A 133,762-nucleotide genomic window follows, 5' to 3' on the forward strand; every position below is an offset into this window, starting at 1 on the left:
GCCTCCCCCCCTTTTTTTTATAAATGGTATATCTGATGGGAAAAAATGATAACAGTCCTATGTATGCAGTGTTGGTTTGTTTTTTTGGTTTTCAGGATTTATTTTCTGTTTGTTTTGTTAAATTCACATTTATTTATTTATTTATTTATTTAAAAAAGTTGTGACTGCCATTTACACATCTGCAGCAATACAAAAGTAAAAGGGCAGCCGGGGGCGTGGGATGCAATAGGGGTGTTTTTAGAAGCATCTGAAGCAGAAAGACGGCTAGGTAATTTGGATTGCCATGATCCAGTGAGAAGTTCAGACAGAAAGAATGTCAGATTCATTCCTAAAGTCAAGGCTGTCTCTGGTTAAACACCAAGCAGGATAATGGCAGTTTGAAAATGGTTTGAAAACTGTATCTGGAGTGTGTCATGGACCCTAACTGTTGCCTAGGGTGACCCTATGGAAAGGAGGACAGGGCTCCTGTATCTTTAACAGTTGTATAGAAAAGGGAATTTCTGCAGGTGTCACTTGTACATATATGGAGAACCTGGTAAAATTCCCTCTTCATCACAACAGTTAAAGCTGCTCTAGTATAGCTCCTGCAGCTTTAACTGTTGTGATGAAGAGGGAATTTCACCAGGTTCTCCATATATGTACAAGTGACACCTGCTGAACTTCCCTTTTCTTTGCAACTGTTAAAGATACAGGAGCCCTGTCCTCCTTTTAACTTTTCATATGGTCACCCTACTGTTGCCACTACTGTTATAAACTGTTTTAAAGCAGTAGTGTAGATCCTGCCAGGAACAGTGGAATAATAATAATAATAATAATAATAATAATAATAATAATAATAATAATAATAATAATAATAATCCGCCTCTCCCCCTGGATTGAGGTGGGGAACACCACCAATTAAAATGTAATACATAAAATTCTTAGGTTTAAAATTCATCTGGGTAGGCCTGCTGGAAGAGACTGGTCTTTACAGCTGTCTTAAACTCAGAGAGAACATTAAGCTGACAAATGAATTTAAGGCCAGATTAAAAACAAAACTCTCTTCCATGAACCGTGGTGGCAGCACACAAGAGCAATGCTACCCAAAGGCTCTAGATGGCGCCATTGGGCAAAAGCACTGCCTTCTCCTTTTCTGTTTGGAATGCAGTTCAGGGCTTGTTTTGTGGTTTTAGAAGTGACGGCAGTGGAATTGGGAATTGTGCAGACTGGGTAGGGCTGTGAAGTGCTCCTGTCTTGCACTCCTGAGGTCTACATTCTACTGCACTCTCTCTCTCTCTCTCTCTCTCTCTCTCACTCACTCTCACTCTCACTCTCACTCTCACTCTCACTCTCACTCTCACTCTCACTCTCCCCCACCCACCTACCCACCTTTCTCCAGCGATAACTAACTGCAGCCCTGAATTTCCAGGAAAAAAGACATGGCAAAACAAGTTTCTCTGGAACCACCCTCTGTTCTGGAAGCCCTTCTGTGTGGACACACTGTAGTGAAAGCAATACACTCTGTCCATGCTCAGGGGCAATCTTATCATAGAATCATAGAATAGTAGAGTTGGAAGGGGCCTACAAGGCCATCGAGTCCAACCCCCTGATCAATGCAGGAATCCACCCTAAAGCATCCCTGACAGGTGGTTGTCCAGCTGCCTCTTGAAGGCCTCTAGTGTGGGATAGAGCCCACAACCTCCCTAGGTAACTGGTTCTGTTGTCGTACTGCTCTAACAGTTAGGACGTTTTTCCTGATGTCCAGCCGGAATCTGGCTTCCTTTAACTTCAGCCCATGATTTCGTGTCCTGCACTCTGGGAGGATCGAGAAGAGATCCTGGCCCTCCTCTGCGTGACAACCTTTTAAGTATTTGAAGAGTGCTCTCATGTCTCCCCTCAATCTTCTCTTCTCCAGGCTAAACATGCCCAGTTCTTTCAGTCTCTCCTCTTAGGGCTTTGTTTCCAGACCCCTGATCATCCTGGTTGCCCTCCTCTGAACACGCTCCAGCTTGTCTGCGTCCTTCTTGAATTGTGGAGCCCAGAACTGGACACAATACTCTAGATGAGGCCTAACCAGGGCCAAAAAGAGAGGAACCAGTACCTCACGTGATTTGGAAGCGATACTTCTATTAATGCAGCCCAAAATAGCATTTGCCTTTCTTGCAGCCATATCGCACTGTTGGCTCATATTCAGCTTGTGATCTACAACAATTCCAAGATTCTTCTCATTTGTAGTATTGCTGAGCCAAGTTTCCCCCATCTTGTAACTGTGCATGTGGTTTCTTTTTCCTAGATGTAGAACTTGGCATTTATCCCTATTACATTTCATTCTGATTTATTTATTTATTTATTTATTGCACCTCTATACCGCCCAATAGCTGGAGCTCTCTGGGCGGTTCACAAAAATTAAAACCATTCAAAGTATAAAACAGCAGTATAAAAACATGATATAAAATAGTGTTCCCGTTCAGACCACACGCTAAACCCTGCTGCTTAACCACAAAATGCATTCCATTAACCATTTTGTGGTTAAGCAGCAGGGTTTAGTGTGTGGTCTGAACAGGGCCAATATAAAAGCACAACCAGGATAAAATCAGCAGCAGAGCAGAAATACAAATTTAAAATACACATTTAAAACAGCAAAGTTAAAATTAATTTGTCGACTGTTAAAATACTGAAGGGAATAAAAATTTAGTCCCCAATGGTTGGACATTCAGGACAGACCAAAGGAATTCCTTTCTTTACACAGCACACTGTTGACATAGGGTCTTGGTATTTACATAGGGTCTTGTACTGTTTTACTCTGTACAGCACCATGTACATTGATGGTGCTATATAAATAAATAATAATAATAATAATATGGAACTCTCTGCCACAAGACGTACTGAGGGCTGCCAACTTGAGCAGTTTGAAAAGGGGATGAGACAAATTCATGGAGGATCAAGCCATCAAAGATTCCTAGTCATGATAGCTATTCATTACCTCCAGTATCAGAAGCAGCATACTGGGGAATTTGAGTGGGAGGGTGCTGTTGCGCTCAGATCCTGCTTGTAGACCTCCCATTGTGGGAAGAAAGATGGGCATGGGTGGGGGGGCGTTTATTTATTTAAAAGAAGTTTAAACCAGCTTTCAAGGCAGAGTAACCCTCACAAGGCAGTGTATGGTTCTAGGATAAAACATAGTAATGCAAAATCATCAAAAATTATGTGTCCCTTCAAAGGAACAGTATAAATTAATCCAAAGGATAGCAATTAATCAAACAGAGATTGAAATAAAACAAATATCTTAAGAGGCTTTAAAAAACACCACCTAATGCTGATGGATGGCCACCATTTGCTAACAGAAGTTCTGATTTAAGGCTGGCAGCCTCTGAGCATGTACAAAGTTCTCGGGGGGGAAGAAAAATTTATTTATTTATTTATTATATTTCTATACCGCCCAATAACCGGAGCAGTGTGGCCATCCTTTGTTTGCGTATGGTGACCATATGGAAAGGAGGACAGGGCTCCTGTATCTTTAACAGTTGTATTCAGCAGGTGTCATTTGTATGCATGAAGCCCCTGGTGACATTCCCTCTTCATCACAACAGTTAAAGCTTCAGGAGTTATACTAGAGTGAAGCTTTACAAAAGATACAAAAGGGCTCCTGCAGCTTAAACCGTTGTGATGAAGTGGGAATTTCACCAGGTTCTCCATATAGACAAATGCCACTTGCTGAAATTCTCTTTTCTATACAACTGTTAAAGATGCAGGAGCCCGGTCCTCCTTTCCATATGGTCACCCTACGAACATACCACGCACTTGTGAAGTCTTCCTCCTGAGGGATGGCAGAAGGGTGCTGAATAGGGGAATGGTGCTTTCCCTTTGCTGACATGCACTTTGGATGTGGGAGAGGCAAGTCAAGAGGCAGCCGGGCAGCCATCTGTCTGGTGTGCTTTAAGGTGGATCCTGCATTGAGCAGGGGGTTGGACTCGATGGCCTTAGAGGCCCCTTCCAACTCTACGATTCTATACTGCACATTTTGTATCCAACTGCACACTAAAAAAAAACCCGATATGGACAAGGCCTCCAGTTCATATTCGTGCTACCCCGAGTTAAAAGGACACGGTAGTGGGTAATGTGAGACCGTCCTGGGGTAGTTGGAGAAATAATTCCACCTGGTACAAGACACTTTTCTCTGTTCCTCGCTCTAACTCCTGGGATTGAAGAGAGTAGGGTGACCATACGAAAAGGAGGACACGGCTCCTGTAACAATTGCAGAGAAAAGGGAATTTCATGCAGCACCTGGTGAAATTCCCTCTTCATCACAACAGTTAAAACTGCAGGAGCCCTGCCTTTTTTTGTACCTGGTCACTCTACTCCTGCAAATTCACCAGGGGCTGAAATTCCCCTTTTAATACAACTGTTAAAGATACAGGAGCTCTCGCCACCTTTTCATATGGTCACCTTATCATTAATAGGACTGACAAGTACATGAGGGCAGCACTTTGGCCCCCTGGAGTGAGAGTTGCTCTGGCATCTGGAAACGCTGGGTTCGAGTCCTGCTTTTGACTTTGCTGTGAGTTCCCCAGCAGAGTAGATCTATGTCTGTTTCAACCCCTGAAACATATTCAGTAGTACTCACTGTTGTTTATTTTAGGCAGTCTTTTAATTTTAAGACGTTGCGATTTGTTATGATTATAGTTTGAGTTTTTGTGTTTTTATCTGCATTTTTATGTAAGCCACACTGGGAGCAGTGCTACTTCAGTCTTTTGAATAAAGCATAAATCAGTGAAAGGTTGGACAAGCAGTCCGCTGGCAAGGAGTTTCCATGACGTGCATGTAACTTGAGATGCACCCCCCCCAAACTTAGGGATTTAACTTCTAGAGCAGCTTTCCCCAACTGGTGCCCACCATGGCTGTGTTTGGGGAAGGCTGCTGGAGAGACATGGAGGACTGGAAGCTGAATCTGGAAACCAGTGTGGCCTAGTGGTTAGAGTGTTGGACTGGGAGTCGGGGGACCCGGGTTCTAGTCCCCACTCCTCCATGGAAACCCACTCTCAGCCCAACCTACCTCACAGGATTGTTGTTGTGAGGATAAAATGGAGAGGAGGAGGGTTATGTACACCGCTATGGGTTCCTTGGAGGAAAAACGGCAGGATATAAATGCAATATAAAAATAAATAAGTCATCAATGCCAGAGACTCATTTTTTTAAAGGCACCTTCCAAAATCTTTCTCCAGAAAACAGAGACTAACCCTGGGAAATAAATGTAGCTGGGGAGCGTATTAGAGATCAAGAAAGAAATATCTCCCATTGTTGGAAAGAAAGACCCCCCCTCTGAGGCCGAGTGCCCCCATAGCCGCTTTCCACGAAGAGGGATTGAATGTTCCAATCACACATGGAGAGGAAACCAGATTATCCCCAGAGGCCTATGGCCAGGCAGAGAAATCCGAGTGGCAAAACATGCAGAGATGCGGCATGCAGACTCCCTCCGGGGGCCACCTGCTATTTCATAAAGGCAATTTCTCATGGCCCAAGTCAGCGGCCTTCCCAGCTACTCTCTGTGTTCTCGAGTGACTCACCTTAGGGTGGGAAGCAGTGGGGATGGGGTTGGGTGTCTCTCAGTCCTTCCTGATGGCGTTTTGTGGGTTCAGTGTTTGGCTGTTTTGGAAGGTCAGCTGGGCCATTCGGGGCTTTTCCAGGATTTGCAAGCAACAAAGACTGAGGCTCAGGCGGCAATGGAGAAGCTGACAGGGGGAAATGCCATCCCAGGCCTCGTGGAGAAGGCCAGACAAAGGGGAGGGGAGGGGGTGTCGCTGACCGGGCAGAATGCAGAGGCTGGAATGTTGCTGACCAGGGGGCTTTGACGCACTGGAGGGGGGGGAAGGTGTGTGTCTGTGTAAAACTCCCCTAACATGTATCCAGTGGAGTTACAGAGGCCCCTCTGACAGAAACAGAAAAGGACCCCCACTCAACTGGACCAAGCCAGCCCAGTCAGCTGCCTCTGGGAAGCTCACGAGCAGGACGCAAAGGCAACAGGCTCTGCTTGTTGCCAGCCAAGGGGCTGAGAGCGATAGGCTGCCTCGGAGCTTGGAGGTTCTATTGTTAGCCATCAGGGCTCACGGCCATTACTAGTCCCTGTCCAACTCACAGTGGTGCAGGGGCGGAGCTCCAAGGAGGTAGCCAAGGTCAGTTTCAAAGGCAAGGTCTGTAGGGAGTCTGAGGTCCAGAGCAGGGCAAAAACAGAGGCAAGCAGGTGCTCTGACACTGCTCCAGCACCCGGTGTATGGAACTGATGGCTTTTAAGCCTGGGCCTTTTGAGCCCCCACCCAGAGCACAGCTGCAGCCCATAATGCCAGGAGAAGTCCTTATTCCTCAGGCAGATCCTTCTGTGCCTGGCAGCTGACTCAGCCGGGTAGCTGTGCTCCCTGGGGCTCGGTGGCCACATGGCACATCTGTCTCTGAGTCGAGAGGCACATCTGTCTCTGAGTCCACTGTTTCCAACGGTGGACACTTGGCTCAGCAATACTACAAACGAGAAAGATCTTGGAATTGTTGTAGATCGCAAGCTGAATATGAGCCAACAGTGTGATATGGCTGTAAGAAAGGCAAATGCTATTTTGGGCTGCATTCATAGAAGTAGAGCTTCCAAATCACGTGAGGTACTGGTTCTTCTCTATTCGGCCCTGGTTAGGCCTCAGCTAGAGTATTGTGTCCAGTTCTGGGCTCCACAATTCAAGAAGGAGGCAGACAAGCTGGAGCGTGTTCAGAGGAGGGCAACCAGGATGATCAGGGGTCTAGAAACAAAGCCCTATGAAGAGAGACTGAAAGAACTGGGCCTGTTTAGCCTGGAGAAGAGAAGATTGAGGGGAGACATGATAGCACTCTTCAAAGACTTAAAAGGTTGTCACACAGAGGAGGGCCAGGATCTCTTCTCGATCCTCCCAGAGTGCAGGACACGGAATAACGGGCTCAAGTTAAAGGAAGCCAGATTCTGGCTGGACATCAGGAAAAACTTCCTGACTGTTAGAGCAGTGCGACGGTGGAATCAGTTACCTAGGGAGGTTGTGGGCTCTCCCACACTAGAGGCCTTCAAGAGGCAGCTGGACAACCATCTGTCAGGGATGCTTTAGGGTGGATTCCTGCATTGAGCAGGGGGTTGGACTAGATGGCCTTGTAGGCCCTTTCCAACTCTGCTATTCTATGATTCTATGAGGGGCGAACTAAGTCATGAGGGGAAGGGCCGGTGGCCATCTCCCACGAGGGCCCAGGATCCCCTGATCTGCCTCAAGGCCCCTCAAAGCAGGCAGCTCCTTTGTGGTGCCAGGCTCTGCCAAAGAGTCCTGTGGAGGGGGGCCATGACAGACCCCCCTCCTCCTCTCCATCATGAATGTCTCCCATGCTTGTTTCGAGGCATCTAAGCCAAGAGTTGTCCCCACAGCTTGTGGAAGTGAAGAAGCTAAGGATCAATTGGGGGGGAGGGGAGGGAGGGGATCCTCAGGGGAGCGTCCTCCCTTTCCACCTCTGCAAAGGATAAGGAGACTGACCTTTGCAGAGTAGCAGCAAAGAGCCCTGGGAGGTTAATGATTCAGATCTCAGCAGTAAGAATATAAGACTTCCCCAGGCTGGATTGGACCAAAATATCCACTGTTTCCAACGGTGGACAGCCTAATGCCTCCGTTGCACCCACAAGAATAGGGTGACCCTATGGAAAGGAGGACCGGGCTCCTGTATCTTTAACAGTTGCATAGAAAAGGGAATTCGTATGCATGAAGCTCCTGGTGAAATTCCCTCTTCATCACAACAGTTCAAGCTGCAGGAGCTGTACTAGAGTGACCAGATACAAAAGAGGGCAGGGCTCCTGCAGCTTGAACTGTTGTGACGAAGAGGGAATTTCATCAGGAGCTTCATGCAATCATGCATACAAATTCCCTTTTCTACGCAACTGTTAAAGTTACAGGAATGCTGTCCTCTTTTCCATATCGTCACCCTACACAAGAAGTGACTGTGGATATCGGGCCTCCCCTATTCTTTGTCCCAACATCTACTACTTCAGAGGTAGATTGCTCTTGTACAAAGAGGCTCCACGAGAGCCACCCTAAGTTACAGCTAACACAAGAACTGCCTCACCAGAGGCAGATGTAGGTTTTATTTAGCAATCATGAAGATCGAAGCAAAGAACCTCCTGGATCAGAACAAAAGGGCCATCTCAGCCAGCATCCTGTTTCCAACAGTGGACAGCCAGATGCCCGTGGAGCCTCACAGAGCCGGGCATGGAGGCAACCCTACCCTGGTGCTGCCTGCCCCCAGTGCCTGTTACTCACAGGTAGAGCGTCCCTACGCTCTACATTTTGCTATCATGGCTACTGGCCAATGGGCTTCAATCCACCTGACTTCCAAGCTCTTTTTTAAAACCCGTAAGCCAGTGGAGGCTGGTGACTCCAGTGTCAGTGGGGCTGTGTATCTGTTTCAGTCAAAACCAGTCAGAACTCTAAAAGGGACTCCAAGGTGCAATCGCTCCTTTAGAGTTCAGATTGAAACCTGGAGCAGTTTCACCGTCCCAGCAGCCTCCACTGGTGGCCGGCATTGTGTCCTGGAGTAGCAAATTCCCTAAGTTAACATGGTAGTTGTGTGAAATGGGGCTTCCTTTCTCCGTTCTGAGTTGGCTGCCAAATCTGCTTTTTTGGCAACAGAGAGAGAGCAGCCCTGTATCTGTTCTCACCTGTGCTGTTCCTAGCTTTATAAATCTCAAAGAGGTCTCTTTTAGGACCAAATCACACATGGTGCAGAGAATCTGGGAACAACTTTCTTCTACTTTTAAACTACTAGGGAATAAGGACCTTAAACAACTTAGCATTAGAATTCCTGAGGAGCGGCTTCTCCCTTATCAACCTTCCCAGTCGTCCAAGGGCTCCTGGTGGTTCCACATGAACCTATGGCCCGATTGGTGCTGTAAATAGGAAGTAGGGTGACCCTATGGAAAGGAGGACAGGGCTCCTGTGTCTTTAACAGTTGCATAGTTGCATAACAGTTGCATCAGCAGGTGTCATTTGTATATACGGAGAAGGAAAGGAAAGGAACCTTTAGTGCAAGCACTTGAGTCATTGCTGACTCCTAGAGGGACGCCTGCTTTCGCTGACGTTTTCTTGGCAGGCCTTATAGCGGGGTGGTTTGCCATTGCCTTCCCCAGTCGCGGTTACCTTTCCCCCAGCTAGCTGGGTACTCATTTTACCGGCCTCGGAAGGCTGGAAACCTGGGTCGACCTGAGCCGGCTGCCTGAGAACCAGCTTCCACTGGGATTGAACTCAGGCCGTGGGGAGAGTTTCGGCTGCAGTAACTGCCGCTTACCACTCTGCGTCACACAAGGCTCATTGTATATGGAGAACCTGGTGAAATTCCCTCTTCATCACAACAGTTAAAGCTGCAGGAGCTATACTAGAGTGACTATATTTAAAAGAGGGCAGCTTTAACGGTTGTGATGAAGAGGGAATTTTACCAGGTTCCCCATATATCCAAATGACACCTGCTGAAATGCCCTTTTCTATGCAACTGTTAAAGATACAGGAGCCCGTTCCTCCTTTTCATAGGGTCACCCTAGGAAGAAGGAAGACGTTGTTGAAGTCGTGTGATGCAATCACCCACATGATGTGTGATTTGGCCTCATGTCGTCATTTTTCTAAAAAAAAATTATAATGCATATTTCTGCTGCTGTTCTAAACTGGTTTTATAAATCGACGACTGCTTTTGTAAGACTAGAACCGTGGACAGGGTTAGGGTTAATGGAGCCAAGACAACTCCTTCATAGTTGTAGGAAAGTTGTCAAGACCCTTCCTTTTGTTTAGGAGACGCTGATTGCTCTCAGGAGCTGGCCTTCTCAATGGCTGGGAAATACCTGAAAGGTGGGGGGTGGATCTCTCCCCGCCCCCCAACTAAGGCTGATGTAATCTAGGTGTCTGTGCATAAAGGACAGACCACAGTTTTTAAAAGTTTTTTTTAATTGCATTTATATCCTGCCTTTTTTCTCCAAGGTACCCAAAGTGGCTTTCATAACCCTCCTCCTCTCCATTTCTATCCTCAGAACAACAACCCTGTGAGGCAGGTTGGGCTGAGAGTCTGTGACTGCCCCAAAGTCACCCAGTGGGTTTCCATGGCAGAGGGGACTAGAACTCCCAACTCCCAGTCCGACACTCTGGCCACAACACCACACTGATTCACCACACTTTTGAGACAGAGACACATCTTTGGGTGCTGCCTGCAGATCTGATGTGGGGGTATTTTGGCTATCTGTTCAGACTGTCTGAAGCAGGCGTGGGGAACTATTGATCCACGGGGTGAAATTGTCCCGAAGAGGTTCCCACCAAGCGTCTTCCAGGCCCCACCCCTTTCCTCTGCCTCAGTGCTGAGAGAGGGGGAAAGGACTTGCGTCCAGCAGGCAGCACTGGGAATCTCCGGGTTAGACTACTGCATTGCATTGTGTGGGGGGCTGCCTTTGAAGAATGTTTGGAAACTTCAGCTAGTACAAAATGCAGCTGCTCGGTTCCGACTGGCTCTACCAGTCCTATCCTGCTGGTTCTTGACAATGCATTTCCAGATGCAATTCAAAATATTGGTGCTTACCTATAAAGCCCTAAAAGGCTGAGGACCGTGTCTGTCCACTACCAAAGAACCCTGCCTGAACACTTTGTATGTCATCCACAGCTCTCCTCTGGGTCCCCCCACCACCACCACCTGAAGGTAGGTCAGTAGTTGACCAGAAAAAGGTCTCTTCCCTCTTGGGGCAGTCCTCAGACCGAATGCCTTCCCAGGGGACGGCCCCAACGTTGACGTTGTTCCAGTGCCAGGTGAAGACGTGTTTATTTGCAGAGGCTCTTGAACAGATAATATTGGTTCACTGCAAATATCTACACTGGCGAACTCTTATGCTTAATTCTCCCCTCCACCCCCGGTTGCTCTGCTCTGTGATTTTAGATTTGAGTCTGCTGTTTTATCACCTAGTTCAGCCTTCACCAGCTGGCTGCTGCCCTCCAGAGGATTGCTTAGGGGATACTGGGAGTTGTAGTAAACGTCTGTAGGGTACCAGGTTGTTCACCACTGTACACCACCCTGACAGGTTTGCTAACGGACGACCTAAAACATTTTTTTAAATCAGTAAAGGAAACCCTACAATAATGGGCTCAAGTGACAGGAAGCCAGATTCCGGCTGGACATCAGGGAAAACTTCCTAACTGTTAGAGCAGTACAAGTGGAATCAGTTACCTTGGGAGGTTGTGGGCTCTCCCACACTAGAGGCCTTCAAGAGGCAGCTGGACAACCCTCTGTCAGGGATGCTTTAGGGTGGATTCCTGCATTGAGCAGGGGGTTGGACTCGATGGCCTTAGAGGCCCCTTCCAACTCTACTATTCTATGATTCTATGATCAGGAAAAACTTCCTGACTGTTAGAGCAGTACAACAATGGAACCAGTTACCTAGGGAGGTTGTGGGCGCTCCCACACTGGAGGCCTTCAAGAGGCAGCTGGACAACCACCTGTCAGGGATGCTTTAGGGTGGATTCCTGCACTGAGCAGGGGGTTGAACTTGATGGCCTTGTAGGCCCCTCCCAACTCTACTATTCTAGGATTCTATGAAAAACAGAAAGGATCACTTGCTTTCTTTTCTTTTTTCTCCAGATGATTCACACCTTTTATTTGCTCTGTTCCAGTATATTACAAACCAACAACAGGGAAAAGGGGGAACTTCAAACAGCTGGTCATGAAGATTGAAAAGCTGGGGAGAAAGAGGGAAGGCCACTTCGGCGAGCCAAGGAGAGCCGAGAGGAGATCTGCCATGGAGGACTGGGCATACAAAGGGGATCACCATGTCTTATACACTAGATGAGACAGAAACCAGAGGCGGTGGTGATGGGCAGGGGAAACGGCCAAAGGGGTTAGCACATCAGCAGTGGAATCTGTGAAGCAAAATGTGATGCTGTCCTCGCTCCTTGGTCCTCACACAACTCCCCCGGTGGGCCCTCTGTGCAAGGCCTGGTGTCAAAGAAATTCAGGTGTGTGTGTGTGTGTGTGTGTGTGTTGGCTGCTGTTTGCCTCTAGGTGACGTTATCACAGCTGGCTCAGGGGAGGTATTGAGAAGGCGAGAACGGACGAGGCTTTGCTGACAGAGGCTGTCTGCTGGTGGTACAGATGTTTGGATGTCAGGGCTTCCCCGAGAAGCTAGGGGTGGATCAGGCCAACACTTGTCCATTGTCAGGGAGGAGGAGGAGGAATACAGGGCGAGTGAGGGTGGGGTGGGCTCGCCTCGCTCCACCGTGAATGGCAAGAGCTCCCACACCGACTGAAGTCCTTGTGCGGGATTTTGGGCTGATGGCGGTGGGCCCCATCCTACGAAGATGACTCCTGCATCGCTGGCAAAATGGCAGGCCCGTTCCTAGGCAGTGTTTTTCAGGACCCCCTTGGGTGGGGGGTTGCAAACTTTGGTGATCTTGGGAAGACAAAAGCATTGCAGCGGGGTGAACTTGTGGACCATGCATGGATCACAACACTAGATTTGGGGTCCCAAGCAAAACAAGCCCATCGATCCAATTGGCTTGGGTAGAAATGTTGGGAACATCTTTTGGTGTGGAGATGCTTGGGGGTCAAATGCTTCCGTCTCCAGCTCCACAGCTCCCCAAAGTAGATGGTGATGTTTTGAAAGGATGCATTGACATAATCCACTCTCTCTGGTGCAAGGCATTCGGATGATGGCAACCCACTCCGCTTCAATTATGTTCCTCTCTGCTTACACTCCGCTGCCCTTTAAACACCCCCTGCAGTCACTTGGATGGTTCCTTTCTTATGCAGTAAATCCAGCTCTTCATGGTCGTTACAGAATTGCTGATGATCTTTTTGAGCACAATCCAGCACCACTGAAACTGATGGAATGGGACGTGAAACTGACGATGGGACATGAAACTGATGGAATGGGACGTGAAACTGACAGAATGGGACGTGAAACTGATGGAATGGGACTTGAAACTGACAGAATGGGACATGAAACTGACGATGGGACATGAAACTGACGGAATGGGACATGAAACTGACAGAATGGGACGTGAAACTGATGGAATGGGACGTGAAACTGACGATGGGACGTGAAACTGATGGAATGGGACTTGAAACTGACGATGGGACATGAAACTGATGGAATGGGACTTGAAACTGACAGAATGGGACGTGGTTGCAACCATCATAAATCCCAAAGGAATTTAGTCACAATTAAGTGAGTTTGAGTCATGGTTGTTGGTTATTTTTTTCTTTGGGTGTTGCTTCTGTTAACCCCTTTGCCATATCCCCCCCACTCTCCTTTTTTGTTTGTTGGAACAGGAAATTGAACGTTAATTTTCAACCATAGAGACGGAAATAAATAAAATGTAAACCCACTTCCTGCTACCATTTGAAAGCCACCGTTTTGGTGGTGGCAACAGGATGCAGACAGGGGGAGTCACTCTAGCCCCCGCATCTCTATGAGCCAACACTCACCATTGGTCGCCACCCAAAATGGACATGTGTCCGTTGGAAGCCAAAAGAGCCAATCACATTGCGCTGGGGCAGTTGAGCCCCTCTGCATTGCCACGTGAGGGCGCCATTTTAAGAGTGAAGAACCACAGACCAAGTCCGGGCAACGGTCACCTATGATGGTGAAGATTCCGCATCAAAACTAACCCTTTGAAGTAGCCTTCCCCGCCATGGCACTCTCCAGGGGTGTTGAACTACAATTCCCATCAATACCCCGACACCAGCATGGCCTATGCGTAGTTCAACACATTTGGAGGGTGTTGGCTTTGAGGCCACCCTGTATTATATTATTCCATCAGCTGACTGCTGCATCTCTTTGCCCAGGGATTAGCTGCAACCAGTCAGGAAAAAGGAAAAGAGCACCCAGCTTTACGGACTTCTTCAAGAAGGTAGAACTGGGGAAGTGGCAGAGAGGGTTTGCTTGGCATGGAAAAGGCCCTGGGTTTGACCCCTGGCATCTCCCGCTAAGAAGCCTTGCGGAAGATCGTTCTCTGAAGAGGCAGCCCTGGACCACATGGGCGAATGGGCTGGCTCTGGGCCAAGCCACTTCCTACGTTCACATGACTGGTGGGGTTTCCAACCCCTGCGGCTTCCAGCAGGACTGAGGAGGGCAAATGGGTGGAGCTCCTGCGCAAAGAAATGATTGTCATACCAAGCAGAAATGTGCAAAAAGAAGCCACCACGAGGCCCGTCGTGTTGCAGGGTGGGTTTTAGAAACGGGGATTTGGGTCCTACCGGGGGTGGGGGAGGAAGTGCTTGCAGGATACTGCAGAGGGAGGGTCTGTCTCTAGTTCCTTTTGGTTGAAGGAAGGGAGGATTTAAAGTGGATTTCCTGCACTGAGCAGGGGATTGGACTTGATGGCCTTATAGGCCCCTTCCAACTCTACTATATGAGTCTAAGACCTCTAGGACAGCTATTCCCAGACTCCATGGTAGGATGGCAACGACCTCAAAAGACCAAGGGCGTCATCCTATGCATGTTTAGACAGGAGAAAAGTCCTACAACTCCCAGCATCCTTATTGATCCCTGACCTCTCTCATGGCTATGGGTGATGATACGGCTGCATCAAGATCTATTGATGCAGCTCTATTGCTGTCACGCCCCACCATTTTTCTACCTGAACTCAGAGAAGGAGGACCCAATCAATGGTCCCAACACTTGTAGGGTTCAAGGGGACACCCCCTCCCCAAAGATGCCCTGCGTGGGGAGGTTGCCAATTCAGGGGATATGACACACCCCGACTGCCCCCTCCAGCTCCAAACCTTCCAAGATCACATTTGGGATACCAAGGACAGAGAGTCCGTGGAAACCTGGCTGGAAAGAGGAGGAAGAGGAGGAGGCCAGGTCCCACACATGCTTTGGATCAGGGCCCTGCTGACACTCCAGGAAAAAGGGGAGAGCTGATAATTTGGAGCCTCCTGGTCCATTCCTCAGCAAGGAACTGGACTGCATAGTAGCGGCGGTGAATACAGGCCTCGAAAGCAAGTCCAAGAGGCCATATTACCAACTGGGCCATCCCATAATTGTCAGGAAGTTCCTGCTCCTGGGGAGCAGATCCAACAATATGTTTCTCTGTGTAAAAGCGCCTTAGGTTTCAAATGTCTGGAGTAATACTATATCAGAACAGCTGGATTCCCAACCGAGCGCCTCCCAGATGTGTTGGCAGTACCAAGATGGCCCGGTCAGCATGGTCCAACACATCTGGAGATGCTGGTGGAGGCATGCTGGCACATGTAGTCCAATGCATCTTCAGGGCATCAGGTTGGGAGAAGGTTCCTCTGGAGGCAGGTGGAATCGGACCTTTTCTGAGGTGGGGCAGTTCACTTTGGCACGTCAGATCGTGGCGTGGGAGTGTGAAAAGAAACCTCTTTAGAGTATACGACCCTCTCCGTGGCTTGGACCTCACAAACCTCTTGTCTAAGAAAAATCCCGGCCATCACAACTAAGGTTGTACTGAAGTAAATGAAATGGGGAAAGGTACAGACTGAGAAGGGGGGTGGGGAAGGAGAGACTTATAGGGAGGTCTCTGCCATAAGGCAGGTGCCTCAGGCAGCTGGCTTTGGGCGCCTTGAAAAAGAAGCAAATCGTTAGTTATTATTATTTTATCTTTACTACTAAGGGGTGTGCTAAAATCACTTGACCAGGCTGGGTTCCTATACACCTTGTGGAGGGGCTGGGGCAAATGTCTTTAATTACAGTTCTACATCTGATATTGTCAGGCCACTTTCTTAAAAAGATGGGAGGGGGGAAGAAAAGAGAAGGGTTTTAAGGCCAGCGGCCACCTAAGCTAATCTTCAGAGAGGTTCCTCCTCAAAGGTAGCTTGGCATCAGGCACCCATGGGTACCAATAAGACAATGGAACCAGTGACCTAGGGAGGTTGTGGGCTCTCCCACATTAGAGGCCTTCAAGAGGCAGCTGTCAGGGATGCTTTAGGGTGGATTTCTGCACTGAGCAGGGGGTTGGACTTGATGGCCTTGTAGGCCCCTTCCAACTCTACGATTCTATGATTCTATGACTTAAGAGGGAATGGCAGGTACTCCTTCTAAGCCAAGAAACTTTCTCCCAGTTTCTCATTTTCCCCCCATCTTAAATTTGGTTCGCCCCAAACTTTTGAGAATTTCCCCAACATTTTTAAAGTTTGCATCAAAGTGAACTTTGGCAGTGGGGGGGGGAATTGCATGGAAATTTGTAGGCATCATTGTGTGCGTTTCTGCTAATACCTGTATTTTTGTATACAGCATTGCCTAATATACCCGGGGGGGGGGGGGAGTGCAAGAAATTTTCCTAATAGAATGCTTTTTGAAATATTCTCCCTAACATACCATTTCTTAGTATCCAGTTTGGATGGGCGAACGCCATTGCAAAATTTTGGAAATGTGTGAATTTTGAAAGAGAACCAAGTTTCAGTTCACGCTTTGGTTCGAATTGTGTTTTCCATTAAAATGCCAACTGAACTAATATCCCCTCCATCTCTATCTGGTGACTGTTTATCTCCAAGTTCTGTTGAACTTGTGACTGAGAATTGCCTCTCTGCTCCTTCACATTATGCTCCGGCATGATTCTCTGATGTACAGTTGTGCTGTTTGCTTTTTGCCTTTTCCCCGTAATGGATTCGCTGGTTGTTTCAACCCTGGTGAATGTGGCTCAGTTCCCCAAGCTAGCTAGTGAGGACCAATTGTTTAGTTTACACCCTCTATTTCCTTGCCCCAGGCCATTTGCAGCCATGCTGGTCACAGACTAGATCCACCTAGCACTGGGTGCCGAGCACCTGACCCTATGGCATGGCTCTCTTTGCTCCATTTTTGGAATCCATCAAGCAGCATAATTTCACATCAACAACTGCTGATTGAATTATAAGCCCAACTTGGGTGTTGACCAAACACCCCCCACCCACCCATTTTATAGTCTGGAGAGGTAACCATCAGGGTGCTTAAAAAATACACAAGGATCAAAAACAACTTCCTTGTAGCTTTCAGGTCCAACCATCGCAACTCCTTCATCCAACACTCCTTCGACAATTGGGACGCTGCTGATGACAAGTGTTCTAGGAGTCCTGGTAGGATTGCCTTGCACATGACGCCTCTATGCTTCGGAGCATGACTGCATTCTGTCGTGCCCAAACAACTGACCGGCATATTTTTAAAGCACGAGTAAGAATAGGATTGTGTGAGGCTAGTTTTCCGATATTAATGCTTCTGTTGTAAAAGGAACTTGTCACCAACGTACTTGAAGATGTTAGGATGTTGTGTCCTGGAAAAACTTCGGGGATCTCAAAGGTCACTTGATTCCAATGGCCCCAGACCCCCTGGAAGAACCCAAGAACTAAGAGTCCTTGCTTGACCAATTACTATTTTTCTTCTCCAAACAGACCATCCATCAAAAAGGCTGTTTCAGATAACAGAAGTTAAGCTGGTCCATTAAGTTGAGAAAATATGGATTCCCCCGTTTTTACGAAGTGGTTCTTTCTCTTTTTAATTAAGTGGAAATCAAAGATCGTTTGACCATGACAGTTTAAGGCAGCCTCCCCAAACCTGGTGTCCTTCAGATGCGTTGGAGTATGGCCTAGCTATGACTACTACATAGTGGCTGGGGGATTATGGGAGTTGTAGTCCAAGACATCTGGAGGACTGCAGGTTGGAGAAGTCTGGTAAGGTTTCCTGATGAGTCGTGCTACAGAGAAGGGATGAGGGGCAAAGGGGCACTTCCTCTAATAAATAAAATATTTTGCATCGGTCCCATTTATGGAAAAGTGAATAAGGATGTTAGTTGGGTGGAGGCAGGAGGGGGGGAAATGAATCTGGCAGCTCTGTGTCGTTGTCGGATATTCTACACCTTTTTCACCCGAGCTGCACTTATATTTCCCCCAGACACTTGGAAATAAGGGGGGGGGGGAATAGAATGTCTGATTATGTCAAAATTAAAACACTTGAAACCCAGGAGACTGTAGAACTTAGAGGGGAACTGAGGAGGCGGGGCCAAGGTGTCCGGGGGGGGGGAGTGATGGGGGAAAGGCAGTCCTGATTGGCTGTGCAGTGGAGGGCGGGACTCCAGGCAGGGCCCTCTTACATGACGGAGCAGCATTTACAACGCTGCTTCTTCACGGCGAGATCCTGGTCTGCCTCTTTGGGGTCGGTGTCGTTGGCGCACGGCTGCTCCCCGGCTTGGTTCTCTTCCTTCGCAGGCAGGGCCGTCACGGGCTCCCTCGCGCTGCCGTTGGGCGGGCCGGGGTCTTTCCCCGTGCAATCCGCCGGCCCCGCCGCCTTGTTCTCGGCGTCTTCGATCATGACCAGCTCCGCCTTGATGGTTCCCTCGAGGCCCAACACTTTCTTCGTCTCATTCTCGTCTTCCACGTTCTGGTAGCCCATGAAGATCATGGTGACCGGTTGCTCCTTGCTGGGTTCCGGGCCGTCGCCTGAGGCCAGGAGCTTTGGGCTCTCCACCGGTTTCGCCTGGACCCCGGTGATCTCCTTCCGGGGCGTGGTCTTCTGACTAGGGGCGCTGCTCTTGGCCTCTTCCCTGGCTTCGCTCAGGGTGACCTCGTCGGCCCTTTGGATCAGCTCATCCACCTCAGAGGAGCTGAGCTGGTGGAGGCCGTTCTCCAGAGCCCCGTCCTCAGCACGGACGGCATGGACCACTGTAAGGGGAGAAAGAGAGAGGGCACACAGTGAGGACTAGGAGACTGACCGTCAAATTTAGACAATGAGCAGATGACCAAAGAACCCCTGAAGTTGGCAACAAGAGAGAGAGCCTTTTCAGTGGTGCCCCCCGCCCCCAATTCTGGAATGATCTCCCCAACGAGGCTCGCCTGGCGCCCACATTGTGATCATTCTCTTCTCCCAGGCATTGAACAACATATGCGGAGTTGTTGTTGTTTTAACGGAGCCCAGAATAGCTGTTTTTATAAGGATATGGTTGTTTTTTATGCTTTTTATGTTTTTAAACTGTATATTTGTTTTTAATGATTGCTGTTTTTAACTTTTGTAAACCGCCCAGAGAGCTTCGGCTATGGGACGGGATATAAATGCAATAAATAAATAAATAAATAAAGTGACTCCAGCGGAACAGCACGTTCTCAGCACCATCTTGACGTTGGCAACTTGTTGCTACAACCCCAATTTCTCACTTTGTGGGGCCTAAGAAATGCACACTGATCTCTCATGCCCCATTTAGCTTGCCAACCGTTGTCTCAATGCATATTATGCTGACTCATTCATGGTTCATTTTTCATTTCATTTATTGCATTTTTATACCGCCCAATAGCCGAAGCTCTCTGGGTGGTTCACAAAAATTAAAACTACAACAATATTTAACAATATAAAACTACAACAACATCACAATAATATTCAAAAATATACGAAATACAAGTGTACAGCAAAACAAACCAGTCTGAATGTCTGTGTGTGTGTGTGTTTTCAGATCAGGGCCAACCTCTCTCACACACAAACACACAAAAGCAGGCTGAATTTGGGCAAGGAACGAGCAGTTCTAAGGTTTGGGAATTGGTGAACCGAAGCCCTTCGACTTCTTGCCCTCCACCAGCAGATGAGTAGTAAATAAATGGGTCCTGCTCTGCCCCCCAACCCCCCGACTGTAGGTAAATAGAGAACTCCACCTTGAGGGCACGGATATGTGCCCTGCAGTGCCAGGCTCCACCCCCTCAGGCTCCGCCCTGTTTCTGGAATGTTCTATTTCAAGAGTTGGCGGGTGTTTTTGGTTTTTTAATTAAAGTACAATTTCTTCTGCTCCCATAAACCACGGCTTATTGCCAGACTCTGCCACTTCAGGGTTGTATATCTTTGCAGGGTTGAGCACCAGTTACCCAAGATTTCTTGGATGTGCCATCTGGCTAGGGTGGATGGCAGGTGTAGTCCAACACATCTGGAGGGCGCCACATGGGACATGTGAGAAGCAACAGAAGCTGCCATCCTGTACTCACTTTCCTTGGAGTAAACCCCACTGAACTCATAGGATTGCATTGTGAGACCTGCTTGACCTGTTCTGTATTTTATCTCGCTCTTTTCCTGGGAAGTTCCCAGTGGTATCCAAGGTACTTATCACAGCCTCACAACATCCCTATGAGGTAGGTTAGGTCTAAGAGAGAGGGATTCCAACCCAACTCTCTCTGGTTGTTATTATTAATTAAACTCCTATTCCACCCTTTTGCCAAGAGAGCATACATACCCCCCCCATCGTATCCTCACAACCACCTGGTGAGGTAGGTTAGACCAAGAGGTAGTGAGTGGCCCCAAGGTCAGCCTGAGAGCTTCATGATGAAATAAGGCATTTGAACCCACCTGTTCAAGGTCATCGTCCGTGACTCTAACTACTAACATAAGAACATCAGAAGTGCCCTGATGCTGGATCAGACCAAGGGTCCATCTAGTCCAGCACTCTGTTCACACAGGGGCCAACCAGCCATCGGCCAGGGATGAACAAGCAGGACATGGTGCAACAGCACCCTCCCGCCCATGTTCCCCAGCAACTGGTGCACACAGGCTTACCGCCTCTGATACTGGAGATAGCACACAACCCTCAGGGCTAGTAGCCATGGATAGCCTTCACTTCCAGGAATGTCTCCAACCCCCTTTTAAAGCCATCCAAACTGGTGGCCATCACTACATCTTGTGGTAGTGAATTCCATAGTTTAACTCTGTGCTGTGTGAAGAAGTCCTTCCTTTTCTTTGTCCTGAATCTCTCACCAATCAGTTTCATGGGATGGCCCCGGATTCTAGTATTTTCAGAGAGGGAGAAAAAGGTCTCCCTATTCGCATTCTCCACCCCAGGCATAATTTTGTACACCTCTATCATGTCTCCCCTCAGCCTCCTTTTCTCCAAGCTAAACTATCGCAGTTGATATAACCTTCCCTCATAGGGGAGATGCTCCAGCCCCTTCATCATTTTAGTTGCCCTCTTCTGCACTACACCACACTGGTTCTAACACAATCTATAGCACCATGGGATAAAATTCTGATCTGTACCACTCCAGACAGCAGGTAGGGGTGTTCCCTCACCCCATTCATATTTTGGAATGCTCCCCCACTGTTAAACAACAACTAACTCCTTGCACATAGACTGAGATGAGCTCTTTGCTACTTGATTGGAGCAGGGCCCAGAGACGATTGAAGTGTGGGATCTCTGCTACAGCCTCCATCGCTCTCCACCAGGGGGAGCCCTTTGCCCCTGGGATAGTGAGCAGAGCCATTGCTTGGCCCCGGTGGAGTTCCAGGGCTAAACCCTAGTTGCTGACCAGAGGTGGAGGGGCGGGCGACGCAGCCGCACCTGTGAGGGCCAAGTCCGCTCCAAGCACGCCTCCGATTTGGGGACCCTTCCCAGGGTGCCTACCTTTCATCTCGTCCTCGTACACTTTGACCCCCTGAACTGAGTGGTCTTTGGGAAGTCTAGTGGTGCTGGATAGGACCTTGGTCTCCCCCGTGAGTTTATCCTTCTCCACAGTGATCTCCACAGAGTACATAGCTGGGACACAAACAGGAGAGTGAGCACCCCAAGCCCTTCGTGCGTCCCTCTCACCCCTCGGAGGCGAAGCGCTCGGTAGGAGCAGGGGAAGGTGCGGGGTGCAAGGCAGCTGCGGGGGAGGGGCGGTGGCAGTGCCCGCAGGCGAGCTCCCAAAGGTTAGAGGTGCAAAGAGGAAGCGGGGGGCAGCAGCAAGGGGGCCCTCCTCTCCAGGGCCAAGCACGTCCTCTCCAAGCACGTCCTCTCCAGGGCCAAGCACGGCCGATCACAGCAGTCCCATCCCAAGTTCTGGTGCCCCCATGTGCAGCTCCTTCGGCTGCCTTCTGCAATCAGTGGGGCGTTGTCCCCAGTCCCAGGCTCTCAGAGAGACGCCACAAAAAAAGACGCCCGGCGGTCGCCTCCAGAACGAGGCCTTGCCTCCTTCAAAGACCCCCAGAAGACGACGCTTTCCACTCATGACCCTCCGGCGTTTCCCCTCCACTTCTTCCATCTTTTTCCTTACAAGCAAGCAAAGGCAGACTAGGGTCACAAGGCTTTGTGATTCTTAGCACAAGGGCCTCCCTGTTTACATGGCTTGGGACCACCATACCTGACGGAACGCCTCTCCCGACATGAACCTCCCATACACTGCACTCAACATCTAAGGTCCTCCTCCGAGTGCCTACCCCGAGGGAAGCTTTAGGGTGGATTCCTGCACTGAGCAGGGGGTTGGACTCGATGGCCTTGTAGGCCCCTCCCAACTCTGCTATTCTATGATTCTAAGCTCAGAGGACGAGAGAGAGGGCCTTTTCAGTGGTGGCCCCCCACTTGTGGAACAATCTCCCTGACGAGGCCCGCCTGGCGCTGACATTGTTATCTTTTCGGCGCCAGGTCAAGACTTTTCTCCCAGGCATTTAGCAACATGTAATTAGCCTGGGTTTGTTTTTGTGGTTTCAAATTGTATGTTTTTCTGATTTTAAATTTTTGTATATTGTTTTTAAGTGTTTTTACCCTATGTAAACTGCCCAGGGGGCCTTGGCTATGGGGGTGGTATAGAAATGTTGTTGTTGTTGTTGTTGTTGTTGTTGTTGTTGTTGTTGTTATTATTATTATTATTATTAATAATAATAATAATAATAATAATAATAATAATAATATCGAAGCACCTGGTTTCTCTGTCCTCAAGGAGCCTACAGTCTTAATCTGGCCACAGGAGAGACGCAGTCTTAGCTTCAGCAGGGAAGAAGGCCTGAGGCAGGGGGAGGCAGTGGCCCCTAATCCCTGACCCCTGGCTATGGTGGCTGGGGCTGATGGGGACGGTTGTCCAAAACATGAGGCTGCCAGGTTGCCTAGCTCTGAGCTGCTAAGGGGTTACAACCGAGGCTTCTTGGAAGAGCTGGGTTTGGAGGAAAGGTCTGCGGAAAGAGCGAGTCGCTGCCTTGGGAGGGGAGTCCATACCTGGCTGGGGGATTCTGGGAGTGTGGCTGACCAACACGCCCCGTGGCCTCCGCAGCGAGAGAAGTACAGGACTTGGGCAGGGGCGTTTGGGGTAAAAGTGAGGGGGCCGTGGTGATGCACAGCAAGACCGGAGAGAGGAAGGCTGGGGCAGCCAAGGCAGGAGACGCCTCCTTGCTCCACCCACAGAGTGGCTGCACACATCCCATAATACCCGTTATTGTTATGATTACAAAGGCAACACAGGCCGCCCCTGTCCACCCCTGCAAAGCGAGCGAAGGGCTGCCTGGAACGTCTGGTTACAAAGAGGATACGGAACGAGAAACAGCAATGGAGCGAATTCTTGGAAGCGGCCTGCGTGTTTTCAGGAAGTGGTCGCAGCAACCAGTAGAGGCAGGACAGTGAGCTGTTAGGCCTGTGAAATGCACGGGCCCGTTGGCTGGCATTTGACCCCCTTTCCTTTCCTTTCCTTTCCTTTTCAGAATCAGCAACAAACCATACCAAACAACAGGCTATATGTAAACCTGAGAGTGTTGAATAGGGTGACCCTATGAAAAGGAGGACAGGACTCCTGTATCTTTAACAGTTGTAGAGAAAAGGGAATTTCATTTGTATGCATGCAGCACCTGGTGAAATTCCCTCTTCATCACAACAGTTAAAGCTGTAGGAGCCCCGCCCTCTTTTGGATCTGGTCACTCTAGTATAGCATCTACAGTTTTAACTGATGTGATGAAGAAGGAATTTCACCAGGTGCTACGTGTACCCCGATGACACCTGCTGAATTTCTCTTTTCTCTACAACTGTTAAAGACACAGGAGCCCTGTCCTCCTTTTCATAGGGTCAACCTAGTGTTGAACCTGTTTCAGCCCAGGAGCTGAAATCCATTTTGGAGAAGTTCTTGTGTGGGGCATATCCCAGTGTTAGGCAGGCCTCAAACTCAAAAATACCAGTATATTGTAGCTTCAAGCTCTTACTTAATTTTTGTGAACTGCCCAGAGAGCTTCGGCTATTGGGAAGTTTAAAAATGTAATAAATACATACTGCCACTAAGATGTATTTCATTTTTTTTTACAATGGCAGGGGGGTGCATACAGCACAAAAGCTGAGAAACCACTGGATAGGAAAGGGGTGTGGCCAGGAAAAAGGGGTGTGGCCATTGGGGGAACACCAAAGGGCCAAACTGGGATGAGAGGAGGGATCGATTTGGCCCCTGGGGCTAAGGTTTCCCACCTCGGACGTAAGGGAAAGCTGGTAAGAGAATGAAAGAAAAAGGTGTTCATAGGAATCTATAGTGCTCCTGAGTATGGATGGTAGCTCTTAAGAAGGGCTTTAGTCATACCAAATTTGAAACTTCTTGAAGTTTGCTGCCCAGAACTGGACGCAACTCTCCTCCACGAAGAGCATCATGGCAAGGGGGCGACCACCCTGGCCCCTTACATCAGCCAGAGAAACAAGAAAGGCAGGGAGCTCGCTTTCAGAAAGAACACCTACAAGAACTTTGAAACTCAGACCTGGTGCCTGGGTTTTTCTTTTTCTTCCTCTTCACTCCTAATTCCTTTTCCTTTTGTGCTGTGTCTTTTAGACTGTGTGAGCTTCTCTACACAAATCCTGCAGCCTTACTAGGGTTTTTGTCCATTGCAGTCTTCGCATTATAACGACACAGTCCTTTACATGCGACGACATGATTTTGAATGGAAAACTTCCCTTCTCGGAAAGGCTCCCTTGTGTATAATGAGACAGTGCCATCTAGTGGTGGAGTTATAGCACAATGCCGATTTTACAAACTGGGAGATCCTGTGACTTCCCAGATAACACCACAGTATCCCTTGACGTTTTTAGATAATGAACATGCAGTTCACGCAGCAGTAGAGTGACCCTATGAAAAGGAGGACAGGGCTCCTGCATCTTGTAACAGTTGCACAGCACGAGTCAATTTCAGCACATGCAAGAGTTAAAGCTGCAGGAGCCCTGCCCTCTTTGTATCTGTTGTGATGGAGAGGGGATTTTCCCAGGTGCTGCGTGCATACCAACGACACCTCCAGTAATTCTCATTCCATATACAATTGTTAAAAATACAGGAGCCCTGTCTTCCTTTCCACAGGGTCATCCTATGCAGCAGGAGTCATCTTAAAAGAGGCACTCTCCTTTGCCATGTGTGGCTTTCACAAGTATTTGTATTCATTTTTAAATCATCCTCTGCTGCCAGGTTTATCCGGTACTCCTTGCGAACAGTTTAATCCGTTTGATTCATCAGCACAACCTTGCAGTGCTAGTTCAAAGCAGCACAGTCCTATGCAGGCTTCCTTGGAAGTACATTCCACTGATTTCAACGGGACGCACTCCCTAGGACATGTGCATGAGATTGCAGCCTTCTGCTTTTTCATTGATTAACAGTCCTGTAATATCTAGATGATTGTGTGTGTGTGTGTGTGTGTGTGTGTGTGTGTGTGTGTGCATGCGCACACAGATATCTGTCAAAGGGAGGCACATTCAGAGTGCAATGATAGAAATAATGTTTGAGCCCGGGGCGTGGAAACGGATCGAGCAATAGCAGCTCATTCGGAGTGCTCGAAGCACATTACAACTCTGGTGTGGTTAATGCGTAACACCGCTTGGTCAAAACAACATGTGGTTTTCCCCCCCAGGGGCAATTGCATTTACGATTCTGGACAGTTCTCTTTCTTTGACCTTGCAGGGACAGTTCTCTTTCTTTGACCCGTCAGTGGGACAGTGAATCCATTCTGAGTTTCAGTCAGAACTCTAAGAGAGCTATCCAAAGGCTTTTAAAATTCTGACAGCTTCTGACTGAAACCTGGAATGGATGCACCGCTCCAGTGACATCGGAGCCACCAGCCTCCACTGCTTCAGTCAGTATCACGGTTTTGAGTTCTTGCCTACATGGGAAAACACCCTGCTTGTAGAAATCTAGCAAAGCTCAAAGTTCTTGCCTACATGGGAAAACACCCTGCTTGTAGAAATCTAGCAAATCTAGCAGGCTCAGTAGGCCATTTCTTTCTGGTGTGTTTATTTACTTGCAGGGACTTTCTGACATGGATTAGCATTCAGAAATGCCATATCTGGTCCTGCAGGCCTGGGCAGAAGAAGAGAGAGCTCCTGTATCTTTAACAGTTGCATAGAATAGGGGATTTCAGCAGGTGTCACTTGCATGCATGCAGCACTTGGTGGAATCCCCTCTTCATCACAACAGTTAAAGCTGCCCTTCTTTGTGGTGTGACCAGTTACAAGAGACAGCAGGGCTCCTGCAGCTTTAACTAGGGTGATCCTATGAAAAGGAGTTTCCTGTATCTCTAACTAGGGTGACCCTATGGAAAGGAGGACCGGGCTCCTGTATCTTTAACAGTTGCATAGAATAGGGGATTTCAGCAGATGTCATTTGCATGCATGCAGCACCTGGTGAAATCCCCTCTTCAGTTAAAGCTGCAGGAGCTATACTAGAGTGACCAGGTACAAAAGAGGGCAGGGCTCCCGCAGCTTTAAGTGTTGTGATGAAGAGGGAGTTTCACCAGGTGCTGCACACATACAAATGACACCTGCTGAAACTCCCTTTTCTATACAACTGTTAAAGATACAGGAGCCCTGTCCTCCTTTCCATAGGGTCACCCTATGCAGGCCAAAGTGGAAGGGTCCAATCCACCACCTCCTTTTTGTTCCACGTCATCCTCCTCTCGTGGATGAGTCTATTCCAGTTAGCATTCATTGTGCAAGGCTATTTGTTTTAAGCATACTTATAATTAAGTTGTGAAATAAGAAAGAAAAATCCCAGTCTACTTATTGAAGGCCTGCCATTTAGATCCTGCAGTTAGAATAACACAATGCAAATGTATTTCATTTCAAACTGCGAATTAGTTTCTGCGATTGTGCAAATCTATTTATCTAAAACTTCCCATTAGATTCTGCAGTTAGACTAAAACAACACAAATTCATTTATTTAAAGTTCCCAATTAGTTTCTGCACTTAGAATATAAAATGAACATCTATTTACTTAAAACTTCCAATTAAATTCTTCAATTAGGAATGGAGAGAGAGAGAGAGATGCTTAAAGAATTGAGATAATCTAGAAACATAATCTTCTGCCCTTCGCCCCACAGAAATCCCTGATGTGCGAATGCATTCTACACTCAGCAATGAAGGAAAAGCACTCTGCACTTTCTCAGAGACACTGCCATCAACGTTTCCTTTTCAAGCCGTGGTATGAAAAACAGATGGCAGAAAACACCCTGGCAACAAATCGTGTTCCGGCAAACGCCAATCAAGTCTGCAAATCTCTTTAAAATGTGCATGACTCTAGAAGCAAGCGGCAGGCAGCTCAGCACAGCGGTGACCGGGGCATTTTCAGAGTGCAAGGCACGGCTTTGGATTTAGCAGGGGGCTCTCCACCCCTCCGATTGGGATTGGTGAAAGATGCTTTGCGGGAGGAGGCCCTCGGGCTGCTGGCCCTTGGCACAAGCAGGGAACGCGGCATGCCGTTAGGGCTGGCACAGGGCGGGTCTGGGGGACAAGGGGGCTTGAAGGAGCCCCAAACGAGGGTGGAGAGCGAGCCCCAACCTACCTGCCTTCATCATGCCGCTTTCCACCACTTTCATGGGACTGTTGGAGACTTTGTTGTCTGCTTCAGGAGAAGAAAAAGAGAAAAAGGAAGTTAATGTTTGGAATGCAAAAATAATGCCCCAGCCTTCAGTCGTCACCGATTGGTTTCACCAATATAGGGTGACCATATGACCGGATTTGCCCGGATTTGTCCGGGTTTTTGATGACAAATCCGGGAGGGGGAGGAGAAATCCGGATTTTCTCCAAAGAGCAGCTCTAATGGGAATTAACAAAAATGCTTATAACTCCGTCATTTTTTAAGATAAAGACATGAAACTTGGCACGATGGTAGCTCTTAAGAAGGGCTTTAGTCATACCAAATTTGAAACAGATCTGTTCATCTGTTGATTTTTAGGGATTTTTTAAAAATTGAGGTTTTAAAATTATTATTTTTCAAATTGTCCTTTTTAAAGATAAAGAGATGAAACTTGGCACCATAATTGCTTTTAGGTAGAGCTTTAGCCATACCAAGTTTGAAACAGATCTGTCCATCCATTGAGTTTTAGGATTTTTAAAAAAAGTTTGAGGTTTTAAAATTAATTTTTAAAAATAATTTTAACATGGCGACCATGTTGTCCTCCTTTTTGGTTTCCAAAATATGGTCACCCTAACCAATATCAATGCCAGCTCCAGGTTTTGGAGGACACTTGACCAAGACCTCCTTATGGGCCCGCTCCCTCACGGAGTCCTCCATCTCCCTGCCCTTGTCCCCAGCTGAGCTTGTTCTCCCCCTCTTCCTCATCATGGCTCCTGCTTGCTTGCTTGGCAGGCAGCGAACCAGGGAGCAAGGAGGCCGCGGCGTCTCCTGCTCCTCCTTCTCACTAGCACCGTTATCTGGGCCAGAGTGAGAGGCAGGTGAACAAGAAGTTTGTAACGGGGAAGAGGAGCAGCCTAGGGTGACCATACGGAAAGGAGGACAGGGCTCCTCTATCTTTAACAGTTGTATCTTTAACAGAAAAGGGAATTTCAGCAGGCAGCACCTGGTGAAATCCCCTCTTCATCGCAACAGTTAAAGCTGCCAGCTTTAACTGTTGCGACGAAGAGGGGATTTCACCAGGTGCTGCCTGCACACAAATGGCACCTGCTGAAATTCCATTTTCTATGCAGCTGTTAAAGTTCTGACTCTGTAGATCCAGGCGTTCTCCTTTCTCTCAAGCAGATCAGTGTCCAGTATTAGTTCAATGGGAAGCCAATGTGCATCTGAGAGAATAGGTGTGTAGATTTGCGGTTGCGCAATCTATTTATTTATTTATTAATTAATTACATTTCTATACCGCCCAATAGCCAGAACAATCTGGGCGGTTCACAAAAATTAAAAACATTCAAAGTATAAAACAACAGTATAAAACCATAATATAAAATACAATATAAAAGCTCAACCAGATAAAAACAGCAGCAATGCAAAATTACAAATTTAAAACACCAAGTTTTGTTAAAATGTTAAAATGCTGGGAGAATAAAAAGGTCTTCACCTGGTGTCTAAAAGCATATAATGTACGTGCCAAGCGAACCGCCTTAGGGAGCTCATTCCACAGCCAGGGTGCCACAGCAGAGAAGGCCCTCCTTCTGGAATCTAGATCTACACCACTGCTAGGTCTACACTACTGTTTTATAGCGGCATTGAACTGCACTGATAACTGTTGGGTCACAATCCACATTCCATATATCGCTTTCATAGAGTGTCATCAGACGAGGGGGAAATCATGGTTCCCTACCATCGCTTTCCCACACCCGCTTCTCCCACAATACTTCTTCTTTCTTCCCAGAGAAGAAAGAGGAAGTAAACAAAGACCACGGGACCCAATCAGGGGCCGTTTTATTGCACCACTTTTCCTGCACACAGCAAGAAATGGCGGCATGTTCTGTTTCCTAAAATAAATTGGATTAAAAGGGGTTGATTTTGTGACGGAGAAAAGGCAAGTAAGAGAGGGAGGCACGGGGGAGGCAGACGGTGTCGTCTAAAGGACGTGTGAAAAATTGTGAGTGGGAAGTAGTGAAAGTGCGATAAATTTTCCACGAATGCATAAAAAAAACCAGTAACACAGAGCAGAAAATGTGCAACCCAGCTGAAAGCTGAGCCAAGCGAGGTCCACTTGCTTCAGTCCTAAGACTGATTCTGGTAAGCCTCCTGGTAAGCCAGGATTTAAAAGGAAACATACTTAGGGACGTCAAACCCACAGCAGAGTTAAGGGACAGAAAGGAAGTCACTGCATCTCTCCGCCCTGCATTTCAGAATGAACATCAGGATCCCTGAAAGGCGACAGTGTTAAAGCAAAAAAACTTCCTTCTGGAAGTTGCCAAAGAAAGATGCTGGGTACCTTAGTTCAGAGTTACAATTAAAAAAAGTGATAGATAAGTGATAATACGTACCTTTGGCTGAGCCGAGAGGTGTCTATGGAAAGACAGAGCAGACATACATTAACAGCATGACACCAGCAGGAATTACTTCATGCAGCTAATAATCTTGGCTGGGACTCAACATGCTGTGCACATGTGTGTGGGACGGGGTGGGGGTGGCGTTGGCGTGGGGCTCTCTGGAGGGTCACTGCATGGTGCACTGGGGCTGTCCTTGGGGAAAAACAGGGGAAACCACATGCACAGAAGCGCTTTGCAAATGTTAGGGGACTTCTCTTGGCCAAGACAGTCCAGGGTTGCAGAACCTCAGGCCTGGGGGGGACGGGACAAATCCTTAATTCAACATGAGCATTATATCAGGGGGCGGCAGAGGGGGGGAAAGGCAGCACAAGGGTCCCCCCCTTCTCCTCACTGCCCCTTGTTATGGAGCAGTTTAATGGGTGAAATGGACAGCCACCTGTCAGGGATGCTTTAAGGTGGATTCCTGCATTGAGCAGAGGGTTGGACTCAATGGCCTTAAGAGGCCCCTTCCAACTCTACTATTCTATGATTCTATGAAAACTGCTGGGGATCAAGCCCCTCTCTCTCCACATCCCACAACCTCAGCTCGCATTGAAGCCCAGACCCTCAGCATGCAAGGGTTGCCGCTTGCTGGGTGCCTGCCCCACATTACTCCGGCAACTCCCCAGCGCCATCCCTAATTTCCGTGCTATACGACCTCCCATCACCCAGCCTGAGCAGGCGCAATGAAGAGTAACCCTCAGCAAAGGAGAAGGCTACGATGGGCGAATGGGACGTGTCGCCGAGGCGATTGGCGTCGGAGCAATTGAAAAAGTCGAGGCGAAACGGTGCTTCGAAAAGTGGCGGGTGCGAGTTGGCGGCTGTGTCATATAAACACTGCAGCGCCACTGCGCAGCCACTGTGGGGTATGGAGGGCATATAGACAAGCCCCCTGTGAGGTAAGCCAGGCTGAGAGAGAGAGAGAGAGAGAGAGAGAGAGAGAGAGAGAGAGAGAGAGAGAAAACGAGAGAACTTCCAACCTTCGGCGTGTGTGGAAGCTTCTCTTCCTTGGTTCCCACCCTGGTCTCATCGGCCATGTTCTCTTTGGTGGAAGATGCCGAGATGCCATTTTCCAGTTGCTCCAGGTCCTTCTCCAACCTGTCAGGCGAATGTTGATTAATCAGCTGGACAGCCATCTGTCAGGGATGCTTTAGGGTGGATTCCTGCATTGAGCAGGGGGTTGGACTCGATGGCCTCGTAGGCCCCTTCCAACTCTGCTATTCCATGATTCTATGATCAGTACAACAATGAGCAGTACAACAATGGAATCAGTGACCCAGGGAGGTGGTGGGCTCTCCCACACTAGAGGCCTTCAAGAGACAGCTGGACAACCATCTGTCAGGGATGCTTTAAGGTGGATTCCTGCATTGAGCAGGGAGTTGGACTGGATGGCCTTGTAGGCCCCTTCCAACTCTGCTATTCTATGATTCTATGATCAGGAAAAACTTCCTGACTGTTAGAGCAGTACAACAATGGAATCAGTGACCCAGGGAGGTGGTGGGCTCTCCCATACTAGAGGCCTTCAAGAGGCAGCTGGACAACCATCTGTCAGGGATGCTTTAAGGTGGATTCCTGCATTGAGCAGGGGGTTGGACTGGATGGCCTTGTAGGCCCCTTCCAACTCTGCTATTCTATGATTCTATGATCAGGAAAAACTTCCTGACTGTTAGAGCAGTACGACAATGGAATCAGTGACCCGGGGAGGTGGTGGGCTCTCCCACACTAGAGGCCTTCAAGAGGCAGCTGGACAACCATCTGTCAGGGATGCTTTAAGGTGGATTCCTGCATGGAGCAGGGGGTTGGACTGGATGGCCTTGTAGGCCCCTTCCAACTCTGCTATTCTATGATTCTATGATTCTAATCGTATCGGAAGGCACATGTATTTTTAAGTGGAACAACCCAGGGGGTAGAACGCTAACACAAGAAGTTAGAGAAGAGCCCAGCTCCCTACCCTATCCCCAGATGGTATAGTACAACCAGTGCTAGCCCCAAGCTTTGGAGGGGCCCCAAGGAAGACCCAACCAGGCCTACCGTTGGTGCCAGCCTTGGATACACTAATGTCATTGCTTCATTATTAAACAACATGCTTGCGAATGTATTCGCCCAGGCCAAGAGGCAAGCAAACAAGGGATTCTGGAATCTGCTGTGGTCTACTTAATGGTGTGTGTGTGTGACCATCTGATTGCTTAAAAACACACACCCTGAAATTTAATTTTCTAAATATTTCTATTGCTTTCTTTTAATCTTACACAAGTAAAAGAATAACGACTGAGACCCCAAGATCATAACAACTAGATAGTATGGACATGCCCTAAATTCCACAATTTGGTGCAATCTCAATTTTTTTTTATTATATTTAAATCCTGCCTTTCCTCCAAGGAGCCCAAGGTGGTGTACATGGTCCTCCTCCTCCCCATTTTATCCTCCTGACAACCCTGTGAGGTAGGTTAGGCAGTGACTGGCCCAAAGTCACCAGTGAACTTCATGGCTGAGTGGGGACTAGAACCTGGATCTCCCAAGTCCCAGTCCAATGCTGTAATCTAGGGTGACCCTGACAAAGGAGGACAGGGCTTCTGTATCATTAACAGTTGTAGAGAAAAGAGAATTTCAGCAAGTGTCATTTTATGCGTGCAGCTCCTGCAGCTTTAACCGTTGAGATGAAGAGGGAATTTCACCTGGTCCTACGTGCATACAAATGACACTTGCTGAAATTCCCTTTTCTCTACAACGGTTAAAGATACAGAAGCCCTGTCCTCCTTTGCATATGGTCCCCACTGCAAACTCTCATGGACACTTCAGAGTGTCCAGCTTCAGCTTTCCCCAGTCTGGTGCCCCTGCCTAAGCTGGCTGGTATGATGGGAGTTGTAGTCCAACATGTCCAACAGAGGAGGGCAGCCAGGATGATCAGGGGTCTGGAAACAAAGCCCTATGAAGAGAGACTGAAAGAACTGGGCAGGTTTAGCCTGGAGAAGAGAAGATGGAGGAGAGACATGAGAGCACTCCTCAAATACTTGAAAGGTTGTCACCCAGGATCTCTTCTCGATCCTCCCAAAGCACAGGACATGGAATCATGGGCTCAAGTTACAGGAAGCCAGATTCCGGCTGGACATCAGGAAAAACTTCCTGACTGTTAGAGCAGTACGACAATGGAACCAACGACCTGGGGAGGTTGTGGGCTCTCCCACACTAGAGGCCTTCAATATGTAGTTGGACAACCATCTGTCAGGGGTGCTTTAGGGTGGATTCCTGCATTGAGCAGAGAGTTGGACTCAATGGTCTTATAGGCCCCTTCCAGCTCTACTATTCCATGATTCAATGTCTCGAGGGCACCAGGTTGGGGAAGGCTGTTCTACAGGACACTTAAAAATCTTACAGCTCAATGCTATGGCAGTCTGTCCAGAATTAAGTCTTATGAGTTCATTGTATGTCTGAGATAAAACCTCTCATTGCATTTTAGTATTTGCAATGAGAGGTTTTATCTAAGACATCTATAAGCTCATTTAAAGAATGGACCCACTTCGTGGCTGCTTTGTCTCTCAGGTGCTACTGTTGATTAGCCCTTAAAAGGTTTTGGTTGTTGCTGCTGTTGTTCAGGAGTGCATTTCTGTTGGTTTTATATCTGACATTGTGATTTGTCCCTTAAAGCTCCAGAGAGCCATGTTGGCAGGATAAAAGAATCAGATTTGAAATGCAACATTTATTTTTCTCACATTTTTTTTAAAAATAAATAAATCCTGGCCTCTTTTCGAAAAGCTGGGAGTGTTGCACCTGATTCACTCTTTGGTCTTTTGCAACAGCCCTGTTGGGGTGGATCAGGGTGGGAGGAAAGAAAGCGACCCACCCAGGTCCCCTCGCCAGCCCCCTGCACACACTGGCTCTTGAAATTTAAACTTTGGGATTCAGAATTCGGAACTTAGAAAGCTGCTTGTACTGACTCAGACCCTTGGTCCATCTAGTCCAGTATTGTCGGTCCACCACTGAACTGCAGCCCCGCCTTTCCAGGCAGGAATGGGGAGGGTCAGACTGAACGATTCGTTTCTGCCGTAATGGCGTCTGCATGTCTTGCTACTGTAGGGTGACCCTATGAAACGGAGGACCGGGCTCCTGTATCTTTAACAGTTGCATTGAAAAGAGAATTTCAGCAGGGGTCATTTGTATGCATGCAGCACCTGGGGAAATTTCCTCTTCATCACAACAGTTAAAGTGCAAGAGCTATACTAGAGTGGCCAGATACAAGAGCGGGCAAGGCTTTTAACTGTTGTGAGGAAGAGGGCGTTTCACCAGGTGCTGCATGCATATAAAGGACAGCTGCTGAAATTCCCTTTTTCAATACAACTGTTAAAGATACAGGAGCCCTGTCCTCCTTTCCGTATGGTCACCCTAGCTACTGGACATGCTTGTGAAAACCTCCGGCAGGCCTGAAACGGAGATTAAAGGGGGAAACGGAGCCTGGCTCCAGCTGTATGAAGGGAGCGTTTGGTCAGGATGTTGTTTCTTGGCAACCCAGGGGCTGCCAGGAACACTCTGTGATGGATCCTAGGGGGAGACCCACGGAGGCGGGTCAGCAGCGCTGTCCTTTCCAGGGAACGCCCAAGCCCAGCAGCTGCGCTCGAGGGAACCGAGACATTTCCGCAGCTTACGTAACCCTTCCGTGTCCCTTCACGCTTAATCTTCGCCTGGCCATCTTCCCCTCTTTGGCCTCCCAAACCGAGTCCGTCGGCTGGGTTACGATGGAGCCAAAAGGAGAGGCACACTGGGAGGAGAGATACAAGGGGGGGGAAGGCGGCTGCCGCCCACCCTCCCTCCGCCCCCCATCCCAATGCTGCTGTGTCCTAGAGAAGAGGACATTTGCCCCAGCTGCACGCGTGCCACGCCGAAGCGATCAATGCTGTGCGTGGGCGGCTGGGTCAGTCCCGGGACTTTCTGTTTTTGTCATCGCAGACACTTCCAGTACAAAATTCAGACACAAAGAATACAATTCAGTATAAGAGTCCAGATTCTGATTGAACAACCCATTCGTTTTCACAACAGGAAACGAACAGAATTAGTTTCTCCTCCGCTTCCTGTCGTGAAAACGAATGTGTTATCCAATAAATAAATGTGCTATTTAATAAAGAAAGATCTAAACTAATTCCCGAAGCTCCTTTTTAAATCGACAATAACGCTATCTGCCTTTGCACATTTTGATGGTTTTGCACGTGTAAAAGTGCATATCCCTCAGAGTTCCTATCCCATGTGTTGCTGTGTATCTGCGCTGGTGCGCATCTCTCGGAAGTAATTCAAAAATAATAATCCGGTGATCTGTACCCATCTGCCTAGCCACGCCCACTTCTATCGATACACACGCGGAACCGCGGTAATGGGGCCCATGTGCTCCCGCAACGGCACTCCTGTCATTGCGGGAAACTTTGCTCGGATGTGCCCTGTGAGTGCCGATTGCAGAAGCAGGAAAACTCGCCTTCACCTTCTTCCGTTGCAAAAGGGCTGTAGGTGTAGATTATACAAAAGCATGCTATATACCCACTTATAGCTGTCACCTTATCCTCTGTGAATTTGCCTAATTCCCTTTTACAATCGTCCTTGTTGGTTTCCATCTTGTGGCAGTGAGTTCCATAGTTTAACTATGTGCTGCTTTCCAGTCAAAATTTCCATCCCTGCCCTACTTAGGTTTTTGGCCAAGTGACTTTTCTTTCAGTTTCACCAATTTGGCTTCTGGGAAAAGGGGGTTCTGTGACCACCCACGCCCACCACGGCTGACTGGGCAAACCCTCTCACATGGCAGCCATTTTGTGAGAGCACCTAAGGCTCTCAAAATCCCAAATGTGCCCTCCCACCGAAAAAAATCTGGGCTCCCAGGCTGCCCATTACCTCTGGATGCTGTCTTCCAGTTCCTTGGCCTTCAAATCGTCCTCCTGCATCTGCTTCTTCATGGCCTCGCCGTCTTCTGCTGTGGACGAAGGAGCGCCTTCCAGCAGCCATCTTTCCCGCAGGGTCTTTGACTTGGAGGCAACGCAGAGAAAAGGAGAGAGACCAGTTACTTCCCCTCATTTCAGTCTGATTCTTATCCCAATCAGTTGTCACTTCTGGGTTTCCTCAGTGAGGATGTTAGCGCTTTACTAAAGCTGCAGTAGCTTTTGTTATTGTTGGGAATATTGCAACATCACCTGGGCAGAGTTGCAGTTAGTTAGTTCATGGGGATTTTCACCACAGTGAGCCTTAGGATCTCTATAGCCTACAGTGTGGTTTCCTGTGATCTCTTCCTTTCCTCCCCTCCCCCCCGCCCGCCTCTCTCTGACCTCCACCATTGCTGGGAGAACTTGTGTTTGCTCGTTTGCTCCTACTTGTGTAAATGGAATGAACAAACTTCTTTTTTGAAACCCTATACTGCGCCTGCATTTTATATGCAAGAACACTTCGTGAGCAAAAACATTTTACCTTCTCTTTAACAAAGAAGGGCGTGGTCTCCTTTATTATTATTATAAGATAGCCTTGTGTGCACGTGGGACTGGCAAAGGTTAATTCTGTTTTGCCGTTTGTTTGTTTTTTTATCTGCTAACTGCATTTCTAACAGGACGCTTCATTACTAGGGTGACCCTATGGAAAGGAGGACAGGGCTCCTGTATCTTTAACAGTTGCATAGAAAAGGGAATTTCAGCAGGTGTCATTTGTATATATGGAGAACCTGGTGGAAATTCCCTCTTCATCACAACAGTTAAAACTGCAGGAGCCCTGCCCTCTTTTAAATCTGGTCACTCTAGTATAGCTCCTGCAGCTTCAACTGCTGTGATGAAGAGGGAATTTCGCCAGGTGCTGCATGCATACAAACGACATCTGCTGAAATTCCCTTTTCTATGCAACTGTTAAAGATACAGGAGCTCTGTCCTCCTTTTCATAGGGTCATCCTACAATTAAAGATACAGGAGCCCTGCCCTCCTTTTCATAGGGTCATCCTACAATTAAAGATACAGGAGCCCTGTCCTCCTTTTCATAGGGTCATCCTACAATTAAAAATACAGGAGCCCTGTCCTCCTTTTCATAGGGTCATCCTACAATTAAAGATACAGGAGCCCTGTCCTCCTTTTCATAGGGTCATCCTACAATTAAAGATACAGGAGCCCTGTCCTCCTTTTCATAGGGTCACCCTACATACAGTCCGATATCTCTTTATACCTTTAAATGCTGTAATTGGCGCCTGTCATCTTCTAGCTGCCGCCGCTTATTTTCAATCTCGGTTTGGCGCTTCCTCTTCTCCTGAAATCACAGAGCCAGAAGGATGGGAGGAAGAGAAGGAAAAGAAAAATCAAATGCCAATCCGCTAATTGAAATTGAGTATCACAAGCAGCAAGGCGCTGTACGCAACATTGACGGCAACATTACAAAGCACTAAGTAAGATGCGGAACTCCAGAAAGGATCTAATTTAGTTATGCGATCCCTTCTCTGAAAGAGAAAGAAAAGTTGCACTCACAAAAAAAGTTTAAAAATGGAAGATTTATCCTTTTTAAAAAAACAAAAAAAAATGTAGTTCTTTTTCAGTTCAACAATCCTGCCTACAAGCTTTCATACAGAAAGAATTCCATTTAATTAGGGATATACAGATTTCATAGAATCATGGAAAAGTAGACTTGGAAGGGGCCTATAAGGCCATCCAGTCCAACCCCCTGCTCAATGCAGGAATCCACCTTAAAGCATACATGACAGGTGGCTGTTCAGCTGCCTCTAGTGTGGGAGAGCGCACAACCTTTCTAGGTAACTACCATATTTCTTCGATTCTAAGATGCCATCGATTGTAAGACGCACACTAATTTCAGTACCATCAACAGAAAAAAAAAGCTTTGATTCTAAGAAATAATAAACACACCTGCGATTCTAAGATGCACCCCGTTTTTAGAGATGTTTATATGGGGAAAAAAGTGTGTCTTAGAATCGAAGGAATATGGTAATTCTATTGTCGTACTGCTCTTACAGTCAGGAAGTTTTTCCTGATGTCCAGCCGGAATCTGGCTTCCTGTAACTTGAGCCCGTTATTCCGTGTCCTGCACTCTGGAAGGATCAAGAAGAGATCCTGGCCCTCCTCTGTGGGACAACCTTTCAAGTATTTGAAGAGCGCTCTAATGTCTCCCCTCCATCTTCTCTTCTCAAGGCTAAACATGCCCAGTTCTTTCAGTCTCTCTTCATAGGGCTTTGTTTCCAGACCCCTGTTCACGCTCCAGCTTGTCTGCGCTCCAGCTTGTCTGCGTCCTTCTTGAATTGTGGAGCCCAGAACTCGACGCAATACTCTAGATGAGGCCTAACCAGGGCTGAACAGAGAGGAACCAGTACTTTGCGCAATTTGGAAGCTCTACTTCTATGAATGCAGCCCAAAATAGCATTTGCTTTTTTTGCAGCCACATCACACAGTTAGCTTGTGATCTACAACAATTCCAAGAACCTTCTCGCTTGTAGTATTGCTGAGCCAAGTGACCCACATCTTATAGCTGTGCATTTGGTTACTTTTTCCTAGGTGTAGAACTTGGCATTTATCCGTTAAATTTCATCCTGTTGTTTTCAGCCCAGCGCTCCAGCCTATCAAGATCACTTTGAAGTTTGCTTCTGTCTTCCAGGGTATTAGCTTTCCCACCCAATTGTGTGTCATCTGCATATTTGATAAGTGTTCCCTGCCCCTCCTTGCCCAAATTATTAATAATTTTTGTGAAGAGCACTGGGCCCAGGACTGAGCCCTGCGATACTCCGCTTGTTACCTCCCCCTAGTTTGAGAAAGTACCATTGATAAGCACTCTTTGAGTCCGATTCTGTAGCCAACTGTGGATCATAGAATCATAGAATAGTAGAGTTGGAAGGGGCCTATAAGGCCATCGAGTCCAACCACCTAATAGTTGTTCCATCTAGCCCACTTTTAACTAGTTTGCTGATCAGAATGTCATGTGGTACTTTGTCAAAAGCCTTGCTAAAGTCAAGATATATTATTTCCACAGCGTTCCCACAGTCCAGAAGTGAGAAATGAGATCAGATTAGTCTGTCAGGATTTGTTCTTGACAAGTCCATGCTGGGGGCGGAGCTGGCCGCCTGAGCAATGGCGGGTTTCTTCTGAGGCTCTAAGCGGCGTTTGCCGGAAAAAGCAATTATCTCTCTTCTAATGGGCATAAATCTTTGAGCAAACGACAGAAAATGATTATAAAAGTCACAGGAGCTGGAAAAGCAGAGAGATTTGAAGAAGGGAGGTGAGATGATTGATATTTAATACAATGTCTGTGTAAACGGCAACACTATCAAAACCGAAAGTAACACTGACGCAGTTTAAAAAGAAGGAATTTATGCTTGCTGGACATTGATTTGTGTTATAACCTTTCATTCTTATCTCACATGGGAAAGATTGAAATGCTGGCTTTGTAAGGTGGAAGTTGTTGATTGGATTTATTGGCGTGGTGAGAAGGGGGGGAGAGAAGGTGGAAGAAGCTGCATTCGGCATTCGGTGAGGGAGATGTGGGAAGCTGAGAGGCTGCGAATGATTAAACTGATCCCCTCTAGTGAATGCTGTTGTGAACTGGATATTCCCCCCCCCTCATGAAGAAGGAAAAAGTGTTTGATATATAACAGAGAAGCCAGCATAAGTTGCTAAGGAAGTGAGTTACACTCTAAGATTTATGCCCTACCCAGAAGAGTCCCATGCCTAACGTTAAAAGAAAGATCAAAAGTTGGGCAAAGCTCAATATACAAAAAAAGAAAAAGAAAAAAAAAAAAGAAAAAAAGAAGAAAAAAAAATAAGAAACCTTCAAATCATAAAAAAAGGAACTTTCAAATCATAATTTGGCATACCTCTCCCTACTGGAAAGGACAGCCCCTGGAGTTGAGCAAGAGGAGGAAGATAAAGACCCAGTCCCTTTGGATACAATACCAAATAAAGAAAAAAATATGATTGAAGGAGGAGAAAGTGGTAGTAACCCTCCCTCGTTGATGGAGATCAGGCCCATTATAGCTGAAAATAACATTGTCATATTTTAAAAAAATGGATCAGCATATGAGTGAATTTAGACATCAATTGTGTATTTAGCGGATAAAAAGGCGGAAAATTCGGATAAGATCAAAAAGATAGAGGCTAAAGCGGATTTGGACCAGAAGAAATAAGAGGCTTTTGAGAAATCAACTAATATACAATTTAAAGAATGAGTACTGTGATCGATTGCCTTGGAAGATTAATCTAGTAGATCTAATTTTTGAAAAGCAGCTAAAGGAGTCGCAGGGAGAAGATCTTAGAGAAATCATCGTGAACTGGTTCAAGGAGCTGATGCCTGATATATCAATAAACGGATTGGATCCGGATCGAGTCCATCGTGTGGGGGGGCAAAACCACAAAGGGGCAAGAGACATTTTGGTGAAATTTGGTAATTATTATAAAAAAGAGCAAATTATGAAAGAATTGAGATTTAAGAATCAGATATAATATAAAGGCAAACCAGTGCAAATTTACAATGATCTTTCTCAACGTACATTAGATTGGAGATGTAGTCTTAAACCAATAACGGAAACATTAATGAAGAATAAAATTCCTTATGCATGGGGTTACCTGGTTTTTTTAAGATTTACATATGGGAGGAGGGAACATAGAGTAACCTCATTGGATCAAGGTAAAGATTTGCTGAAGAGGCTGGGTCTGGATGGGGAAGCAGATGGGGCTGGAGTGGGTGGGGGAGGGAATGAGGCTGGGACATCTGGAGAGTAAGAGAATTGTTAATTATGTTTGGAGATAATTGCAAATAAAAATGCTAATATAGAAACCTGCCGGCCAGGCACAGCACTGCCTCCCCCCTCCCCCTTTAAAGTAGACGGCTGGAGTACTAGACTCACGGGGATATGGGGGGGGATTAGAGTGGGGGGGTGGGGAGGGGGGGAAGGTAGGGGAGGAGGGATTGGGGTAGGAGGGTGGGGGTTTTATGTATGGAGTTTGTGTTTTTATGTAAGCAAGTTTGAACTGCTGAGCACAAGGGATCGGAAGAGATTTCAAAAGGGTGATTATGGATAAAAAGATAAAGGTATCAACACTCAATGTTAAAGGTTTAGGGGCAGTCGTGAAAAGGAAGAGAATAGAACAAATGCTTAATAAAGAGGGATCAGATATTATAATGATCCAAGAGACACACCAAGGCTCCGAGAATTCGAATATGATAAAATTAAAGTGGCTAGCCTATTATGAAAAGTCATTAGGGACATCAAAAAAAAATGGAGTGGCCACTTTGATTTCAAAAAAAAGTGGGTTTACATTAGAAGAGGTAAAAAAGGATGATAAGGGTAGATATCTTATGTTAAAAGGTAAAATTGAGGGAAAGGTCTATACTTTGATTAATGTTTATGCCCCAAATGAGAGGCATAGAGAGTTTTTTATAAAGTTGTTTAAAGAAATAGAAGAATTTAAGGAGGGGTATGTTATATTAGCTGGGGATTTTAATATGGTTATGGATAATAAAAGAGACAGGTCAAATCCCACTAATGCTGAAAAGAGGAACAATATGACTATATTGAATAAATTAGTAAAAGAAAATGATTATTTAGATTCGTGGCGCTTACTTAACGGGAATAGGCCTGGATTCTCATACTTTTCCCCAGTTCATCATACATACTCCAGGATAGATCATATATTTGTTTCAAAAGACTTTGCAACGAGGATTTGTAAAATGGAAATGGGGGTAATAAAAGTAACTGATCATGCCTTGTTAAGTTTAGAATTTACAGTTAAGAAAGATTATAAAGAGGCATATAGATGGAAGTTGAACACAAAGATATTGAAATACAATAAAATAGTAGATAAAATTCGGAAGGAACTGTCGGAGTCATGGGAAATTAATGAAAAAGGAGGAACAGCTGGGTCAGTCATTTGGGACACCATGAAGGCTGTAGCAAGAGGAATCTGTATTAGAGAAACATGTAGTTTAAAAAGACAACAACGTGCAGAACAGGAAAAGTTAGAGATAGAAATTAAAAACTTGGAGGAAAGATATTGGCGAAGTAAAGATAAATATAAATTAGTGGAAATACAAGCTAAGAAGAAACAATTAGAAAATTTAAATATAGAAGAGATTCAAAAGAATTTAATGTATATGAAAAGGGAATATTTTGAAAACAGTGATAAGAACTCGAGGTTGCTTGCCAAGCTCACACAAAAAGAAAAAGGGAGGAATGGGATAGAAACGTTGAAAGATAGCCGAGGGAATTATTGTCATGCAATGAAAGCTAAAATAAAAATTTTTCAGGAATTTTATCAGGAATTGTACAAGGGTAAAGAAATTCAACAAGAAAAGGTGGAGGAGTATATTGGAAGGTTTATAAAGAAGGAAATAAAATCAGAATATAAGGAGTTAATGGAGTCAGTAATAACTCAAAGAGAAGTTGAAGAGGTTATTGATAAGTTAAAAGTGGGTAAATCACCAGGAGCAGATGGTTTGGGTCCAGAATATTATAAGGTCTTCAAAGATTGTTTAGTTCCAAAATTAATGGAACTTTATAATAGGATATTATCAGGAGAGAAGATACCCGAATCATGGGAACATTCAGTGATAATTCTGATCCCAAAACCAGATAAAGATTTGACTAATCCCGATTCTTATAGACCTATTTCTTTAATAAATCAGGATGCTAAAATTTTTACATCTATTATGGCCAAACGACTAAATAAATTTTTGGCAGAATATATAGGAGCGGATCAATGTGGGTTTGTGGTAGGAAGACATATGCATAATTTAGTGGGTAGAGTTTTAAATGTAATAAATGTAATAAAAAAAGCAAATATTAAGGCAGGTATTATGGCATTAGATATTTTTAAAGCTTTTGATTGTGTGAGCTGGCAGGCACTAAAGAGTATTATAGATAAATTGGGATTTGGAAATAAATTTAAAAATGTAATAGAACAGCTATATTCCCAAAATACGGCGGTAGTGGTGGTAAATGACGGACTTACTGAAAAGATACGACTAGCCAGAGGAACAAGACAAGGATGTCCGCTCTCGCCGGTCCTTTTTGTAATGGTTATGGAAGTTTTGGCGAAGGCACTAAGGGAGGATAAAGAATTAGAAGGAATTGGAGAGGTAAGGGAAATAAAGCTAAACATGTTTGCGGATGATACTTTATTGACCATTAAGAATCCATTAAGAAAATTAGAAAGAATTAAATATCAGTTGAGGGAATTTGAGGAAATTACAGGGTTAAAAATAAATTGGTCTAAATCAGAGATGATGTTGTTTAACTATACTAAGAAGGAAGAAAAGGATTGGGAATTTAAGGGAATGGAATTGAAAGTTAAGAACGAGATTAAATATTTGGGAATTAAAATTACAAAAAATCTAGAGAATTTAGAAAGGGAAAATTTAACGAGGTTAAAGAAGGAGGTACTAGAGAAATTGGAAAAATATAAAAGATTAAATTTATCTTGGTTTGGGAGAATAGCTTTGATAAAAATGAAGATATTAGCTAAAATTAATTTTGTATTTAGGATGTTACCTATAAAAATATCAGAAACCGAGATAAAAAGTTGGCAAAATATTATTAATAAATATTGTAATGGAGAAAAGAGAGCAAGAGTGAATAAAAATAATTGGTACCTAAGCCAAAAAAAGGGGGGAATGGGTCTCCCAAACATAAAATTATACTACGTAGCAAATAGATTAAGACATGTTGTAGAAGCAATTATGGGAGTAGGAGATTTATATTGGATGGAAGAAAAAATCATAAGTAAGGTAGAGATGAATCTGGAGAATGTTTTTTTTAAAGATGGAGGAAGAAAGTGGGTTGGAAGTATAGATAATCCACTCCTGAGGACTCAATGGGAAATTTGGAGTAAATTTAAAGGGAAGCTGCTTCCGAGCAACTCTCCCTTAGCACCGATAATAATGTTAAAGAATTTCCCAGAGGATCTAAAGGGTAGATTATGTAAAATATTAAAAGAGAAAAATAAAATAAAATTAAAGGATTGGGTAAGAGCTATTAAAACAAGAGAAGATATGGAAAATTTGTTAAAGGAGAAGAAGCTATCTTGGCTAGAATATGGTCAATTAGAACAATGGAATAAAAAGTGGATTAAAGATAATAGAATGTGCAGAAAGATGACGAGGTTTGAAGAATTAGTAGTAAGTAAGGAGAAAGGAAAAGGAAGTAGTATAGTTTCAAAAGGATTAATGAGTGAAATATATAAAATATTGTTAGAGAAGGAGTTTAGAGAGAATACAGAGAAAATGATTTGGGAATCAGATTTGAAGATACAAATAGGGCGACAGAGCTGGGAGGGACTATGGAAACAAAGAGTGTTGAGAAGTTTATCAGTAAGAATAAAGGAGAATTATTTTAAAATTTTATGGAGGTGGTACCTAACCCCGGTTAGATTGAATAAGATAAGTGATCAACATTCAGCAAATTGTTGGAGAGGATGTGGGGAAAAAGGAACGTATTTACATATGTGGTGGCAATGCAAATATGTACAAAGATTATGGAAGATGGTGTTTTCAGAAATTGAAGAAATAGTGGGAATGAAAATAGAACAAACACCAAAAATAGCATTGCTGTCACTATTTGAAGATATAAAGTGTGGAAAAGGAACTATAGAGCTGATATCGAGTTTGTTGGTTGCAGCACGATTGATGATAGCTAGGAACTGGAAGATCCAAGGGGAATATTCTATTGAAGAATGGTATAAAGAAGTATGGGACATAGCCATTAATGATAAACTGACATGCAATATTAAGTGGAGAAAAGGCGTAACTAAAATAAATGAGTTCGAAGGAATCTGGAAACAGTTCCTAGTGTTCGTGTTTACTAAGGGAAGTGGGAAACCACCAGCAGAAGAAATGATTAGATTTTGGACTCAAGAATGATCCCGAGGTGGGGGGTGCACATTTATGTTAAGAATGAAGATGTTGTAGTGTGATAAGGCATATGTAATAATTTTTGATATTTGTACTCAACAATTATTCAATATGTATGCAGCAGATATTTGATGTATTTTTTTTCTTATTGTGTTAGTTTCAGTTATATTTTGGAAATGTTTATCTATGTTTATATAGTGTTGAAAATGAATAAAAATTATTATAAAAAAAAAAAAAAAAGACAAGTCCATGCTGGCTTCCTGTAATCGCTGCATTGTTTTCAAGGTTCTTACAAACTGACTTCTTTATAATCTACTCAAAAATTCTCCCAGGGATGGATGTCAGATTGACTGGTCTGTAGTTCCCAGGTTCTTCCTTCTTGAAGATACGGACTATGTTAGCCCTCCTCCAGTCGTCCAGCACCTCACCCATCTTCCATGATTTTGCAAAGATAATAGACAGCAGTTCTGAGAGTTCTTCTGCCAGCTCTTTTATTACTCTAGGATGCAGTTTATCAGTTTATCAATCTCAAACTGCAATCCTTGCCCTTCACCTGGTACTTCACTTTTTCCAGGGTGGTCATAGAGCCGCTTTTGAGAGAAGACTGAGCCAAAGTAGGAATTGAGCATTTCGGCTTTTTCTTTGTCATTTGTTATCAGTTTGCCATCCTCGTTAAGCAGTTGAGCCACCATTTCTTTCCTCTGTCTTTTACTACTCACATCTCTGAAGAAGGCCTTTTTATTGCTTTTAGCATCCCTCACTACTCTCAGCTCATTCTCAGCTTTAGCCTTCCTGACGCCATTTCGGCACTTCTGTGTCACCTGTCTGTACTCTTCTTTTGTAGCCTGGTCTTCCTTCCACTTCCTCTTCTCTTCTCTGCTCAGCTAGGAGTCCATCTGTGTTTTGCGGATTATCAGGAGCCTTCTGTTCCATCATCCACTCATTGAGGGAATTCCACCCCCACCCCATTTTCTAGAACTTGCACAAATTCGCACTTGTGAAAATCCACAAATTTTCCCCTATGCACAAATCCCCCACCATGTGTATTTTTATGCTTTATTATTATTATTATTATTATTATTATTATTATTAATTAATTAATTAATTAATTAATTTATATAGCACCATCAGTGTACATGGTGCTGTACAGAGTAAAACAAAAAATAGCAAAACCCTGCCGCATAGGCTTACAATGGGGGAAAGGTGCCCTTGTTAAATCTATTCCGACTATGTTTCATGGATAGACGTTCACTCTCTTATCTACTCATTGACGGAATTGGAATTTTTTAAAGGGATGTACAATCATTTCGTTCCACTTGCGCTAATGCACATTAGCGCGGATTCACACTTGTGCTAATGCACAGTGGTGTTAATGTGTCTTAGCACAAGTGGAAATTTGTGCAAATCCCCCCTGACCCCCCACCCGAAAATAAACAGCCGATCGGCATGTGACTCGGGAAAAGCCGCTCCATTGCGGAACCTGTAGGTTGGATTCACAGAGATCTGAACACATTTCTCAGACACAACTAGGCCAAGCAACAAACAGAGATTCTAGGGATGAGCAATAAGATCTCAGAATCTATGCCACCCTTCCCCAACCTGATGCCCTGCAGATCTGCAGAGCACGAGGTCGAGGAAGGCGGATCTATGGGAACTCATTCTATCTCAAGAATAGGCAAAAGGGAAATCAGGATTGACTGGTCAAGGGTAGGCATGGGCCGTAGCTAGACCTAAGGTTTATCCCAGGATTGTCCTGGGGTCAAACCTGTTCATCTAAGTGCCACACAGGGCATCCAGCGCTCAGGCAGGGACAAACCCGGGATGATCCTGGGATAAACCTTAGGTCTAGCTACAGCCATGGTCAAGTGGCTGTTCACGACCCACACCCCAGCAGGGCCCCACTCCTCTTCTCCGTTGCTACCTGCTTCTTCACCTGCCTCTCGCTCTGGGATGTCTGGAATCTAGCAAAAGCAACACCACCACAGAGTAGACCCCACAAGACTCATGTCTGACCACCCCTGATCTACCCTACAGAGCTGCTGTCATGTGGAGCTGCTAAGGAAGACCCCTTATCTGGCATGTAATGCATAGATATGACCCTAAACTGTCTATATAGGGTGACCAGACGCCTGGATTCCCCAGACAAGTCTGGGAAACAGGGGGAGGGGCAAACCGGGGTCTGGGGGGAATTCTTAATGTGCTATAATTTCCAGTAAAGTTGCCTGTCCAAGCCCCTTCCCTGCGCTGATCCGGGCCTTCTCCTTGGCTGACACCATCGTGCCAGCCAAGGAGAAGGCCTGGATCAGCACTGGGAGAGCCTAGAAGGATGCTTTCCCGGACTTTCCCAGCCCCTCGCAGTGCTGATCTGGCTTTCTCCTTGGTTGCCGCAATCACGCTGGCCAAGGGGAAGGCCCGGATCAGTGCTGGGAGGGCCTAGAAGGACACGTTCCCGGACTTCCAGGAACGCGTCCCCAGTGCCAATCTGGTCTTCTCCTTGGAAGAAGCGGAGAAGAAAGAGGAAAACCAGCGGGGTCAGGGAGGCATGGCAGCAGCAGCAGCAGCAATAGTTTGTGGTAATTAAAAAAATAATGGACGATGTATAGAGGTGTTATGAGCCATATGCTGTTCTGGTTAGCTGCTTGGCCATTAACAGTGGCTTGGATTCATCCAGAGATACCTTGCTGGAGTGCAGAGGCACTTCTGCTTACCAGTGGGGTCATGGAACCAGCCAGGGCTGACAGAGTCAAAGTGCTGGGACTTTTGGATTAGCAGGGATGGTGGTGTCCTCTGCCACCCCGCTCAGACTTCTCTTTTCCCTCTGAGCCTAGCTGCAGTCCTCCCAGTAGCTGAGTTATGACATGTCCCCATATATATAATGCACACACATAACTATGGATCAAGAGAGCTAAGAGACTCAGAGACTTAAGTGTTGCCTAAAAGTATTTTCATGTATATATCAAAACGTATAACATCTTGATGTCTAACATCTACTCCTGCATCTTTACAGCTGCTCACTCTTCCTACATAGCTTCTTAGACAGGGGAATAACTTTGGATCGTTTCACTTGCATGGGATACTTTGGTGTTCAATATAATTGAACTTTAAAATTAAGAATTAGAATAGGTTCATGTTATCTTTGCCTTGGACCAGTAGTTGTATGGTTTTTCATACTTGAAATCTATGTAAAGGGAAGTGTAGAATTAGACATGTGACCAAGGCCACGCTCCTTGGGGGGTGGCCATGTCAAGATGGCACCACCTTAGCGGCTGGGCATGTTGGGGTGGGCACGCCTCCTTGAGGGCGGCCATATGGTCCTCTTTTTTGCCTTCCAAAATATGGTCACCCTCTAAGCAGAGAAAATTTAAGGGAACTGCATGGAATCTTTAACAGTCAATTTGGCCTGCTTAGTGCTCATTTGATAAGGTAAGCCAGAGAGAGCGAGAGCGCGCCAAGTGGATAATTCCAGTGAATTGCTATGGCTTCTCCATGCATTACAAAAAAGAAATGCCTTCATCATCATCATCATCATCATCATCAGTATTCATTATTATTTTTATTATTTATATCCTGCTTATAAAAAGATAAAACTTTTCCGAAGAAGCCAATAAATCAAGGGTAACAATAAATGAAACAGAGCTAAAACCAGCCATTAAATGTCAAAAACTGTTAAAAAGAAGAAAAAAAACCACATAACAATGTAAGGAGTAAGAACCACCATACACACACACACACACATATATACACAAAATCAATTGGAAATGCATCCTGGAATTAAACAAGTTTTTCCCCTCTCCTTCCTGCAGCCCATGAAAGGCAACTTGGTGGATTTCAGCAGGGAGAGAATTCCACGAGTGGAGACCCACCATCGGTACTGACAGGTGGATGTTTGATCACAGTTGCATTGGCCGAGGTAGGTTCACACGAGTGAAGATGGTCTTTAAGCGATGCCCCCACCCTGAATTTCCTTCTGGCCACTGATGGGTAGACATTTACTCTCTCGTGGGATTCGAAAACAGGGCCAAACATAAGGGTCATGTACACCACCCTTGGCTCCTTAGAGGAAAATAAATGTAACAAATAAATAAATACATTAGGAGGCTGACATATAAAGTCTTAGAATCATAGAATAGTAGAGTTGGAAGGGGCCTACAAGGCCATCAAGTCCAACTCCCTGCTCAAGTTGTCCTTGGTCACCCTCGAGAACCAAGCAGTAGCCACACACCTCTTTTTTGTTGTTATTACCCTAAAATCAGTTAGAGAAAGATGATTACAATGCGCTCCAATGCACTTTGGTGCAGTTCAGTCAACTCTAATACCCCTGACATTCACTTCTGAGATCCACTGTGCCATGCTGGCTAGATGGCAAGAGACCTTGTTCTTCAATTCCTGGTTCCACACCCGGGTGGGTTTGCTTCATTGACCAGGTTCCTGCTAAGCTTCATTTACACCCCCTCCTCATGTTTTCCCATTGGAATTTTAATTTAATTAGGGTGGAGGGAAGCGCGGGGCCCCTTTCGCTCCAAGGGAAGACGGACAATGGCATCTCTTGTTTGCAATACATTCTTGCCCTCATTTTGAAAGGGAAATCAAACATGAAGCAACTCAGGAAGCGTGCTTGGCCAGAACAGCAATCACTGTTCTCTCCCCAATGCAAACAAGAATGGATTCTTATTAAGGGTTTGCCTGGCTGAATGACTCCAAAAGTTGTTCACCATTCAAGGGAATCCCTGCCTGCATTTATACGCCTGACCTCCTTTAAGTAGGCTGGCAAGTCTCTGTCTCTCAGCCTAATCTACCTCACAGGGTTGATGTAAGGTTAAAATAGGGGGGGAGAGGAGTCCCTGAGCAACTTGAAATCCTTTGTACCATGCTTATTATTGCTAGAAATATTGTTTACTTCTTCACACTGCGCATAGTTAAACTATGGAACTCACTACCACAAGATGTAGTGATGGCCACCAATTTGGATGGCTTTAAAAGGGGGTTGGAGAAATTACTGGAAGTGAAGGCTATCCATGGCTACTAGCTCTGATGGTTGTGTGCTATCTCCAGTATTCGAGGCAATAAGCTTGTGTGCACCAGTTGCTGGGGAACATGGGCGGGAGGGTGCTGTTGCACCATGTCCTGCTTGTTCATCCCTGGCCGATGGCTGGTTGGCCACTGTGTGAACAGAGTGCTGGACTAGATGGACCCTTGGTCTGATCCAGCGTCAGGGCACTTCTGATGTTCTTATTTTAAAACAACAACAACAACAACAACAAACACAAATACTGGTAATAGCCAGAGTACTTCCCAGTATAGTGAAGTGGAGCAGGGACACCCTCTGTGAACAGATCTCAAGTGAATCCTGTTTCATACACCAAAATGCTCTCGGGTGCTATCCAATTCATTCCAAAGACCACAGAATGAAAGCGCATTGGCCTGGTGCCTGCAGCCTAACACAGTAAAGCCCATTCAGTCATTGGATGCTGCCTGGGCCTCATCTACACCAAGCAGGATATTCCACTATGAAAGCGGTATGAAAGCGGTATATAAAAAGCAGGAGCCACATCAAGCAGGATATAGCAGCATGAAAGTGGTACATAGTATGTGTCAATGGGCTCCCACAGTTGTCAGTGCACTTCGATACCGCTCCTTTTATATACCACTTTCATACCACTTTCATAGTGCAATATTCTGCTTGGTGTAGAACTGGCCCTAGTGGGATAAGAGAAAACCTTCGAGTGCAGGAACTGTGATACAACTTTTTCCCCCCCTTTCAGAATTTATCTGCAGCAGCATTCTCCCACCTGGCACTCTCCAGATGTGTTGGATTGCAACACCCATAATCCCCAGCCCAGGAGTTGTAGTCCAACACTTTTAGAGGGCACCAGGTTGGGGAAAGGGTCTGACCTACTGCATACATTTTAGCTTTCAATTTTACACTTAAAAGGGCCTGTCTTGTTTCAATTATTTTTTAATGGCTGCTACTTGTATCAGGGGAATTTTAATCACGCTTTCATCCCATCTGAAATGGGCCAGATATGATGTCATTTGTTTTCATATAAAGCTGTTCTAATTGCACGTTGCTACAACCCATGGCCCCGTGATAATATTTTTTCTACTACGCTACTGCTATTGTCTACCGTCCACTGGCGTGCAAAATTAAAGCCAAGCCAAGCCTGCACTGCATTCTTTGGGGCAGGGTGGGTGGGCAGATGGGATTAAACCAGAAACATCATTAATTCCCAACCCACTATGGAAACTAGATGAGGTTTCCTTGGAAGTGAAATTTAGGAAGACTGCACTCTTCTTTAAAAGCGTTTGCCTCGCTGACAAGCGATAATCTCTTTTCTCTTCTCTTTTTTTCTTTTTCTTTTTGGAAAGAGCTTATTGTGGGATATAAACATTTTCTACTTTTCTAGCTCCAAAACGTTATCAACTTTACAAATATATATTTGAAACAGGTTTGCTTTCTTAATCATTAAATGATGCTTATATTACAGCCATCCCTAACCTTGCCAAGGACCACCCTAAATGTGCTAATTATCAACCAATTTCACTAATAAATGTTGATATTAAAATATTAACGGCAATTTTAGCTGATAGATTGCAACAAGTCATTACAACATTCTGGGCTCCACAATTCAAGAAGGATGCAGACCAGCTGGAGCGTGTTCAGAAGAGGGCAACCAGGATGATCAGAGGTCTAGAAACAAAGCCCTATGAAGAGAGACTGAAAGAACTGGGCATGTTTAGCCTGGAGAAGAGAAGATTGAGGGGAGACATGAGAGCACTCTTCAGATACTTAAAAGGTTGTCACACAGAGGAGGGCCAGGATCTCTTCTCGATCCTCCCAGAGTGCAGGACACGGAATAACGGGTTCAAGTTAAAGGAAGCCAGATTCCAGCTGGACATCAGGAAAAACTTCCTGACTGTTAGAGCAGTACGACAATGGAACCAATGGCCTAGGGAGGTTGTGGGCTCTCCCACACTAGAGGCCTTCAAGAGGCAGCTGGACAACCATCTGTCAGGGATGCTTTAGGGTGGATTCCTGCACTGAGCAGGGGGTTGGACTCGATGGCCTTGTAGGCCCCTTCCGGCTCTGCTATTCTATGATTCTATGATTGGCTGGTCCATATCAAGTGGGATTTATTAAAAACAGGCAGCGGGCCAATAATTTGAGATTAGTTGTGGATTAGCTTTAAACAGAGAAAGAACGGACCAGGCAGCAATTGTCTCTGGATGCTGAGAAGGCCTTTGACAAAATACATTGGAAGTTTATGCTTGCTACATGGAGTCATTTTGGCTTTCCAGGGGAATTTTTGAATTGGGTTAGAATTTTATATCCGACTCAAAGAGCAAGACGTTGGTTGTTGGCGTTTTTCATGATTGAGCAAGGTACTAGGCAACGATGTCCACTTTCCCCTCTGATATTAGATCTATGTTTGGAAACCCTGGCTTGTGCAATTAGACAGAATAGTAGTATTCACAAGTTTGTACATACTGACCTAGAATTTAAAATTATTATTTACGCAGATGATCTTTTATTGTTTATTTCTGAACTCCAGGCATTGATTCCTGCTTTGATGGAATTGAGTAACACCTTTGGTGATCTTTCCGGTTACTCAATTAATAAAGTCAGAGCTGATGCCAACTGGCGATAGTATATTTCCTAGTGTGTGGGCTAATGGCCAATTTCGGTGGTGCCCTGATTTTATTACCTATCTGGGAATACTCATTGATCAAAATAAATGAATACCAATTGATCAAAATAAACTGAAATAAAGTGATTAGTGAGATTACATGAGATATAGACAGATGGGCACTGTTAAAGTTGAGTTTGTGGGGTAAAGTCAACACACTTAAAATGAACCTTATACCTCGAATTCTTTACGTTATACGTGGGATTTCGTTACTTATACCTGGCAAATATTTTCAACAACTTAATGCTTTGTTTTGTAATTTTTTCTGGGGTTCTTCCCCACCTTGAATATCTTTGAAACGGATGCAGTTCCCAATTAAAGAAGGTGGGTTTGGTTTTCCAGACCTAGCTTTGTACCATCGGGTTTACCTATCGGCTTGTTCTAAGTTTTGGTCTTCTTCTGCTCCCTCAGAACTGCCACCATGGTCAGTTCTGGAAACCTTATAGTTAGAACCTCTTCCCAAATGGACAGCACTTGGTTCTCGTCACATATTTATTTATTTATATTTATTTATTACACTTATATCCCGCCCCCATAGCCAGAGCTCTCTGGGCGGTTTACAGAAATTCTAAAATTGAGATAAAAACAAGTATACAAAATTTAAAATTTTAAAACACAGAACATGCACACATAAAGCATTAAAAGCCGTTAAAAAACCAAAACATATGGGTGATTAAGATGTGCTGCCATATGCCTGGGCAAAGAGGAAAGTCTTAAACTGGCGCTGGAAAGATAGCAGCGTTGGCGCCAGGCGAGCCTCGTCAGGGAAATTGTTCCATAGTCTGGGGGGCACCACTGAAAAGGCCCTGTCCCTCATAGCCATTAATGATAAACTGACATGTAATATTAAGTGGAGAAAAGGCGTAACTAAAATAAATGAGTTCGAAGGAATCTGGAAACAGTTCCTAGTGTTCGTGTTTACTAAGGGAAGTGGGAAACCACCAGCAGAAGAAATGATTAGATTTTGGACTCAAGAATGATCCCGAGGTGGGGGGTGCACATTTATGTTAAGAATGAAGATGTTGTAATGTGATAAGGCATATGTAATAGTTTTTGATATTTGTACTCAACAATTATTCAATATGTATGCAGCAGATATTTGATGTATTTTTTTTCCTTATTGTGTTAGTTTCAGTTATATTTTGGAAATGTTTATCTATGTTTATATAGTGTTGAAAATGAATAAAAAATATTAAAAATTTGAAAAGGCCCTGTCCCTCGTTGCCACACTCCGAGCCTCTCTCTGAGTAGGCACCAGAATAAGTAACCAACATCAGAATAAGTAACCCCCCTCTTACAATTCTGGCTGCTAGAGAGACATGGCGTATAATATCACATCAATTACAGTTTGAGCCATTCTCTCATGCAAAATTGACCCTATGGGGAAACCCAGATTTAAGAATGGGAAGGAAAGCATTTTTGAAGAAGATATGGACAAATAACATGATTATTATTTTTTTACTTTGGATCAATTAATAGGCCCAGACAATGAGTTTTTGCCATTTTCAGACTAGTGTGTTATATATGATCTACTTGCTACAGCTCAATAGCAACACTTGCTGGAATCTGGGTTTGGTCCAGTTGCTTTTACAGCTTCAGAGCCTCCAGCACTGTCAGAAACACTTATAACAGCTGAACTGACACGTCGATCCACGACCCATACTTGTAAGAATTTAGTAGCAGTAAGTAAATATGATACCCACAGTTTAAGACAGGATTGGAATAATGAATTGGAATGTCCTATTTTGCCTAATCAATGAACTGTTGTTCCAGCGTCCGTATCTGAAGCTTCTATCGTCTTATTCAGTAAAAAAAAGTTGTTTTGGGTTTATTGGACTCCACAATGCCTTTTCAATAAGGGTCTGTCTAAACCACACAACTGTTGGAGATGTAATACACCTAATGCTTCCTTAACACATGCTTTGGCATAGCTGCCCTTTTGGGGGAGGAGGTTATACCGTATTTCTTCGATTCTAAGGGCGGATTCGCACGTCGGCCCCAGAGCGCATTTATGCGACCCCAGGGCACCCCGAAAACGATAGTCTGTACTTGCCTGTAAAAAGAAACGAGGAAGAGACGATGACGACGCCGACGTCACCCAGCTTCCTGCTCCCCGGCCGGGACGGAGAGCTGGGTGGAGAGCGGAAGAAGCTCTCTACCCCACCTTCTTCAAAAAGAGCTCTCCGAGCCGGCCGGGGAGCAGGAAGCTGGGCGTCGGCGGCGTCATCGGCGGCGTCTCTTCCTCGTTTCTTTTTACAGGCAAGTACAGACTATCGTTTTCAGGGTGCCCTAGAGTCGCATAAATGCGCTCTGGGGCCGACGTGCGGATCCGCCCTTAGACGCACTTCCCCCGCCCAAAATCTCTAAAAACGGGGTGCGTCTTAGAATCGTGGGTGCGTTTATTATTTCTTAGAATCAAAGCTTTTTTTCTGTTGGTGGTACTGAAATTAGTGTGCATCTTACAATCGATGGCATCTTAGAGTTGAAGAAATACGGTAATAAGGATAAACTTCGTACTGAAACAATCTATAATATGGAACAATGTGTATGTCCTTCTAAATTACTTACTGGCTTCTTGAAAATTAACACATGGTCAGCGCAGATGGAAGCTAGTTTCAGGCAGCTGGCTCGGGTCGACTCAGCCTTCCATCCTCCCGAGGTCGGTAAAATGAGTACCCAATTAGCTGGGGGAAAGGTAATAACGGCCGGGGAAGGCAATGGCAAACCACCCCGCTTTAAGGCCTGCCAAGAAAACGTCAGCGAAAGCTGGCGTCCCTCCAAGAGTCAGTAATGACTCAGTGCTTGCATGAGAGGTTCCTTTCCTTTCCTTCAGTGCAGATGGATCTTTTTTGGCTGTCATGAGGGCCCTCATGACAGCCAAAAAACTTATATTATCACATTGGAAGGACAAATGATCACCTCCCATAATGCAACGGACTGAAGACCTAATAACACTAACAACTTTTGAACAGGTGTTATATAGGTGCAACTGGCGAGTGGATAAATACACGGATATCTGATCTGCTTTTCTTGAAATCTATGTATAACGCTCTCCGTTTTGGGGGAGTGGGAATGCATGGTACACATGATGAAAAATGATGATATTCTTATATATGTATTTTTTTTCCTTTATACGATGTATTTTCTTTTTTGTTTTGTTGATATACACACTAAAGGGGTGGGGGCGAGCTTTCAGCCAGCAAAAACCACCTCCCTCCCCCTGAACTTTTCCAGACCTCAGTGAAGTCTCACATGCCTCCTTTGATTCCTCCTGGGACTGGATGCCAGCCGATGTTGTTTTGTCCAAGTAATTCCACCCTTGTCCTCCTGAGCAGCTTTCTGCTTTGGGTCCTCCCCCCCCCCCCCACTGCCGCCCTTTGCTCCAAACAATCTGCTCCTTTGTCCGGCCCTGAATCAACCGAGCAGCATCACAAACCTGGCAACCAAGAGAGGCTTCAAGGTGCCAGCCTCCAGCCGGGGTGAAGCAGCTCTGGGGCGGGGTGATTAAACCCTCCCCTCCCCCAAGCAGACAAACACACAGTGGTCAGATCAATCCAAGGGGCTGTGGCGAGCAGTGCAGCAAAAGGGCAGGTGGTGGCCCGCAAAAGGTGCGTGCAAAACACAGGTGGGCTCCAGGGAACTCCATCCACCCACCCATCCATCCATCCCAATGGTTCTGATGGACCTCTGGAGAGATCAGGAGCAGGCAGGCAGAGGGGTTGGATCACTATTCCCTGGTGAAGCTTGGTGGCTTAAGTGTCGGAGTCACAAAATCTTCCTATCTCTCCTCTCATCTCACACTATTGCCCCGCTCGTGCTCCTCTGATGCCATGTTTCTCGCCTGCCCAAGGGCCTCTACTTCCCTTGCTCGGCTCCGTCCATTTTCTTCTGCTGCCCCTTACGCCTGGAACGCTCTTCCAGAACATTTGAGAACTACAAGTTCAACCGCAGCTTTTAAAGCTCAACTAAAAACTTTTCTTTTTCCTAAAGCTTTTAAAACTTGATGTTGTGCGGACTTTATACTGTTAGTTTTACCCTACCCTGTGCCTGCTTACCCTACCCTGTGCCTGTTGGCATTCTCTTCCCCTCCTTATTGTTTTACTATGATTTTATTAGATTGTAAGCCTATGCGGCAGGGCCTTGCTATTTACTGTTTTACTCTGTACAGCACCATGTACATTGATGGTGCTATATAAATAAATATTATTATTAATAATAATAATAATAAAATCCTTGGTTCGAATCTCGCCTCTGGTGCCAGCTCCTTGTTTTGGAAGGCCCTTGAACAAGACCCTCTCCATGGGCTTCCTCCCTCAGTGAGTCCACCTTCCCAGTGCCGTGGTCACCAGCTGCTCCTCATCCTTTTTCTCATTGTCTACGCAGGCAGACAGCAAGTGACCAAGAAGACCAATTGGCATCTCCTTCTCCTTCCTTCCTTCCTTCCTTCCTTCCTTCCTTCCTTCCTTCCTTCTATTTATATCTCACCTTTTGTCCCCCAAGTAACCCAAGCCGGCTTACACGATCCTTCTCCCCTCCATTTTATCCTCACAACAACCCTGTGAGGTAGGATAGGCTGAGACTCAGTGATCTCGCCGTCATGGTCGTCTGGGCCAGAGCAAAAGCTGGTTGCAAGGGGGAAGAAGAGGGGGCTCTTGCCGGCACCCCCTGCTGGGGTGGGGGCTCCTGGCAGGTGACCGGCTCTGCTCACTTTGGCCCTGAACTCACTACGTGGCCCACGGCAAGCCTCTCCCCCTCTCCCTGCCTCAGCTCCCAGAGTAACAACTAAATTTATTTATTTATTTATTACATTTATATACCGCCCCAAGCCGAAGCTCTCTGGGTGGTTTACAAAAGTTAAGAACAGTGAATGTTAAAAACAAATATATAGAAATGTAAAACCATCAAAAGCATAAAAACAGCAATATCCATTTAAAACAACTATTCTGGGGTGAGTTTAAAAAAAAACTCAGCCTATGTTGTTAACTGCCTGGGAGAAGAGAAAAGTCTTAACCTGGTGCTGAAATGATAACAATGTTGGCGCCAGGCAGGTCTTGTCAGGGAGATCATTCCAGAATTGGGGGGCCACCACTGAAAAGGCCCTCTCCCTTGTTGCCACCCTCTGAGCTTCCCTCGGAGGAGGCACCCGGAGGAGGACCTTAGATGTTGAGCGCAGTGTACGGGTAGGTTCATGTCAGGAGAGGCGTTCCGTCAGGTGTGGTGGCCCCAAGCTGTGTAAGGCTTTATAGGTTAAAACCAGCACCTTGAAACGGGAGCTGGTTTTAATGCCTGTGAAGCAGGCTGGAGACTTTTAAATGCTCGCCATCGTCTTCATTTATCAGCCTCTATCACGAAGACTCCACATTAACGATGTGGCGTGGCTTTATCCTGACATGGCCACTGGACCATCCTGCCCTGTGCGATCTACCATTGGCAGTAGCACTCCAGCACGGGAAGCCTCTCCCGGCCCAGCGACTAGAGAACGGTTGACCCGGCCATGCTGGGGGTTGAACCCGGAATGTTCCGTGTGCCAAGCGTGCACCCGGCCACTGATCTGTGGAGGCTGCTGCTGAAGGTGGGGAGCTGCCTCCCACAGTGGCCCACCCGGCCCCATATTGCCTGCCCCCTCTGTCTGGCAGAGGATTTTTCAAATGTCTTTCTTAGCTCTGTCACCTGGGATCTGTTTACCTGGGGATGCCAGGACCTGAATCCAGGACGTTTCACATGCAAGTCCAGGGCTCTGCTGCAGAGTCATGGGGAAGGGTGGGGTTGCGGGAGAGGCAGCCCCTCTGGGACACATGCTTCAAATGCACATGGCTGAACATGAAGGCACCATGCTGCACATTGTAGGAGTGCACGGTTCTGTTCTGAACTGTTGATAACACCTCATTATAGGACTATGGCTATTTTTCCATCCCCACCCCCACCGCCCGACCGATCCTTGTAGCCGACATAACACACCCTTTGTTTTGGAAATCTGTGCAGGGCAGGCTTTTTCAGGGGAAAGGAACACAGCGTACTGCAAGCAGAGGGGAAGCGCCTTCAGCTCTGGCAGCACCATGCCAGTAGTGGGTGACATGAAATGCGGGAGGCAATTAATACAAGACACGCAGCACCTGGTGAAATCACAACAGTTAAAGCTGCAGGAGCTATATAGAGTGACGGGATACAAAAGAAGGAATTTCACCAGGTGCTGCATGCATACAAATGACACCTGCTGAAATTCCATTTTCTATGCAACTGGTAATGATACAGGAGCCCTGTCCTCCTTTTCATAGGGTCACCCTAGGTAAAAATATAGGAGTCCGATCCTCCTTTTCATAGGATCACCCTAGTTAAAGCTGCAGGAGCCCTGCTGTCTCTTGTAACTGGTCACACCACAAAGAAGAGCAGCTTTAACTGTTGTGATGAAGAGGGGATTTCACCAGGTGCTACATGCATGCAAATGACACCTGCTGAAATCCCCTATTCTATGCAACTGTTAAAGATACAGGAGCTCTCTCTTCTTCCCTAGAGTCACCCTAGTTAGAGATACAGGAGCCCTGTCCTCCTTTTCATATGGTCACCCTAGTTAAAGATATAGGAGCCCGGTCCTCCTTTCCATAGGGTCACCCTAATTAGAGATACAGGAGCCCTGTCCTCCTTTCCATAGGGTCACCCTAGTTAAAGATACAGGAGCCCGGTCTTCCTTTCCACAAGGTCACCCTAGTTAAAGATACAGGAGCCCGGTCCTTCTTTCCAAAGGGTCACCCTAGTTAGAGATACAGGAGCCCGGTCTTCCTTTCCATAGGGTCACCCTAGTTAAAGATACAGGAGCCCGGTCCTCCTTTCCATAGGATCACCCTAGTTAAAGATACAGGAGCCCGGTCCTCCTTTCCATAGGATCACCCTAGTGAAAGATACAGGAACCCAGTCCTTCTTTCCATAGGGTCACCCTAGTTAGAGATACAGGAGCCCGGTCCTCCTTTCCACAGGGTCACCCTAGTTAAAGATACAGGAGCCCGGTCTTCCTTTCCATAAGGTCACCTTACCCAACCTTTTGCCCTCCAGGTGTGTCGGACTGCCCTTGGCCGTACTGCCTGGGAATTATGAGAGTTGCGGTCCGGCACATCTAGATGGCGACAGGTTGGGGAGGGCTGAATTTCCCCCACCCGACGACCCCCTGTTCCGCCACCTCCCAAGCACTCCAGAGAGGTTTGTAGCCTTGAGAGAGGTACAAATGCTCCACTTTTGCCTGGATGGCGCTGCTGCTGTTGCTCTCCCCCCCGCCCCTTTCCCTGTCCCAGTGAGTCTCCTTTGACAATGACACCCTTTTCTAGCCCCGGACATTGGCCCTTTTCTTCTCCGCCTTTAGAAGTCGGTGAAGCTGCAACATCAGCCGGATGCTGCTGCTCACTTGGGAGGCCCCCCGGTAACCAGCTCCGCTTCCTCCGAAGCTACAGGCGACTAAGAACGGAGTCGGCGGCGGCAGGCGGCGGGGGGGCAGCCAATTTGAAGAAGCCACCCCAGCCAAGGAACAAAATGGTCTTTCCCTCCTTGTCCCGTTGGCATGCATCTTTGGGATTCTACCATTCAGAGAGTTGAATTGAGAGGTCTTTGGGTCAAGACATGCGCATCTGGGACCATTTGGGAAAGCAACATTAACGGCCCCTTCCGCTTGAGTGACTGGAGTGACTCAGCTCCCACATTCTCCTCCTCTGAATTTCTTTCTGGGTTTTGGCTGCCTGAATCCCCTGACCTTCTTTCCGAAGTGGAACTGATGCATTAAGAAACCTCCGTCGTTTTATTTTATTTATAATTTCCAAATTTTGTGCCCATCATGAGCAGAGCAGTTTGCACAGTTCCGTTTCTTTCCCTCGCTTCCCCGTTACAAATATAGACACGCACGATAAAACACTGCAAAGAAAGCAATCTTGATGCAACTGTGGAAGAATACTATCCAGATTCTTTTAGTGTGGTGTTTCACCAATGAGCAGGAGCACATGCACACTCCAGTATAGCGTGGCATGAAAAGAACCTCAATGCAATCAGAGAGACAGTATGGTGCAATGGTTAGTCATAGAATCATAGAATCATAGAATAGCAGAGTTGGAAGGGGCCCATAAGGCCATCGAGTCCAACCCCCTGCTCAATGCAGGAATCCACCCTAAAGCATCCCTGACAGAGGGTTGTCCAGCTGCCTCTTGAACGCCTCTAGTGAGGGAGAGGCCACAACCTCCCTAGGTAACTGGTTCCATTGTCGCAGTGCTCAAACAGTCAGGAAGTTTTTCCTGATGTCCAGCCGGAATCTGGCTTCCTTTAACTAGAGCCCGTTATTCCATGTCCTGCACTCTGGGAGGGTCGAGAAGAGATCCTGGCCCTCCTCTGTGTGACAACCTTTCAAGTATTTGAAGAGTGCTCTCATGTCTCCCCTCCATCTTCTCTTCTCCAGGCTAAACATGCCCAGTTCTTTCAGTCTCTCTTCCTAGGGCTTTGTTTCCAGACCCCTGATCATCCTGGTTGCCCTCCTCTGAACACGCTCCAGCTTGTCTGCGTCCTTCTTGAATTGTGGAGCCCAGAACTGGACGCAAAACCAGCGCAGAGTGTTGGACTGGATTTGAGAGATCTGGGTTCTGGTCCCTTATCTGTCATGACGCTCACTTTGTGCTTGTCCCTGACTCTCAACCTACCCTACCCTACAAGGTTGTTGTGTAGATAACATGGAGAGGAGACGGAGGAGGATCACGTATGCCTTAGAGCAATGGTGGGATATAAACATAACAAATAAAATAAATTATCAATAAAGCATACCCACGATGACTTCTGGGCTTGCTTTTCTGTGGTGTTTTTAAATGCGCACATGAGCATTAGTAGCGCAGCTAGAGGGAGAGACGCAAATGAATTGGTGGACCTCAAAAGCTGCAACACAAATTGTGCACGCTCCAATTCTGGAATTAATTTTAGAAACTCCCCCCATTAAATTGTGAGGAATGGGATGTAGTGCAGAGTGAACGAGGCAGGGAGGGGAGAAGAAACAAACTGGTGGGGGACACACACACACACGCCCCCATCTCCAGGCGGGCAGAAGGGATTCTAACTCTGCTGGTACAAGTGAGATCATTTTCCCACCCAGCAGAAAAAGTTGCCTGCAGCAAGGAAGCCAGAAAATCTGCAGCTTTGGAATTGATAATCATTCCCTTCATTAATTCGTTTTAACGAAGCCGATGTCATGGCACCCCGAGGGCCTCTGAACTGCTTTCCAGTAATAACAGAAGGAGCAGGCGTAGGGTCTAATCTGATCGATAACATTTTGGTAGTGGCCGAGATGCAGGGCCGGGCAAAGCTGGTAATAGGCCTCGGGCCAGATGGGAAATGTAGTCCCCTTTTCCAACTGCTCATTAAGTATTTTTTAATCAGTTCTAAATACATATGAACTAGAACAATTTATAAAAAAGGTAATGGCAAGCACTTTTATTCAAGAGGTATATAAGGCATCACTTCTTCACATTCAGAAATGTGCTTTTCTTTGGGCAAATTCATCATCAACAACAGAAAAATCAAGCAACTTTGCCCAGGGGGACTCGGAGTAGCCCCCCTCAAAATCGTAGGCCCATGCCAACTGCTCCCCCCCTCTGCCCAGCCCTGCCGAGATGATTTGGAGAGGTAGCATTAGGCTGTAATATTGAGTTGGGGGGCAATCTTGCTGGAACCCTGTGGGGTGGATTTAGGGGGCTCGTGACTGCAAACACACTTACTATGGAGTGTGGAGGCTGCTGGCTCCATTGTCAGTGGGGTGGTGAATCCGCTCCGGGTTTTAGTCAGAACCAGTCAGAACTCTAAAGGAGCTCTCCAAGGCACTTCGGGTTTTAAGTTCTGACTTAAAACCCGAAGTGGATTCACTGCTGCACTGACAACTGGTGCTAAGTACAACCAACTCTAAGGCCACAGCTAGACCTAAGGTTTATCCTGGGATCATCCAGGGTTCACCCCTGCCTAAGCACTGGATCCCCTGTGTGTCACCTAGATGAACAGGTTTGACCCCTGGACAATCCATGGAGAAACCTTAGGTCTAGCTATGGCCTAAGTCACAGGAAAGCTAAGATCATAGAATCACAGAATAGCAGAGTTGGAAGGGGCCTACAAGGCCATCGAGTCCAACCCCCTGCTCAATGCAGGAATCCACCCTAAAGCATCCCTGACAGATGGTTGTCCAGCTGCCTCTTGAATGCCTCTAGTGTGGGAGAGCCCACCACCTCCCTAGGTAACTGATTCCACTTGTACTGCTCTAACAGTCAGGAAGTTTTTCCTGATGTCCAGTTGGAATCTGGCTTCCTTTAACTTGAGCCCATTATTCTGTGTCCTGCACTCTAGGAGGATTGAGAAGAGATCCTGGCCCTCCTCTGTGTGACAACCTTTCAAGTATTTGAAGAGTGCTATCATGTCTCTCCTCCATCTTCTCTTCTCCAGGCTAAACATGCCCTAAACATGCTTAAAGATGCTATTATTATTATTATTATTATTATTATTATTATTATTGATGATGGTGATGATTAAATTGATCTCCTTGTAGGGAAGAGTAGTGCAGTGGCTAATTTGTTTATATTTATTTATTTGAATTATATTCTGCCTTTCCACCAAAACAATTATGCTCATTGAGGCAGCTAAGAGGCTGAGCTGCAAATCAGGAAGACCGTGGTTCAAATCTCAATATTATTATTCCATATAGGGGATAATTATACTGGCTGGCCTTACAGGGTTGCTACCAGGATCACAGCTAAATTATGCATGGAAGCACTTTGAACACTTGAAAGCATTCTACAAATGTTAAAAGGAGGAGGAGGAGGAAGATCCAATAGTGAGCCAATTGAAAGAGAACTTACCGCTATAGCCTGGAGTCTCTCCTGCTGAATTGTACTTGTGTCGATGATCCTGAAAGAAAGATGGGAAAAGAATAGAAGGTGCAGAAACACATGAATGCCTCTTCCCACCCCTCCCCACCCCAGTGCATAGAGACTTTCTCAGAAGATCTAGCGCTGTCAGTGCCCAAATCAGAAGACTTCTCCTTCTTGTGACGGACGCTACTGTGTTGAAGGCTAAACGTTCATTTTTGTGAACTGCCCAGAGAGCTTTGCCTATTGGGCAGTATGGAAATGTAATAAATAAACTGAATAATAATGACAATGATGATCATAGAATCATAGACAAGTTGAGTTGGAAGGGGCCTATAAGGCCATCAAGTCAAACCCCCTGCTCAAGAATTATTATTATCGTTGTTGTTGTTGTTAGTGTAGTATTTATATTATTAACAATATTTATACACCGCCCAATTATCTAACACAGATTCCAGAATGGTGAACATAGGTATAAACAGTAAAAGAAAGAAGATTAAAAAAGCAAATTAAAATTGTTCAATTTAAAAACAAAGGAACCAGAAAAGCAGTTAGTCAGTTGGGGAACGCTTCTCGAAACAGAGTTGTTTTCAGGAGGTGCAGGAAGCAGCTATTCGTTGACGCCTGCCTGACCTCCAGGGACAGGGAGTTCCACAGAGAAGGGGACATTATACTAAAGGCTCTTCTCCTGGTGGATTCATAGAATCATAGAATAGCAGAGTTGGAAGGGGCCTATAAGGCCATCGAGTCCAACCCTCTGCTCAATGCAGGAATCCACCCTAAAGCATCCCTGACAGATGCTTGTCCAGCTGCCTCTTGAAGGCCTCCAGTGTGGGAGAGCCCTCAACCACCCTAAGTAACTGGTTCCATTGTCGTACTGCTCTAACAGTCAGGAAGTTTTTCCTGATGTCCAGATCAGTGCCTAAACTCAGTAATGGCTGGATGAGAGCCAATAAACTCAGGCCCCAGGTCCACATGGAACCACCAAGAGCATGCCCTCCAGTGAACTCAGTGATCAGGTAGGATGGTAAGGGAGAAGGCGCTCTTTCAGGTATCCTGGTCCCAAGTTGTTTAGGGCTTTGTACACTAGTACCAAAACCTTAAACCTGGCCTGGTAGCCAATAGATAGCCAGTGCAATTTCTTCAGCTAAGGAGTTACATGCTGGAAAGAGACAGCTTCTGACAACAGCCGAGCTGCTGCGTTCTGCACTAGCTCCAGCTTCCAGAGCAGTCTTAAGGGCAGCCCCACATGGAGCACATTGCAGTAATCCAGTCTTGAGGTTACTAATGCCCATACCACTGTAGCCAAGCAATCCCTGTCCAGAAGAAGCCGTAGCTGGTAAAAGGCACTCCGAGCCCCCCATGGCCACTTGAGCATCCAGCGACATTACTTAATCAAGAAGCACCCTCAAACTATGAACCTGATCTTTCAGTGGGAGGGCAACCCCATCCAGAACAGGCAATGAGCCTGTCTCCCGGACTCGGGAACCACTCACTCACAGGGCTTCCGTCTTGCCAGGATTCAGCTTCAGTTTATTGGCTCTCATCCAGCCATTACTGAGTTTAGGCACTGATCTAGGACTCGCACAGCCTCTCCTGATTTGGATGTCACAGGAAGATAGAGCTGTGTGTCATCAGTGTACTGATGGCATTTTACTCCAAATCCCCTAATGACCATCCCCAAAGGCTTCATATAGATGTGGGGACAAGGTGGCACCCTGTAGTACCCCTTAGCTTAATTGCCAAGGGGCTGAGAAATGATCACCCAATGTTACTCTCTGAAACCGACCCTGCAGGTAGGACCGGAGCCACCAGAACACTGGGCCTCCAACGCCCGTCCCATGGAGTCAGTCGAGGAGGACACCATGGTCAATGGTACCAAAAGCCAATGAGAGATCGAGCAGAATTAATAGGGTTGCACTCCCTCTGTCTCTCACTCGATAAAGGCCATCCATCAGGGCAACCAAGGCTGATTCAGTCCCATAACCAGAGTGAAATGGGTCTAGATAATCAGTGTCCCTCAAGAGTGCCTTTAGTTGTTCCGTCAAGACCCTCTCCAATACCTTCCCTAAGAAAGGGGTGATGGAACTGGGCGATAGTTGTCTTATACCATTGGGTCCAGAGTGGGCTTCTTCTTCAGGAGTGGTCGCACTACCACCTCTTTAAGGACGGCAGGGCCCTCCCCTTCCCAAAGAGAAGTGCTCACCACACCGTGGACCCACCCAGTCAAACCCCCTCAGCTAGTTTTCATTAGCCAGGAGGGGCAAGGATCGAGAGGGCACGTGGCCGGTCACATTGCTGCAAGAAATAATGACAGCGCAAGGGCTACAATTTGCTGATTTTTCTGGTTCAAGGAAGGGCAGTGGGGGTGGCAGTGGGCCCTTCTAAGAGTATGAGGCATCAGTAATTGCCTGGCACTGCTGACGTGTGATGTCAGGCTAGATTAGAGGGCAGGGGGAGAGAATGATTCAGTCCTACCCAACCCTCACTCTAATTTACCACCCCTCACCCCCACCCCTAATTTGAGCACTGAAGCGAGTGCAAGCCTGTGCACACGCATTTGGATATAAGTCCCAAAGAACGAAGTGGGACTTACTTCGGAATAAATACACAAGAATAACATTTATTCTCTAAAAGAGACTCAAGGAATCGCACAGCAAGGATTAAGCAAGGGCCAGGATCTCTTCTCGATCCTCCTAGAATGCAGGACGCGGAATAACGGGTTCAAGTTAAAGGAAGCCAGATTCCAGCTGGACATCAGGAAAAACTGCCTGACTGTTAGAGCAGTGCGACAATGGAATCAGTTCCCTGGGGAGGTTGTGGGCTCTCCCACCCTAGAAGCCTTCAAGAGGCAGCTGGACAACCCTCTGTCAGGGATGCTTTAGGGTGGATTCCTGCATTGAGCAGGGGGTTGGACTTGATGGCCTTGCAGGCCCCTTCCAGCTCTTGCTTTTCTATGATTCTATGACACACAACAAGTTAAAACCATTTAAAACTATTAAAAAGAAGTTTAAATGCCAAGAAACAAGGAAAAGAACTAAATTAAGATGCCCCGTCGTATGCCGTCAGAGAACGGGCAGTACGATGCAGCAAATGACACGCTGGAACCAATTTTATGCGAAGGCACTTCTTCACCAGTCTTTGGTTTGCAATTACAATGTCAACGAATTATGAGAAACCAGGACGTCTTAAAACAGCCTTCCCCACCTGGGCGCCCTCCAAATGTGTTGGACTGCAATGTCCATCATTTGCAGCAGCTCAGGAGAAGCTTGGCCGGGCCCCTCTGCAGCAGAGGGCCTGTCCACGGGGTCCTCGAATCACCTGAAGAACTGGGGGTGGGTCAGCCTCCCTTCCAGCTCCAGGGAACACCAGTGTCAGAAGGTGCGAGCAGCCACCTGTCAACGGACGGTGCGCTTCAAGGTGTAGCATAATCAGGCTACTCTTGAGTAAAGGGCCTCCTCCTGGGTAGGGAACTGTGAAGGGGGCAACCCCTTTTCAGCTGGGTCTGGGCAGAATCTGGGAGGCCAGGCTACAGAAGTTCCCAGTTGAGGTCTGGTTGTTACTGGAAAACACACAGGCCTGAGCTCTGTGTACCTCAATTCCATGTTTCGATCCTCTCTGCCCCCCACTGATACCTTGTCCTGGAGTCTCTGACCCCTTTGGCTTCTCCTTGGGACCCTGCGTTCCTGAATTGCCCTGACATCAGAGACAGACTGTCTAGGGTGACCCTATGGAAAGGAGGAGAGGGCTCCCGTGTTTTTAACAGTTGCATAGAAAAGAGAATTTCAGCAGGTGTCATTTGTATATATGGAGAACCTGGTGAAATTCCCTCTTCACCTCAACAGTTAAAGCTGCAGGAGCCCTGCCCTCTTTTGTAGCTGGTCAGGGCGCCTGCAGCTTTAATTGTTGTGATGAAGAGGGGATTTCACCAGGTGCTGCATGCGTACAAATGACACCTGCTGAAATTCTCTTTTCTATGCAACTGTTAAAAACACAGGAGCCCTCTCCTCCTTTCCATAGGGCCACCCTAAGACTGTCACTCTCTTGAGTTTGACCAGCCAACTGTCCTGGGCCCTCACTTCCCCATTGCTTCCTGCTCAAGGACATCTTTTGTGTTCAATTTCAAGTGTCTTCCATCCTATTCAGGGAAGATTTGTGAACCTTGCTCAGTCCTTAAAGGGGGGGGGGGGGGAACAAAGCAAATGAAATTCTCATCTCTACCCTTAATAGCCCTGAACCGACATTTATAAACTGCCAAAATAACCATTTCCAGGGAACAGTTGTTTGAAGTACCAGTACTGGCTCAAAAGGATAAATTGACAGAATTGGAACATAACCACCTTCCACCCATCCTGCAAATCCTTCAAACAGATTTTTTTTCTTAAAACGGAATCCATAATTTAGGTTTTAGAACACTGATTCTGTGTTAAGTCACATGCACACAAGGGAGGATGAAATTGTTATTGTGTTAGTTTATAGGTTGTCTTTCCTTCCCCCCCCTTCTCTTGTTAACATTTTTTGACTAGGTGTGTTTTCATTTACAAATTAAAACAACAACACTCAAATAAATCAATAAGCTGCCAAAATGATTGTCCAAACTGGGGTGAGTTCAGACACACGGAAGGACCTATTGGATAGAGCCCTGCAGGTGTACAGTACACCCAGAGATACGCTGGTTCCCTGCGCAAGAGGTGTGCGCTCTGTTTTCGCAAGGGGCAGATGAGGGTTCAGATGCAACAATGTGCATTTGGGTCTTTGTATGCCCCTGTGCATACAGAACTGTTAATGGGTGAGTAGGGATGTACGAATTGTGTAAAACCCCGTCCATCTGCATTTCACAGATGTCAGGCGCCTTTTGTTCTGTTGTCCACTTATTGACAGAATCATTTTTTAAAAAATTAAAATTCGGACTTGTGCAAATTCGGACTTGCGCAAAGGTATAAGAACATCAGAAGAGCCCTGATGCTGGATCAGACCAAGGGTCCATCTAGTCCAGCACTCTGTTCACACAGCGGCCAACCAGCCATCGACCAGGGATGAACAAGCAGGACATGGTGCAACAGCACCCTCCCGCCCATGTTCCCCAGCAACTGGGGCACACAGGCTTACTGCCTTGAATACCGGAGATAGCACACAACCATCAGGGCTAGTAGCCATGGATAGCCTTCTTCTCCAGGAATTTATCCAACCCCCTTTTAAAGCCATACAGGTTGGTGGCCATCGCTACATCTTGTGGTAGTGAGTTCCATAATTTAACTCTGCGCTGTGTGAAGAAGTCCTTCCTTTTATTTGTCCTGGATCTCCCACCCATCAGTTTCATGGGATCACCCCGATGGGTTCTAGTATTTTCAGAGAGGGAGGAAAATGTCTCCCTGTCCACATTCTCCATCCCATGCATCATTTTGTACACCTCTATCCTGTCTCCCCTCAGCCTCCTTTTCTCCAAGCTAAACAGTCCCAATTGATGTAACCTTCCCTCATAGGGGAGATGCTCCAGCCCCTTCATCATTTGAGTTGCCCCTTTCTGCACTTTTTCCAGCTCTATTATATCTTTTTTTAGGTGTAGGCACAAATCCTCCCCAAAATGCACATTTTCATGCTTTCGTTTATGGGGGAAATGCACAGGTTTGGCTGTTTGTGTGTGTGTGTGTGTGTGTGTGTGGGTGTGGGTGTGTGGGTGTGTGTGTTTTAAATTTAGTCTATTTTCCCATTATTAAATTTGCACAATAGTCAGAAAAATTAGAAAAATGGTTCACAAATCTGTAGGATCTGCTCAAATTCATAAGAATCCAAACTCATTTGATTCCATTGCAGATTTCTATGACATCTCTGTGTGTGAGGATAAAGGAGCCGCCTCTATCCTTTACGCATTATTCCTACAATAACCAAATATCTGCACAGACTTAATATGCATAACACTAAAACAAAGGTGTGTTTCTAAAAGCCAGCCGCATGTGTGGGTGCTGTACGTGCCAAGGAAGAATCGTAGGGGGCAGGCGTGCGGGCGTTGATTCGCGGGGGCTCCCTGCCTTTCACAATTAACCGGATACAGCAGAGATGGAGAGTTAATGACCTTTTCCTTCCCCGCCTCCTGACCCCTCCCCTGCCCTGTCTCTGCACATTTGGTTGCTAAAAACAGACACTTCCCCCTCTAGATTTTCCAGCCCTTCCTATATTGTATTGTCTTTGTAGCAGGGAAGTCTCTTGGGTTACTGACGGGCCCCCAAAATGCACCAAGTCTGAAAACCGCCGGGACTTAGAAGTCAGCTTTTCATGCCATGTAGAGACATGCCTGGTCACCTGCTCTTCGTTGCAGGTTGAACCACTGTTAGAGAGACGTTTGCAAAAGTGGGCAACCTCTAGGTGCTGATTGGCTGGTAAGATGCATCCCGTATTGAGCAGGGGGTTGGACTTGATGGCCTTATAGGCCCCTTCCAACTCTGCTATTCTCTGATTCTAAGACAGCTTGGGGGGGGGGGTTGTGCACATTCCAACTACTCATGAGACAAAGCTGAAGGAATGATAAGGTCAGAAGGGCTCAGTACTGTGAGAGGGCCAGGGGCGAGGCAGAAGAGGGACACATTAGGCTGTGAGGGGGAGGAAGAGAAGGCCTGCAGGCAAAGCAAGTGGTGTCTGCAGGTCTTACCAAAAACTATCTTCCTGCAATCGTGTACAATCGCATTAAGACTGCTTTTCTTTTCTTGTTTACAGTGGTTCATTAATGGGGAATTTTTATGGCTTGCTACAAAATGCAGAGATTTTAAGAGAGCATCAGTTCCACTTTGGAAACGGGACCAGATCTGCACCAAGCAGGATTTGGCACGTTGAAAGCGGTTTGAAAACCGCGTATGGAATGTGTCATGAGCCCCAACAGTTGTCAATACCGTTATAAACCATGATAAGGCAGTGGTGTAGATCCTGCCCAGGACTGTGTGGTTCGGACTTCCAAAATCCACAATGAAATTTGAATTAAGCCAAATTTTGGGAAACTCCTACTTACAACACCTGGCTTTCTGTCTGCCTTGGATGACACTGGCCTCCCCCAGCATGCTGACATTTTGGACTCTGACTCCCATTATCCCCAGCCAGCATGGCCAGTGCTCAGGGATGATTGGAGTTGTAAAGCTCCATCCGACGAGCGTTTTATTGCACGCTCGTTCCTGGGCCCTCACGGAGTTTGCTCAGGTCCCTCCCATGATGTCGCCTGCCTCCTGCCCCCCTCACACGACAACGCCCCCTCTTTAATCCAATGTTTTTTTAATCATGGAATCTCTGCTCTCTCCGGCTGTGTGCAGGAGACGCAGCGCCAATAGAACAGCGGACTCAATGGGCCTCGTGCTCGTTCTGTACTTCCTCTTTTGAGGAACAAAAACACAGGTGGAGAAGCGAAGGTAGGGAGCGTGTGATGGAGCTTGTAGTCTCATCACACACATACCCCAACTGGCATGGCCACACCATTCCCCAATCTGGTGCCTGCCAGATGCATGGGACAACAACACCCATCATCCACAGCAAGCATAGCCTGGAAGTGATGGGAGGTGTAGTCCAACAGATTGGGGAAGGCTGGATTACACTTTCTGCTTCTGATGGTCGGCGGCAATTTGCCCCTGCTTGAGAAGAAAGTTTTTAACGCTTCTTTAAATTGATTGAGTAGCAGAGAGCAGCTGCAACTCAATCAGGAGCACGTTCCAAAAGCTGAGGAACCACTACAGAGAAGGCCCTGCCCAAGGGACTCGGGGGTTCCCTGCTTGCGGGGTTTCCTGGAAGGAACGGATTGGCAACTGGGAAACAGGATGTGAGATGAAAAACTCATTGGCTTATCCAGGCATTTGCCATTTCAATATCTAGCTTAGCAGGTATTTTTTATTGTGGCTTTGTATTTTGTTTTAATTGTTTTAGTGAATTTTGTACACCGCCCTGTAATTTGGTAATGAAGGCTGGTATGTCAATATTTTCAATCAATCATAGATTAGACGGACCCTTGGTCTGTTGCAGTGAATCTCTTCCTTCCTACGTCTTTATCAAAGCATTCTCCAACCTGTTGGCGCGGTTGTCCAGATGTGTAGGACAACAGCTCCCATTATCCCCAATGGATTCCATGATGGGAACGGTACAACATATCTGGAGAGGGACATGTTGGAGAAGACTGCCTTATTTGCATAGGTCTATCAATTCTTTAAAACCAGGATAGGTAAATGTCTATCTCAGAGGACCACATTCTGGAGACATATGGGAGACAGGGTGGGGTGAGGATGCTGTTGCCTTCTTGCCCTGCTTGTGGGCTAATGGTTGGCTACTGTGGATGCTGGACCAGTCTGATTCAACGGCGCTCTTCTTAGGGTGCCACCTTCTCTTCAGGTTCCTTTGAGGTTTGGCAGTTGAAATGAACTGCCTCCACCTTCTCGTCTGAGCATGGTTTAATTGAGCGCTCGTCTCACTGGGAAGCGACGGCACAGCGTACGAAGCGACGCGGCTGCGCACGCCAGAGGCCTACCCTGTGAGTCACACTTGGCACCTCACCCCTCTGTTCCAGTGTTCCTGCACGAGCGACGCAAAAACAGAATTGCCATGGGTTTAAAAACACACACACACAACCTCCTAGCCAAGGCTTCTCCACACACATTGTTTTTCCACTGAACTTTAGCTCACTGACATCATGGGAAGGTTGTCACTGCTAAAGTTCACACACGGCTTGAAAAATCACCCGGGGAGAGGCAGCCGGGGAGATTTCCTGCAGGTGTCTTTTTTTAAAAAAATAAATAAATAAAGCTGATGGAGTAGATAAATGTCCCCCCACACCTTCGCTCTGCCCCTGCATCAAGAGCCTGCGTAGATGGAGGGCAAGAAGGCATTTTTGGAGTCACTAGTTCCTAGCATTCCAGCCAAGCAGGGGAAATGAAATAAACGAAAAGATTGCTCAATATGCAAAGAGGGACAATTCCGGGCTTGATGGACCAAAAGGCTCCAGTTGGCAGTTCTCTGGGACTGCAGATTGTGACTGTCCCTTATACACAGACATAAGAAAAGCTTATTTGGAGCCTGTTTTAAAGAAAGTGAAATAGAGGGGTGTTAAGGAAAAACGGAGTTATTTATTACATTCAACTGACTCATATGTGATTCAGAGGGTTGCACTATTTGCAGTGAACGCTAATAGATGCAGAGCAAAGTTTTTGGATACTATTGGTGTGAGGTGCTATAAAGATTCAGAGATATAAATGAATTGTGATTGAAAAGTAATTAAAGGTTTCTGTACGTCTGCTGTTCACCCATTTTAACCATCATTTCAGTAATGGATGTTATGTACTTGATAGCTCTGTAGTGTTAACCATCTGTGGTATTGAATAATAGCATAGTAAAATTTCAAGTCTGTATGTGTTGCAATGATCTGTGGATTGAGCAATAAACGTTTTGTTTGTTTGACTGCAGATTGTGGCTTCATCCAGGACAACTGGGAGGCTGCACCCCTGACTCCCAGGAAGAACATCCTGACAAGACGGAGGCCAGCCTGGCCCCACACCTCGGCCAGGAAAGGAATAGCGACCGGGAGCTTGCTTCACCCTTCCTTGCCAGGGTAGCAGGAGCTGAAAGTATCAGGTAGATACAGGGTGGGGGGGGGGAGCAAGTGTCCCAAGTAACAGGGGAATTGGGAAGTTGAGAGGCGTTAAAGAAAGTCTTCATGCGAGGAAGAAGAATACAGATGAAGAACTACAGAATAAGCACAGGAGACAGCAGAAGGCCAAGAGTAGTGGTAGCAAGAGAAAGAAAGAAGCATCAATTCTGGAGGGAATAAAGGGTCTGTGCTGCATCAGGCCTGACGGGAGAAGCAAACAGTTTTGTGTCTTCTGAAGCGATCTCTGGAAGTTGGGGAAAGGAAGGACAGGACTGCAACAGATATTTATTTATTTATTTCTGCATTTATATCCCGTCTTTTTCCCCTGCAAGGAACCCAAGGCAGCATATAGAATCCTCCTCCTCCTCTTCACTTTATCCTCACAACAACAACCCTGTGAGGTGGGTTGGGCTGAGATAGGGTAACCATCTGAAAAGGAGGACAGGGCTCCTGTGTCTTTAACAGTTGCATAGAAAAGAGAATTTCAGCAGGTATCAGTTGTATATATGGAGAACCTGGTGAAATTCCCTCTTCATCAGAGCAGTTAAAGCTGCAGGAGCTATACTAGAGTGACCAGATTTAAAAGAGGGCAGGGCTCCTGCAGCTTTAACTGTTGTGATGCAGAGGGAATTTCCCCAGGTTATCCATATATACAAATGACACCTGCTGAAATTCCCTTTTCAATACAACTGTTAAAGATACAGGAGCCCGGTCCTCCTTTTCATAGGGTCAATCTAGCTGAGAGTCTGTGACTGGCCCAAAGTCACCCAGTGGGTTCCCATAGCCGAGTGGGGACTAGAACCGAGATCTCTCAACTCCCAGTCCAACACTCTAGCCACTACACCGCACTGCTACTGTTACCATGGCCGTTTCTACACCTGCCTTTTTATCCCCCAGGGATCGTCCCAGGATCATCCCTGTGCATGCAAATGACACACAGGGGATCCCGGGAGCAGGCAGGTACGATCCCTCTCTTTTCCTGGGGTAATCCTTAGGTGTAGTAAGGGTCTAAGTGTTGACACTGTATTTGTTTAAATGCTGGAAGCGTTTATTCTAGCATCAGTGTTATAGGTTTTTGACTCCCCTTTCTTTATTACTTGAATTCTGTACTTGCCTTTCTTTTCTTTTATAAATTTGTGTTAATCTCCCCACTGTTGTTGGAGCTAATTACATATCTAGGAACCTGAGGTCCGTTACACCAGGAAGAACACCTCTAAGAAACTTTGAAACTAAGGACCGGTGGTGCCAGAGTTCTGCCTTTTTCCTCCTTCCTCCCCATCCCTTCTCCTTTTGTGTCGTGTCTTTTACATTGTAAGCCTGCAAGGAGGGGTTGTCTAATTATTAATCTTTGTAAACCTCTCTGGGATTCTGTTTAGGCTGAAGAGGTGGGGGTAAAAACACTACAGATCATCTAAAGAAATAAACGTACAGGGTAGAGGCGCCAGGTCAAGACTTTTCTCTTCTCCCAGGCATTTAACAGCATTTAACAGCATATGCTGAGTTTTTTAACTGACCCCAGAGTAGCTGTTTTAAACGGATATTGTCTGTTTTTGTTTGTATTTTATGCTTTTTATGGTTTTAAATTCTGTATATTTGTTTTTAATGTTCACTGTTTTTAACTTTTTAACAGAGAACTTTGGCTATGGGGTGGTGTATACATGATGATGATGATGATGATGATAATAATAATAATAATAATGGGCAGTGGAGGCTGGTGGCTCTGAAGTCAATGGGGCGGTGAATCCGCTTCCGGTTTCAGTTGGAATCTGTCAGAACTCTAAAGGAGCTCTCGAAGGTGCTCCTTTAGATCTCTGACTGGTTCTGACTGAAATCCGGAGTGGACTCAGCGCCCCACTAACAATTGGAGCCTCCAGTGGTGGAGGGAGATGAATTTCTGAGAGCTGGAGAAGCCGGCCTCTGAGACCAGATTTGCAACCTTTGCCTCCCCCTTTCCCCAAGCTTCCAGTTAGGCAACCTTTGTGGGATTTTGATCTCCCACCCAGGTTTCTTCACAGCAGCCTGGCTGGTGCCCCCAAAGAGTTCTCTGTGAACACAAGAACCAACAGACTCCAACATATGAAAAGGAGTTACAGCAGGTGTCATTTGCATGCCTGCAGCACCTGGGGAAATTCCCTCTTCACTACAGTTAAAGATGCAGGAGCCCTGCCCTCTTGACCAGATACAAAAGAGGGCAGGGCTCCTGCAGCTTTAACTGTTGTGATGAAGAAGGAATTTCACCAGGTGCTGCGTGCCTACAAAGGACACCTGCTGAAATCCCCTTTTCTATCCAACTGTTAAAGATACAGGAGCCCTGTCCTCCTTTCCATAGGGTCACCCTATACAAAGGGCACCTGCTGAAATTCCCTTTTCTATCCAACTGTTAAAGATACAGGAGCCCTGTCCTCCTTTCCATAGGGTCACCCTATACAAATGGCACCTGCTGAAATTCCCTTTTCTATCCAACTGTTAAAGATACAGGAGCCCTGTCCTCCTTTCCATAGGGTCACCCTATACAAAGGGCACCTGCTGAAATTCCCTTTTCTATCCAACTGTTAAAGATACAGGAGCCCTGTCCTCCTTTCCATAGGGTCACCCTATACAAAGGGCACCTGCTGAAATTCCCTTTTCTATCCAACTGTTAAAGATACAGGAGCCCTGTCCTCCTTTCCATAGGGTCACCCTATACAAAGGGCACCTGCTGAAATTCCCTTTTCTATCCAACTGTTAAAGATACAGGAGCCCTGTCCTCCTTTCCATAGGGTCACCCTATACAAATGGCACCTGCTGAAATCCCCTTTTCTATCCAACTGTTAAAGATACAGGAGCCCTGTCCTCCTTTCCATAGGGTCACCCTATACAAATGGCACCTGCTGAAATCCCCTTTTCTATCCAACTGTTAAAGATACAGGAGCCCTGTCCTCCTTTCCATAGGGTCACCCTATACAAAGGGCACCTGCTGAAATTCCCTTTTCTATCCAACTGTTAAAGATACAGGAGCCCTGTCCTCCTTTCCATAGGGTCACCCTATACAAATGGCACCTGCTGAAATTCCCTTTTCTATCCAACTGTTAAAGATACAGGAGCCCTGTCCTCCTTTCCATAGGGTCATCCTATACAAATGGCACCTGCTGAAATTCCCTTTTCTATCCAACTGTTAAAGATACAGGAGCCCTGTCCTCCTTTCAATAGGGTCACCCTAACCCAACAGCAATACGGCTCATCTTAGGATCACCATAAACCCCCAACTGAACGCCATGGTGCAGCCAGGCCATTCCAGACCCAGGGACGGACTCCTAGTCCTGCCATCCTAGTCTTTTACAGTGCTGATACGTTAAAGAAAGAAAAGGAAAAATGAAACCTCAAGGGAAGCAGTTTGCCAACCCTGATCAAACAAACAAATGAAATATTTGGACTATGTGCAGGTTTGTGTTCTAAACCCACTTAAGTCATAGCACCACCTTGAGTACAGGGTTGTGAACCGCCCAGAGAGCCTCGGCTATGGGGCGGTATGCAAACGTAAGAAATAATAACAACATGGAGTTGGTTTCTGCAGCTCCGATGCTAAACAGATTTATTTGGGGAGAAGGGCCATGTTGTTGTTGCAGCAAAAGATGATAAAGTGAGGATGCCCAGCTGGCCACCCCGACTATCCATTTTCATTTTAAAAAAAATATATTGCCTCACAACATAAAGATTGAGAGGAAAGGCTGTTGTGGGAAGTGGCAGGCCCCCAGCCCACATGCTGGCATCAGGCCTGTCTGCCACCCCCCTCAGCCCCTTCCAGACTCTGGGGGGTCATGGGGGGGCACTCTGGGTGTTGGTGCCACAGCTTGAACAATGGCATAAACAATCAGCCAAGGCCAGGCCAACCCGCGGAGGAGCCCAAGTGGCTGTACATGTACCAGCTGCTACTCAGCACAGCCGCCGCCCCCCCCCCCCCCCCCCGATTTGCACCTCTGGGTATATTTATTTGTGAAATAAGGCTCATCTCAGGCCACCTCTTTGCTGCCGCCACTCTCTCCCAGAGCATCCTCGTTGCCTGGCTAATCTCTGTTGCCATGGCAATGTCATCCAAAGCACTCACCTCCTAGCTCCCGAGCATTATAAACTACTAGTAAGTGGCTTTTTGCAAGGAAGAGAGGGAAGCGGCCAGCTTCAGTCCCAACGGGGATGAGAAGGAGGCCACAGTGGGCGATCCTCAGATCCCGGCCCTGTCAACCGTGGCAGAAGCGATCATCTCCGGCAAGACCTAAATGGGATGACATGTTTGATTTGGCTGTTGTTGGCGTGTGAACAGGCAGGTCAGTGTTTTATGATGGTTTTAATTTTTGTGAACCGCCCAGAGAGCTTCGGCTATTGGGCGGTATAAAAATGTAATAAATAAATAAATAAATAAATAAGTGTTGGGCAGGGCATACATTGTGGGACAGACAGCAGTATATACAAAGGTCAGGATTCAAACCCAAGATTGCAGAACCCAAGAGTCAGAGGCAGGAACCAAAGGACATTGGTCTACGGCACCCTTCTGCAACCTGGTGTCCCCCAGATGTGACGGACTGCAACTTACATCATCCCCCAGCGAGAGTAGTCTGGCTAGCTGGGGAGAATGGGAAGACACAGGTAGCCAGTGCAGAATTGAGACATGATAGCACTCTTCAAACACTTGAAAGGTTGTCCCACAGAGGAGGGCCAGGATCTCTTCTCGATCCTCCCAGAGTGCAGGACACGGAGTAACGGGCTCAAGTTAAAGGAAGCCAGATTCCGGCTGGACATCAGGAAAAACTTCCTGACTGTTAGAGCAGTACGACAATGGAATCAGTGACCTAGGGAGGTGGTGGCCTCTCCCACCCTAGAGGCCTTGAAGAGGCAGCTGGACAACCATCTGTCAGGGATGCTTTAAGGGGGATTCCTGCATTGAGCAGGGGGTTGGACTTGATGGCCTTATAGGCCCCTTCCAACTCTGCTATTCTATGATTTTATTAATGCAGCTGTCCGAGTATTGGTGGGGCCACAGCGATCTGACCACATAAGAGCTATACTGCACCAGCTGCACTGGCTACCTGTGTGTTTCCAAGCCCAATTCAAAGTGCTGGTGTTGACCTTTAAAGCCCTAAACATTTTGAGACCCATTCACCTGCCTTCACCCATTCCAGCCTTCCTGCACTTTAAGATCAGAAAGAGAGGTCCTTTTCATCTGTCCACCAGTGAGGGAAATTAGGTGGGTCTCCACATAGAATCATAGAATCATAGAATAGCAGAGTTGGAAGGGGCCTACAAGGCCATCGAGTCCAACCCCCTGCTCAATGCAGGAATCCACCCTAAAGCATCCCTGACAGACGGTTGTCCAGCTGCCTCTTGAAGGCCTCTAGTGTGGGAGAGCCCACAATCTCCCTAGGTAACTGATTCCACCGTCGCACTGCTCTAACAGTCAGGAAGTTTTTTCTGATGTCCAGCTGGAATCTGGCTTCCTTTAACTTGAGCCCGTTATTCCGAGTCCTGCACTCTGGGATGATTGAGAAGAGATCCTGGCCCTCCTCTGTGGGACAACTTTTTAAGTATTTGAAGATTGTTATCATGTCTCCCCTCAATCTTCTCTTCTCCAGGCTAAACATGCCCAGTTCTTTCAGTCTCTCTTCATAGGGCTTTGTTTCTAGACCCCTGATCATCCTGGTTGCCCTCTTCTGAACACGCTCCAGCTTGTCTGCATCCTTCTTGAATTGTGGAGCCCAGAGCTGGACACAATACTCAAGATGAGGCCTAACCAGGGCCGAATAGAGTACCTCACGTGATTTGGAAGCTCTACTTCTATTAATGCAGCCCAAAATAGCATTTGCCTTTCTTGCAGCCATATTGCACTGTTGGCTCATATTCTGCTTGCGATCTACAATTCCAAGATCCTTCTCGTTTGTAGTGTTGCTGAGCCAAGTATCCCCCATCTTGTAACTGTGCATTTGGTTTCTATTCCCTAAATGTAGAACTTGGCATTTATCCCTATTAAATTTCATTCTGTTGTTTTCAGCCCAGCACTCTAGCCTATCAAGATCACTTTGAAGTATGTTTCTGTCTTCCAGGGTATTAGCTATCCCACCCAATTTTGTGTCATCTGCAAATTTGATCAGCGTTCCCTGCACCTCCTCGTCCAAATGAGAGAGGGCCTTCTCAGCAGTGGCCCCACACCTGTGGAACAAACTCCCCGCCATGCACCATCCTTGCAGGCTTTTAAGAAGGTTGTGTGGAGGAGAGGAGGTGGAGGCGGCTGACGGCGGAGGTTTTTAAAGTAAGAGTCACCGGACATGACCAAGCAATAAGCAATACCCCCGGCCACAAGTGTGCAGCCTGGCTGGACTGTCGGGAGACTTTGGCACACACACACAGAGAGAGAGAGTTTGAGGCTGGAGGCTTTGGTTTGGCTGAAATGACTTAGAGAGAGAGACAACGGAGGCTGCACAGGCAACTCAGAGACACCTGTTGTAACTTAGCTCCATGGTGCTGTCATGCAACGCAGGGCATTAGGAAGAGGGTCTCAGGGTCACTTGTTTGTGCAGGACGTAGGCAGGAGTTCAAAGTCTGGAAGTGCTAAATGGTGCCAACGCACAAGCCTTGAGAAGCTGATGTATATAAGTGAGAAGTGTGAATGGACGAAGTAGTGTCTGCTGCCCACAACACCCACCCTAATGTTGGAATAGAGAAACTTGTGACAATCATACACAAGTTTCATTTCTTTTAAATTTAAAAATAAAAAAGCAAGTCCCGTTAACAGCAGCAGCAGTTTGCAGCAGAGTGAGGATACAATAATAAAAAAAAAATTAAGGGAAGGAGAGAATGTATCACATAGGGTATAGCAAAGGCTTCAAAGTAAAACAAAAGCTGCAAAAGTAGGAGTAAGTGAAGTTAATTTCAGATACATCGAATGTCTCACTTCAAGTGAATGTCTCACTTTCAGTGATTTTAACGTTAAGATGTTATATTGAATGGATTTGTCTTACTTGTGTGCTGAAAAATCAGACATGTGACAAAGGCTATGTTTGGGTGGGCACGCCCCCCTTGGTGTTGGACACACCCCCTGGGGCTGGACATGTTGGCAGGCACGCCCCCTTGGGGGCTGACCACGTTGTCCGCCTTTTTGGTTTCCAAAATAGGGTCTCCCTACCACCGCCTGACTACCTTAAGGGGCAGAGCTTCAAAGTTTAGCAGATGTCAGCTTCTGGCATTGCTTTCCCAAAGTAATGACTCACAGAATATTTCATAGAATCATAGAATAGCAGAGTTGGAAGGGGCCTCTTAAGGCCATCGAATCCAACCCCCTGCTCAATGCAGGAATCCACCCTAAAGCATCCCTGACAGAGGGTTGTCCAGCTGCCTCTTGTGTGGGAGAGCCCACCACCTCCCCAGGTCATTGGTTCCATTGTCATACTGCTCTAACAGCCAGGAAGTTTTTCCTGATGTCCAGCCGGAATCTGGCTTCCTGTCAGTTGAGCCCATGATTCCGTGTCCTGCACTCTGGGAGGATCGAGAAGAGATCCTGGGCCTCCTCTGTGGGATATCTGGATGCAGCCCGAACGTTTTTGTTCTCTCCCTCCCTCTCCCAAACAGACGATTCCACTCAGCTGACAAGCGAAATATTTTCCTGAATGCTGATGTGGGGCGTTTTCCTCCCCACTGTGTTCTGAGGGAAAGGCCCAGTGACCCTTTGTCTCCTGACCCCTGACACAGGACAATCATATTTGTTTGATTTGCTGGCCATTTTCTCATTATATCATCCCCAAACACTGCGCGAAAGCTCTCACTGGCCCTTTTTGCCTCGTTCCAGAGTAGACCATCCCCACCCACCCTGGCTACACCAAAGGACGCTAGTTCCAGTTGTGTTTGAGCCAGCTCATTCTTGGAAGACGGGTCTAGGTGGAGTTACTGGGCGAGTCCGCACAGATCCTAGATGGACGGCTCATGGCTGAGAAAACAGCCAGCCAAAAGCCCAGCCCCGCAGACAAAAGCTACTGCATTCATTCCCTCAAATGGAAGCAGGACTTCCCCATAGACCTGTTTGCACATGAATGCACATCTTAAGGATCGTCTCGTCCCATATACATCTGCCTAAACCCTAAGTCATCTTCAGAGGTCCTCCTCCAGGTGTTCCACCAAATGAGTCAAAGCGGGTCATTACTAAGGAGAGGGCCTTTTTAATGGTGGCACCCTGGTTGTGGAATGCCTTTTCCAGAGAGGCTCGCCTATGGTGTTGTGTTCTCTATACCAGGAGAACAACTTTTTATTCTCCCAAGTTTGTAATGCCTCGGTTTTGCACAGCGGTACTCTTTTTATGTTCCTTTTACTTTTTGGTTTATTCTGAGGCTGTTTTACTTTGGGGCTTTTTGTTTTATTTATTCATCATTTCATTTCATTTCTAGACCGCCTAATAGCTGAAGCACTCTGGGCAATTCACAAAAACCCTCATGGTTAGGAACGGTTCACATGACACACTAAGCCATAATCTTTACCTCAAAATGCTTCACCACTGTGGCTTAGTGTGTCATCTGAACAGGGTCAATATATTATCATTTTATTATATATTTTTGTTCTTACATACGTTTGGTTATATATATAATGTTTTTATATTTATACATCTTTAATTTTTGGGCAGGGATGGGCGACTTGTGGTCCTCCAAATGTTTTGGCCTACAACTCCCATCAGCCCTAGCCAGCATAGCCAATGATGAGGGGATGAGGGGAGTTGTAGGCCAAAATATCTGGAAAGCTACAAGTTGCCTACCCCTATTGCCGTCTCTATTTTGTGAGGGTGGCATAGAAATGGAATGAAAGGAAATACATACATACATTAGGGCTGGGTAAATGGGTCGGTTTTATTTTCTCCCACGTTTCAATTTTTTTAATATCTCAAGTTCCTTTAGTCCCAAATATGGAAACTTTTCCAGGTGTGGTATATCCTTATCAAAACCAAACTGAAACAAAATTCTCATTCTTTCCTAAAATAAATGCACAAACCTCCATGCTCTGAACATAGGAAGTTGGGGATAAACAGAGGGTTCTTTCCCTGGTCGTGGGCATCTGTAGGAAACAGCAGGTTGCGTTAGACAAGCACCTTCAAAAGCATTCGATGAATTCGCTGGGGACAGGTTGACCATCAGTGATTATTATTTCTTTTATTACCAAATCACAGGGCATTAAGGATGCAATCCTATGCATTAGACAGAAAAAGTCCTGCATGGCTGGCTGAGGAGTGCTGGAAACTGTAGGTCTTTCTCCTGTCTAGACATGCATGCATAGGATTGTACCCTAAAACAACAATAAAATATACAGAGAAAAAGCAACCAGGCCCCCGTCTATACGACAACAGGATTGATCTTCATTGAACATAAACCCGAATTTTCCTAGATCCGAATCTAGGCGAAGAGAGTCACACTGCAGCAGCAACAGCGATTTATCTCCTGAATTTTTTTTTGTACTGCAGTTATAAATGCGCACATGTGCACTTACACACATACGATCCTATGGAGTATAGAAGAGCAAAGCTATAAATTTTATCTGCGGAGCTCTGCAGATTCATAGAAGAGGAAAACCGAGGGTGGGAAGGAACGAGGCAGCAGAGGAGGATGCGAGAGGGGGACTGAACACGTCTCCTCCCTCTCGCTGCCTGTTCGCCCCTCTTTGTTTTAATTTCTAAAGCTCCATCTGCGGACCTCCGCAGATTCATATAATTCAACATGAAAACGGCGGGAAGGAACGAGGCAGCCAGAGGAGGACGCGATAGGTGGGAAGGCGGGAAATTGGCCAATCACTTTGTCCTGCCCACAAAGTTACACCCACATGTCAAAATGCAATTTAACTCCCCCAAGCACACACAAGGCAGTGCAAACCCGGCCATTGATCCAATCAATCGCAAATGTGAATATGCGCAATATTATCGCATTAAAAACCCGGCACTGCGGCGAATGGACAGCTGCATCATGTGTCCTGAAACATTAAAGAACCTGTCTAGACAAGCCCCAGGAAAAACCTATCAAGCTGGATATTAAAACCAGCCAATCCCTGGGTATACAGATACTTTTTCAACAGGTGCCTCAGCACTGTCAATGAAGAGGAGCGGGGAGAGAATTCCAGAGGCAGAGGCTACAGCAAAGAAGGCCCTTCTCTTGATTGAAGTCAGATGTACCTGTGCAGGTGATAGGACAACTGTGTGTGTGTGCTGATCTGTGGATCAGGGAGTGGCAGGCTGGTATGGGAGAAGGTGCTCTGTCAGGTAGCTCTTAGTGGTAACAAAACGGACCCTACAAGTTCTAGAGAATCTGGCTGCTGACAGTTGGACAGAGGATGCCAGCTGAGAGATCCCCTGCCCCAAAATGCCTTCTAGCTTGGAAGGCTTTAAAGGGGGACCAGGTGCATTTGTGGCACAGAACAAATGGTTCTGAGATAGGATAGTGACATCAAGCCTCCATGTTCAGGGGTAGTCTGCAGATAATTCCCAGAGGCACCTGCTTGGCCAGTGTAGGTCCCAGGATGCTGGATTTGATCCAGCAGGGCTCTTATGTTCTCGAGAATGGATGGTGTTGACATTGCTGCCATCGTGGAACTGGCTTTTGCTCTGACCGACCAGCTTTGAACAAGGATGTATATTACTTAGGGGTGTGTTCACGCTAGAAAAGGGGAGGCAAACCTCAATTCCGTTTCGGAGAAGCCCTCAAGGGGCACATTTTTGTGATGGGTGGAGGCAAAACAGGCTGGGCCAAAAATACTCACCTATTTTTGCTTAAAGCTCTTAATGCCAGTACCTCGGCCTGAGGAGAAGCATTGTAACCTTTTAACTCCGATGTTCAAGGTGCCCCTACTGATTTATGAAGCTTCAGCCTTGCAAGAGGTCAGCTGTGAAATCTCCTTGCAGAGGTCAGCTGCTTGGAAAGTTAAATCAAAGCCTCTGCCTTTGATCTGGAAGCTGAGGTGCAGCAAACAGCTGCACTTGCCCAACCCTAAGCATGTTTACTCAGGAGTAAATCCCGCCCTTGCTTCCCGAATAAGCCTGCAGCCCTAGGAATTGGCCTTTCCTCCCGAGGAGCTGCCGTCTATGGCTGGGGCAGCAGTGAGAGGCCGGGCCCTGGCCGCAGCCACAAACGAGACGAGCGTCTTCATTCACAAAAGCGTCAAGGAGTTTTATTGGAGGGGTGGGGAAGGATTTTAACTGGAGATCCTTCAGCCGTGAGAGGAAATGATGCCACCAAAATGTCTCGAGGAGGCGGCTTGGGAAATCTGTGCCCTCCTTTCCTCTTCCAAGCAGCCTCTTTCATCAAATATTCATCGCATCCATTTCCTCGTGGCTTCGCCAGCGAACGTCTCCCGTCTGTGCAGCCCGGCCCTCTTGGCCATGTGAAGGCCGCTTGTGCTGCTCCCTTCTCTCCTTTTCAGCCAGAGCCATGGAGTAAAACTGGTGCGCGGCACAGCATCGGAGAGGGCGCCACAGCCCCCAATAATAACACACTTGGGTCAGGAGCGGAGGTGTAGCAGAACAGGGACAACAGGGGAGCGCAGTTCCCGGACTTCTCCAGAGCAGGAGCGCTAACAACGTCTGCTAGTGTGCCGGGTTCCGCCTTGCTCTGGCAAGCGAACGAGGTGATAATGAGGCTTTCAAGTTTTATTACTGTTGGTGACAAGTTAGCATAGAACGAATCCAACATTTTCCTTTTCTTTGATGGGGTTCTGACTTCACGCTCAATGCAAGACCGTTAAAGCACAATGTGTTTTCTAAGCCAAACTTAGAAATCAGAAGCAAGCACCACTGATTTCAATGGCGCTTACGCCTAGGAACTCATGCAAAGGATTGCAGTCATGTCTCATAAACTTATTCGTGGGATTTTATTAGTGGGTTGTTTACTTCCTGTTGATAGTGTGCTCCTTTGCTAGCACTCCAAAGATATTCCATCTTTTCTGCCCCTTTTTCCCCTTAACATTTTTTTTCTAGTGAAGAAAAAAAAGACTGAAGAAGTCTAGGGTGACCATATGAAAAGGAGGACTGGGCTCCTGTATCTTTAACTGTTGTGATGAAGAGGGAATTTCATCAGGTGCTCCAGGCATACAAAGGACACCTGCTGAAATTCCCTTTTTATACAACTGTTAAAGATACAGGAGCCCGGTCCTCCTTTCCATATGGCCACCCTAAGCAGTATGCAAAGACGTTGTCATCTGGACCTCTTGTAAAATTCGATGAACGAGGCACAGAAAAAGCATCCTCTGGAAGCACCTGTCTGTGTTTATGATGGAGTTTTTAACCACGGTGTTAATTTGTTTGAATATAAATAATAGAAAAGTAGTATATCTAGATCTATCTGTCTCAGCCTTCTCCACTCCACCCTCCAAATGTGTTGGATTACAATTTCCATAACCCTCATAATAACAGAATCCCTGCCCTCAGGTTTACAATGTAAAAGACATGACACAAGAGGAAAAGAGATTGGGAGGGATGAGGAAAAAAGCAAACTCAGGCACCAATTCTTAAAGTTATATTGTAGTTCTTATAACGACCATCTGAAATGGAAACAGTTCAGGTAGAGAAGGAGTCCAATGGAGCTGATCTCTTAGCAAGAGGGGATGTAGTGGTCTCTAATATATAGGTGGCTACGGACTCTCCCTGGGGGTGAGGCTATGAGGGAAGTCATTATAACCAGCTACAGTTCAAAACTGATCCCTGATGAGGAATGGGCTTCCCAGAGGTTGGTTAGTGGGATACTGGACTATGTGGGGCCCAGTTTGTTCCCATCTCGCACGGTTCATCTTCTCCTTTGAACAATCATAGAATAGCAGAGTTGGAAGGGGCCTACAAGGCCATCAAGTCCAACCCCCTGCTCAATGCAGGAATCCACCCTAAAGCATCCCCGACAGGTGGTTGTCCAGCTGCCTCTTGAAGGCCTCTAGTGTGGGAGAGCCCACAACCTCCCTGGGTCACTGATTCCATTGTCGCACTGCTCTAACAGTCAATCTGGAATCTGGCTTCCTTTAACTTGAGCCCGTTATTCTGTGTCCTGCACTCTGGGAAGATCGAGAAGAGATCCTGGCCCTCCTCCGTGTGACAACCTCTCAACTATTTGAAGAGTGCTCTCATGTCTCCCCTCCATCTTCTCTTCTCCAGGCTAAACATGCCCAGTTCTTTCAGTCTCTCTTCATAGGGCTTTGTTTCTAGACCCCTGATCATCCTGGTTGCCCTCCTCTGAACACGCTCCAGCTTGTCTGCGTCCTTCTTGAATTGTGGAGCCCAGAACTGGACGCAATACTCTAGATGAGGCCTAACAAGGGCCGAATAGAGAGGAACCAGTACCTCACGTGATTTGGAAGCTATACTTCTATTAATGCAGCCCAAAATAGCATTTGCCTTTCTTGCAGCCATATTGCACTGTTGGCTCATATTCAGCTTGTGATCTACAACAATTCCAAGATCCTTCTCGTTTGTAGTATTGCTGAGCCAAGTATCCCCCATCTTGTAACTGTGCATTTGGTTTCTATTTCCTAGATGTAGAACTTGGCATTTATCCCTATTACATTTCATTCTGTTGTTTTCAGCCCAGCACTCCAGCCTATCAAGGTCAATGTGCTGCTAAAAACTGGGGCTCCTCTGTCACAAGAGATGGAGATGGACAGAGATCGTAGCTTCTTTAGGAGGTTTGAAAATATATAATATTGGACAGATTCATTGAAGAAGAGCAGCCGCATTAATGGCTGTGCCCCATGAAAACTAAATGAAGCCTCCACGTTCGGAGGCAGTGTACCCTGGAACACCAGATCAAACAAGAGGGAAGGGGCCCTGCTTGTGGGATTCCTGGAGGCATCTGTCTGTCTGGCTAAGGATGTGACCTTATGCATGTTTAGACAGAAGATAGTTTAGACAGAAGATAGCATGCCTCTGCCAAATGTAGGACATTCCACCCCCCCGTCTAAACATGCATAGGACTTCGTTCTGACCCAGGAGGGCTCTCCTTCCATTAGGTTTATCAATGGCTACCACTCAGGATGGCTAATAACTGACCATCCACGCATAAAAGCAGTCTCCTCCAGAGTACCAGATGTTGCTGGGGATCATAGACGTGCGCAAGGGGTGTGCCGGGTGTGCCCAGGCACACCCTAATGTCTCAAGCAACAAGTGCCAAATTGAGGGTGTCATTGAGTAGGGATCCATAGAGAGATCGTAGTGGTTGCACTTTTATATTGTATTTTATATCCTGTTTTTATACTGTTTGTTTTATTCTTTGAATGGTTTTAATTTTTGCGAACCGTCCAGGGTGCTTTGGCTATTGGGCGGTATAAAAAGGCAATTAATGAATAAATGGTGGGAGCTGCCCTCCGGCTGCCCCACCACCGCGCTGAAGAACCATAGCCTCTGAGAGAACACCGTTGCTCCTGGTAGCAGGAGTGAAACAGAATTGCTGTGCCGGGACCCTCTCTGCTAGGAGCCATGTTTCAAAGAGGCCAGGAGGAGCCCCCCCCACCCGAAGGCTAACATTGCCTTATAAGACCCTCCTCCGGCCAGTGTCCCCACAAAACCCCACCAGTGCTGGGCTTGAGGATCGTCTCCCCATTCTCCCCCCCACACACACACTCCCTTGCAACGGCCGTCCCATGCTCAGACAAGCTGAACACGGAGTAAGGCATCAGTGTCTACGGTATTTTAAAGGAATAAAACTAATGTCCTTTATGATTGAGTATTCAACCAATGTTCGCCTTTAAGAAATAAATAAAATTTCCTGAGTGCATACCCTAATGAAATGTGCTGTGCACATGCCTATGCTGGGGATTTAAAAAAAGAAAAGAAAAGGGGGGGGGGAAGCAACAACAGAAGGAGGCCTGTTCCCCAAAGCATCTGGCTGTCCACCCAACGGAAACAGGAAACAGGATGCAGAACTAGATGGCTTTTTGGTGTCCTGTGCAGCAGGGCCGTCCTCTTGTTCTAAGGGAGTCCAGCTCTGAACTACAGCTTGTGACTCACCAAGCATAACACAGCGCCCCCGCCCCCCAGCTACCAGGGGCTTAACCATCACCGCTTTTCTACATTTGCCCAGCACCCAGCCTCCAGCAGCACCCAGCTCACAAGCGGAGCATACAAACTAAGCCAGCCTTTCCCCAACCTGATGCCTTCCAGATGTGTTGGACTACAACTCCCAAAGTCCCTTGGGCACACCCAGCACACCCCTTGCGTATGCCTAGTCCAACACACCTGGAGGATACCAGGTTGGGGAAGGATAGGTTAATTCCTCCCGCTTCATATGCCCTCAGCATCTCCTATTCACTAGAGGCAGATAATTGCTTCTGTATATTGATGCTTTCCATTGGCCAGCATAGCGAAGGACCTTTAGGTCTGACCCTGCAGGGCTCAGCTTGTGTTAAGTGTATCAGTGGCTCCTAACACAAACTGAGCCCTGCAGGGTCAGACGAAAAGGTCCTTTTAACCCAGTACCCTGCTTCCAACGGTGGCCAGCCAGTTATTTCTGGGACGCCCACATGAAGGCAACAGCAGAAGAGTCTGGGGGGTATCATGGCTAGAGGCCGAGGGCTGGGGAGACCCGGGTTCAAATCCCCACTCAGGCAGGAAGCTCACTGGGTGATCTCGGGCCAGTCACTAAACTACCTCAAAGGGCTGTTCTGAGAATCAAAAGGGGTGGGGAAGAATCGTATATGCCCCTCGGAAGTCCTTGGCAGGACAGGTGTATAAATGTAATGAATAATAGCAACAGGAAGTGGGAGTCAGCAGACTGATGTCCAGAGGAAGAGGGGATGTTGGAGGTGGCCAAGAGCCACTGATAGTCCCCACCTCAGTGCTTTATGGGGTGAGCCCAACAGTCCATCTTGGGCGGCTGCTTATGCACTGCCCCAAAAGAGGGCAAATGGGAGATGCCAACATGCTCACTATTTGCATATGCTAATTGATATGCATCGATGCAAATTTAGAAATAGATCCTATCAGTTTAAATAGAAATAAATCCCTCTTCCTCTAGGGTGGAAGACAGTGACCCAGTAACAGTGTGCATTGCCCTGCCTTGGTCTCCGGGTGCTCTCGATGGATAGGTTCATAGAATCATAGAATAGCAGAGTTGGAAGGGGCCTACAAGGCCATCGAGTCCAACCCCCTGCTCAATGCAGGAATCCACCCTAAAGCATCCCTGACAGGTGGTTGTCCAGCTGCCTCTTGAAGGCCTCTAGTGTGGGAGAGCCCACAACCTCCCTAGGTCACGGGTTCCATTGTCGTACTGCTCTAACAGTCAGGAAGTTTTTCCTGATGTCCAGCCGGAATCTGGCTTCCTTTAACTTGAGCCCGTTATTCCGTGTCCTGCACTCTGGGAGGATCGAGAAGAGATCCTGACCCTCCTCTGTGTGACAATCTTTTAAGTATTTGAAGAGTGCTATCATGTCTCCCCTCAATCTTCTCTTTTCCAGGCTAAACATGCCCAGTTGTTTCAGTCTCTCTTCCTAGGGCTTTGTTTCCAGACCCCTGATCATCCTGGATGACCCCTGATCATCCTGTTTCCAGACCCCTGATCATCCTGGTTGCCCTCCTCTGAACACACTCCAGCTTGTCTGCATCCTTCTTGAATTGTGGAGCCCAGAACTGGACGTTTATTTGTAACATATATATACCTCTAGATAGAATAGAATCCCTCAGCGGTTCACAATGTTAAAACACATTATTATTATTTATTTATTTTATTATTTTTCATTGCATTTATATCCCACCTTTTTTCCGCCAAGGAACCCAAGGCGGCGTACATAATCCTCCTCCACATTTTATCCTCACAACCACAACCCTGTGAGGTAGGCTGGGCTGAGAGTCCAAAGTCACCCAGTGGGTTTCCATGGCCGAATGGGGACTAGAACCCAGGTCTCCCGACTCCCAGTCCAACTCTTTAGCCACTACACCACGCTGGCTCAGTATTAAAACATAGCATTAAAACACTTCCAACAACAATAAAAGAACAGTAAAATGGAGTGGCGTCGTTAATTCATTTAAGGCCTGGGTGAACAAGTGTGTCTTTTGGAGGCGTTTGAATGAAGCCACCTTTTCTGCCTCTTTTGCTCTTCCTTCTGAACTTTCTTTATCGTTATGGAGGACACCTGGACACCCTACGTAGCCATCAATGCTCAGCCCTATATTTCTTTTTCACTTGCGAGACGGGTCAATGTTCATCCCCAGCAGCAGCCTCCACCCACCACCCCAGCCCCCATACACACATTTTCTAGGCTGCGGCCAAAAATGGGATGTTAAAGAGATCATCTGGAGGGCAGGACAAAGGTTTGGTGGGTAAACTTGGCTGAGCAAAAGCAAGCCCTTCTCTCTGTGCCGCACCTTTTAAAACCCAAGGCGGTGTGGGTTTTAAAAGGCATTGTGGGGCATTGTGGGGTCTGCAGTACAAAACCAGAGGTATCTGGCCACAGGGATGAATGGTCACCAGGATCCCTTATAGCCACAGAGTGCAATCATGGAGGCAGAATTTCATAAGAACATCAGAAGTGCCCTGCTGGATCAGACCAAGGGTCCATCTAGTCCAGCATTCTGTTCACACAGTGGCCAAGCAGCCATTGGCCAGGCGTGAACAAGCAGGACATGGTGCAACAGCACCCTCCCACCCATGTTCCCCAGCAACTGGTGCAAACAGGCTTATTGTCTTGAATACTGGAGGTAGCACACAACCATCAGGGCTAGTAGCCCTGGATAGCCTTCGCCTCCAGAAATTGATCCAACCCCCTTTTAAAGCCATGCCGAGTGGTGGCCATCGCTACATCTTGTGGTAGTGAGTTCCGTAATTTAACTTTGCGCTGTGTGAAGAAGTCCTTCCTTTATTTGTCCTGGATCTCCCACCAATCAGCTTCATGGGGTGACCCCAGGTTCTAGTATTTTGAGAGAGGGAAGAAAATGTCTCCCTGTCCACATTCTCCATCCCATGCATAATTTTGTACACTTCTGTCATGTCTCCTTTTTTTCCAAGCTTACCATCCCAGTTGATGTCACCTTCCCTCGTAGGGGAGATGCTCCAGCCCCTTCATCATTTTCGTTGCCCTTTTCTGCACTTTTCCCAGCTCCATAATATCCTTTTTTAGGTGCGGTGACCAAAACTGTACACAGTACTCTAAGTGTGGTCGCACCATAGATCTGTATAAGGGCAGTACGATACTGCCCTTTTTATTCTCAATTCCTTTTCTTATAATGCCTCACATGGAGTTTGCCTTCTTTCCAGCAGCCGCACACTGGGTGGACATTTTCATCGAGCTGTCCACCACAATCCTAAGATCTCTTTCTTGTTCAGTCATGGCCAGGTCAGATCCCATTAGGTTATACCTGAAGTTGTGTTTTTTTGCCCCATGTGCATCACCTTACACTCGCTTACATTGAGCCTCATCTGCCATTTCAGGCAGCCAGCCCCCTTCTCCTGTATTCTGCCTCCCCTACCACCCCCATTAACAGTTTGGTGGTTTTCCAGCTTTTCCGCAGTTTCCCCGCCACCTTGCCTGAGTCTAAAAGGCTAAAATGCTTCTTCTGAGGCTCAGTTGTTTGAAGCCAAAGTATTTCTGTTCCTGCTCTTTTTACCTTTGGCCCTAGGCCCAATGGAATGGAATCTCCCAGAGCTTCTCCGGAATGGAACTTGGCTATTGGGCTGAAAGAGTTTTAAGAGCCCTGGCTTTACTTATGCCCCAATGCCAGCAAACAGGTTTCAGCTCATCTTCCATCTTGTCACTTTAAAAACAGGAAGCCCAGCCTGCTTTTCAGTACATTCCAAACCAGTGTCTGAATTCTAACGACGACCCAATCAGTTCAAACGAATTTCCAAACCAAACGATCACAAAATCAGAGAAGGCATCAATTCCATTTTTAAAATCATGCTGGTAATGAAAAGTACTTTAAAAAAAAGAAAGAAGCCCCAGTTATCTCCAGAACGAAAGCGACATGGGGGGGGGGGGGAGGGACGAACGACAAACTGTAATGGATCAGAGACCCTGTCTGCATTTACGGTGAGAAGCATTTGGCCCTCCAGATTTTGGACTGCAGGTCCCATCAGGCCTAGCAAACACAGCCAATGGTGAGAGGAACTCAGTCCATCAACAGGTTCGTAGTTTGGGGGTACTCTTAGACCCATTTCTGTCGTTGGAGGCTCAAGTAGCCGCCACGGCTCGGAGTGCCTTTTACCATCTTCGGTTGGTTCGCCAACTACGGCCTCTCCTGGACAGGGATAGCTTGACCACGGTGGTACAGGCATTGGTAACCTCAAGATTGGATTACTGCAACGCGCTCTATGTGGGGCTGCCCTTGAAGCTGCTCCGGAAGCTGGAGCTAGTGCAGAACGCTGCAGCTCGGCTGTTGTCTGGAGCTGCCCCTTTCCAGCATGGAACTCCTCTGCTGACGGAACTGCACTGGCTGCCTATTCACTACCGGGCCAGGTTGAAGGTTCTTGTACTTGTGTACAAAGCCCTAAACAACTTGGGACCAGGATACCTGAGAGAGCTCTGTCTTCTCCCTTCCCAACCTGCCCGGTCACTGAGGTCATCCAAGGGCCTGCTCCTGGTGGTTCCACCCAGATCCATCCTCCGATTGGAATCCACCAGGGGAAGAGCCTTCAGCGTGGTGGCCCCCCTCCTGTGGAACTACCTGCCTCTGGAGGTCAGACAGGCTCCAACCTTGTACTCCTTTCGGCGCCTCCTGAAAACATCTTTATTCCAAGAAGCCTTTCTTTAACATGCAGCCTTGGATTTCTCTTTTTGCTTCTTTTTAAATTTTGTTTTACCTGTTTTATTCTGTTTTTATTTTCATTTTACCTTGTACACCGCTCCAAAATTTTTCAATGGAGAGCAGTATATAAATATTCTAAATAAATAAATAAATATAGTAAATAAACATCTGGAGAGCTACATGTTCCACATCCCTGAGTTACTGCGAGGGGGGGGGAGCCATACTTTATAATATATACCAGCTTTCCCCAACTGGATACCCTCCAGACAGATGTTTTGAACTTCAACTATCATCAACCCCAGCCAGAATGTCCGATGGTCAGGAATGCTGGGAATTTTAGTTCAAAACATCTGGAGGGCACCAGGTTGGGGGGGATGATGTGCCTCATGTGCGTAGGAGGTGGGGTCCGAGATAATTGGGATGGGTTCAAGTTGTGAAAGCTGGCAGATACCACCAGGCATGGAGCCTTTGCATATGGCTTAAGCAGGGATTATTACTATATATGCTTTAAACATTCTTTAAAAAGAAAAGAAATAGAATTGCATTCACAAAATACTTCCAAGGTAGAGAGGGAAGGGTGGGAGAAATAGGTGGGAGAAATTTGTTCATTTTGCATTTTAATACAAGCTTACTGAACTCTGCACTTTTGCACCAATGCATGAAATGAAACACAGTTATCCTTCAAAATTGTTGCAATGGAGTTCTCCTTTTTTTTCTTCCCTTTTAAAAAAATGCATATATTGGGAGAAAGTCCACACAAAAAAAATTCGTGAAAATAAACTTTAAAAAAAAGTATATTAGGAAAAATGCTTCCAAAAAAGTGCATATTAAGCAAAAATGTGGTAAAAAAAATGCATGAATTACGAGAAATGTGCTCAAAAATTGAACATAAGATTGAAAAAGTGAAAGACAGGAAGAAACTGAAATTGACAGGCTGCAGTTGCTGAGTGGTGGTAATGGGCTGCACTCTGCACATGCTTAGAGGATTTCCCCCCTTACTCCTTCATATCAATTTCTCATTTTAAAAGTGGGGCGTGGCCACAGAGAGGCGGAGTTTGCCGAGATAAGGGTGTGCTTAAAGAAAGAAGGGCAGGGCTACAAGGCCCATAATACCTGCAAGTGATTTCTACATCCGCTACCCAAATTCTCTCTTAGGCTGTAGGGCTTTAACACATCAGGGAGGGAGGCTGTCGAACACAGACCCACTTCCTCCTCTGAGGTCTCACCAGGCCCCAGAAGTCAAGGATTGTACTGGAAATGCCTCTTGGCATGACACTTTCCCTTAGCCTGGCCTACCTCGCAGGGCTCTTGAGAGGACACAATTGGATGGAACTCTGTGTGCAGCTCTCAATGCCGGGTGGAATTAAGAAATGTTTGCAAAATGAAAGGAGTGGGATATTTTTTAAAAAACTCTGAAGCCAGTCTTAGCAGTGAGGGTGTAGACAACAAGGATGTGCAATTACTGGGCACTGTCCAGGCATTTTTGACTGCAATTCCCATCCCCCCAGTTGGATGTCTGGGGATGATGGGAGTTGTAGTACAAAAGATCTGGAGGGTCCTGGGTTAGGGAAGCCTGGTGGACACCTTCGTTGTGTGCACCCTCACTGCTAAGGCTGGGTTCAGAGTAACCTGAGCTGACCTTGTGTTCACAAACCTGCAGGTTCAGCAACTATCTCAGAGACAGAGGAATCTGGCCAGATCAGCAACGGAGAGAGCAAAGCCATGGCGGGCAGGCCTCTCTTTCAGCCTCCTACAGTCATGTGGTTAAAGGGGGATGGGAAGGTCATTTAGTCCCACCTCGCTGGGCACAGAGGCGCACGACGCTCCTGAAATCAAATCACACCACAGCTGCCTTTGTTCAGAGGCTGGGCTTTGCCTTCCCGACTGTAAAAATTTAGATTGTAAGCAACATGCGATGTTGATGATGATTTTGCATTAAAAAGTGACAAAGGACCAGGTACAACAACAACAACAACAACAACAGCTCAATGTCTGTCATGACTTGCCCGTCTGATTTGTTAGAAGTCAGCACTGAGCTCTCAACCCCTGATCATCCTGACGTCAGCACACCGTGGAGAACAACATCAGAGGCTGCAGTGAGGCCGAGATGCAGCATTTATCCCAACCAGCATCCTGCTTCCCACAACCAGAAGCATCCAGGATGCCCTGAAGCAGGGTGTTTTTCTCAGCCGCTTCGCCCGCGCAAGACCTTCCTGCCTGAAGCGGTGCACGGAAGTTAAAGCTCCGAAGGGCCCAGCTCTCCCCCTCTTGTGGGCTGCACCCCCCCCCTCCTCCAACATCTGATATCCAGAAGTATACTCCAGTGGAATAAGGAGGCTCCATTTCACTGCCATGGCTTATTGCAGCCATCCCCAATCTGGTGCTGAACTGTAAATGCCATCATCCCCATGATGGGGTTTGCAGTCCGACACATCCAGAAGGCACCAGGTTGGGGAAACCCAGCTTATACTACCAGGGGCATAAATACTTGATCAGGTTACAAGTCCCATGAAGGCCACTTTCCCGTTTCCCGCAGACACCAACCTCCTGGCTCCAGGAATTCTACAAGCAGGGAAGGAAGTCTATAGCCATCCCCTGCTCCCTGTCCTCAGCATTGGGCAGCCAGAGATGAACTGCCCCTGTACATGGAATCATAGAATAGCAGAGTTGGAAGAGGCCTATAAGGCCATCGAGTCCAACCTCCTGCTCAATGCATGGATGCTTGAGTGGCAGGCAGCAGCTCACAGATGCATCAATGCTCCATTTTCTACTTCTTCTCCTTGCCTGCTGGTGGAGGAGCAGAATTGCCAACTAGTTTAGTACCCTCCTGCTCCTGTGTCTTTCTCAGCGGCTTTGCAAGCTGATTTGCTGACGCCCAGGCTGCTGTTAGAGGCACAGGAAAGAACACCGGCCTAGATGTACTGATGGTCCAACTCAGTACAGGACTAAAACAGCATCTCGGGGTGGGAGTGGGGGTGACGGACAGGACAGCAACATCTCTCTGTTGATGCACCTCTCTTGTGCACGCTGTTTACCTTATCTTTGCTTCATTTCCCCCAAAATAGCATCGGACGGCCCCATGAGAGTGGGAGGAGAGGCAAAGGGAGGAGGCTTTGGGCATCCGCTGTCCCTCAGCTTTGCATCCAAGTTTGGCCAACTTGCCAATTAAACCTAAATAATACACTAGGTATTTATTTGATAGGGGAGATGTTTGGGGGAAAAGCGGGCAGCCACCTTTGGTCTTTGAGGAGGATAAAGCCAGGCAGATCATAGGGCTAGTCACAGGAGAGCCTGCCTTTCACTCCTGCCATTTGTATGAAGGCAGCACCTGGTGAAATCCCCTCTTCATCACAACCGCTAAAGCTGCAGGAGCCCTGCCCTCTTGACCAGATACAAAAGAGGGCAGGGCTCCTACAGCTTTAACGGTTGTGATGAAGAGGGGATTTCACCAGGTGCTGCATGCAAACAAATGACACCTGCTGAAATTCCCTTTTCTATCCAAGTGTTAAAGATGCAGGAGCCCTGTCCTCCTTTACACATGGTCACCCTATGTACACCCTTATTCCCCCTCCCCTATGGTATTCAGAGTTAGACTGCTTCAGAACATGGAGGTTCCATTAAGCTATAATGGATATCAGATGCAGATAGAGCACAAGGAATTGCCCGATCGGATCAGACCAAAGGTCCATGTAGGCCAGCAGAGCGCTGCTAATTATCTCAAAGATACGGGGCCCAGGCCCAGAAGACACAAACCTGCATAAAATCTGCATATGCTAATTTATATCTCTATATGCACATTGAGAAATTACTGTGATTGACTGACATTCCACAGAAGGCAAAGCCAGCTCATTCATTTCCCACCCAAATCACCTCCAAATATAACAAACGCTTCCATCACTTCGCACCTTCCACTCCAGATCACCGTCGACTCATTCCTCCCAAGCAGCACAATCTCCCTCTGAAAGTCATCCCCCCAACACACCGCCCCTGTTGGCAATAGAACTTAGAAAAACATTCCATTAGCTCCAAAGGACACTCAAGGCTGTGGGAAAGAGATCCGGGGCGTGGGCACTTCTGTAGTCCAACACTACTGCTTTAAAGTGCTCTAAAGCGCTTTATAATAGTTTTGACAACTCTTGTGGCCCAGGACACACGCCACATACAGTTGTCAAAACTGTTATAAAGTGCTTTAAAGTGCTTTAAAGCAGTAGTGTAGATCCAGCCAGGAGGTTTCTAGCCAGGTAGCCCAATGAGAAGTCCACAAGCCAGGCAGGAAGACTACAGCTCTTCCCTTTAGAGTACATCTCGTATTCAGAGATAGGCTCCTTCTGTACCCGGACGTACCATAGCTGTGTCGTGTCTAAGAGCTTCCGACAGACCCCTGTTCCACGTCCACAAATTTGCCAAATTAACTTTTCAAGCCACGTAATCCAGGGCCCATCACTCCATCCTGTGGCAACAAACAGGAGCCATCTCTATCCTGGAGTCAAACTTTGCAAATATGTCTGGGCAAGTTACTTGCAACACAAAAAGGTGTGCTTGTGGTCTGAAAGCAAACAGGTGGGCAGGTGAGTAGGTGGGTAATACAGGGAAAGAAGAAGTTTTCTGTGAAGCTCTGTCATAGCAATGGAGGCAAATAATTCTTTATTTTCTGTTTCTTTCTCTTCGATCATCCCAGAGTGCAGGACTCAGAATAAGGGGCTCAAGTTACAGGAAGCCAGATTCCGGCTGGACATCAGGAAAAACTTCCTGACTGTTAGAGCAGTACAACAATGGAACTAGTGACCTAGGGAGGTGGTGGGCTCTCCCACACTGGAGGCCTTTAAGCGGCAGCTGGACAATCATCTGTCAGGGATGCTTTAAGGTGGATTCCTGCACTGAGCGGTGGGGGGGGGGGGTTTGGACTCAATGGCCTTATAGGCCCCTTCCATGATTCTATGATTCTTTCTTTCTTTCTTTGCTGTGCTTTTCAGCCATCACTGAATATTATCATCAACTGAACATTATTTTAATAGAAAAGCAGCTTATACACTCTTTAAATAAACAAATAAATACAATGCACTAAAACATCTCCAGAGCTGTTTTCCAATAGATAAAAACCCCTCCTATTTAGAAGGAATTTTGTTTTGATCAATCAGCTCCGGGTATTTTAATCTAGCAAGCTCTGGATGCAGCCTGAAAAGGAGCTAAGGTCTGGCAAAATGTACTTTGTTCTGAGCTAACTTGGCAGCTGTGTTTCAGCAAATTTATTTTAACTCACTTGCAAAAAATGCAGAGGTTTGGAAGGAGCTCTGCTTGCGTGTATCTAGGAAACCTAGCGTCTTGAAGCTTTCTGTACGCTGGGACTGAGTTCTAGGGCATGCTCAGATTAAGCCATAGTGGACACACACAGGCGTATCAGCATGACAGAGGTCTCTGTCAGCATGTATCCTAACAGCAAGGAGAATAAGTCCCCTTGAGTAGCCAGCATCTGGATTTAAATATCACTTTTAATCCAAAAAACAAAGCTAATTTAAAGGCTTCAGCTTTTATTGACATCAGTCCCAATTCAGTACGGATTGTTGCCAATTTAGTAGAAACTGGGACAGAGAGAAACCTACACAGGAATTTGTTTTGGGCTCTTTCTATTGGATCTAATTTGGCTAGTGCCCACAATGGGGTCCTATAAAGTAATTGTGGCAGAACCCTAACCCGATATAATTCTAAAGCTGTTTGCACTAATTTACCCCCCTTTAGTATGATGAAAACGTAACAGCCCATTGAGTATTTTATTGGCCAGCAAAGCATTCATTCGTATTTGAAGGGACCACATCCCTAATTGCTGGAATATGACCCCAAGATACTTAAAAGAAGGAACTTCTTCTAAATTATTCCCATCCATTTTCCAGTTATAAACATAAATAGATTTACCAAACACCATTATCCTGGTATTATCATAATTAATAGAAAGCTGTTCATTTTGACAGAAGTGACTAAAGTGCCTTCACAGTCTACGCAATCCTACCTGAGAGTGAGTTAGAACATAAGAACCTCAGAAGTGCCCTGATGCTGGATCAGACCAAGGGTCCATCTAGTCCAGCACTCTGTTCACACCATGGCCAACCAGCCATCGGCCAGGGATGCACAAGCAGGACATGGTGCAACAGCGCCCTCCCGCCCATGTTCCCCTGCAACTGGTGCACACAGGTTTCAGCCTCGAATACTGGAGATAGCAGACAACCATCAGGGTCAGTAGCCATGAACAGCCTTCGCCTCCAGGAATTTATCTACCACCCCCTTTTAAAGCCATAGAAGAATGGCATCTAAGTTTGCTTTTTTTAAAAAAAAAATCTACACAAGCCTCATCCCACAGAAATGGGGGTTCGGGTTGGAACAGCAAGTTAAATAGAGATGTGTCTGGTTTGTTTCTGTGGAGATCAACCTCCAGGTGTGATCCACCTGCCTGCATACTAAAATCTAGATTGGAAGGCCCTTGGGGCAGGGACCGAGTGTTTGTTTCAGATTGTGTTTGTTTCAGATTGTGGTGGCGCAATATTAAAGAACCAATAATCACTAGACAACAGGAGAAGCCATATCTGAGGTCTGGAGAACTTTGTGGCCTGTAGATCTAGTGGTAGAACCAAAATCAAAGCTGGCTTGGGATAATCTTTCAGAACATTTACGATTGGTGGTCCAAATGTAAGAGAGAGAGAGAAAGTACCTAAATTAAAGCATGGAGAATGAGCAATTTTGCTTATCTGCTTTCCAGCAAATCAGATCAACTCCACAAAAGATAAAAACACTGACCTAAAATCCGGCTGCAGTGTTTGGAACCTCCAGTGCTGGTAACTGCAGGAACTCTGTCTTTGATTGAACGAAATTCACATAGCTTTCCTACCTTTTTTTTTTTTTTAAAGGGCCAGTTTAAATAATTCATACAAATGAATTATTATCCTGATTTTGTATTGTCCTGGAGCAGGGATAATTTAAATGTAAAACAAGTTTCCGAACTGAGCCCTGGATGCACTCTAGTTATGTTACAGAATGTTCACAAACATTCAAACAGCAGAGGGGAAGGAGCCGAAGCTAATAGTGGTTGAAAGGTAATCCTGCTATCTGGCACATGCTGATGTTAACACAGCTCACTCGGGTAGCCCTCCCGAGAGATTCTGCCCGGCGCCAGCAATTCCTAATGGAGGCTACTTGGAGAACGCACAGTTTTTCATTCCCCTGTCAGCAGCAGGGAGTTGTTAGCTAGGTGAAACACCAATTTCCCCTTTTAATCCCTTTTTAGTACCCACATTGGGGAAGGTTTCAAGCTAGACTAAAGGACACTCTGAGCTGGTCTGCCAACTTCGTGGTCCTGTGCAGCAGCTGGAAGGGCACCAACTGGAAGACGTCCTGGCAAAAGTCGGCAGGAGGGGGGGGGCAGAAGCAGGGGAGTGTGTTTCTCTTTGTTAATAGCAAATGAAAGACGAAGGTATGAAAAAACACATCACACCACAGCTTTGTGTTCGCTCGGCACAGACATCCTGGAGGGCCCAAATTGGACGCTTTCCCTTTAATCCAACCAATCGCTTGTTTTTGTGTGTTGTTTTTACCAATCCAATGCTTATAGGACCGTTTCCTTCTAGAAGGTTGTGTGTGTGTGTTTGCTTGCCTGGGGCTTCTGCATCAAGACGTTTTGAAATGGATCATTTTTGTTAAGACCCCTGGCAGGCAACGCTTTTATGGGGATTTGTGGGGGGGGGCGGAGGTGTCTCACTCTCCAAGAGGAAGGGTTTGGATATGGCAGGCCAGGCCTACCGTACCCCACCCCGGAAGACAGTCCTCTCCTATGCCCCAGGACAGGTTGTGGGAGGGGGGGAAGAAAACCAGTGTTGGATGGAAGGAAAGGAGGGTGGGTGGGCTGAAGCCATCTATACTGCCTCTCAGAATCGCCTGAGTCACTGCAAGGGGGAGGAGGAGGGAGGGGGGAGGATGGGTGGAGGCAGACACGCAGCATCACGCAAAAACACACACCAGAGCTCGCACAACAGGTAACAAAAAGGAAAGAGATTGAGAACCACACACACACACACACATACACACTCAGAGTGATGGACTGCCCACGCGCTAAGAGGGGCAATGGACCAGCCCTCCTCGTCTCTCTGCCATCAGGGGTGCGCAGACCTCTGACGGGGGGGTGGGTGTTGTCCTTTGGATCCCGTGCCCAGGATGCTGAGGGTGGGGTGAGAGCAAATCCATAATGGCAAACCCCGAATCTCCCACGCTCCCCCCCCCCCCCCAAATGGACCACAAATTCTGGAACTGAGCGACAGCCCAGATGCCACCGTGCAGAAGATGAAATCACAACCCGGAAAGATTCAGCCCAGAAATGCACGAGTTAGAGACAAAATCAGACTTGAAAGGAGGGGTGGGGGTGAGGGGGGTGCGATAAACAAGCACATATCAATATACATACATATATACTTACTCCATTTTTCCCAGACTCGGGGATGCTTCCCTGGGTTCTCCCTACGGTCGGGCAACCTGGCAGAGGTGCAAAGGAAGGGAGCGGGAGAGCCGGTGTGGCTGGATGGATCGTCGTCCTCTCCCTCGTTCTCCTCCTTCTCCTCCTTCTCCTCCTCTTCAAGATCTGCGATTTCCAGAGGCCGTGAGAGAAGGTGGTGGCAGCTCACGGCTCAACATCCCATCCGTTGTTTGTTATTGTCCTATGCTGGCGGATTGTGCGAGCAGAGGATGTGAAGGGCTGGCTGGGGTGTGTGCGTGTGCGTGTGTGTGTGCGCGCGCGTGTGTCCGGCACCCCAGTTTTTCAGCATTGCAACAGCACCTCCTGCTGGCCGCCTCCTGTTATCACCGGTCGTTCCACCACAGCCAGAGGCAGCTACGGAGACCATCTGTGGTTGCCTAAGCCTTACCTGGTAGGGGATGATGTGCGGCGGCTGTGCCCAGCTGGGCTTCCGCCTGGGTGCAGCTGGGCTCAGGAGACTGCGCTGAGCTTCAGAAGAGAGGCTGAAAGAACTGGGCATGTTTAGCCTGGAGAAGAGAAGATGGAGGGGAGACATGATAGCACTCTTCAAATACTTAAAAGGTTGTCCCACAGAGGAGGGCCAGGATCTCTTCTCGATCCTCCCAGAGTGCAGGACACGGAATAACGGGCTCAAGTTAAAGGAAGCCAGATTCCGGCTGGACATCAGGAAAAACTTCCTGACTGTTAGAGCAGTACGACAATGGAACCCGTGACCTAGGGAGGTTGTGGGCTCTCCCACACTAGAGGCCTTCAAGAGGCAGCTGGACAACCATCTGTCAGGGATGCTTTAGGGTGGATTCCTGCATTGAGCAGGGGGTTGGACTCGATGGCCTTGTAGGCCCCTTCCAACTCTGCTATTCTGTGATTCTGCCTGAGCACAGCTGCGCTTGGGCTGCTGCGCTGACGCCTCCTGTTTCGAGACCAACCTGTTTGTGGTGAGCCCAGGTTGGACACCGCGAGCAGGGCCAGGATCCCTAGGGAGGATTTGCGCAAGGGTGCCCAAGCAGCTTTGCCATGTCTCCTTTTGGGGATCCTGAAAGGGAACCGGAAAGGTCTGTTCCTCAGAGGCCAAGGGCCAGAGGCTTCACCAGAAATCCTTAGTCTGGGGATGGGGAAGGTGCGTGGGTGGCCTCCAGATGTCACTGGACTGCAAGTCCTATCTTTCCTCACTCTAGAGCTGATGGGAGTTGCAGTCCAACAACACCTAGAGGGCCACACATTCCTTACCCCTGCCGGAGGTAAATTGCTTGGGTGTTTGTTTGTTTGTTTGTTTATCGAAATGAAGGCCAAATACTTTTTCTCTGAGTCAGAGGCTGAACCACCTCCTGAACCAGAAAGCCTAGATGCCATAAAGTGCAGGCTCGGGCGGTGACCAGGCAAAGGAGCACACACCTGGAAGCTCAGTGGAAGAGAGCTACTTGTGAGTAGGGGGATCCTTGGGAGCAGAAGGCCCTTGGAGAGCAGGGTGAAGAGCTTGCCAGTGGAATCCAGCAGAGTCCAGGAGACCAACCTATAGAAGCCAGGAGGAGCAAGCACCCTGGTTTACTCTGGGTGTTTTGAACTAACAACCCCCCCCCCATGATTCCTAGTAATTGGCCATTCTGATAGGGCCTTACGGGAGGTGTAGGCCACCAAATGGGGCGGGGGTACCAGGTTGCTATCCCAATATACTGTACGCCCCCAGTCAAGGTCTAGTAGCTGCTGAAACAACACACGTCTTTCAGATCCCAGGCTCTTCTGGACTGGCTTACAGGCAATAAATGAAGCAAGGCAGTCCCTGCCCACAGGCTTACAATCTAAAAAGACATGACCCGTGAGAAAAAAAAGGATGGGAAAGGAAGAGGAAAAGAATGCTGTTGTGGTGCTGTCTCCTGCTGAAGCTCCTGCTTTCGGGATGACACTTCCTTCTGGATTGCTTCACTGTGTTTTGGCTGACTGGGTTCAGACAACACAATAACGAATGGTGGGTTAAATAGTCAACAGTGGATTATTGTGTCATCCGTCGGGACTTTTTCACACCATGGCTGGTTATTTGGCCAAAATCACCAACTCTGTGCAGAGTTGATTATTTAAACAACTGTTGGTTATTGTGCCGTGTGACTATTTCGTCACACACAGTTGGGTTTTTTTCAGGACTACAGAGTCCCCTGGCAAGAGTAACCAAAGTGGTGGCTGCTGCTCTAGTCCAGCCGGCAGAACTCGCAATGGCTGATGGGATACCAGTGGGAGGACTGTGGTGGAGAGAGAGGGGAGGATGTGTCACTCAAACCCACGGTTGACTAACAGCCAACTCAACGCTGTTCTTAATCCACACCAAGGTTGATTATAATCATGTTGCATGGGGAGTACCCCCTCAGTAATCAACCATGAAGTTGACTATTAACCCGCCATTGACTTTTGTGTTGTCAGAACGCAGCCAGTGTGTCTTCACCTAGGATCTCACTATTTCCACCACCCTTTTTTCTGAGTGGTACCACCGTGTGTTTTACTCTTGGCCTGCTCTCGACCTTGTTGCATGGATTTACCCCACTCTTTGTCCAACTTCTGAGTTATGATCCAGCCTTGGCAGTACAGCAGGGTGGAGTCAGGCCTCATCTCGTGTCTCTGGCGTAGGCCCAAACGGGCAGCACAGGCCCTGGCTGAGCACAGGAAGCTGTTTTAGAGTTGGAACGCACCTCCAAGGCCTTCTAGTCCAACCCTCTGCCGACTGCTAATTAGAGTTAAAAACTCTAACGAAGGAGACAGTCAAGCAGCTTGCACCATCAGAATGCTCTTTCTAATGTTTAGATCAGGTTGTGTCAGAGGTACATGAGACCAGGCGTGCATTAGATAAGGCCCAGGGACAAACTCAGCTCACTTTAGGTCCCAATTCACCCCCCTGGCATTCTACTGATGGCCACGCCCACTTCCCCTGGCTCCACCCCCTTTCTCCCAACCGCTGGTCATTTGGGGGGGGTTTCCCGGCTTTTGTGCCTCCCTTTCTAAAATATTAAAGCCTCTCCTAAGGCTCAGTGATTGGCAGAAAGCGCTTGACGCTGGTGTTTTTCGTGGTTTTGGCCACACCTTTTTTACCTTTGGCCCCTGGAACATGGCCCCCAAACGCTTCTCCAGAATGGAAGGCGGTCCTGGAGTTGACAATCAAAACACGGCCCTAGTCGAGGCGGGCTCCAAACTAGTGGCTCATGTATTCCTCAAGAACAACTATCTTCTCTAGGGACAGTTAATCCTGGGGATATTTTCCTAATGCAGCAGGAGGAACCAGCAATGCCTGGGACTTGGCTGTCTGGAGCAAAGTACAGGTGGCAGCAGCAGTCCCGTTCGTAAGTGTGCAAAGCACATTTCATGAGCATGTGCACCCAGGTTGTTGTTTTTTAAATGGCGAACCTTTATTGAATAAAGGACATTATTTCTATTCACTTATTTATTAAACACTGTAGCCACTGGTGCTCTACTCCTGGCAGAGAGGCTCCCAGCAGAGCGATTCATTTTTGTTCCTGCTGCCAGGAGCAATGGTGTTCTCTCAAAGGCAGCGGTCCCCTACTCAACGTCTCTCTGGATCCCTACTCAATGTCCCCATCAATTCAGTGCTTATTGCTCGAGACGTTAGGATGTGCCTAGGCACATGCAGCACACCCCTTGCACACGCCTATGTTCCCGTTCCATCAGTCCAGACGAGCCAAAGAACCATTGGGTTCCTTCTCTGAGCCTTCTCTTTTGTGCAACACATATTAATGCATGTGGAATCCAGAAGACAATCTATAATAATAAAAGAAAATCATAGAATCATAGTAGAGTTGGAAGGGGCCTATAAGGCCATTGAGTCCAACCCCCTGCTCAATGCCGGAATCCACCCTAAAGCATCCCTGACAGAGGGTTGTCCAGCTGCCTCTTGAAGGCCTCCAGTGTGGGAGAGCCCACAACCTCCCCAGGTAACCGGTTCCATTGTCATACTGCTCTAACAGCCAGGAAGTTTTTCCTGATGTCCAGCTGGAATCTGGCTTCCTGTAACTTGAGCCCATTATTCTGTGTGCTGCACTCTGGGATGATCGAGAAGAGATCCTGGCCCTCCTTTTAAGTATTTCAGGAGTGCTACGTGTCTCCCCTCAATCTTCTCTCCGTCTGTGTCTCTCCGTCTGTCCTTCAGCGCCATACCATCAAGACAGTGGAAATTTGGCAGGTATAATATGGGAATGGTAAGAATATGAACCTTGGGGTTAATTCATTTGTTTTAATTAATTTAAATGCGTCTATGTCCTTGAAGCCTGCAGTAACATCTTCATTCACTAGGTGACAGACTTCCCTAACAAGTGCATAGATTTCCTAGCAAGTGCATAGTTTGAAGCCGGGGGATGAGTTATACACCTGCCCCATGCTGTGGGTCACCCTTCCCCCAGGGGGAATGGAGTGTAAAGATCCCCTCCCTCAGGGGTACACCAGACAGGGGCAGTGCCTAAGGGTGGCTTCACTCAGGCATGGCAGGCACAATGTGTCCAACTCTGACAGCTGTGTAAGTTTGCCTGTAGGCTTTATTGCATCAAACTAAAAGCTATTCCGACCCATGCGAAGCTGGGTCCATTTGCTACTTACAAATAAGGAATTGGACATCTACAGAAAAGTTTGGGGCCATTCCCAATGTTTAAAATCATTTTAAATGAACGTGAAAGGGGAGCTATATTCAAGCATGTTACAATTCAAGCACAAGTGGATCACTCATGCTCTGGTGACATTCAGGATAGACGGCTGTAATGTGTTCTACCTTGGGCTGCCCTTGAAGACGTTTAGGAAACTTCAGTTGGTGTGGAATACAGCTGCCTGGATATTGGTGAGATGTCTGATCATGTGACCCCCAATACTGCACCAAGTGCACTAATTGGCAGTGCATTTTGAGACTAATTTAAAGTCCTGGATTTAACCTTTAAAGCCTTGAATGGTTTGGGCTCAAATTACTTGAAAGACTGCCATTTCCCAAACTAGCTTGCCCACTTTCTGAGGTCAACAGCAGAAGCCCTTTTCACTTGCCTAGTGCCAAGGTCACGTGCTGGTGAGTACAAGGGAGGGGGTCTTCTTAGTGGTGGCCCCACACCCCTAGGATCAACTTTGATCTGATGTTTCTCAGGGCCCTTCTTTGCAGGTCTTCAGGAACACTCAGAATCCCCTTATTTTGCTTTCCCATAATCTGTGGGCTGCAGGTTTTATTTTTGTGATCTGTTTTTATAGTGTTTTATAATATTTTATTGTATATTTATTTCCTATTTGTATACTTTATGGATTATTTTAATGCCTGTACACCAGCTTGAGATAGTTTTACCCTTAAAAGTGACCAATTTTTAAATAAATAAATAAATAAAATTAGAGTCGTGGAATGAATAGGCAAGTATGTTAACAAAAAAATTGCAGAGAAAAACATGTGTTCTGTGTGTTTGCCTTTAAATTTAACTGAATGCAAATAAAGAATTCAGAAACTGTGAACACTCCATTTTGGCATGGGAAAGCAAAATGCAAATTTAAAGGGTTATTGGACTACACAGGACTATTAAGTAAACACCAAAAAATGAAGACAACAGTGTAAGAATAAACAACGGCCTCATCTACACCAAGCAGGATATTGCACTATGAAAGCAGTATATAAAAGGCAGGAGCCACACCAAGCAGGATGTAGCGGTATGAAAGCGGCATATGGTATATGTGTCAATGGGCCCTAACGATTGTCGGTGCACTTCCATACCGCTATAAAGCAGTTGTGTGGCTTCTGCCTTTTTATATACTGCTTTCATAGTGGAATATCCTGCTTGGTGTAGATGAGGCCAACATCAATGTAAAAGGTGAAATTAACACCCCATCTACCAGAACTGCAAAAGACACACACATCCCTCAGAAAGCATGGAAATGAAAAAGCAAGGGAGAAACACTGAATAACCAAACCAAATAGCCACACTTATCAATGTGTTCCTAAAGTACTTAGAACTGACAACTACAATAACATGCCAGCCAGAATTGAACATTGTTTCATTTTATTTTGCTTATTAAATGTATTAGACGCTTTTCTCTTTAAAAAAAAGACTCAAGGCATCTTGCAGCAAGGGTTAAAACCATACGAATATTTAAACCCGGTAAATATTGATGCCAGCTGTTTGAACAAGTCTAGTATTTTATTGAAAATTGTTTTCAGCTGTTTAAATTGTTTTTAAATTGTGCACATTAAAATTTTTATGCTATATTTTTATCTTGTGAATGGTTGTGAACTGCCCAGAGAGCTTCAGCTATTGGGCGATATAAAAATGAAATAAATAAATAAATAAAACAACTAAAAACAACTAAGACCCAGTAAAATAATTAGATCAAGAAGCACCATCAAATGCAAGGAGTAAAGTCTTAAACTGGTACCAAATAGACGACAATGTTAGCACCAGATGGACCTCACTGAGGAGAGCATTCCACATTTGTGGGGGCCACAACTGAGAAGGCCCCTCTCCCTTGTTGCCATCCTCTGAAATGCCCTTTGAGAGCCTCGTGTGGAGCAGAACAGTAAAGCAGCAGTTTCTGCAGCTGAAACTCTCCCCACGGCCTGAGTTCGATCCCAGTGGAAGCTGGTTTCAGGCAGCCGGCTCGGGTCGACTCAGCCTTCCATCCTCCCGAGGTCGGTAAAATGAGTACCCAGTTAGCTGGGGGAAAGGTAATAATGGCCGGGGAAGGCAACGGCAAACCACTCCGCTATAAGGCCTGCCAAGAAAACGTCCGCAAAAGAGTTACTGACTCCAAGAGTCAGTAATGACTCAGTACTTGCAGGAGAGGTTCCTTTCCTTTCCTTGGAGGAGGGCCTCAGTCGTTGATCATAATGTGTGGGTAGACTCATTGTTGTGTGCAGTCTATGACTGCATCACAATTTACATAATCTTCAGAGAGCAGATATGTGTGAATGGTAAATTGATGACCCAGGATCAGAGACACACACACACCTCATTAAAGCACCATACTTTGTATTATGCTTTGGGCATAAAGGCACAACCCAATGCATGTTTAGACAGAAAGAAGTCCTACAATCCCCATCATTCCCCAGCCAGCCATGCTGGGGAATACTGAGAACTGTAGGACTTTTTCCTGCCTAAATAGGATTGCACCTTAAAGAACCCATTCAACACATGAAGCATATTTCTAGTAGCAATGTTGCTTACTGCTGACCAGAGCACTCCAACATTTGCACACTGGATGGACTTATATTCAAGGGCCAAGCTGAAGGTGACTGGACAACGACTTAGATGACAAAAAGTAGAAGGTGACTCCAGCCAGGCTTTAATGCATGCTGTCGCTGGGTTTCCCCACATGATGCCGCCAAAGCAATACCACAAAGCTTATTTTGATAAATGTTTGAATGAGACACCCCCTTGACTTTACAACAGCTCACATTTGTGCAGCGCATAGGATAAAGTTAGTTGCTGGCCATGTCCGTAGACTAAACGTTTCACAAGGAGCAAAAGCATTCCACATTTGTGGGGGCCACCACTGAGAAGGCCCCTCTCCCTTGTTGCCAACCCCTTTGAGGAGGTGTTTGGAGGAGGGCCTTTTGCCTTACTGTAAAATGGGGAAATAATGTGTAGATTAAGAGGCTATGCATTATTTTTGGCCATCAGGTACAGGACACTCTCCTTGATGTGTAGATATATGTGATTTGGGGTGGCCCGAACCTTATTGTGCAGTGCACAGCACCAGTTCCCTATTTTGTTTCTATAGTGGTTTTTTTTGCTATAATTGAGGTGGGTGCACCACCTTGAGGGTGCCCTGCACATAAAAGAAAGAATTGGGCTGGGCATAAGTCAATGCCATCTGGTAGAGGACACTGTTTTGGATGCCGGAGGGTATGATTTGGGTTAGATAGTTCCCTTGAGAGTTCTGACTAAAACCCGGAGTGGATTCACCGCCCCACTCACAACTGAGCCAACAGCCTCCAATGAGTGTGGGGTTCATACCTCTATTTCCTTATTTGTAACTGTCATCCAGGATCATCATGCCTTCATGTGCATGGCTTAAAAATGGCAATTTTGATTGGAGATTATTGCTGTTCATCTTCTAGGAAACACTCTCCCAATCACAGAGCTATTTTTATTTATTATTTATTTATTACATTTTTTATACCGTCCAATAGCCGAAGCTTTCTGGGCAGTTCACAAAAATTAGCTATAATGAGCGAGGTCCTGAACTTAGTTTAGGATTCAGGGGCATGTATGCTTCCTTGTTCTGTTTACAGACTGAGCTCCGTTTTGAATTTTCACACAAACAAGGAACTGGGAGAAAGTTCCTGCTGCAGTTGCTTCTGGGCCTGTTCAGACAACACGCTAAGCCATGGTTTTGCAGCAAATTGTTAATGAGCGTGTTTAAACCAGTTATGTAGCTGCCATTAGGAATGGTCCACACAACACGCTAAGCCATAAGGTTTAGCTCAAAATGCTTAACCTCCATGGCTTAGCTTGTCATCTGAACAGGGTCTCTGTGTCCTTTCCAGATCTGTCTGTTGTTTCAGCAGCTTTGGTGATACCTTTGAGCAGAGTGCCATCTAGTGTTGAAACAGTACCTTGCCTCACCTTGGAGGAGTTTCATAAAGGTGTCCAAACGGAGCCATGATGTTGGGTTTGGTAAAGGACTGATTTGGTTTCAACTGGGGTTATGAGGCGCTCATCAGGAAAAAGCTTCCCAGCCCAGGCTAGAAAGTCCTTGGGTCTGCTCCAGCAAGACTCTTCTGAGGTTCTTAAACGCCTTGGGCCATTCTCAGAGTGCCTCCTGGTCCAAAGCGGTTCCCAAGCAACGGAAGATGCAGTCACAATCCCCACAGCAACTTCTGCTTGCATTATGGCGTTCTGTTGAGTGATGTGGAGAATCGGCACAGGTTGGTGTCTGGGGTGAAGGGCTCACTATGGGTTGGGGAAGAAGGGCCATCCCTGCCATTAGGTAGGGTGAGGCTGTTGCCTCAGGCAACAGATGCTGGGAGGCAGCAGTAAGGTGTTCAAGGAGAGAGTTGTGTGCTTTGCAGCCTACTCTGTGCTCTTTCAGCTAGCCTGCCTCATCATTAATGTTGAAGACAGGAACATCTGCCCGTCCAAACAGATCTTGTTCATAGAATGGGGAAGGGGGGAGTCACCTTGTCCTTCACCTCAGGCTCTGGGGGGTGGCAGAAGCATGTAGGGGAAGAAAAGCCATCTGGGCCATCTGGGGAATCTCCACCACAATGCCTCCTCCCTGCCCCAGACCTGAAGTCCTGCACACCTGCTCTGAACTTCCTGGCAGCAGTTCTCCAGGTTTTGAGGCAGGGCTCTTTCCCAGCCGTTCCTGGCCCCCGTCTATACGATAACGGGATTGCTCCTCATTGAATATAAACCCAAATTTTCATTGATTCGAATCTAGGTAAAGAGCGTCACACTGCAGCAGCAACAGCGATTTATCTCCTGATTATTATTTTTTTTTGGTAGTATAGTTATTAATGTGCATAGAGCCTCGTGTGGTGCAGAGCGGTAAGCAGCAGTTTCTGCAGCCGAAACTCTCCCCACGGCCTGAGTTCGATCCCAGCGGAAGCTGGTTTCAGGCAGCCGGCTCGGGTCGACTCAGCCTTCCATCCTCCTGAGGTTGGTTAAATGAGTACCCAGTTAGCTGGGGGAAAGGTAATAACGGCCGGGGAAGGCAACGGCAAATTATTATATTATTATTATTATATTTATTTGTATCCCGCCTTTTGCCCAATGCTGGGCCTCAAGGCGGCCTTACAAAGTTTAAAATATACATGGGGGGGGGGAGGGAAACAAAACCATAAACAATTAAAAAATACACAACAAAATTATAAAACATTAACATAGATGGAGGGCTGGATTATTCTCCAAAGGCCTGCTGGAACAAAAAAGTTTTAGCCTGCTTCCGAAAGCCCATCAAGGAGGGAGCCAGCCTAGCTTCCCCGGGAAGAGAGTTCCAGAGCACCGGAGCAGCCACCGAGAAGGCCCTCTCCCATGTTCCCACCAAGCGTGCCTGTGAAGAAGGTGGGACTAAAAGAAGGGCCTCTCCAGAAGATCTCAAAGTACGGGCAGGCTCATAGGGGAGAATACGTTCTTTCAAATAACCTGGACCCGAACCATATAGAGCTTTATAGGTCATAACCAGCACTTTGAATTGTGCCCGGAAACAGACTGGAAGCCACCCCGCTATAAGGCCTGCCAAGAAAACGTCAGCGAAAGCTGGCGTCCCTCCAAGAGTCAGTGCTTGCATGAAAGGTTCCTTTCCTTTTCCCCCAATTAATGCGCACATGCGCATTATAGCACATACGATGCTATGGAGTATAGACGAGCAAAGCTATAAATTTTATCTGCGGAACTCCACAGATTCACAGAAGAGGAAAACAGAGGGCTTAAAGGAATGAGGCAGCAGACGAGGATGCGAGCGGGGGACTCGCTGCCCGTTCCCCCCTCTTTGTTTTAATTTTAAAAGCTTGATCTCCGGACATCAAAACGGCAAGAAGGAACGAGGCAGCCAGAGGAGGACACGATAGGTGGGAAGGCGGGAAATCGGCCAATCACTTTGTCCTGACCTCAAAGCTCCGCCCGCATGTCAAAATGCAGGTCTCAAACCTTAACACAAGCCCCTCGCAAAAAAATTTAGAAAAAAAAAAGCAGAACACATATTGTTGCCAGCCCCATAAGATTGCTAGCAGCCCCACCCCCCATGGATGTTTAAATTTTATTTAAAAACTCAGTTGCTCGTGATCAAAATAAAATAAAACTGCAATCCTTAACCTCACTATCTTGCTGCTCTTAGTGGAACGGGAGATGGCTACTACCAGCTTTCTGCTACTCTGAGCATGCCCAGGATCTCTTTTTTAAAAAAACCCTCATACAATAATTGGCTCTGGGCACCAGGGTTGGTGTCAAGGGTAGGCATGATTGGGCCTTCACCTCAATAGGAGCCCACTGAGAAAAGCCCCCTCCCTGCTCCTCCTCTTCCTCCTCCCCATGGCCACCTGCTTTTGCTCTGGTCAATAAGTTTCGCCGCAGCGTTCTGGACCAGCTGAAGTTGTAGGTCAAAACTTCTTGAAGGCCCACCTCTTCTGTACAGGGCTGCAGCATAACACAGGCTCAAACAAGCCACTCCACTCCACTGGGGAAAGCCAAACTGCCTGGATGCCACAGATGGGAAGATAATCCCCAACCAACTGCCAGGCATCAAATCTGCAAAGAGAAAGAAACAGAAATGGGCAGGAGGGAAGAGTCTTTTGGAGGACTCTTGGGGCATGGCACGAAGAGGGGGTTGGAGGGGTATGATCTTGCGATTTTATGATCGCAAGATCATCCCCCTCTTCTACACGTGGCACGATGTCGCAGGAAGAAGAGGACATCACAGCCACCATTTTGTTTTGTTTTTCAATCAGGGAGGAGTGCAGGAGCGCTCCTGTGCAAAATGTGAGGTGTTGGGTTTTTTTTAAAAAAAAGCCTCCCACTCCCCCAACCCCCAATAGGCACAAAGCTCCTGAGGAGCTCCGTGCCCAGGTCCTGGCTCCTCGCGATGAGTCAGGATGAAAACGGGATGGTGGGCCACACATTCCGCGGTCTTGGGATCATCTCAGCATGGCTACCACTTACTTGCTTGGGAGGCAGAGAACCAGTGAGCAACCAGTGTTCCTCCGTCTCCCCACCACCATCGGCCCAGAGCAAGAGGCAGCTGAACAAGCAGCTTGCAATGGAGAAGAGGAGGAGCAACTCCCGGGGGCTCTTGTCCGTGGGGCCCTGCTGGGGTGCGGGCCCCCGCCCTGACTTGTCAAAGGCCGGTCAAGGCCTTTCATTTCTAACAATCCTTTGAGAACGGCTGACTTTGCTGCTGGTGGGTGTTTGTGTGTGATGACGATTATTAGAAGAAGAAGGCCTGGATTAGCCCTGGGGGAGCTGGAAGATGCATTCCCGGAAGTCCAGGAATGCATCTTCCAGCCCGCCCCCCCCCCCCCCCGGCTAATCCGGGCCTTCTCCTGGGCCAGCGCAATCACGGCAGACTAGGAGAAGGCTAGATCAGCGCTGGGGATGGGGGCTGGAGGACGTCCCGGAGGAAGTCCAGGAACGTGTCTTCTAGCCCTTTCCCCTGGTAAATTGGGGCCCAGTCCCGGTTGCCCCAGAGATCTTTTTCCGGAGGTCTCCAGGGTTTTCCGGGTCATCTAGTCACCCTATCAATGGGGTTTCAGGAGGAAAGGGGCCTGCTAATTGGTTCTTTTTAACTGAAGGTGCTGGGAATTAAACCTTCAGCCTTCTGCATGGAAACAGCTGCTTTGCTACTGAGTTACGGCTCCATCATCCAAGCATTAAAAAGAAGAAAAGAAATAGGAAATAATTTTTAAATAAATAAATAAATAAATGAATCTTGCCAATCTACTCCACTAGGCTCTAGTCAAATACACTACTAGCGATCTCAGTTCCCTGAAGGCCAGTCTTTATGCAGCCAAAACTGAACCACCCACATACAAAAGGGTGGTATTAGCATGGTTGTGGAAATACAAACAAAAAACCCAAAACTAGTGGAAGGAAATAATCCTAAAAGGGAGGGGGTGCCCCCTCAAACAACCTGATGAGTACTGAGTATACACAGTGGCCACTGAAAGCTGTGTCTACCCATTGTGTGGAAAAGGAGAAAACTGGGGTGGTGGCAGAATGGAGTCTTGTGGAAAGGGTTGGGCTGGCTGGCTGACACCCTGAAAGGAGCATTAATCACTGCAATGTTTTGTTGCAGGCCCAACTTGTAACATGTGATAGGAAAGCTATATTCACCTCATGTATATTTGAATCTTGACAATTATTATTATTATTATTATTATTATTATTATTATTATTATTATTATTTCTTTATATAGCACAACAGTAAATAGCGAGACCCTGCCGCATAGGCTTACATTCTAATAAAATCATAATAAAACAATAAGGAGGGGAAGAGAATGCAAACAGGCACTGGGTAGGGTAAAACTAAAAGTATAAAGTCAGAACAAAATCAAGTTTTAAAAGCTTTAGGAAAAAGAAAAGTTTTTAGCTGAGCTTTAAAAGCTGCAAGAGCAGCAGCGGCTGAACAGCAGGTACCTTGAGCATTGAATGTTTTTTCCCCGCCCCTCACCAACTCCCCGCACATGACCTGGGGCCCTGTGATGTCCCTCAGACACCTGTCCATCAGGCGGAAGCAGTTATTCAACCCTTGCTCAGAACTAAACTCTGGAGCTGGTGGCGCTACTAACTGATGCCTCCGGAATGGAATCAGAAGCAGGACCGCACCAGCATCTTGGCCCGGCCGAAAGTTAACCACCAAGTCGTTTCCTGCAGGTGAGGACATGCTTTGCCATTGTCATAGTCAATGTATTTATGTGCCACATTTCCCCACAAATGCAGTGTGCTCAAAAGCCGATGAGTGAATAGACCAGCCTGGTGCCTTCTGGATGTTTTAGACTTCAACTCCCATCAGGCTTAGCCAGGAATGCTGGGAGTTTTAGTCCAACACACCTAAGGGGTACCCAGTCAGGGAAGGCAGATTTTAAAACATATCAGAAGCGCAGTAATATCAACATTACGCCCGCAGCAAACAATGCATTGTTAATGTATTTGTGTTGTCTCATTTTATGAATTTTAAAGCTTCGTTCTAATATTCTGTCAGTGCATTGTAATTTTTATATTTGCGTTTTGTTCATCGTCATACATGAACTTGGTCCGGAATGGTGGCTTGTAAATATTTAAATAAAATAAAAAAATATTTGGCAGTTCATATTAGGGCTGCAATACTATACACACACATACCCATTGAACTCAATGGGACTTAGTTTTGAGTAGGCATGCATAGGATTGCACTTTAACAAATACATGGGTATTGGATTGCAGCCCAAAGACCTAAGAATAAAAGGGCTTGTCCATGTCAAATGAGAAGCAAAGGAGGAATGGAGGGGAGGGGATTGAGTTACCCTGGGCATCAGCCACCAACCAAGCAACCCTCCCATATGTGCTTGCCCGGACCTTAAGATCATCCTCAGGGGTCCTTCTCCGTGAGCCCCTGCCAAAGGAAGTGAGGCAGAGGGCCTTCTCTGCTGTGGCACCCCGGCTGTGAAATGAGCTCCCTAAGGAAGTTCACCTGGCACCTACACTATATTCTTTCAGACGCCAGGTGAAAACCTCCTTATTCTCCCAGTATTTTAACAGTTTATCAGTTTAGTATTTGCTGTTTTAAAACTGTATTTTAAATCTGTATAAATCTTTCTATTACTGCTCAGGTTTACCCTGGTTGTGCTTTTATATAGTATTTTTATTGTGCTTTTATACTGTTGTTTGTTTTATACTTTGATTCGTTGTCTGGTGGTTTTAACTTTTGTGAACCGCCCAGAGAGCTTTGGCTATTGGGCAGTATAGAAATGCAATAAATAAATAAATAAATAAAATCTGTGTACCTCTTTATTGCAACAGCAGCAGTCGTTAGTGGTGCCATGAAATTTCAAGTTTACATTGAACTCATTGCTATTTCAAATTTCAATTTTATAGGAAAATAAGAAGTTGCCTTTATACTGAATCAAACCATTAATCCAACTAGCCTAGTATTCCCCTACCTGGTTGGCCTCCAGATGTTTTGGACTACAATTCCCAGCATTCCTGACCATTTCCTGGGGCTGATGGGAGTTGAAGTCCACAACATCTGGATGGCAACCAGATTGGGCAAGGCCTGTAGTAGTTCTGCAGGGTCTTAGCCAGGGGTCTTTCCTAGTCCTGCCTGGGATTGAACCTGGCACCTTCCGCATGCAAACCAGGGGCTCTACCACTCACTTTTGGGGGTGGCGTGCAGCTTCTGTAAAGGCTGTTTGAATTGGTGATGCCTCTATAAATCGTTGCGCTGTGCAGTACACAACATAAGCCAAAATGGCTTTAAAGCTGATATATGATTGCAGTGTAGGATTCTGCCGCTATTGATGCTTTTACGATGTGGGGAGGGGGCTTTATTAGCTGCTCCCCAGCTTGTTCTTGACAAGAGAGGCAGAAGGGCAAGTGCCATGGAGATAGGGAGATATATTTCCAGTTCATTTAATATTCTTGTCTCTGTTTCTTTGCAGACCTACTGTATACTGGGTAGATAAAATACCTAAGGAGCCTCCTAGATTCACTGTTCCAGGCAAGTTATTTAGAATTTCAGCTCTACAACAGGGGTGGGCAGGAGGTACATCTCCAGATGTTTCGGACTTCAATTCCCAGAATCCCCTGCCAACATGGCCAATGCGTCATGGATTTGCCATAAAAACTCCTCAATGTGGCTGAAATGATTACTGAAGGAAGTGGGTATTTCCCGCCCACAACAAGCAAAAGCTGCATTACGCTGGAGCTGCAAATTAAGTATGTTGCGTAGAAAGTAATTGGAAACTTACCAGAAAATTAAATAAATAATAATAAAGTACCTGGTGCCAACAGAAAAAGTACAATCAAGTTCACAATGAATTCTGGGTAACTGGCAGAAAAATAATGGTCAAGATGACCTGGATGGTATCCAAAGAGAAAATGCTGATTTAATGTCCTATCAGTTGGGCTAAAGGTTTATTTGAGTAATGATCAAGTGTGGGGCTGTATTATTACAGGTCAAAAGTGTACTTAAAAATTTTGCTTATCAATTAATGAGCAGAAAATATTGTGTATGGTATACACATCAAAAAGCTTGATGTCTAGAAAAATGCATAGAATTATGTTTAATTGGCATTTTTTTAGTAAAGAGTTATCTTTTCAAAAGTATGATTCAAAATTGATATTATCTAATCTGTAAGGTAGGGTGACCATATTTGGGAAACCAAAAAAGAGGACACCTAGTGTGTGTGTGGGGAAGCAGCTTTCTGAGTCCTGCAGAAAGTACGTTATTCCCCCGCCACCTTAAAGAACCCGATTGGAGTGGAGGAGGAGAAAGGATTTCATTCTGCACCACCACCATTCACTCCAATGGGGGCCTTTTCTATAATGTCCACGAATGACCCACTTTCCCCTTTAAGACTTCAATTGGAGCTCGGGGTGGGGGAATGATGTGCCTCAAGAAAGCATGTCATTCCCTCCTGCCATGCTAATGGCAGCCTTAAAGAGGAAGGTGTGTCATTCCAGGACATTATTGAAAATGATAGAAAATCCCCCCTGACACCATGGAAAGAACAAAAACCAGGACAAATCCGGGGAAATCCTGACAGTTGGTCACCCTACTGTAAGGTATATGTGTAAGCCTTGTAGATATGTTTCAATTCTTTAAGAATGTTTAATGACAATGAGATGATTAACTGTGACTGGGTTCAGACAACATGATAATCAGTGGTGGTTTAAATAGCCAATGGTTAGTTATGTAACCCACCATGGGTTATTGTGTTGTGTGGAAAGAGTTTTTTAACCAATGGTTGGTTATTTGGCCAAATAACCAATGCAAATACCAACTCTGTGCAGATTTGGCTCTTTGAACCAACGTTGGTTATCGTGTTGTGTGGAAGGCACCGTTGGTTATTTCCTCAGCCACCATTGGTTATTTCGTCAGTCGCAAGGCAAGAACGGTCAAAGCGGTGGCTGCCACTCTAGTCCAGGATAGATTTTCAGCAGAAATGGCTGATGGGTTACTGGTGGGAGGACTGAGGGTGGGGGGAGAATGCAGGGGATGATTGAGTCAACTCAGCATGGACTAATAGTAAACTCAATGCTATCCTAATCCAAACCATGGTTGATTATTTTGCTGTGTGGGGAGCACCCCCTAGATAAACGATTGAGTAGATTAATACCCCACCATTGACTATCATGTTGTCTGAACGCAGGTTGTGAGTCCTACTTTATAGGACAGTTGATAATATTGGTTATGAAGAAATTTCTACACAAAAAGCCATAAATATCTACTGATTTTAGAATGCGGGAGCTTGTTTTTAGAAGCTAGTCATCTTGCCTGTGTGTACCTGTCAGCTGAATAGCCAATTGAGAATTGAATATAGAACCTGGGTACTTAGAATGAGATCTCTACTTTTTTAAAGTGTTAAGACTAGAAGTCTAAGAACAAGAAATACTGAAGAAATTCTATTCTTTCTTAAGCTATTCAGATCTAAGACTCTTTTGCAATGCTGTTTAATAACTGGAATGTTTGTATGTTTTATATGCACAAAATATTCTTATGTTATGTTATTGACATATTTCTAATAAAAATAATAGATCAAAAAGATTTTGTTAGTACAAAACCTAGGGCCAGATCTACACCAAGCAAGATACAGCACTATGAAAGCAGTAGATAAAAGGCAGGAGCCACACCAAGCAGGATATAGTGGTATGAAAGTGGTATACGGTATTTGTCAATGGGCCCCAACAGTTGTCAGTGCACTTCAGTACCGCTATAAAGCAGTAGTGTGGCTCCTGCCTCTTATATACTGCTTTCATCATGCTATATCCTGCTTGGTGGAGATCTGGCTCTAGATTGCAACCCACAAACCAGTTAAAAACAAAAAGAATTTGGTAAGTTTTCATGAAAATGTGAACTGAATGTATGTCTCCCCCATCCCTCAGTCACTCAAGGGTGTAGTCAATGCTGACTCCAGGTTTTGGAGGGCCCATAGGGGAGACACCCTCCATGGGGCCCCTCCTTCAGTGAGTCTCCCTCCCCCTACCATGGTTACCAGCTGTTATTGCTCCTCTTCCTCTTCCTCATCATGGCTGCCAGTTGCTTGCTTGACAGGCAAAGAGCCAATGAGTGAAGAGGTCCTGGCATTTACTGGTCTTCCTCCTCACTTCCTCTGTTGCCTAGCCTAGAGTGAGAGGCAGGGGAAGAAGCCGGTTGGAATGGTGGATAGGAGGTGAAACTCCAGAGGGCCCTGGCTGCAGTACTGACATGAGTCCAAACAGCTGGTGCGAATTCAGCTGATCTCAAAAAACAATGGGGACACACCAGGCCCTATAAAACCTGTTCTTCCACACCCACTTAGTCTTTCCCCAATCTGCTGCCCTCTAGACTTTTTGGGTTACAGCTACCAGAATTCACCAGACCCGTCTCTTAGCAAGGTATTCACTAGCAGCGATTCTCCTGGGGTCTCAGACAAGGCTCTTTGCGAGTTCTGCTAGCTGAAATCCTTCGGACTGGTTCCTCTCCATTCGGCCCTGGTTTGGCCTCATCTAGAGTATTGCGTCCAGTTCTGGGCTCCACAATTCAAGAAGGATGCAGACAAGCTGGAGCGTGTTCAGAGGAGGGCAACCTGGAAACAAAGCCCTATGAAAAGAGACTGAAAGAACTGGGCATGCTTAGCCTGGAGAAGAAAAGATTGAGGGGAGACATGATAGCACTCTTCAAATACTTAAAAAGTTGTCACACAGGAGGGCCAGGATCTCTTCTCGATCCTCCCAGAGTGCAGGACACGGAATAAAGGGCTCAAGTTAAAGGAAGCCAGGTTCCAGCTGGACATCAGGAAAAACTTCCTGACTGTTAGAGCAGTACGACAATGGATTCAGTTACCTAGGGAGGTTGTGGGCTCTCCCACACTAGAGGCATTCAAGAGGCAGCTGGACAGCCATCTGTCAGGGATGCTTTAGGGTGGATTCCTGCATTGAGCAGGGCGTTGGACTCGATGGCCTTGTAGGCCCCTTCCAACTCTGCAATTCTATGATTCTATGATCAGACGTGGGACCACCTGCATACAATCCAAGTGCTCAACTACTGCACTATAGGCCCTACCTGCAGGGGTTCAGTCCCTGGTAGAGAATCAGTTCAAGCGCTACGTAGCATGTTAAGGGAGAGGAGGTGGTCTAAGCATGATCAGAAGCTGTTCTAGCCACTACTGGCGAGGCTTTGTCAAAGTTCACTCTTATTCTCCTCCCCCCACGTTTTTTGCAGTCTTAACTTCAAGGCAGGAAGAGCTGTGTCAATCCAAGAAGGTCAATCCAAGCTACAGAAATGACAGGTGGGAGAGAAAATAACGAAAGAGTTCTACACACCCACACACACACTTTGGTGGAATATACCTGTAAAGCCAAAATTAACTGCATGTGCATATTGATGTGAAAGTTGAAGAACAAGTGACTGGCCCAAAGCCACCAAGTGAGTTTCATGGCCAAGTAGAGACTAGAACCTGGATCCTCCTAGACCCAGACCATCTCTTTAACTACTACAGCTGGAGATGTAAAATTCTGGAAATGTTGAGGCCATGGGAAAAGATTTTTCCCTCGGGGGGTTTCAGGGGGGAAATGGAAATTTTGGAAAAAATGGAAAAATAAGCAATACTTCTTTTTAGCACTCTATACCAATCTAAGAGCACTTTTTTGCTTTAGGACAGCCTTCCCCATCCTGGTGCCCTCCAGAAATTATGGACTTCAACTCCCATCACACTCAGGCAGCATGGCCAATGGTCAGGAATGCTGGGCACTGCAGTTAAAAACATCTGAAGGGCACCAGGTTGGGGAGGGCTGCTTTAGGATCATAAAGTAGCCTTCCTGTTCCTAAAGTGAAACTGAGAGTGCCCAACTTAACTTTGTCAGAAAAACTTTGATAATTTTTAAACTGCTGCTCAGAATTTAACCAAACCAATGAAAGGCACACCTCTCCAGCAAGCCTGAATAAAGTACATCAGCAGTTTCCCCCAGAATTTGAAAGAAATATATGATACGCTAAACCCCATATACTTGAGTAAAAAGTATAACTTTTTATCAATTCTTAGCACTTTTAAACTTGCATTTTGTTATGGTTTAACTCTTTGTACAATTGTAGACCTCTTCAGATAGATTATGGCTGCCAAGTTTAAAGTTCTACAGGTGTAATTTTTACAAGCAGCTGAATTTTGAGATGTAGAATGGATGGAACTGTTTTTGTGTGACTCAACTAAAGGAGCATTCCTACTTTTACATATAAAAATGATGTATCTTTATATGTACAGTCTGCTGTTGCTATTTTCTTTTCTTTATCAAACCCAGACAGTGTGCCGAGTTGCGAGTGACACATGCCGCTCTGAAAGCAGAGGCATCACCCCGACTGAAGGAACTGGCCCAGCCCCGGCCTTTCACAGATGTCTGGGAATTAAACTGTCCCCCTTACCCTATGGTATGTAAATACTTTTGCAGCCTGTCAAGTGTGGTGTAACTGCTACTGAAATCATGCTACTGTGTGGCTGGGATGCTATATAATTTAGCTGATCTGCTTTGGGCATTATGGGCACCTCTTGCTGCACTGTTGTAATGCTCAGGTGGGTGGGATATTCTCTATCAGTAGGGCAGTGGTGGCTGACATTTCAGGGAAATGTGCCACAAGCCTGCTCTATAGGATAACAGAATGCCACTGTAGGGTGCTTGGTGGTAGCCACACCTTGTGCTTTGAGGTGGTTTTGCCTCTAATCTACTGAGCTAGGAAGCAGGCAGCAATGCAGTAGAGGCAAGGAGAAGTATAGTCCTGACTCTTGTGGGTGGAAAGACACATTCCTTGACATGGGGGATGCTGCCAAAAATGCCACACTTGTCTTGAGTACATCCCTTCTCTCTGTTACATTTAGGAACACTAAACCAGTTGCATTCTGTCATAGAATCATAGAATAGGAGAGTTGGAAGGGGCCTATAAGGCCATCAAGTCCAGCTCCCTGCTCAATGCAGGAATCCACCTTAAAGCATCCCTGACAGATGGTTGTCCAGCTGCCTCTTCAAGGCCTCTAGGGTGGGAGAGCCCACAACCACCCTAGGTCACTAGGTCCATTGTTGTACTGCTCTAACAGTCAGGAAGTTTTTCCTGATGTCCAGCCGGAATCCGGCTTCCTTTAACTTGAGCCCCTTATTCTGTGTCCTGCACTCTGGGATGATCAAGAAGAGCTTCTGATCATGCTTAGACCACCTCCTCTCCCTTAACATGCCACGTAGGGCTTGAACTGATTCTCTACCAGGGACTGAACCCCTGCAGGTAGGGCCTATAGTGCAGTAGTTGAGCACTTGGATTGTATGCAGGTGGCCCCACTTCTGGTCATAGAATCATAGAATAGCAGAGTTGGAAGGGGCCTACAAGGCCATCGAGTCCAACGCCCTGCTCAATGCAGGAATCCACCCTAAAGCATCCCTGACAGATGGTTGTCCAGCTGCCTCTTGAATGGCTCTAGTGTGGGAGAGCCCACAATCTCCCCAGGTAACTGGTTCCATTGTCGTACTGCTCTAACAGTCAGGAAGTTTTTCCTGATGTCCAGCTGGAATCTGGCTTCCTGTAACTTGAGCCCAGTTCTTTCAGTCTCTCCTCATAGGGCTTTGTTTCCAGACCCCTGATCATCCTTGTTGCCCTCCTCTGAACCCTCTCCAGCTTGTCATCATCCTTCTTGAAGTGTGGTTCCCAGAACTAGACGCAATACTCAAGATGAGGCCTAACCAGGGCTGAATAGAGGGGAACCAGCACCTCATGTGGTTTTGAAGCTATACTTCTATTAATGCATCCCAAAATAGCATTTGCTTTTTTTGCAGCCACATCACACTGTTGGCTCATATATTATACATCACCCTGCCCCTATTTCATTTTATTGGCTTCCACTAACAAGGTGACTGTTGCCATGCATCCTCATTCACATGGACACATAACTGGCCTAAAGGGGCCTTTAACCAGAGTTGTGGTGTGCGGAGCAGAATTATGCACTATGTGCTTTTAAAAATGGGGAATAGCTACTTCTAAATGGGAGAAATGAGCTCGAACACTTATTCAAATCCTTAAAACATACTTAATACTTTTTTTTTTACAATTGAGCACACATTTGGGTTCATTATAGATGAGAAAATTGGCTTGATAAGTCTACCCACCTCATAGCACATGGGCCAGTATATCAATTCTATATAGCAAAGATAGACAATTGGAGAACTTGGCGATTACCAAATAAGGAGGAAAAGGTGATGCTATGGAAATGACAAGAGCAGGGGATTGGAAGGCTATGCAACTAAGGAAACCTTGTGCTGGTGAAAATGGTGAGCCACAGGGCAGAAATGGATAGATTCAGGAAAAAAGAAATTGAGCGAGAGCAATTATAACTACCTGAGTTCAGAGAAAGGTGAACCCAAAGGACCACTTACTGGTTGGTTGCCAAGATTTAGAAAAGTGCTGTGGGACAGGCGTCCTGATGTCTCAGGGCTAATTCTAAATTCAAAAATGGGGCATTAGCCTCAAGCCACTTATGACACTATTAAGTACCAAATTATCAAGAAACAGCCAAAAGAATTACTTTTGTCATCTGTTATTTGCAGCGATGACAGGGGCAAAGCCTTCTCTCTGAATATACAAGATCTATTTGGGGTGAACAGTGCTGAAAAGCAGGTGACTGTAGCCCTGAAAATGCAGGGTAGGCACTAGAGGATTGCAGAGAATCATGCAAGGAACAAGTCACAAGGAAGTTATTAAAGGTCAATTGGACCCCAGGTTATGCCCAGAGCTGAGATAAGGGGGAATGTCCAAACTGAAAGAATGAGCATCAACATCCCAAACACTATTGTAAGTTCAAAACAAAGACTTTGATGACTCAGAGGTTGGACCCAAGATGGGTTAAAACAGAAGAAACAATATGGGTGGGTTATAAGCTGTCTGGACTCCTTTTAAAATTCCATGAAACAGGCAGGGTGATCGCACCATAAAAGCCTTTTCTGGAGACACCAAAAGCAGTGCAGTATTCACTGCCACACGATGTAGTGATGGCCACCAATTTAAGACAGCTTTTAAAAGGGATTAGACAAATACATAGAGGATAAGGGTATCAGTGGCAGACACCAAAAGCAGTGCAGCAGCGTATTCAAAACAAAAACGCTGTTGTTTTAAGGTGAATAGAATAGAATAGAATAGAATAGAATAGAATAGAATAGAATAGAATAGAATAGCAGAGTTGGAAGGGGCCTACAAGGCCATCGAGTCCAACCCCCTGCTCAATGCAGGAATCCACCCTAAAGCATCCCTGACAGATGGTTGTCCAGCTGCCTCTTGAAGGCCTCTAGGGTGGGAGAGCCCACCACCTCCCTAGGTCACTGATACTGCTTGCCCTAGTTGATCTGTTTGGAAGGTATAGATGCTTTAGGACTGGAGCATTATAGGGAATGCCTGTAACATGTAGTTCCACTACACATCATGACTGCCTTAAGGCTCTTTTGTTTCTTTATTCTGGCACACCACAAATCCCACTGCCTGTGGCGGAGGAAGGTCCCAGTTTCAACCTCTGGGAACTTCAGACAGGGCTGGAGAAAAGCACTATTCAAAATCCTGGACTCTACTAGTCAGCGTAGTCAATACACTTCAGACAAAGGTCCAGTTTGTTATAAGACAGGTTTGCCACTGGTGCAATAAGGGCTCATGGAGCAATGGGCACACCATTTTTACATGCAGAGATTAAGCCAACTATGATTGACTTCACATGCTCCAACATGTGCTTGAGTTGTATCTGCTGAATAGTAAATATCTGTAGTTGGCCCTTCCTCTGGTTCAGATCTCCATACTGTTATGCTACCTTTAGTTTACCAAGCCACCTCCTTCTCTTCCATTTCTAATGGTCCACCACACCACCTTTGACTCAGTCTCCTCTAATTTCTTCTGTGCACGATGACAAAAGCATTTCTTCCGCTCTCCACCCAGTATCTGTTCCTTATTGCTGTATGCACAACAGACTTGATTGCAATCCTCCTCCCACGTACCTGGGAGTATGTCCCATCAAACTTAGTAGGTCTTACTTTTGAATAGGCAGGTATAGGACTGCATGGTTAAAGTGATTTAACAAAAAACGCAAGCAGAGAACAAAGGATGATAACAACAACAACACACCTTGAGGTTTGTATCATTAAGACCAAAACCGGAACATTATTTAAATACACTAGAAGCAGCAAACCAGCTAGAGAGGTGGTTGAACTATTGGACAACAGGGTTTTTTTTATATTTATAACATTTTCAGCCTGCTCTTTAGTGAAAAAAGGCTCCCAGAGTGGGTTACAACTATCAATAGTACTGCCGGGAGGGAGGAGGGAAAAAACAAATTCAGGGACAAGTTCTAAAAGTTACATTTCTCATCACAACCAGCTGGGATAGAAACAGTTCAGGTAGTCTGATGGAATTGCTGCTGAATGGATGACAGTTGAGGGGAGCCGAAGGCAGCTGACCTCTAAGAACATAAGAAGAGCCTTGCTGGATCAGACCAAGGGTCCATCTAGTCCAGCACCATGTTCACACGTGGCCAACCAGCTATCAAGCAGGAACTCACAATCAGGACATGGGTGCAATGGCACCAAGCAGGACATGAGTACAACAGCACCCTCCCCACCCATGTTCCCCAGCAACTGGTGTATATAGGCTTACTGCCTCTGATGCCAGAGGTAGCACATAGCCATCAGCACTAGTAGCCTTTGATAGCCTTCTCCATCATGAATTTATCCAATCCCCTTTTAAAGCCATCTGAACTGGGGGCCATCGCTATGTCTTGTAGTGAATTCCATAGTTTAACTATGCGCCTCTCAGTAGAGGTGCTAAAATAGCCCTGCTCCTCTTCTTTTTCTCTGACCTACAGGTGGATTGAATTAAAGATATGCTAAAGGTGGACAAAGAAAAATTGCAGAAACACGGAATGACTGCAGAAAACTGAGTAATGGGATGGGGGGGGGGCAATGATGTATAAAATTGTGCATGGTGTGGGGAAAGTGGACATAAGTTTTTCTCCCTCTCATAATACTGTGTGATTCAGGACAGATAAAAGAAAATACTTCTTCACACAGTGCATGGTTAAACTGTGGTATTCACTGCCACACGATGTAGTGATGGCCACCAATTTAAGACAACTTTTAAAAGGGATTAGACAAATACATAGAGGATAAGGGCATCAATGGCACCAGTATCAAAGGCAGTATACTTCTGAACAACAGTGGGAGAAGGCTAAGTCCTGCTAATGAGTTTTCCAGACACAATAATCTGGTTGACCGCTGTGGGAAACAGGATGTTGAACTAGATGGGCCTTTGGTCAAATCCAGCAGAACACTTCTTATGAAACTGTGACTGGTTGCATCTCTGTGCCATCATACACCCTGTCTTTGATTGTATTCATTTCTGCTTGGTTTGGAAGTGGTGGTGGTGGTAAGACACCCAAGATCAGCTTTGTCTCTTGCCTTTAGGTGAGTAAAGGAGCACTGTCTGCCATTCCCACAGAACGGATAATTGCTTTAGCCAAACCAAGGAACATATCATCAATTTCAAAAAGCAAGTAATCTGTTTCTATGCCTCTCATTATAAGCTTGCTCTTCACAGTAGCCTAGTGTTAGCTCCTCTGGGGAGCTTTTTAGTACATATGGGGTTGGGGGTGTTGTGCCATGCTGCTCACTAAACAATAAATCTCCTTCCAATTTTTAGAAGATGAGAAACATGGGAATAGAGCTATACAAACACAGGTGCCTGTGTGCATGGTTCCCACTGGTTTCCAAGATTCCCTTTCTACAACCAAATGATGTGGGAATGGCTGTCCATGCCCTCAAGAGAAAGGCTGCTGGCAATCAAATCACAGATATCAACTTGAAAGACATTTCTTTCTGCTTGAGCTAGGACACTTCTTCAGACACCACAGTAGCTTCCTCCCACATTTTCAATAATTATGCACACCTCTGTACTGTTGTTTCTCCAACAAGGATTAAACTATCTGCTTCACCTCCAAGGAGAAGAAAAGTGGCATCTACCTTGTCTTCTCAGCAGCTGTATCTACTTCACTGCCAAATGTTTAGGGTTTCGAGATACATACGTTTTTAAGAGACTTGAAAGTGTTCTGATAGTCATCATTGCCCACGTACATATACATTTGTTTTGTCCAACAGTCCTATCAGATCAAACATATATTTCAAACAAACATTTGGAAAAAAAATTTGCTTACAGAGGCAAAGGATAGTATTTATTTTTTCATGGTCAAAGTTGTTATGTGAGAGACACCATTGCCCATAGGGTCTAAATTCATGATTCCATTTTCAGATTTTCATTGTGCTTTAAATACCTGCAAAACCTGTTTGATCCAAGATAATGGTGAGGCAAAAGAAATGAATAAAAGATTCATGGGAAGCAATAGCTCTAACACTCTTATTTGGAGCAGTATATAAATATTCTAAATAAATAAATAAATAAATAAATAACCTCCAGCCAAGTTTAAGTCCTCTGTTCCAACCTCCTCTGTAGCTAACTTATTAGTCGGTCTTAGGCAAGCTGCTCTCTCAGCTTCAGGAATTGTAGCATAATGCTGACATTCCTTCAAGGCCTGGTATAAGGGCTAGTGAGTATGGGCATCAGGAAAAACTTCCTGACTATTAGAGCACTATGACAATGGAACCAGTTACCTAGGAAGGTTGTGAGCTCTCCCACACTAGAGGCCTTAGAGCCCCCTCCCTCCTGCTACCAATTGTCTCTGCAGAGGCCACCAGTGAGAGAGGAAGCAGCAGCCAGGCACCTCTCCACCGTGCCTGGGTCCAGCTCCAGCTGAGAGCCCCCTCCCTCCTGCTACCATCTGTCTCTGCAGAGGCCACCAGTGAGGGAGGAAGCAGCAGCCAGGCACCTCTCCATCGTGCCTGGGTCCAGCTCCAGCTGAGAGCCCCCTCCCTCCTGCTACCAACTGTCTCTGCAGAGGCCACCAGTGAGAGAGGAAGCAGCAGCCAGGCACCTCTCCATCGTGCCTGGGTCCAGCTCCAGCTGAGAGCCCCCTCCCTCCTGCTACCAACTGTCTCTGCAGAGGCCACCAGTGAGGGAGGAAGCAGCAGCCAGGCACCTCTCCACCGTGCATGGGTCCAGCTCCAGCTGAGAGCCCCCTCCCTCCTGCTACCATCTGTCTCTGCAGAGGCCACCAGTGAGGGAGGAAGCAGCAGCCAGGCTCCTCTCCACCGTGCATGGGTCCAGCTCCAGCTGAGAGCCCCCTCCCTCCTCCTGTCAACTGTAACTGCTGAACTTTACAACTAAGATTGTAGTGCCTGAATTTGCTTTCCTTTTCCCCCTCCTCCTCCTCCTCCTCCCTCCCAATCCCCTTTCCTTTTGTGTCATGTCTTTTAGATTGTAAGCCTGTGGGCAAGGACTGTCAAGAAATACTTTTGTAAGTCGCTGTGAGAGCCTTTTTTGGCTGAATGGCGGCATAAAAATCCTTAAATAAAATAAATAAATAAATACTCTTAAGTATGCATCCTTATGTAGCCAAAACAGCACTACTTATGCTTCAAGATTGGGGGTGGTGGGATCACCTGCCTTGAGGTTCATAGAAGTATAAAAAGTATTTATAAAGAAAAAGGAAGCATGAAAGGACTGAGCATGCTCAATGGGATTGGAATCCTGACTGACTTTTTTTTGGGGGGGGGGCAGGGAGGTGAGACAGAAAACCATAGCAGACTGGAGCAGTGGAATGGAGTATTCTGGAAAATAGCATGGATGGCATCTTGAACTTGCACTATACACTGCAAGTTTTCGTTGCAAGTCCCACTTTCTTCTTCCTTGCTATGTAAACTGGTTAGTGTATTGTGGTTTGTTGAATTTTGATTGTAATTTTATTGTTTTATCTAGTATTTTAACTGTATGTAAACCACTTTGAGGTCTTATGGCTGAAAACCAGTTTATTAAGTATTAAGATAACTACTTGGGGGAAAAACCTTCCAAGGTGCCCTCACTTCTTCCTAATCCTGGTCCCCAGTCTAGCACAGGGGAGCAGATATGAAGGAAGTCACTTTTCTTCTCTGCAGCCAAATGAGATAAGGATCTTCTATACAGCAGGATTGGGTTGATGTGCATAGTTATTTCCCTGCTGAACTACTGGGGAGTCCAGCGTAAACCCTAGAGTCTAAGTCAGGGTCTCTTTATTTATTTATTCATTTATTTAAGCATTTTTATGCCGCCATTCAGCCAAAAAAGGCTCTCACGGCGGCTTACAAAAGTATTTCTTGACAGTCCCTGCCCACAGGCTTACAATCTAAAAGACATGACACAAAAGGAAAAGGGATTGGGAGGGAGGAGGGGGGAAAGGAAAGCAAATTCAGGCACTACAATCTTAGTTGCAAAGTTCAGCAGTTACAGTTGACAGCAGGAGGGAGGGGGCTCTCAGCTGGAGCTGGACCCAGGCACGGTGGAGAGGTGCCTGGCTGCTGCTTCTTCCCTCACTGGTGGCCTCTGCAGAGACAGTTGGTAGCAGGAGGGAGGGGGCTCTCAGCTGGAGCTGGACCCAGGCACGGTGGAGAGGTGCCTGGCTGCTGCTTCCTCCCTCACTGGTGGCCTCTGCAGAGACAGTTGACAGCAGGAGGGAGGGGGCTCTCAGCTGGAGCTGGACCCAGGCACGGTGGAGAGGTGCCTGGCTGCTGCTTCCTCCCTCACTGGTGGCCTCTGCAGAGACAGTTGGTAGCAGGAGGGAGGGGGCTCTCAGCTGGAGCTGGACCCAGGCACGGTGGAGAGGTGCCTGGCTGCTGCTTCCTCCCTCACTGGTGGCCTCTGCAGAGACAGTTGGTAGCAGGAGGGAGGGGGCTCTCAGTTGGAGCTGGACCCAGGCACGGTGGAGAGGTGCCTGGCTGCTGCTTCCTCCCTCACTGGTGGCCTCTGCAGAGACAGTTGGTAGTAGGAGGGAGGGAGCTCTCTGCTGGAGCTGGACCCAGGCACGGTGGAGAGGTGCCTGGCTGCTGCTTCCTCCCTCACTGGTGGCCTCTGCAGAGACAGTTGACAGCAGGATGGAGGGGGCTCTCAGCTGGAGCTGGACCCAGGCACGGTGGAGAGGTGCCTGGCTGCTGCCTCCTCCCTCACTGGTGACCTCTTCCTTTTCAACATCTGAGGCATCTTGAAGTGAGACTGACCAGAGAAGTTATATCCTATAATGTCAATTCTATGAAACAGCTGAGTACTCCTGAAAGCATGAGTTTGAAGAGATTTTGCATCACTCTAATTTTTACCTCTCTGCTCCTTTTTAGGAAGGGGTTGCTTCTGCTGAGTATAACCCCAAACCAACATTTGCTTGTCTCTTGATTGCTCTTGTAGAGTCACCCAGAAAAATAATTCGTGGTCCTATTGTTGGAGTTGAAAAGTTTGAAGAGCTCTCCAAACCCCGGATTTACAACTTTGATGGCCGCAATCCATACAAGGTGTCCAAGTCGGCTCTCCAATATGTTCCTAGTCCTCGCATTCTCGAAATCAGCCGTCCTAGAGTAAGAAGCAAAGTGGCTTGAGTTGCATAGATGTTGCTCTTCCTTGACTTTGGGAAACTCATTAAAACGTCTTGTACTCCTTAGATCTGTAAATTAGGCATCATGTGTAATCAGTTTGGAATGCTTCTTAGTTAGTCTCCCACTCAAGTGTGTGAAACTTTGGGCCCACTGCAATTCTGGGTGAAGGGAATACATTTTATCACATTCTGAAAGTACCTCTCCCTTGCAGGGAGAAAGTATTAACTTTGCACTGAAATAATATAGGAAGTTGCCTTATACTGAGCCTATCCTGCTATAGCTGAATCAGACTCCGTGTCAGGGCAAATTACAGGGCAATGCAAAAGGTAAGGCAAGAAAGTAGGCAAATGGTCAAGCACAGTAATGCCAGGCAAGTAGATGGTTTCCAGAAGAGCAGTCTGAGGTGCAGCCAACGTCAAAACAGATAAGCAGTCACATACAATACACAGTCCAAGAAGCAGAGGCAAACAGGAGTTCAAGGACCAGTAGCAAGACAATCACAAGGCAAGGCAAGGCAAGAGAAACAAGATACAAGGCATTAGAGCTGATAGAATGTTGTTTCAGGACTGGCTAGGCCGAAATTGAAGGCTTATATAGCCAGAGCTTCTTAAACTTCATCCAGGGCTCAGATGCAGTGCATTACAGCTCCTCTGGTGAAAGTCCTATTCGGGAGGAGGGCCCCTGAGGACTCCTTTCCTCTTGAGGAGGAGTCCTTTGTAATTGAGCACTCCTTCTCAAATTTATTTTATTTATTTTCATTTTTATACCACCCAATAGCCGAAGCTCTCAAAGCAATCCTATTGGCCTGCCTCTTGAGGTGACAATGCTCTCAGAGGCTAGGTGGTCACCCCAACAGCTGCCTCAGAGGCAGAACTCTCCTCCTCCTGAGGGGATGCATTAGTGGTGATCTCGCCTGAGGGCCCCAGGCTCCCCCAGGTCTCCGGACAGGGGTGACTCAGCGCTGTCTGTCTCTGGGAGCTCTAGCTCCTCAAGAGGGTTCTATAAACATAGGAACATAGGAAACTGCTTTATACTGAGTCAGACCACTCGTCCATCTAGTCCAGTATTGTCGACACTGACTGACAACAGCTCTCCAGGGTTTCAGGGAGGAGTTTTTCCAGCTCTACCTCAAGACGATGGAGATTGAACCTGGGACCTTCCACATGTAAAGCCTGTGCTCTACTACTACACTATAGCTCTTCCCAATATGTCTCGTGACAGCAGAGTTGCACCTGTTCCTTCCAGGTTTTCCATCTAGTTGGTGGCTATGAGCTTCTTCAGACGAGCGTTTTATTGCATGCTCACGACTGGCCACTCATGGATCTTCACGGGTCATTTTGACACGGCAGTGATCCTCCTGTGCATCTCTTGCTCTATTTCCCGGTTTTAGTGTTGTAAATTAATCTACAGAAAAGCAGATTTTTTTTAAAAAAAAATAAGACTGTGCAGGAAAGTAGCACTATAAAATGCCCACTAGAGGGCGTTGTTCCCATGGATCTTTATGGGCCATGTGGTCTCTGCCCTCTTTCCCTGTGTAATTTTAACTCATTCCCAACACAGAAGAAAGCAGGAAGCAAGAGAGACGGTATGTGACAGTAAGGAAACATGATTTCCCCCCACCTGAAGGCACTCTGGAACTACATCCATGGTTTCACCATACACTGTGTGAAGAAGTACTTCTTTAAATTTGTCCTTAACCTCCCACCAATCAACTTCAGGGAAGACCCTGGATTATAGTATTATGAGGGTAAAAAACTTATCCCTATTGATTTTTCCTATCCCATGTATCACTTTATATACCTTTATACATTCCCCCTCACCTCATCATATTTCTAAGCTAAAAAGCACCAAACATTTTAACCTTTCCTCATAATAGAGTTGCTCCAGCCCCTTGATCATTTTGGTTACCACTTTATGCAACATTTCCCGCTATCCTTTTTGAGCCATGGTGACTAGAACTGTACATAGTATTCCTGGAGCCTGGTTATATAAGGTATGAACCTTTGCCTAGGCAGATCAGATTCTGGCATTCTGTGTGATTCCAGTTTCCTTTTACATCTGATATATACCTTTTGCAGGGTATATATCAGCAGATTACTATTACAGTTTGAACAAGAGAAGCAACTAAGAAAAACCTAAGTTGGGCTGAAAATGTTTCAAAAGCTGCCATTGGATCTTGGGAATCTAAATCCCATTGCTTCATACCCTATCTAAAGCAAATATAGCAAACCAATTTCTCCTCTTCTGTCAGAGATGTTTTTATTTGTTTGAAACCCATATCATCTCTCTCCTTAATCCTCTTTTCTCTAAATATAACCTGGCTTATTATATTCAATTATTTCAGAAACTCTGCTTATATTGTTTACTTTCCAGTTGTTTTGCCACCTTTATCACTCTCCTCTAAGACCTGGCACACACATGCATACTGACTAGCAGCTGAATATGTGAACTGATACCATGGAAAGCACCCCATATTTGAGGAGATATGAAAGCTATGCCTGTGGGATTTGATTTCTGATGGTTCACATTTACACATGAAGTCACCTGAATGTTTCCAAGTTGTCAATATCTTTCCTGAATGGTGGAACCCAATGTTAATTATAAAGCTGGGACATTTTGTTTCTGCTCCTCCAGACTGCATGCAGAGATGAAATGCCTCTGAGCATGTGACAAGTATGCATCAACTCTCATGAACTTCATTTTTTTCTTATAAAACTAGCACTGCCTATCTGGATGCTTTAGTCTAGGGGTGAGCAAAAGGTAGATTACAGGTACACCTCACATTAGATCAGCAAGTATTTCCAACTCCCAAGGGTTTAACAATAGTAACAATAAAAGGCCTTTTCTCCCCTCTTAAATTAGGATGCTGAAATCAACAACTTTTATGGGGGGGGGAATGAAGTAGAGTTGCAGGTGAAAGTATTTGTGTGCAAGCTCTAATTCTGGTACTGAAAATAAATTCCTGGGCCGAGCACGCACTCAGGGGCACAGTGTTCTGCAATTCTATGTCAACCTTCTTGAATAACTATTTTGCTATGGTTCTAGTTGGAGGACCTTGGGGTTTTAGTAAAAAACAACAACAAAGTAGATCTTCTAAGTCTAAAGTCTCTGCCCATTCCTGCTTTATACGAAGCCCAAAGTAAGTTGTAGGGGGATTCATCCCCATCCCCATTAGAACTTACCCTGCTGGACTTGGCTAATTCAGGGACTTGAAGAGAGATTGCTGTGTTGGCAAGCAAAGAACAGATAAATAAAATACTGCCTCATAGGCAACTTTATTACTTCGAATTTCCCATGTTTTGCTCTCTCTCTTACCTGTTGCTTTACCCTCACCTCATTCCTTTGTCCTCTAATACTCCCAGGGCACAGTCTGAACCGAAAACACTTGAAGCAAACTTGCTAAAACTAGCCCTGGCAAAGGCTGCTTGGGAACATCATGGATGGAAGAAAGGCTGGATATAAATGAAATAATA

General features: G+C 46.4%; 1 protein-coding gene and 1 long non-coding RNA gene across 2 annotated transcripts; one reads left to right on the plus strand and one right to left on the minus strand.

Annotated features, from left to right (window-relative positions):
• Nucleotides 1–11,895: 11,895 nt before the first annotated feature.
• On the plus strand, nucleotides 11,896–16,469 carry LOC134413139 (uncharacterized). The gene is made up of 2 exons (XR_010026454.1): nucleotides 11,896–12,002; nucleotides 12,824–16,469. It is a non-coding gene; the product is annotated as an uncharacterized LOC134413139 (long non-coding RNA).
• Nucleotides 16,470–17,952: 1,483 nt separating this feature from the next.
• On the minus strand, nucleotides 17,953–101,175 carry PALM (paralemmin). The gene is made up of 9 exons (XM_063147262.1): nucleotides 101,101–101,175; nucleotides 63,325–63,373; nucleotides 37,110–37,190; nucleotides 35,808–35,938; nucleotides 30,920–31,037; nucleotides 29,895–29,916; nucleotides 27,487–27,546; nucleotides 21,354–21,485; nucleotides 17,953–18,645 (listed from the first exon to the last, which is right to left on the minus strand). The coding sequence occupies exons 1-9, from the start codon at nucleotides 101,103–101,105 to the stop codon at nucleotides 18,074–18,076; spliced, it is 1,170 nt and encodes a 389-aa protein (XP_063003332.1). The 5' UTR covers nucleotides 101,106–101,175; the 3' UTR covers nucleotides 17,953–18,073.
• Nucleotides 101,176–133,762: the final 32,587 nt, after the last annotated feature.

This window comes from Elgaria multicarinata, chromosome 23, assembly GCF_023053635.1.
Source record: "Elgaria multicarinata webbii isolate HBS135686 ecotype San Diego chromosome 23, rElgMul1.1.pri, whole genome shotgun sequence".
Classification (NCBI taxonomy): domain Eukaryota; kingdom Metazoa; phylum Chordata; class Lepidosauria; order Squamata; family Anguidae; genus Elgaria; species Elgaria multicarinata.

Bases quoted from the DNA above. Each gene is read 5' to 3' on its own strand.
- PALM (XM_063147262.1), bottom strand. The intron at 35,939-37,109 runs GTATAAAGAGAT...GTTGCCTCCAAG, and splicing joins GCCAATTACAGCATTTAAAG to TCAAAGACCCTGCGGGAAAG. The intron at 18,646-21,353 runs GTAGGCACCCTG...CTCCCCTTACAG, and splicing joins GTACGAGGACGAGATGAAAG to TGGTCCATGCCGTCCGTGCT.